This window comes from Aotus nancymaae, unplaced genomic scaffold (genome assembly GCF_030222135.1).
Source record: "Aotus nancymaae isolate 86718 unplaced genomic scaffold, 86718_ANA_hifiasm-v0.15.2.pri h1tg000030l, whole genome shotgun sequence".
Classification (NCBI taxonomy): Eukaryota; Metazoa; Chordata; class Mammalia; order Primates; family Aotidae; genus Aotus; species Aotus nancymaae.
The window spans coordinates 28,681,994-28,810,675 of NW_026988443.1; the positions used below are offsets into that span (position 1 = coordinate 28,681,994).

General features: G+C 48.6%; 4 protein-coding genes across 14 annotated transcripts; 2 read left to right on the forward strand and 2 right to left on the reverse strand.

Moving 5' to 3' along the window:
* Positions 1-566: 566 nt before the first annotated feature.
* On the reverse strand, positions 567-30,851 carry LOC105706798 (ATP-dependent RNA helicase DDX19B). Of its 8 annotated transcripts, none has more exons than XM_012437382.3 (12): positions 30,674-30,851; positions 16,631-16,679; positions 14,982-15,035; positions 13,759-13,894; positions 12,559-12,651; positions 9,518-9,620; positions 8,225-8,339; positions 5,442-5,619; positions 4,844-5,081; positions 2,435-2,597; positions 1,179-1,370; positions 567-868 (listed from the first exon to the last, which is right to left on the reverse strand). In XM_012437382.3, exons 1-12 carry the CDS (start codon positions 30,728-30,730, stop codon positions 807-809), a joined length of 1,440 nt encoding a protein of 479 aa, XP_012292805.1. In that variant the 5' UTR covers positions 30,731-30,851; the 3' UTR covers positions 567-806. The 8 variants fall into 8 exon arrangements, 7 of the variants coding, with proteins under 7 accessions (XP_012292805.1, XP_064239371.1, XP_064239370.1 ...); XM_064383301.1 differs by lacking the exon at positions 30,674-30,851 and adding an exon at positions 30,494-30,511; XM_064383300.1 differs by lacking the exon at positions 30,674-30,851 and adding an exon at positions 27,601-27,758.
* A 9,950-nt stretch (positions 30,852-40,801) lies between these two features.
* On the forward strand, positions 40,802-72,646 carry AARS1 (alanyl-tRNA synthetase 1). Of its 4 annotated transcripts, none has more exons than XM_064383304.1 (22): positions 40,802-40,877; positions 46,103-46,212; positions 47,197-47,361; positions 51,317-51,505; positions 52,138-52,283; positions 55,074-55,265; positions 55,753-55,897; positions 56,252-56,397; positions 57,596-57,704; positions 59,061-59,211; positions 60,571-60,695; positions 61,119-61,263; positions 62,852-63,030; positions 64,945-65,058; positions 66,287-66,493; positions 66,955-67,139; positions 69,426-69,534; positions 70,203-70,316; positions 70,923-71,042; positions 71,150-71,236; positions 71,581-71,694; positions 72,042-72,646. In XM_064383304.1, the coding sequence occupies exons 3-22, from the start codon at positions 47,218-47,220 to the stop codon at positions 72,225-72,227; spliced, it is 2,907 nt and encodes a 968-aa protein (XP_064239374.1). In that variant the 5' UTR covers positions 40,802-40,877; positions 46,103-46,212; positions 47,197-47,217; the 3' UTR covers positions 72,228-72,646. The 4 variants fall into 4 exon arrangements, with proteins under 4 accessions (XP_064239374.1, XP_064239377.1, XP_064239375.1 ...); XM_064383305.1 differs by having other exon boundaries at positions 40,853-40,939; XM_064383307.1 differs by lacking the exon at positions 46,103-46,212 and having other exon boundaries at positions 40,812-40,877.
* A 410-nt stretch (positions 72,647-73,056) lies between these two features.
* EXOSC6 (exosome component 6) lies at positions 73,057-73,875 on the forward strand. The gene has a single exon (XM_012437295.3). The coding sequence runs from the start codon at positions 73,057-73,059 to the stop codon at positions 73,873-73,875; it is 819 nt and encodes a 272-aa protein (XP_012292718.3).
* A 26,949-nt stretch (positions 73,876-100,824) lies between these two features.
* LOC105706852 (C-type lectin domain family 18 member A) lies at positions 100,825-125,570 on the reverse strand. The gene is made up of 16 exons (XM_012437487.2): positions 124,235-125,570; positions 122,949-123,068; positions 122,316-122,410; positions 119,633-119,768; positions 111,934-112,163; positions 111,313-111,404; positions 108,686-108,925; positions 105,812-105,909; positions 105,278-105,399; positions 105,028-105,135; positions 104,411-104,503; positions 103,927-104,033; positions 103,170-103,296; positions 102,775-102,871; positions 101,735-101,826; positions 100,825-101,237 (listed from the first exon to the last, which is right to left on the reverse strand). The coding sequence occupies exons 5-16, from the start codon at positions 112,055-112,057 to the stop codon at positions 101,200-101,202; spliced, it is 1,338 nt and encodes a 445-aa protein (XP_012292910.2). The 5' UTR covers positions 112,058-112,163; positions 119,633-119,768; positions 122,316-122,410; positions 122,949-123,068; positions 124,235-125,570; the 3' UTR covers positions 100,825-101,199.
* Positions 125,571-128,682: the final 3,112 nt, after the last annotated feature.

Sequence of the window (128,682 nt, forward strand, 5' to 3'; positions counted from 1 at the left end):
GTTGCAAATGCTCATGAGATCAGGTTTTGTGGCAATCTAGGGCCACCAGTAATTCTCCACGATGACTTCTCCACAGGACTTGCTTAAGCACAGGCACAGGACCCACCACTAATCAGATGCACACTCTACACAGACTGTACCCACCGAGAATAGGCCACAGTCCTGTGGCACAAACCCATATACAAAGGTCTGAGAGGTTGGCATTTTGGTCCATGCTTATTTAACAAATCCCCTTCTGCTGTGGACATTAGGATGGGGGCCTGGCAATACTCAGGTGAGCTGTCTCACCCCAGGTCCAAAGCAGCAGCTCTCAGGCCTCCTCTGCTGCTTCATGCCATTCCAAACATGATGACTGGGCTTACACACCTATTCTATTGGAGGCCTCTCTCTCTGTGTTCACTTTTCACCGCTATTCCCTTACTTCCACAGGAGCTGGAGGCTGGCCCACCCACTCCAAACCGGAGAACAAGCATGGGCTGCCACAGGAGATCCTGGGTAAGAAATGAGCCGCAGCAGCTAGAGTAGCATGAAGAAAACACTGGCTACATTAAAAGATGAAACTTCCAAAAGGTAAATCTCTGTGTATTCATGCCTAATCTTCCAATATTGTGTAAATAATTTTTTCTACCATCCTCCATCATTTGTACACATTTTTGTCAAGTCCAAACATAATTTGAAGTGAGGTAGGTAGTTTCTCTCTCCTCGTGCCGCTGTCCTTGGGGTGATGTCGGGGCCTGTGCCCTGAACGCACTTGTCTCCCGTGCTGGGGCAGTGCCAGGGCTGGCACCAGTGGCTGGTGGAGCTTCTCAGTTGGCTATTTTCTCGATCTCATCCAAATCATCCGTGTCCAATCTTTCTATCTTCTTATCTGGAGAAAAAATACACAGGTCTCTACCCTGCCCCAGAATGTGTCCCCTGAGTAGGGGACAACAGGGCCCCTAGTCACTGACAGCAACAGTCAGAGCCAAAGGCCCCCAAGACTGGCCACAGGGGAGCTGTCCTTGGGGTCCCTGGGTCCTGAAGTCTCCAGTGTGCTCCCTGAGAACTTCGATATGGTCAGAAAGGAGGTGGGGGTGCCAGGGACAAAGGCTCTCTTGGAGCTACAGAAGATCCTACCCCTTTCCCCACCCTGCCCCCCTTAGGAAGGGTGTCAGGCACAGGACCCTCCCGGGACTCACTAAAATGCTCCTGGATTCTGTTCAGAATGTTCATGCTGTGCTTGCTGTCCACCATGTTCACTGCCAGGCCCCTCTTGCCAAAGCGGCCCGTGCGCCCGATCCGGTGTAGGTAGGTCTCGTTGTCAGGGTTCCCGTCCTTGTCCACGGGAAGATCAAAGTTGATAACGACGGACACTTGTTCAACGTCGATCCCTGCAGGAAGCAGAGTTGGATGCTGAGAGCACTAAGGACAGGAGACAAATCAGTCATGTGGTCCATCCATACAATGGAGTATTAAGGACTCAGTATTAAGGGACCGCGGCACTAACAGATGCATGCCTTTGAGTGCAGGAAGCCAGATCTGAAAGTTCAGGCACTATGAGATTTAGATGATGCACAAAAAAGGCAAGACTACAGGCACAGAAACCAAACTAGCAGGGGCTAGGAACTGGGGTGCAGGGAGGGATGATGAGTCCCTGAGAGTTGGAGAGAAGTAAGGACAGGAGACAAAAATCACTGTTGTCCACAGGTAAGTCAATGCATACCAACTTTGGGTAGAGGGAAAGAATTTAGGGGCTGTGTGCAGTGGCTCACACCTGTGATCCCAGCTTTTTGGGAGACCAAGGCAGGCGGATCACCTGAGGTCAGGAGTGCAAGACCAGCCTGGCCAACACTGTAAAACCCCGTCTCTACTAAAAATACAAAAATCAGCCAGGCATGGTGGTGGGCACCTGTAATCCCAGGCTGAGGCAGGATAATTGCTTGAACCCGGAAGGTGGAGGTTGCATTGAGCCGAGATTGTGCCACTGCACTCCAGTCTGGGTGACAGAGCAAGACCTGGTCTCAAAAAATATATATATATATTGGGACAGTCCAACTCTGGGAATTGGGTACAAGAGAGGGCATATACAGGCAGGGAGCAGAACCTGGAGGAAAAGAATAGACCTTTCATAGGTGCCAACGAAATTATGAAATCCGTCAGTAAGCCTCTGGGAGACACAATGTTCTGGAGAGGGGCACCCCTGGAAGAGCAGTCTCCGTTCTCTACCAGTCACATGCCTGTACATTTCCTTCCATCAAGTCAGGACGCCTGGCTTCTGTGGGAGTTCTTATCACCTGAGGGAAATCCAAACACTCTCTCCTAGAAAGGAATATCGTCACCAACCCCACCTATCTCTCTGAGACTATCAGACTTTCCTGTATACAAGGATTTCTGGCTCTAACTGGGCCTGGGACCCCGAGCCTGGCAGAACAGGTGGGACACATCCTCTGCTCACCGCGGGCACACACATTGGTGGTCACCAGAACCTTCTCTTTGCCCTCTCGGAAGCGCTCAATCACCGCAGCCCTCTGCTCCACCATCATCTCCCCACTCAGCAGAGCCACCTGGTGGCCTTCTTTTGAGAGCTCTGCTGCCAGCCAGCTAGCTGTTTTGCGAGTCTGGAGTGAAAAGAATTGTTTTATATGAAGAAACCTTTTAAAAATAAAATGAAGACAACTGCAAAAAAAAGTGGCTTGCCACTATTAAAATACATGAAGGCCCTGCTAAATCCAGTTAGCAGGTTAGGCTTCGAATTCCTCAAATGAAGCGTGGTGGTACACACCTGCAGTCCAAGCTACACACTTAAGCCCAGGAGTTCAAGGCTGGCCTGGGCAACATGGGAAGAACCCATCTTAAAAAAAAAAAAACTTTGTTTCGAATAGAATTTTAGTCATCTGATTCCTTTCTTTTCAAATAAGTTACATAACTGCTGTTAGTTTTTTATCTAGGAAAAGTGTGGTTTTAGCCAAAGGTCTTCATTCCTAAATACTCTATTTTCTTGCCAGATATGGTATCTCATGCCTGTAGTCCCAGTGCTTTGGGAGGCTGAGGCTGGAAGATCACTTGAGGCCAGGAGTTCGAGACCAGCCTGGACAACAAGCAAGACCCCATCTCTACAAAAATAAAAATAATTAGCCTGACACACATAGGGCACACACCTGTAGCCCTAGTAACAGCAGCCGAGGCTGCAGTGAGCTATGATCATGCCACTGTATTTTGGCCTGAATGATAAAGCAAGACCCTATCTCTTAAAAAAAAAAAATAAACTCATATGTATTTTTTTTTTTTTTTGAGATAGAGTCTTGCTCTGTTGCTAGGCGCCAGGCTGGAGTGCAGTGGCGTGATCTTGGCTCACTGCAACCTCTGCCTCCTGGGTTCAAGCAATTCTCCTGCCTCAGCCTCCCAAGTAGCTGGGACTACAGGTGTGCACTACCACGGCCAGCTAATTTTTGTATTTTAGTAGAGACTGGGTTTCACCATGTTGGCCAGGATGGTCTCGATCTCTTGACCTTGTGATCCACCTGCCTTGGCCTCCCAGAGTGCTAGGATTACAGGCATGAGCCAACACACCCGGCCACCTATATGTATTTTTAAATTTTATATATTTTTTGAGACAGGATCTCATTCTGTTGCCCGTTCTGGAGTGCAGTGACACACAGCTCACTGCATTCTCCACCTCCTGGGCTCAATCAGTCCTCCCACCTGAGACTCCCAAGCAGCTGGGACCATAGGCACGCATTACCATGCCTGGCTAATTTTTAAAAATTTTTGTAGAGATGAATCGTACTATGTTGTGCAAGCTGGTTTTGAACTCCTGGGCTCAATAAGATCCTCATGACTCAGTCTCCCAAAGGGCTGGGATTACAGGCATGAGCCACTGTGCCCAGCTACATATATATTTTTATTGATAAGATCTTACTATGTTGCCCATGCCAGCCTGAACTCCTGGGGTCAAGCAATCCTCCCACCTCAGCCTCTTGAGTTGCTGGGCCTACAGGTACTTGCCCAGCTTATATTCTTTTTTTTCGTTTTGAGACGGAGTTTCTCTCTGTTACTCAGGCTGGAGTGCAATGGTGCAATCTTGGCTCACTGCAACCTCCACGTCCAGGGTTCAAGTGATTCTCCTGCTTCAGCCTCCAGAGTAGCTGTCATTACAGGTGTGCACCACCATGCTCAACTAATGTTTTGTATTTTTAGTAGAGATGGGGTTTCACTGTGTTGGCCAGGCTGGTCTTGATCTCCTGACCTCAGATGATCTACCTGCCTTGGACTCCCAAAGTGCTGGGATTATAGATGTGAGCCACCTTGCCTGGCCGCCCAGCTTATATTCTTAAAATCTAAAAATTATTTCACTCGCTGTTACTTGGAGTTTTTTTTCCCCAAGTAATCACTAAGAAGTGGAATCAAAGTCTCCCTCTTATAACTCATTAAAACCTTAGGAGAGGGCTGGGCACAGTGGCTCACGTCTGTAATCCCAGAACTTTGGGAGGCCGAGGCGGGTGGATCACGAGGTCAAGAGATCGAGACGATCCTGGTCAACATGGTGAAACCCCATCTTTACTAAAAATACAAAAAATTAGCTGGGCATGGTGGCACGGGCCTGTAATCCCAGCTACTCAGGAGGCTGAGGCAGGAGAATTGCCTGAACCCAGGAGGCGGAGGTTGCAGTGAGCCGAGATCGCGCCATTGCACTCCAGCCTGGGTAACAAGAGCGAAACTCCGTCTCAAGGGAAAAAAAAAAAAAAAAAAAACCTTAGGAGAACAAACCTCCTTTCTTCCCATGGCACCCAGGGGCATCCAATCCTCCTGAGCCCTGCCGGGAGCTGGCTGAGAGGGAGGGGCCAGGCCTGCTGCTGCTACTCACATGGCAGAAGATCATGGCTTGAGCAATGGTGATGGCCCCGTAGAGGTTACACAGGGCCTGGAACTTCTCATCTCTGCTGCTGCACAGGACATAGTACTGTTTGATGGTGTCCAGGGTCTCTTCCTCACGCTTCAGTTTGATAACGTTTGGGTCTGGGACCACTTTCTGGGCAAACTTCCACACAGAGTCTTCAAAGGTGGCAGAGAAAAGCAGCATCTGGCAGTTCCTGGGCAGCATCCTGCAAGGGAAGGCCCTGGCATGTGGCCCCAGGTGTCCCCGGGAAGCAACAGAAGCACAGCCTCCCCAGCTGGGAGGGTCTAGGTGCCCAGGAAGGCTGACAGGGGAGGAGCATCGCGGGGAGGAGGAGCAGCAGGCCTGGGTTGGGGGTAGGGGTGGGGAAGAGTCCCTTGATCTCCTTTCTCAACCCAGGCTTGGAGGGACTGTGGTCGGTGCAGACATGGAAATGGCCCGTCAAACAAATGCTGCTGAGAATACCAGAGCCAAGACCCAGGCAGAAGCCAGAGGAGGCGTCTGAAGTAAAGGGAGAAGACGCTGCAGAAGAGGAGGCTGAGAAGTCCTCTGCCCTCGAGATCCCTACCTCTGGATGCGGATGCTCTGATCCTGGTGGCCCTGAGTCGCTATCATGACGTCAGCCTCATCCAGAACAAACACCTTGATTTTCTTGGGATCAATGAACTTGAGCTTGGAGCACCAGTCCAGCACGGTCCCAGGGGTGCCAATGACAATCTGCTCACTGAGCTTCTGGCCTCTTTCCACTGTGGAGACCCAGGTGACTTTCATGGGTATTTCAAAGGCAAAGCCCGCTCTGGAAATCAAAGCCCTGCCCATCCTTCTAGGACTAGGAGAACAAGTTATTTCCAGATTTCAAAACACATGAGTGTTCCCTTCAGCCTTGGTTTCTTCTGCTGTGAAGTGGCCAGATGACACCTATCTCAGTGCACTGTGTTCAGGATCAAATCCCACACAGCAAACCTTCAATAAGCATCAGTTCCATTCTGCTTCCTCCTATCATTCAACATCATCTAACTCTTTATGTTTATTTATTTATTTATTTATTTATTTATTTATTTATTTATTTTGAGACTTGGTGTCACTCTGTTGCTCAGACCAGAGTGCAGAGACACAGTCATGGCTCACTGCAGCTGTATCAAACATCTCATGCACCCCATAAACATACACACCTACTATGTACCCACAAAAGTTCAAAAATTAGAAAAAAAATGCTGAAAAGACATAGATAGTAAGGATATAAAGAATTAGAAGATGAAACTTCGTCAGTGACAGTGTTCTCCTCTATAATCATCCAATTCTCTCTGAAGTACCTGATCTTTATTATTATTATTATTTTTTTGGCCAACAATGTTCTACCTAGACTACGACACTTCCTCTTAGGCAGACTCTTTCACAGTTCTTATCTTTCTAATACACTCTGCCCCCTCAGCTATCCTGTCATCTATTTCAAATATATCAGTTGCTTTTACGTTAGCAAGGCGTGGTGGTGCACGCCTGTAATCCCAGCTACTCAGGAAAGTGAGACACAAGAATCACTTGAGCCCAGGAGGCAGAGGTTGCAGTGAACCAGGATTGCGTTGCTGCACTTCAGCCTGGGCGATGAGGGAGACCCTGTCTCAAAAAAAAAAAAAAAAAAAATTCAGAATTATCTGTCCTTTTAACTTGAATCCAAATTGGAAAATTTTAAATGATTATTTTCCAATAAGTTTCGTTATATTATTTACTCTTCAGAACTGGCTTCAAGTTGGCATTAGGACATTGTATGTAGACTTGATTTCTGCAAGTCATAAAGTCACATTTATTTCAGAGATCCATAAAACACAACCAAACCTCTAACAACACTTTTTTTTTTTTTTCTTGAGACAGAGTCTTACTCTGTCACCCAGACTGGAGTGCAGTGGTGTGATCCTGCTTCACTGTAACCCCCTCACAGGTTAAAGCGATTCTCCTGCCTCAGCCTCCTGAGTAGCTGGGATTACAGGTGTGTGCCACCGTGCTTGGCTAATTTTTTGGTATTTTTAGTAGAGACAGAGTTTTTCCATGTTGGTCAGGCTTATCTCAAACTCCTGACCTTCAAATGAGCCACTCACCTCGGCCTCCCAAAGTTCTGAAACTACAGGTGTGAGCCACCATGCCTGGGCAACAACACTTTTAAAATTACTTAAATAATATTAGTTGTAAAACAAACGTGTAGAAATTTTTTTATTTTTAAAGATAGAGTTTCACTATGTTGGTCAGGATGGTCTCCATCTCCTGACCTTGTGATCCACCCGCCTCGACCTCCCAAAGTGCTGGGATTATAGGCATTAGCCACCACACCCGTCCTACAAAAAAATATTTTTAGAAAATTAGCTGGGTGCAGCCAGGCACGGAGGCTCATGCCCGTAATCCTAGCACTTTGGGAGGCCAGGATGGGCCGATCACCTGAGGTTAGGAGTTCAAGATAGCCTGGCCAACATGGCAAAACCCTGTCTCTACTAAAAATACAAAAATTAGCCAAGCATGGTGGTGGTGTCTATAATCCCAGCTACCTGGGAGGCTGAGGCAGGAGAACTGCTTGAACCTGGGAGGTGGAGGCAGTGAGCCAAGATTGCACCACTGTACTCCAGCCTGGGCGACAGAGGGAGACTGTATCTAAAAAAAAAAAGATTAAAAAAAATTAACTGGGTGCAGTGATGTCCACCTGTCGTTCTAGCTATTAGGGAGGCCCACGTGAGAGAATTGCTTGAGACCAGGAGTTTTAGGCTGCACTGAGCTATGATCGCACAACACTGCACTCCAGCCTGGGCAACAGAGCAAGACCCTGTTTCTAAAATAAATAAAAATGAACACATCTAGAATGTAGACTCTTTGAAAAGCAACTGGTCTGGTCTTGCAAAATGTTAAATGTAATAGGGAGAGAAAAAGGTAGGAGGACAATTCTAGCTAGATCGAAAGAAACAAAGTACAACCACCAAATGCAATGTCTAAACACTGAACGCTGACTTGATCTCGGTTCAAAAACCAAACAGCCATAAAGGAACACTTTGGGGACATCTGGGGAGGAATAAAAATTGACTGGATATTAGTTATTCTAGGAAATCAATTTTCCTGGTTGTGATAAGGGTATCCACAGGTATGCCAAAGAATGTCTCATGAGATGCATATCTGCAGTTTACTTACAAATGGTTTGACAAAAATGTATACATGTGTATATATAAAGCAAATATGGCAAAATGTTAAGTTTTTTAATCTAGGTGGAGAAAATACATGTGTTTATTGTATTATTTTAGCTATTGGGTATGTTTTAAAATATTTCAAAATAAAAAGAATTAGGTTAATAATTTAGGATCACATTCACATACTCACATTTATTGCCTCGAACAGCATAAGCTAGCTTCAGTGCAGGGTAAAATTTGCCCATTTGTTCAATCACTTTTCCTGTTTGGAGGGCGAGCTCATATGTTGGGGAGAGGCAGAGACACTGGTAGGGAAAGAGTGCAGAGTGCAAATTCAAGACAATAGCTCTTTTGCAAAGGGGAATTACCATTAGGACTCAGCCACTCCTCCCACTGAAGCTGAAGGAAAGAATATGTACATTAAAGTGTACACCATTTGATTCTTTGTTTTTTTTTGTTTGTTTCTTGAGACAGGGTCTCGCTATGTTGCCCAGGCTGGAGTGCAGTGGCTGTTCACAGGCGTGATCCCACTACTGATCAGCACGGCAGTTTTGACCTTCTCCATTTCCGACCTGGGCCGGTTCACCCCTCCTTAGGCAACCTGGTGGTCCCCCGCTCCCAGAAGGTCACCATATTGATGCCGAACTTAGTGCAGACACCCAATTGGCATAGCACACTACAGCCCAGAACTCCTGGGCTCAAGTGATCTGCCCACTCAGCCTCCCTAGTAGCTGGCACAACAGGCATGTGCCACTGCACCCGGCCACCATTTGATTCTTTAAGCTACAAGGTCATAGCTAGAATTCTTAGGGGTCAGAACTCTGGCTGGGTAAAGACACTTGAAAACAGATACCAGCCATTGACATACAAAAACCCACCCACGAGCAAGAATCTAAAGTTCCAATTGGCATTAGCTTTCTTTTTACTTACTCAGGAAGCTCTCAGAACTTTCTAATGGATGACAGTTGCAGATGAAACAGGTTTTCCTGCAACTAAAGGAGCCAAGTCTGTAAGAAGTATCCCAGAACTGGCTCATGGAAAATGAAACAGGATTTTTGTTGCCACTGGAAGATATACCATATTATTTGTGCTCAATTTAAGGAGTTTAGTTTGTGTAAAAAGTTATTAATAGACTGGCTTCTATTTTTTTGAGACAGAGTTTTGATCTTTTGGTCCAGGCTGGAGTGCAATGGTGTGATCTCAGCTCACTGCAACCAATGCCTCTCAGGTTCAAGTGGTTCTCTTGCCTCAGCCTCCATGCCTGGCTAATTGTTTATTTTTAATACAGACAGGTTTTCACCATGTTGGTCAGGCTGGTCTAGAACTCCTGACCTTAGGTGATCTGCCCTCCTCGGCCTCCCAAAGTGCTGGGATTACAGGCATGAGCCACTGTGCCTGGCCCATAGCTTGGCTTTTAATCCATCAAATGGAAATCCCCTTCTATCTATGCCTTAGTAGAAAACCTAAATTCCCAAGTCCTTACCTGTGGGTATTTGTTTGCAGGTTCTACTTGGCTAAGCATGGCCAGCACAAAAGCAGCTGTCTTGCCAGTACCAGACTGAGATTGGGCAATTAAGTTCTGTGGGCTGAACAAGAAACAAACTGGTTAGGAGCTTAAATCTCAAGCAACCTTTTAATTAATAAAGTTAAAAAAAATCAGTATTAAAAATTCATGTATAGAAAGAGACCTTGGATGATAGTGTAGCAGTTACATACGCAGCTTCACAAGAACAAAGCACTATAGAAAGAAAGTTTTCTGGTGGGATTTGAGGCACTCCACATCTTTTTTTTTTTTTTTCTTTTGAAATGAGGTCTCACTCTGTTGAATGCAGTGCAGCCTGGTCAACTTGGCCCACTGCAGCCTCGACCTCCTGGGCTCAAGTGATCCTCCTGCTTCAGTCTCCCAAAGTGCTGGGATTATAGGTGTGAGCCACTGCAGTGGGTCTACTGATTCTTTTAAAATGTGAGTCAGCTCATGTTACTTCTCTGCTCAAAAACCTTCCAATCATTCCTCATTTCATTCAAAGTACAAGTTGAAAGCCTCATAATGGCATACAGGATTCTCCATGACCTGCTCCCCATTACACCTCAGCTCTCATTCCTTACTACTCTCTCTCCCTTACTTCACTCCAGCACACGGCCCCAGTGCTGCTCAGGGAACAGGCCAGCCATGCTCTTTCTTAGGGCTTGTGCGTTGGCTGTACTCTGCTTGGGACAACTGTCCCCAGGTAACATACTAATTCTTTTCTCTCCATCAAGTCTTTGCTCAGCTATCACCTACTTCAGGAGATCCTACCTTAATTACTTGATTTCAAAGTGTAATCTACCTTGAAATGCCGTTTTGGTGGCAGGGTAGGGAGCAACAGTGGCAAGAACCAAGTCTTGCCTTGAAGGTGGCAAGCAGCAGCCTCTGAAGCAGGTCAAGAAGCAGGCAAGTCCGGGCACGGTGGCTTATACCTGTAATCCCAGCACTTTGGGAGGCCAAGGTGGGTGGATCACTTGAGGTCAGGAGTTTGAGACCAGCGCGGCCAACAAGGTGAAACCCTGCCACTCCTAAAAATACATAAAATTAGCTGGGCGTGGTGGCAGGTACCTGTAGTCCCAGCTATTCGGGAGGCTGAGGCAGGAGAATCGCTTGAACCTGGGAGGTGGAGGTTGTAGTGAGCCAAGATCACACCAGTGTACTCCAGCCTAGGTGTGGTGGCTCATGCCTACAATCTCAGCACTTTGGGAGGTTGAGGTGGGTGGATTTCTTCAGCCTAGGAGTTCGAGACCAGCTGGGCAAAATACTGAAACCCTGTCTCTACAAAAGATACAAACATTAGCTGGACATGGTGGTACATACCTGTAGTCCCAGCTACTTGGGAGTCTGAGGTGTGAGGATCCCTTGAGCCCAGGAGTTAGAGGGTGGAGGTTGCAGTCTGCAGTGAGCTAAGACTGTGCCACTGCACTCCAACCCCGGTGACAGAGCAAGACCCTGTCTCAAAAAAAAAAAAAAAAAAGCAGCAGCAGCAGGCCAAAGAGATGGACAAGGAAAATGAGGTCTTCCAGCAGGATTCAAAAAAAAAAGAACAGAAGAATCTTGAATTAAAAGTGAAGCCATGGGGGAAGACCCCCAGCCACAAGTGGAATTTTAAAATCTGACAAAAATAAGCTGTTTCTTGTGCCTGAGGTGATAGTGACTCTTTTTTATTTGTTTGTTTGTTTGTAGACATGGTCTCACTCTGTTGCCCAGGCTGGAGTGCAGTGGCATGATCTCAGTTCACTGCAACCACCACCTCCCAGGTTTTAAGCAATTCTCATGCCTCAGCCTCCTGAGTAGTGGGACTACAGGCATGCACCACAGTGCCTGGCTTTTTTTGTTTGTTCATTTGTAGAGATGGGTTTCACCATGTTGGCCAGGCTGGTCTCGAACTCCTGACCTCAAGTGATCTGCTCGCTTCAGCCTCCCAGAGTGCAGGGATTACAGGTGTGAGCCACTGCATCTGGCCGCCACAGTGGTAACTCTTGATTCTATTTCTGTTTAAACATCTAGATTCCCTGTCCCTCAGTGCTTATATAGGTTGGGGAAAAAAAAGCAAAAAAAGAAGAAAAATAGATTCCCTTACTTGGCATATTCTCTGAAAAAAGTAAAAAAAAAAGAAAAATAGATTCCCTGTCAAAACATCTGTTGCCCTTTGTAGTTAGAATAAAGTGTTGTACATTTAATTTCTTTTTTATTTTTGCCTTTTAATACAGATGAGGTCTTACAATGCTTCCCAGGCTGGTCTCAAACTCCTGGGCTCAAGCCATCTGCCTGCCTTGGCCTCCCAAATTGCTGGGATAACAGGCATAAGCCACCATGCCTGGCCAAAATTTATTATAATTACAATAATTTTTTTTTTTTTGAGACAGTCTCACTCTGTTGCCCAGGCTAGAGTCCAGTGGTGTGATCTTGGCTCACTGCAACTTCCACCTCCCAGGTTCAAGTGATTCTCGTCTCAGCCTCCTGAGTAGCTGGGACTACAAGTGCCTGCCACCACACCTGGCTAGTTTTTGTATTTTTAGTAGAGTGGGGTTTTACCATGTTGGCCAGGCTGGTCTTGAACTCCTGATCTCAAGTGATCTGCCTGCCCTGGCCTCTCAAAATGTGGGGATTACAGGCGTCAGCCTCTGCACCCAACCGAAATTTATTATTTTTAATTGAAGTAAAAAATATATAACATTTTCCCTTTTACCCACTTTTAAGTATACTATTCAGTAGCATTAACATTTGTAATTTATTACCTGTTCTATTTTAATAAAAATAAATTATCTACATTTCAAATTAGAATGTAAGCTCCTGTGGGCATGAATTTTGGTCTGTTTTGTTGACTAATATATATAAGTGCCTAGCATAGTATCTGTTACATACCAGGCACTCAATAAATATTTGTTAATGATGAAAGGTACTAGATAATTCTAGTGATAATGCTGGTCTCGTCTAATATTTTCAATCTAAAAATGGAAAATCTAAAATGAAATGGATTGTAACAGGACACATACGGCTCAGCGAGCATCAGTGGCAATGCGTTCTCTTGTATCTTGGACGGACGATTGAAACCCATGGCATAGACTCCTTGGAGAAGCTGGGGTTTCCTAGAAAAACAGTTAAAGATGAAAGTCACAGTCTCTTTGGTTGAGGAAAGCAGCAAAGTATCTGGAGGATTTTTCTCTTTTACTGTTTACAAATAGATTTTTGTTTGTTTTTCAGACAGTCTTGCTCTACTGCCCAGGCTGCAGTGCAATGGTGCAATCTCGGTTCACTGCAACCTCTGCCTCCCAGGTTCAAGCAATTCTTGTGTCTCAGCCTCCCGAGTAGCTGTGATTACGGGTGCACATCACCATGCCCCACTAATTTTTGTATTTTGAGTAGAGACAGGGTTTCGCCATGTTGGCCACATTGGTCTTGAACTCCTGACCTCAAGTGGTCTGCCTGCCTCAGCCGCTCAAAGTGCTGGGATTACAGGTGTGAGCCACTGTGCCTGGCCTATACATAGTTTGTAATCAACAATAATTGAGTTGTGCTGAACTGAATACATGTTAATACAACTAAAGCTTTTATAGATCATCTGGAAATTTTACTAAATATCCTAAACACCTAAAGTATTTATTTATATTTTTTAGATGGAGTCTGGTCTTGCTCTGTTGTACAGGCTGGTCTGGAACTCCTGGCCTCAAGTGATCCTCTCACCTTGGCCTCCAAAAGTGTGGGGACTGGAGGTGTGCACCACTGCACCCAGCTAAATTCTTTTATAAAATTTGGGTAGCGGCTGGGCGCAGTAGCTCATGTCTGTAATCTCAGCACTTTGGGAGGCCAAGACGGATGGATCATGAGGTCAGCAGATCAAGACCAGCCTGACCAACATGGTGAAACCCCATTTCTACTAAAAATACAAAACTTAGCCAGGCGTGGTGGTACACGCCTGTAATCCCAGTTACTCAGGAGGCTGAGGCAGGAAAATTGCTTTAACCTGAGAGGCAGAGGTTGCAGTGAGCTGAGATCAAGCTACTGCACTCCAGTACTCCAGCCTGGGTGACAGAGGACAGAGCAAGATTCCGTCTCAAAAAAAAAAAAAAAAAAAAAAAAAAAAACTTGGTTAGCTAAAACTGTTCAGTTGTGATAAAAAGTAAAAAGATATCTATAACAGGCCTAAGATCTCTATTTCAGTGCAAAGAAGAGTCAGGAAGTGAATAAATACTCACAGCCGAAGCTCTTCAAAAGACTTCACCGAGTACAGTGGGGAGTTTGGATCCCGCTGGAGGACTTCCACTTGGTTTGTGTTATCGACAAGGTTGCTTCTGATCAGCTTGTTGAGTAAGGACTGGGCAGCTCTATCCTCTGTCAGGAAAAAAAAAGCAAAGAATTTTTTTTTTTTTTTTTGAGACAGAGTCTTGCTCTGTTGTCAGGTGCCAGGCTCGAGTGCAGTGGTGTAATCTCGGCTCACTGCAATCCCCACCTCCTGGGTTCAAGCAATTTTCCTGCCTCAGCCTCCTGAGTAGCTGGGACTACAGGCGCGCACCACCACGCCCAGCTAATTTTTGTATTTTTTAGTAGAGACGGGGTTTCACCATGTTGGCCAGGATGGTCTTGATCTCTTGACCTCATGATCCGCCCACCTCGGCCTCCCAAAGTGCTGGGATTACAGGCGTGAGCCACCATGCCCAGCAAAAGCAAAGAATTTTAAAAGTCCTTGAAACCTACCAGGTGTTTACTCGAATTCAACTGCCATTTGTGTTTTAAATAATAATGTACTGATCATTCAAATTCAAGGTACATCATTGTTTTGACTTATAAATTAAAATAGTTTTATTTTAAAAAAAAGGTTATGATACTCACACGACCCATTTAGGCCTCATATTCTTCTCCATACTCTATTCTAACAGCTCTCTTTACCTGCAGTTATCTATCCCTCCTATCCAGACCCACATGTTTACTCCCCAGTTTGCACTCTATATAAACCTAAAGTAATTAACATATCACAACAATGAAAAAAAAATTAGGAATTAAAGTCTATACCTTAATATTTTATAAGTTGATCTCATCATCCATGTCAAATGTATCAAAATATCATTAAGCTTAATTTTATTGAACAATAGAGAGGCAACTTAAAATTTCTTTTATAACACCCTGTTCAACTGTTCAGTTGTTCAATGTAAAATTTCTTTAAATGTAAACTATTAGAATTCCTTCACCTATTGACTATTTATATTGAACTTTTATGCTAGCACTGTATCTCCTATTAAAGGCAAGCCAAATTGGGTATAAAAATGAAGCTTCATAACAATCCACTTTCTTTTCTTTTTCTTTTTTTTTGTTTGCTTAACCTTCTTTTTACCATTGTATGTAGCAAGTTTCTTGAAGACAACAATCCACTTTCTTAGAATGCAGAAGCTTGTTATTATATAAAGCTCCATGGCTGTGTTACCTTTCTCTTCTTCATCTGTCTTCTCTGCGTTGGCACTGGTCTTGACAACAGCACCTTTAGCAGACACAAAGTGGCCATCATTCAGAATCACATCCGATACCCAACAGCTGACACAATTCAAATTCTATGACACTAGAAGTTTTTGTAAAGGCCTGGGGAGCAAAAAATAAATGAGGAAACCGAGGCACTGATAAAAAACATTTTATTATCACTAAATAAACAAAGGTGTAAAACACTGCTGCTCATATTTCTATTCTTTCCTACTCTAGGTCTCCTCCCCGTACCTCAAAAACTAGTATTTCCCTCATTGAATCAGGACTTCTGAAATATTATAGAAAGATTATTAGAGCGATTAGTGATCAGAAACTCCTGGATGCTCAAAAGAGGAATATCTATGCAAATCGTATTTTATCAATATGTGAACACAATGATGCTGTTCAGATTCATGTATATAACAAATAAGCACCAAGACCAACAAAAAATATTCATGTATATAAATTTGTTTTTCTTTATTTGAGACAGTCTCACTCTTGGCCAGGCTGGAGTGTAGTGGTGCGATCTTGGCTCACTGCAAACTCTGCCTCCTGGATTCAAGAGATTCCACTGTCTCAGTATCCTGAATAGCTGGGATTATAGGTATGCACCACCACACCCGGCAAATTTTTGTATTTTTAGTAGAGACAGGGTTTTACCATGTTGATCAGGCTGGTTTTGAACCCTTGACCTCAGGTGATCCGCTGGCCTCAGCTTCCCAAAGTGCTGGGATTACAGATGTGAGCCACTATACCTGGCCTATAAATTATTCATAAAATCTATAGTCGAATGATACTATGGTTATATAAAATCACACAAAAAAGATTGTAAGTGAATTTTGAGAAAGGCAGATGTTACATTTCCTTCCTGTAATATTAAGTATATCAACAGTAATTTAATGGAAATCTTAAATTTTTGATAAATATGATTTAAGAATAAATAAACTGTCAGGCTGCTCATACTTTGTCTATCTCATCCCAAATTGAAAAACATTAAGAAAAAAATTAGTCTTTGTCAATATAGTCCCATGGTTAGTAATTAGTCCCACTTAAGTATCCTCATTTTTTCACCCCCTCCCTTGCTGTCAGTGTGCAATCCTCATTCTTATATTAAAAACACTTTGAAGCCAGATGTAGTAGCTCACTCCTATTATCCCAACACTTTGGGAGGCTGAGGTGGGAGGACTGCTTAAGCCCAGGAGTTAGAAACCAACCTGGGTAACATAGGGAGATCTCATCTCTATAAAAAATCAAAAATAAAAAGTTAGTTGGGCATAGTGGGTTGTGCCAGTAGTCCCAGCTACTCAGAAGGCTGAGGCGGAGGATCACTTGAGTCTGGGAGGTTGAGGCTCCAGTGAACCATGATAGCACTACTACAGTCCAGCCTGGGCAACAGAGCAAGACCCTGTCTCTTAAAAAGTAAACGAATAAAAATAAAAAAATTAAAACACTTTGGTCATATAATCCAGTTTGTTGATTCACAAATCAAATGGTTACCAGTATCTGCCAATGCCCTGCCTAGTACAAATACAGTTTTTTTTCCAAACAGCTGTTATGCCAGAACAGAAATACTGAAGGAAATCGCATTTGTTTTCAAACTAGCTGTTAGTTACTTACCATTGGCATCTGGTTTGATTTTCTCTTCCTTAAGATGCAAGTTGCTCAACTAAATGGAGAATATGGGGGAGGGGGAAAGTGTCAGGAAAACCACTTAAAAGATTTGGCATCAACAGAGCCTCCCTAATCAAGCTGGGGATAAAACAGCCGTTCTCAAGGTATATTCATTAGGACCAATTCATTAGGTTGTTCTGTTTACTAAATGTCTGATGAGAATAAACAACATTTCTCATAAATACATCAGTGGAAAAAAATGCTCCAAATCTGTACCTTCTACTTACAATTCTAGGAGAGAATTATAATTTGTGAGTTTGCTTAATGCCCTGATTATAAACTGTCTGTAGCATATCATTAGAGCTGTCATTCTCTCATATTTCTTTGGTGTGTGTGTGTGTGTGAATTGCTCCATTCCAAATCATATTTCAAACAAGGAAATTTAAAGAGATTTTGAAAATGCAGTCATAATTTGGAGAACTGGGAAAGGAGGACTACAACAAAAAGCATCCGTGAGGCTGGGTGTGGTGGCTCACGCCTGTAATCCCAGCACTTTGGAGGCCAAGGTGAGCAGATAACCAGGTCAAGAGATTGAGACCATCCTGGCCAACGTGGTTAAACCCTGTTTCTACTAAAAATACTAAAATTAGCTGGGTGTGGTGGCACTTGCCTATAGTTCCAGCTACTCGGAAGGCTGAGGGGAGAATCGCTTGAACACAGGAAGCAGAGATTGCAGTGAGTCGAGATTGAGCTACTGCACTCCAGCCTGGCACAGTGAGACTCTTGTCTCAAAAAAAATAAAAATAAAAAGAAGAAAAGCACGTGTGGGTAGGCATCAGTCATGCTGCAACTTTCAAGACATAAGACCACAGCGTGCTGATGTGCAGACTCATATTCAAGCCACCTTTTGCTGTTATCTGATGTAGCTGGGAATGGCCTGCTGCATTGTGCCACACTGTGTAATCAAAATACCCACTGGGGTGAAGTGAGAATACAAAGGAAGAGACAGAGCAAAGAGACATTTCAAAGAATTAATTATTAAGACTTTGATCGAATACTGTACATTAGGGATATCCTAGCAGGTCTTATCTCCCCTATTAGAATGCAAATACCTTCCTGACAGGGGTTGTTTCATTTTTAACTGCTCCTTGAGGAGCAGGGCTACCCTACAGGAAATTTGCCCATAGTAGTAGACTACTTTTAGTTTTTGGATGTAGCACAGAGCAAACTAAGTGCTCTAGTCGTAAATTTTTCTTTTCTAGTCGTAAAATTTTTATTAAAAAAAAAACTTTTTTTAAAGGTCAGAAAGCATTCAGAAGTCTCGGACCCCAGCATAGGGATTAGATGGAAACTCTGGCATGAGTAAGTAACCCTTCAAGCTAAAGCTAACCCTAATCACAAACTATCAAGCAAGGCCTAAGACATCATCTAGTTAAAAAAGAAAAGAAAGAAAGAAAGAAAATCCCAACTTAACAGTTCTTTCTTTTCTTTTTTTTCTGCAGACAGGGTCTCGCTCTGTTGCCCAGGTTAGAGTGGTGCAGCGGCATGATCATGGCTCACTGAAGCTTCAACCTCCTGAGGCTCAGGCAGTCCTCCCACCTCAGCCTCCCAAGTAGCCAGGACTACAGGAGCTCACCACCACGCCTGGCTAATTTTTTTTTTTTTTTGGGACAGAGTCTTGCTCTGTTGCCAGGCTGGAGTCCAGTGGTATGCAACCTCTGCCTCACGGGTTCAAGTGATTCTCCTATCTCAATCTCCGGAGTAGGTGAGATTACAGGCACATGCCACCATGCCCAGCTAACTTTTGTATTTTTAGTAGAGACAGAGTTTCACCATGTTGGCCAGGATGGTCTCGATCTCTTGACCTCGTGATTTGCCCACCGCAGCCTCCCAAAGTGCTGGAATTACAGGCATGAGCTGCTGCACCTGGCCTGCTCGGCTAATCTTTTATTTATTGTAGAGTAAGAATCTTACTGTGTTGCTCAGGCTGGTGTTGAGCGCCTAGGCTCAAGTGATCCTCCAGCCTCAGCCTCTCAAAGTGCTGGGATTAGAAATGTGAACCACCGCATCAGGCTGCATTTCTGTTGTCCTTCTAAGTCCAAGAACGGGGAAAAGGGAAAGACAGTAGAGAGGGGGAAACAAAAAAATGTTTTAATGGGTGGTTTGTTGGGAATGGAGGAGCCGCATTTCTCTTTATGGAAATGGATCGGAAGTTTCTGTTGTCTTTCTGCTTTGGTATTGGGAGAGAGGAAGCAGAAAGGGAACACAGCGGAGAGATTAGAAAAAAGGAAATTAACAAAAAGGAAATCATTCAACTGGAGAAGGCCAATTAAAAAAAAAAGAAATCATTTTAAAGCAGTAAAAATCATTCACTAATTCTGAAGGATAAAGAACACACAGTGGGGGAGGGTAGTTGGGGATAGCATGCTGGGCTTAATACCTAGGTGACCATGGCACATGTTTACCTATGTAATAAACCTGCACGTCCTGCACATCTACCCTAGAACTTAAAAAAAAGTAAAAATAAAAACAACAACAAACAACTGGGAGCGGTGGCTCACGCCTGTAATCCCAGCACTTTGGGAGGCTGAGACAGGTGGATCACTTGAGGCCAGGAGTTCAAGACCAGCCTGACTGACATGGTGAAACACGATCTCTACTAAAAATACAAAAATTAGCTGGAGGTGATGGCATGTGCCTGCAATTCTAGCTTCTCTGGAGGCTGAGGCAGGAGAATTGCTTGAACTTGGGAAGTGGAGGTTGCAGTGAGCTGAGATCGTGCCACTGCACTCCAGCCTGGGCGACAAGAGCAAAACTCCACCTCAAAATAAATAAATAAATAAAGGACTCCTCACATCCTGCCAATTAACCTGGTCTAGTACTCAGGGCTGCTAAAAAGAGAAAGAGAGGCTGGGCGCTATGGTTCATGCTGCTAATCTCAGCACTTTGGGAGCTGAGATGGGTAGACTGCTTGAGCTCAAGAGTTTGAGATCAGCCTGGGCAACATGGCAAAACCCCATCTCTACAAAAATACAAAAACTAGCCAGTCGTGGTGGCATACATCTGTAGCCCCAACTACTCGGGAGGCTGAGGTGGGAAAATTTCTGGAGCCTGGAAAGTCAAGGATGAAGTGAGCATGAAGATGCCACTGCACTCCAGCCTGGATGACAACAAGACCCTGTCTCAAAAAAAAAAAAAACTTTTTTTTTTTTAAAGCAAGTTTACAGGAGTAAAGTTAACAGTACTCATTCCTATGGTAATAATTACTATCTAAAATAAATGACAGAGACCTGAAGTTTAAATGAGTTAATGAGGTATAAATGAGTTAGAAATAACCATTACCATAAAGGTTTTTTTCTTTTTGGTTTTTTTTTTTGAGACGGAGTTTTGCTCTTGTTGCCCAGAGTGTAATGGTGAGATCTCGGCTCACTGCAACCTCTGCCTCCTAGGTTTAAGCGATTCTCCTGCTATAGCCTCCCAAGTAGCTGGGATTACAGGCATGCACAATCACGCCTGGCTAATTTTATTTTTATTTTTATTTTTTTTTAGACAGAGGTTCAGTTGCCCAGGCTGGAGTGCAGTGGCACAATATCAGCTCAATGTAGCCTCCACCTCCTGGGTTCAAGTGATTCTCCTGCCTCAGCCTCCCAGTAGCTGGGATTACAGGTACCTGCCACCATACCTGGCTAATTTTTTTGACTTTTTAGTAGAGACAGGGTTTCACCATGTTGGCCAGGCTGGTCTTGAACTTCTGACCTCAGGTGATCCACTGGCCTTGGCCTCCCAAACTGCTGGGATTACAGGTGTGAGCCACCACACCTGGCCCATAAAGTATTTTTAATATTCAACAATAAAAGAATATACAACAATGAAAGGATCATTTTTAAAAATTATTTTTACTTATTTATTTTTTTGAGACTGAGTCTCACTCTGTTGCCCAGGCTGGAGTGCAGTAGCATTATCATAGCTCATTGCAGTCTCAACTTCCCAGGATCAAGGATCCTCCTGCCTCACCCTTCCAAGCAGATGGGACTACTGCTGTCTGCCACCACACTGGGCTAACATTCTTTTGTTGATAGATTGTTCAACTCAAAGTTAACAGAGTAAAATGAAATGTATAGGAAAAGGTGGTAGCAACACTGTAAATAAAAGTAATAGATGTCCTTTTGATTACAATGTATCAGAATTCTGAAGAGGTTCCTGTATAATCTAGAAGCTACTCACAGCCTTTACTCGGCTGTAAGGATCTCAAAGCCTACAACACAAAAGCAGCACTAAAGTTTGCATTACCCACCTTAGTGTCAGGGAACTGAGTGCTGAAACTTACGTTGAAAGAGTTAGTTCGGGTACCTTTCTTTGCTCTATTTATTTGAATCAAAAGAAAAGAACAATTTTTCTTGCAACTTGATTGGAAACCATTTTGAAATCAAGAAAACTAATGAAAAGGCAAGACGGACAAATAGACAAAAACTCCCACCATTTCCAAATTGCCCAAAGCCCTACTTTTATAATAGCCAGAATTTTCAGTGCCTTTAATATTTTAGTTTTTAAGATGTCAAAATAATTGAGAACTATTCAGTTACACTTCATTTTATTCAAAAGCTACTTGAGAACAGATTATTGAAACATAAGAAGGAAGAGGCTGGGCGTGGTAGCTCACATCTGTAATCCCAGCACTTTGGGAGGTCGAGGCTGGCGGATCACCTGAGATTGGGGGTTTGAGACTAGCCTGACCAACATGGAGAAACCCCATCTCTACTAAAAATACAAAAAATTAGCCAGGCATAGTGGTACATGCCTATAATCCCAGCTACCTGGGAGGCTGAGGCAGGAGAATTGCTTGAACTTGGGAGGTGGAGGTCGCAGTGAGCTGAGATCATGCCACTGCACTCCAGCCTGGGCAACAAGAGCGAAACTCTGTCTCAAAAAAAAAAAAAAAGAAAGAAAGAAGGAAGAAAAGAAAGGAGGAGGAGGAGGAAGAAGAAAAGAAGGAAAGAAGAAGGAAGAAGGAAGAACAAGAGGAAGAAGAAGAAACAAGAGGAAGAGGAAGTGGAAGAAGAGGAAGAAGAAGAAAGAAGAGAAGAAGAAGAAACATTTAATGGTAAATGAACCATCCTGAATAGGGATTGTCTTAGGCAAAATTGTGAGGTAGGAGATCCATAGAAAGTCCTACTCATCAGTCTTTGGCCTCTAAATTGAAAAAGAGGGCCAAGCTGAAGTGGGATGATCACCTGAGGCCAGAAGTTTGAGACGAGTCTGGGCAACATAGTGAGACTCCACCTCTATAAGATTAAAAATAAAAATATCGGCAGGGCACGATGGCTTGTGCCTTTAATCCCAGCATTTTTGGAGGCTAAGGAGGGAGGATCCCTTGAACTCAAGGAGTTCAAGACCAGCCTGGGCAAAAAAGCAAGACCCCCCCATCTCCTAAAAAATAAACAGGCCAGGCATGGTGGCTCATGCCTGTAATTCCAGCACCTTGGGAGGCCGAGGTGGGTGGATCACCTGAGGTCAGGAGTTCGAGACCAGCCTGACATGGTGAAACCCTGTCCTCTACTTTAAAAGTGCAAAAAAATTAACCAGGCATAGTGGCGCCTGTAATTCCAGCTACTTGGGAGGCTGAGGCAGGAGAATCACTAGAACCCAGAAGGCAGAGGTTGCAGTAAGCCAAGATTGTGACATTGCACTCCAGCCTGGGCAAAAGAGTGAGACTCTGTGTCAATAATAATAATAATAATAAATTTAAATACATTTTAAAATAAGTAAAAAACATTAGCTGGGCATGGCAGCATGTGCCTGTAGTCCCAGCTCCCAGGTAGGCTGAGGTGGGAAGATTGCTTGAGCACAGGAGTTCCAGGTTATAGTGTGCTATGATCTTGCCACTGCATTCCAGCTCAGGTGACAGAATGAGACCCCATCTCTATTAAAAAAATACACACACACACACACACACACACACACACACACACCAGGCACAGTGGCTCATGCCTGTAATCCCAGCAATTTGGGAGGCTGAGGTGGGCAGATCACCTGAGGTCGGGAGTTAGAGACTAGCCTGACCAACATGGAGAAATCCCATCTCTACTAAAAATACAAAATTAGCCAGGCATGGTGGTGTATGCCTGTAATCCCAGCTACTCGGGAGACTGAGGCAGGAGAATCACTTGAACCTGGGAGGCAGAGGTTGTGGATGATTTGAGATCATGCCATTGCACTCCAGCCTGGGCAACAAGAGCAAAACTCCATCTCAAAAAAATATGTATATAATATGTATATTTGTATATATGTGTGTGTATATATGTGTGTATATATATATATATATTTGCGTGTATATATGTGCGTGTATATATATATATACGTGTGTGTATATATATATATACACACGCACATATATATATACATACACGCACATATATATACATACAACCAGGTGTGGTGGCTCACCCTGTAATCCTAGTACTTTGGGAGGCTGAGGTGGGTGGACTGCCTGAGCTCATGTGTTTGAGACCAGTGTGGGCAACATGATGAAACCCTGTCTCTACTGAAATACAAAAATTAGCTGGGCATGGTGGCATGTGCTTGTAGTCCCACCTACTTAGGAGGCTGAGGCATGAGAATCGCTTGAACCCGGGAGGTGGAGGTTGCAGTAAGCCTAGATGGTGCCACTGCACGCTAGAATAGCACTGCGAGACTCTGTCTCCAAAAAAATTTTAAAAAGTGCCATTCATAGACAATACTAAATATGTAACCTCAAAGAAAATACTAATCTTAAAGATTAATGATGCAGCTTCTTTGGAAAACATCCTGGCCGTTCCTCACAAGTTAAACACGGAGCTACTATATAATCTAGCAGTTCTACTTCTAGATATATACCCAAGTATTGAAACTATACATCCACACAAAAACTTGTACTTTAATTGATCAAAAGCAACATTATTAATAGTAAGTAAAAAGTAGAAGTAATCCAAATGTCCAGAAGTTGATGAATGGATAAATAAAATCTGGCATATTTATACAATGGAATATTATTTAGCAACAATAAAGTACTGATACATGCTACAACTAATGAACCTAGTTCATTACACTAAGTAAAGTAAGCCAGTCACAAAGGATCACATACCATGATTCCATTTATATGAAATGTTAAAAGAGGCAAATCTAAAGAGACAGAAAGTAGATTAGTGGTTGCCTAGAGCTGGGGAGTTTGGAGGGAAACAGGGAGTGATTGCTAATATGTCCAGAGTTTGCTTTTGGGGTGATGAAAATGTTCTAAAATTGACTGTGATATAAGCTACACACCTCTGAATAGACAAAAAGTCAGCGAACTGTACCCTTTAATCTCACTGTAATGTCCTAATAATAGGGTTCCAAAATTCTGTTTCATAAAATGCAGGAATTTGTTGTTGTAAGGTTAATAAAATGGCTGGTTTGGGCCTGCTAAAAACAGTAAGAGTTAATCATTTTACACCTGAGTTTTTATTATCACTGGATTATTATGAGTTTCTGTTCTATCTAAAAGTTAGTTCTATGACGCAAACTCAAGCCAAAAAGAAAATGACAAAGCTACCTACTCCTAACAAACCCTCTTAGGCACATTAATAGGTTAAAACAATGACAATTTAACCTGATGTGAATGGCCAGGCCCGTGGCTCATGCCTGTAATCCCAGCACTTTGGGAGGCCAAGGCAGGTGGATCGCTTGAACTCAGGAACTCAAAACTAGCCTGAGCAACATGGTGAAACCCTATTTCTATAAAAAGTACAAAAATTTGCCAGGTGTGGTGGTGCACACCTATAGTCCCAGCTACTTTCAGGGCTGAGGTAGGGAGGACTGCATGAGCCTGGGAGGTCGAGGGTGCAGTGAGCCACGAACATACCACTGCACTCCAGCCTGGGTGACAAAGTTAGATCCTATCTTAAAATAACAACAACAACAACCACAACAACAATAAAAAAAAAAAAAAAACTGACCTAACAAGAAGTTAGTTAAAATAGTTAAAACTCTCAGAACTAAAAAATAAAAAAAATTTTTTTTAATTAAAAATCTCTCAGAACTACTTGAAATACAGATTTATCTCTATGCTGACTAGTGATGTCATTTTTTCTAAGTGTATACTGTGCTTTGAGATGTTGGCTAATAAAAATATGAAGCCAGCACAAAGAAGCACAGGAAAGCGTTATTTCATTTTTATCTCAGCCTTTATTTTGTATTTGCTTTATAATGTACATAATATATTTAGTAAATAATAAAACAGTAAAGTATGCGATTGCTAAATAGATATGTACATATTGAGAGTGAATGGTCAAAAGTTTCTTTGCAACAGAGCCATGTAACAGAATAACAAACTACACAGTTCCTTTCCTCATTTAACAATGCCTGCCAGGTTAGGCCTGAGAAATGCTCAAATGGATAAGGGCCACAGTTAAGGGAGGGGATGACATAATGAAAACAGGAGCATTAAGTGGAAGTAGGTGTTCTGAGTGCTGAGACCTCCCTCACCCTTTCCTCTACCCTAGATTCCAGAACACTGAGTCAGACCTCCACCATCTAGGCAGGAGATGAGAGGATCCCTCTCTGCAATATCTGGCCAGAACCAGGAGGAAAGTTCTCAGGACACTGATATGGGCCACTAAAGATACACAGTTAAGGTCAGAATAGACAAGTCCCACTCATGGGTTTAGAGCTTCCACTTATCTTTGTAGTCACCCACTTTTAAACATGAATGGCCAAGCAAGGATTATAGACACCCGAGAAATAGGCATCATGAAAAAGTAGACACGGAAATATATAGATAAAACACGCTGCACGTGAAACAGAAACTGGGCAGAGAGAAGAAGAAAAATATCCTCCAAATGATGAGGATGTTATGACCATGAAAGCAGTACAGGGTATTGTCTGTAAAACAGGAACAGTAAAGGAAGAAGAAAAAAGTTCCTGAAATTAAAAATATGATAGTAGAAGTGAAAATGAAATACACTAGACAGTAGTTGAGAAAATCTCCCAGGAAATATAGACAAAAAGAAAAAAAAAAGAGACAAAGATGAAAAATAGAAGAAAAAGAAAACTAAAGGACTTTTCAACAAATGGTTCTGGAACAATTAAGATATCTCTGTGAAAAAGATGAACCTCCATCCATACCTCCTATTACAAAATAATTTAACTCAAAATGGATCACAGACATATAAATGTAAAATTTAAAACTATAAGATGTCCAGAGAACACAGGAGAAAATCTTTGTGGCCTTGGATAAGGTGTGTATCTTGGAACACAAAAAGAACTAATCATTTAAAAATTGACAAATTAGGTTAATCAAAATTGAAAATGTCTATTATTTGAAAAGTACTGTTGAAAAAAGACAAGTTATAGTTTGGAAGAATATATGCAAAACTTATCTGATAAAGGATTTATCATGCCTGTTATCCATCCCAGCACTCTGGGAGGCCAAGGTGGGAGGATTGCTTGAACCCAGGAGATCAAGACCAGCCTGGGCAACATGGCAAAATCCTGTCTTTACAAAAAATACAAACATTAGCCAGAGGTGGCGCATGCCTGTGGTCTCAGTTCTCTGGTGGCTGAGTGGGAGGATCCCTTGAGCCCAGGAGGTGGAGGTTTCAGTGAGCCAAGATCGAGCCACTGCACTCTAGCCTCGGTGACAGAGCAAGACCCTGTCTCAAAAAAAAAAAGAACTTCTATCCAGAATATATAAAGAACCTTCCCAACTAAAAACAAAAACAATCCTACTTTATTATTTTTTTATTTTACAATCCTACTTTAAAAATGGGCAAAAGATTTGAAAAGCCACTTCAAAGAAGTTATGTAGATGGCAAATAAGCACATAAAAAGATTTTCAACATCATTAGTCATTAGGGAGATATGTAAGTTAAAACCATAATGAGGCACCATCATGTACCTATTAGAATGAAGGAAATTGTGACAATACTGTGCAGGGAAGCATGTGGGGCAGTTGAAGCTCTCATCCACTGGTATTGGGAATGCAAAATGGTACACTTTGGAAAACAGTTTTGCATATAATTTATAAAGTTACATACCACATAACCCAGTAAATCCTACTCTTCAGTATTGACTGTACCCAAGAGAAATACAAAGATATGTCCATACAAAAATCTGTACCTTAATTTATAGAGTAGCTTTCTTCATAATTGTCTCAGACTGAAAAATACCCAAGAGGCCATCAACAGAAGAATAAGCAAACTGTGTGTATCCACAATGGAATTCTACTCAGCAATAAAAAGCAAAAGACTACGATACATGCAACTTGGTTGAATTCCAAATCCATACTACTAAGTGGAAGCAGCCAGACTTTGCAAAAGGTTACATATGATATGAATCCATTTTATGACATCTTGGAAAAGGCAAAACTATAATGACAGAAAACATATCAGCAGTTGCCAGAGAAGGGTGAAAAGTGGGAGTGAACTATAAGAAGTTGTTCTTTGTAGAGATGATTTATGTGTTAGCTGTGGTGGTGGTTACAGCACTGTATGCTTTTGTCAAAATATATACAACTGTTAACTAACAAAGTTTAATTTTACTCTATGTAAATTATACCTCCATAAGCCTGACTTTTTAAAAATTAAAGGGCTGGCTGGGCACGGTGCCTCACGCCTGTAATCCTAGCACTTTGGGAGGCCGAAGTGGGCCAATCACTTGAGGTCAGGAGTTTGAGACCAGCCTGGCCAACATGGTTAAACCCCGTCTCTACTGAAAATACAAAAATTAGTTGGGCATGGTGGCGCATGCCTGTAATCCCAGCTACTCGGGAGGCTGAGGCAGGAGAATCACTTGAACTCAAGAGGCAGAGGTTGCAGTGAGCCAAGATCAAGCCTTTGCACTCCAGCCTGGGGGACAAGAGTGAAACTTCATCCTCGCCCCCCCCAAAAAATTAAAGGGCCAATCCAATAGATCCAACATTCATCTAATAAGAGTTCTGGGGAAAGCCATGCAGTGGTACGCACCAGGAGTCCCAGCTACTAGGGAGGCTGAGGCAGGAGGATCCCTTGAGCCCTGGAGTTCAAGGTTGTAGTACACTATGATTGTGCCTGTGAATAGCTACTGCATTCCAGACTGGGCAACACAGAGAGATCCTGTCTTTAAAAAAAAAGAGAGAGAGAGAGCAATCTCTGGAAAAGAGGGCATTAAGAAAAAACAAAAGGAGAAGAAATCAACAATGAAATTATTCAAGGAAAGTTCTCATAACTGAAGAATAAGAGTTTTTCAGATAGAAAGTACCCACACCCAGGGGCCAGTAATATGGATGAAAATACACCCATACCAAGACATATTACCATGAATTTTCTGAATATTTAAGACAAACAGAAGACTCTCCAAACTTAGAAAGGGGAAAACAAGTCATATCAAGAATCAGGATGGTGTCAAACATTGCAACAACAAATACAGAAATCTAGAAGGCAATGCAACAATACTTTTAAAATTTGGCAAGAAAATAATTTTCAACCTACAATTCTTTTGTTTTTTTTTTTTTGTTTTTTTTTTGAGACTGAGTTTCGCTCTTGTTACCCAGGCTGGAGTGCAATGGCGTGATCTCGGCTCACCGCAAACTCCACCTCCTGGGTTCAAGCAATTCTTCTGCCTCAGCCTCCCGAGTAGCTGGGATTACAGGCGTGCGCCACCATACCCAGCTAATTTTTGTATTTTTAGTAGAGACGGGGTTTCACCTTGTTGACCAGGATGGTCTCGATCTCTTGACCTCGTGATCCACCCACCTCGGCCTCCCAAAGTGCTGGGATTATAGGCGTGAGCCACCGCGCCCGGCCTCAACCTACAATTCTATACCCAGCTAAACTATTATCCAAATTACAGGGCAAAATAAGATTTTTTTAAGACATGCAATATTCTTAAGGTAATATACTTCCCATACACCTCCAGAAAAGCTGACAGATGACTGCACTAAAGTAAGTAATAAATCAAGAGAGATGAAGAGTGGGGGTACAGAAAGGAAGGGATCCAAGAGAACCAAAAGACAAGAGAAAGGAAGAAGGAATCTGCAGAATGAGGTTGAAGGGAAATTTGCTCTGTTCCCCTCTATCCTTCAATATGAACTGTGCTCTAAAGACAGGAGTAACTAGTCCAATTTGAAGCAGACCTAAAAGGCCTGGGAGAAATAGAATTGATAGAATATTTGATGAGTCTAAGCATCCTGAGATTAAACTTAGACAACTGGAAGAGAGTTTGGGGTTGAATTTATAACTAAGAAAAAAAAAAAGCAAAAACATAAGGCAATTAAGAATTCCAAGTAGCCTGGCACGGTGGCTCATGCCTGTAATCCCAGCACTTTGGGAGGTTAAGGCAGGTGGATCATGAGGTCAGGATTTCGAGACCAGCCTGGCCAACATGGCAAAGCCCTGTCTCTACTAAAAATACAAAAATTAATTGGGCATGGTGGCATCTGCCTGTAATCCCAGCTACTTGGGAGGCTGAGGCAGGAGAATTGCTTGGACTGGGACCTGGGAGGTGACGAGATCGCGCCACTGTACCCCAGCCTAGGCTACAGAGCGAGACTCTGGAAAAAAAAATTCCAAGTAAAATAAATATTATAGAAAAGTAAAAGTCTAGGCAAAGTGGCTCACGCATGTAATCCCAACACTGGGAGGCCAAGGTCAGAGCTTGGCTTGAGCCCAGGAGGTCGAGACCAACCTGGGTAATATAGTGAGACCTCATCGTCACAAAAAATTAAAAAGTTAGCTGCTCATGGTGGCACATGCTTGTAGTCCTGGCTACTCAGGAGGCTGAAGTGGGAGGATCACTTGAGCCTGGGAGGCCAAGGTTTTAGTTAGCAAAAGATTGTGCTAATACACTCCAGACTGGGTGACAGAGCGAGATGCTCTCTCAAAAAATATATATGAAGAAAGAAAAAAAAAGAGGCCAGTCATGGTGGCTCACACCTGTAATTCCAGTACTTTGGGAAGCTGAGGTACGTGGATCACTTGCACCCAGGAGGTCGAGACCAGGCTGGGCAATATGGCAAGACCCGATCTCTACCAAAAAAAAAAAAAAATACAAAAATTAGGCATAGTGGTACATGCCTGCAGTCCCAGTTACACAGGAGGCTGAGGTGGGAAGATGGTTTGAGCCCAGGAGGCAGAGATTGCAGTGAGCCAAGATCACTCCACTGCACCCAGCCTGGGCAACAGTGTGTGACCCTGTCTCCAAAAATAAGGAGTTGCCTTTGGGGAGAAAAAAAATGGCAGGAACCATTGTTTTTAAAATCACTTGACCTTTAAACGATATGTATATACAACTTTTTAATCAGCTATAAAAAATAAAAGACAAAGTTCTTATTCTTGAGGAAGTCATAGAAATAAGTACTAACAGAAGTAGGTTCAAAGCCTACTAAAATTTAAAATGTTTCCTTGGGAGAAATTAATTCTATGCAGTAGTGTTTAATACATATCTTGCTTACCATGTGTCATGCCCAGAAAAAAGAACAAAGTGAAGCGGGTGAGAAAAGGATTTGCTGACTGCCAGACCTACTGGGTCCATCATTCATCACTGTGCAAGCACACAACGATGAGCAAAGACATGGTCCCTGAGCCAAAGAAGCTCTGAATGCAGAGGTAGAGAATGACACCTAAAATGGCTATTACAAAGCAGGGCAGCCTGGAGCGGTGGCTCAGCCTGTAATCCCTGTGCTTTGAAAGGCCAAGGCAGGAAGATTGCCTGAGGCCAAGAGTTCCAGACCAGCCTGGGCAACCTAGCAACATCATGTTTTATTTCAATTAAAAGCAAACAAACAAAACACAATCTAGGGTGATGAGTGTAAATTATGATCATTCCTGGTTCCAGGAAGACTGACAGGCGGCTGACCACTTTAGCGATAGGAGCACTCACCTGCACTTACGTAACGCGGAGGCGGCTGCGTAAACAAAGCCAGCGCTGAGTCCGGGCTCCATCCCTGTCCTCCCACCACCCCATCCTGGCTCTAATTAACTTAGGAAGCATCCTTTCCCAGGGATCAAATACCCAGCCAGAACTAGACCCTTGATCCTTTCAGGGCTGAAGCCAACTCACCGACTCGGCCGCTGCTTCCTGCTCGTCCACCGCGAGGGCCCATGAGTCGGTGGCCATGGTCCCGGGCGCGGGTGGGACGCTAGGGCTGGCGGATTCGAGGGATGGCACGGTGTGCTGATGGGAGGTTTCAGGGGTTCACGGCAGGCTCTGCTCCAGCCCCACTACAAAGCTCCAGACCGGAAGCGGCGCGCAACAGTGACGTCGCAGGCCGCTCCTGTTTGGCCACCCCTTGCCCACTTTGGGCTGTTGCCCTGTCGCCCTCAGACTCGTGCCCCTCAACCGGGGGCAGGGCAGGCTTTCCTACTGAGCTGAGATAGTTAACCTAAAATGCCTAACCTCTGGTCAACTTGGCTCTCTAACCGAAGAACAAAATCAGATTCCCGCCCAACACAGTGGCAGAGAAGGCACTAACACATATTAAATACATCAAAACAGAAAACCATTACCAATAGTCACCAAAACGCAAAACAAGCAGAGAGCTCTTTCCCTGATTTTCACATTGGTCATTTAAAATGTCCAGGTGTTGGCAATCGGCCCCGTCAAACAAGCCATTTGGTTAAAAGCCTGTCCCACTGACGATGTAGCAATACCACTTACAGGAATTTAGTTTTAAAAATACTAAAGGAAGGTGCCAGGGCAAAGTGTTCCAGTAGAGCATCAGAGACAAGAAAGAGCAAGGAGGGCTGTGAAACTGAAAAGACACAGCTCCTGGGAGAATCGACAAGAGCCAGGGATGAAAAGGGCCAAGCAGAGCAATCTAAGGAGTAAATGCATGACTTTTAGAGTTAGCTGGCCTGTGTTAGTTAGAATCTCAGCTCACCTGAGTTGACCACGATGCAGTCTTATGCATGTAACAAAATTGCACCTGCATTCATAAATTGGTATCCCAAGAAGAGGAACTGCAATTCTCCTATGTAAGGGTTGTATAATCGGGAGCATGTTAAAAAGGAAGAAAACATCCAGGTGTGGTGGCTCATGCATGTAATCCCAGAACTTTTTGAGGCTGAGGTGGAAGCATCACTTGAGCCTGGTAGGTCAAGGCTGCAGTGAGCCATGATAGTATCACTGCACTCTAGCCTGGATGACAGAGCGAAACTCTGTCTCCAAAAAATAAAATATTAAATTAAAATAGTAAAATTATTAAATAGAGCTAGATGTGGTTGCTCACACCTGTAATCTCAGCACTTGGGTGGGTTTTTTTGTTTGTTTTGTTTTTTTGAGACATAGTCTTGCTCTTTTGCCAGGCTGGAGTGCAGTGGCTGGATCTCAGCTCACTGCAACCTCCATGTCCCAGGTTCAAGCAATTCTCCTAACTCCTACCCCCAAGTAGCTGGGATTACAAGTGCGTGCCACCACATCCAGCTAATTTTTGTATTTTTAGTAGAGACAGGGTTTCACCATGTTGGCTAGGATGGTCTCGATCTCCTGACCCATGAGTCAGTGGCCATGGTCCCAGGCACGGGTGGGATGCCCGCCTGAGCCTTCCAAAGTGCTGGGATTACAGGTGTGAGCCACGGCGCCCGGCCTCATTCTGTTGTTTTAAGATAGAATCAAGTCTTCCTATGTTGTCCAGGCACAGTGGCTCACATGTGTAATCCCAGCACTTTGGGAGGTGGAGGTGGGAGGAGTGCTTGAGTCCAGGAATTTGAAAACAATCTGGTCAACATAGCAAGGCTTTATTCCTACACAAGAAAAATTTAAAAATTAGTCAGGTGTGGTGGCACATGCCTGTAGTTCCAGCTACTTGGGAGGCTTAAGTGGGAGGATCATTTGAGACCAGTAGATTGAGGCTGCACTTAGCAGTGTTTGTGCCACTGCTCTCCAGCCTGGGCAACAGAGTGAGACTCTGCCTCATAAACAAACAAATGAATAGGAAAATATGTCCTGGGCTTTTAGTAGATGTAAAATAAGGATCAAGTGAAACAATTCCTTTCTCCTAACTAGAATCAAACAAGCTTCTCTTCCCTTGTTACTTCCCTCAAAACTACACATTTTCCTACAATCTGAAAAAAATAAGTCCCAACCTCTTTCATTTTGCCCATATTACACAACAATAAGTTAATTTCAAGCCATGAGCCTGGGCACGGTGGCTCACATCAGTAATTACAGCACTTTGGAAGGCCAAGGGGGGTGGATCACCTGAGGTCAGGTGTTCGAGACAGGCTTGGCCAACATGGTGAAGCCTCATCTCTACTAAAATATAAAAATGAGCCAGGTGTGGTGGCGCATACCTGTAATCCCAGCTATTCGGAGACCAGCTTGGCCAGCAGGATAAAACCCCATCTCTACTAAAAATATAGAAATTAGCTGGGCATGGTAGTACACACCTGTAATCCCAGCTACTCGAGAGGCTGAGGCAGGATAATCACTTGAACTCTGGAGGCAGGGGTTGCAGTGAGATGAGATCACACCATTACACTCCAGCCTGGGCAACAAGAATGAAACTCTGTTTAAAATAAAATAAAATAAAATAAATAGACTAGGCACGGTGGCTCTTGTCTGTAATCCCGGCACTTTAGGAGGCCGAGGTGGGCAGATCATGAGGTCAGGAGATCAAGACCATCCTGGCCAACATGGTAAAACGCCATCTTGGCTGGGCGTGGTGGCTCATGCCTGTAATCCAAGCACTTTGGAGGCCAAGGCGGGCAGATCACCTGAGGTCGGGAGTTCAAGACCAGCCTGACCTACATGGTGAAACCCCATCTTAAAAAAATAAATAAATAAAAATAAAAATAAACAAAAACAAAAAAAATGCCATCTTTACTAAAAATACAAAAAATAGCTGGGTGTGGTCATGCACACCTGTAGACCCAGCTACTCGGGAGGCTGAGGCAAGAGAATCTCTTAAACCTAGGAGGCAGAGGTTGCAGTGAGCCGAGATTGCACCACTGCACTCCAGTCCAGAGACAGAGCGAGACTTCGTCTCAAATAAATAAATACAAAAAAAAAAAAAATTAAGCTATGGTGGATTATCTGTGGAATTTTACCTGTAGTGTAGGAGTAAAAACGTTTTGAAAAAGGGTAAAGCAGTTCCAGAGAACACTCTACTTGCTATAATTCTTTTTCCCTGCATGCTCACAGGGTTAACTGCAGAAGAGGTTTTTGGTTTTTTTGTTTGTTTTTGAGACAGTCTCACTCTGTTGCCCAGACTGGAGAGCAGTGGCGCAATTTTGGCTCACTGCAACCTCCGCCTCCTGAGCTCAAGGGATTCTCCTGCCTCAGCCTCCCAAGTAGCTATGATTAGAGGTGCATGCCACCACACCTGCCTATTTTGTATTTTTAGTAGAGTCGGGGTTCACCATGTTGGCCAGGCTGGTCTCAAACTCCTGATCTGAAGAGATCCACCCACCTTGGCCTCCCAAAGTGCTGGGATTACAGGCGTGAGCCACTGCACCTGGCCATGTTTTTTCTTTTTGACACATGAGGATGTGCTAAAAAGAAAAAGGCAAACACGACCTGGGTAGCCATGACCTACATCTCATCAATTCAGAAGCAACCCTAGGGATATTTTGCCAGATAAATTATATTGTTTCACAGGGCTAGAGGTTAATGAAGTTTGCAAAACATTTTAATGAGGTCAAAAATTACATCACCCAAGGTGCAAGACCATATATAGTAGGTTCACGTGTGCAAAACAAACAGGAACCCCCACCCCAAAAAGTCCCCAAACTCCCATATATGCTTCTATGCACTAGAGAAAATGCCTAAGAAGACAGGAGCAGTAGCCTGTGTCTGCAGTCTCCCGAAGCTGAGGTCTGGAGGATCGCCTGAGCTCAGGAATTCGAAGCCAGCCTGGGCAACATAGTGAAACCATCCCCTCTCTTTTTAAAGAAAAAAATGTGGCAGGGCTTGGTGGCTCATGCCTGTGTGGGGATCGCGCCAGCGTAGAGACTCCTAAGTGTCTCCGCCATAATGGAGTTTGAGCCCAGACACATTTCTCCCCTCCTGGACGCAGTCGAGCTAAGGGAAAGAAGGAAGTGCAAGAAGTTTGATTTTGCAGAAGTTTTCTGGTTCACTGATCTGACAGCTTGGCTGGGTGAAGGCTGTGTGGTTTCACTGCACATGCTATTTCTTGAAGTTTCTGCTCTGGGCTTGTTTTATGACTCCGTTACCAGGTACTCACTGAAGCTTGTGACTATTCATATGACATTTGAAATTGTTACCTCTAAGATTTATACCTTGGTTTGACCATTGTAAAATTGATCTTGTTTCTGTGTTTCTGATTATCGGATAAGTAGAAAAGGTCACCTGTTTGTTTTATGACTTCTTGATCAATCTTTATGACAGTTGATTGTATGCTTCTCCTTTTACTAGTTTCAACTTGAACCCTAGGCTTGTAATGTTGTGATTTTCTCTTCTCCTTTGTTGTAGTTACCTCACTAAGTAACCTGATGTCAGCCACTGCAGGCTAAAGGGTATATAATGAGACCCTGTGCACAAAATAAATCGCTGACTTGGGCAATCCTCATCAGCCCTCCAGACCCCAAAACTTTCCTGTCGTTCTTTTCTTCCGCGCACTCTCTCTTCCAGGTATTGGGACCCTCTTGCTGGTCAAGAGACCCCCGGCAGATGTGCCGATCTCACGGACCACAACAACGCCTGTATCTCAGCACTTTGGGAAGCCGAGGGGGTCGATCACGAGGTCAGGAGTTCAAGACCAGCCTGGCCAAGATGGTGAAACCCCATCTCTACTAAAAATACTAAAATTAGCCAGGTGTAATGGCGGGCACCTGTAATCTCAGCTACTCAGAAGGCTGAGGCAGAGAACTGCTTGAACCCAGGAGGCAGAGATTGCAGTGGGCCAAGATTGCACCACTGCACACCACCCTGGGCGACAGAGCGAGACTCCATCTCAAAAAAAAAAAAGCATAAGATACAGGCAAAACTGATGTGGCTGCCCCTGGTAAGGCACTCCAGAAGGGTGGGGGTGGATTGAGTACACTTTATCTTCTGAAATTATTTTCCATATGCATGTTTCTTGTTTCGTTTTTTAAAATTAGAGACAGGGTCTTGCAATGCTGCCCAGGCTTGAGTTCAGTGGCTATTCCCAGGCACAATTACAGCATACACTATATCCTTGAACCTGTGGGCTTAAGAGGTCCTCCTGCCTCTGCTTACCAAGTAGCTGGGACTCCAGATGTGTGCATTTGTGCTTGGCTCCATGTTTCCCTTTTAAAAATTTATTTCAGACAAACAAGAAGGGGAATAATATAATAAATACTTAGAGTCCCACCTCAAAACTTAAAATTACTGATGACCTCTGTATACTCATCCCACGAAGACAGCAGCTATCCTAAATTTGGTGTTTATCCTTCCTGTACATGCGTTTAGCCTGTGTTTTTTCTTCTATTAAATAAATATGCAAGCTTGGGCAACATAGGGAGACCCCTGTCTCTACTAAAAAAAAAAAAAAAGTTTAAGTAGCTGGGCGTGGTGGCATGAGCCTGTAGTCCCAGCTACTCCTGAGGCTGAGGTGGGAAGATCGCTTGAGCCCAGGAGAGTGAGAATCAGTTTAAAAAAAAAAAGAGAGAGAGAGACAGAGACAGAGACAAACACAAACTCCGCTCAGAAGGAATCTAGTTTCCAAAGTGGGCGTGAAGAGAAGAGTGTTCGGGGAGTAAGAGCATCTGGATTTGAATTCAGCATCCTGCATTTACTCCCACCTGAGCCTAGGCAGTCTTAGTTTCCCCCGAAATCACAGGAAGTACCCACTTTACAGTTGGAGGATTCTAGATCACAAGGCTAAGACCTTGGACCGAAGCCTCGATAAATAGTATTATTATTCCTCTCCCCAGGAGTAGGGGCGAGGAAGACGCCTAAATTTGGGGGGAAAGGGTCTGGCTTCTACCCTCGCATATACTCACGTCGCCCACAGGCAGGGTGATGGGAAAATGCTGCAGGGCACTACCTCGGACACTGCCCTCGGCCCCAGCCATCGTGGCTCAGCATGGTGGTTACGCTCCATCAACCTCTACTCTTGGTCCTGTCCAAGACAGAGCCTCACTGGCTGAGGCCTGGAAATCCTGTCAGCCAATTAGCTGAGGGGACGGTACAGAGCTCGGGCATGCGCCCCAGGGACCCTTGGGGCCAAAGACCAGGGCAAGCCTTTGGCAGAGGGCTTCGCTTCCTGTTCAATGTCTGGCTTCCTGGTGAGACTGGGAACTCCATGAGGCCGGGACAGTGCCTGCCTTCCTTAATCTTGATCTTCAGTGACTAACACGTAGTGGTCATTTGGTGAATGATGAGACATTAGTATCTCCCAGATAGGTCAAACTTTTTAAAATGTTTGCATCTGAACAAATAGGTGCAGATACACATCCTCTAATCTAGACCCTTGGTATTCCAAGTGAAATCTCTCAGCAGCATAGATATCACCTGAAGCCTGTTAAAAATGCAGGATCTTGCCTGTAATCCCAGCACTTTGGGAGGCCGAGGCGGGTGGATCACGAGGTCAAGAAATCGAGACCATCCTGGTCAAAATGGTGAAACCCCGTCTCTACTAATACAAAAAATTAGCTGGGCATGGTGGCGTGTGCCTGTAATCCCAGCTACTCAGGAGGCTGAGGCAGGAGAATTGCCTGAACCCAGGAGGCGGAGGTTGCGGTGAGCCGAGATCGCGCCATTGCACTCCAGCCTGGGTAACAAGAACGAAACTCCGTCTCAAAAAAAAAAAAAAAAAAAAAAGGCAGGATCTCAGGCCCTACCCCAGACCTATTCAATTTAGCAGCATTTTAAGATCCTAGGTGATTCCTGTAACGTTTTATGGTCTGAAAAGTACATTAGGCCAAATAATAATACGCTCAATTGAAATGTTCCTTTAGAGGCCCTTAAAAATTCAGCCATCCCCATTTGACTTAGCACCGAGTAAGTGAGCATTGTAAGCCCATTGTATAGATGCTAAACGTAGCTAAGATGCCTTGGGAGAGTTAAGAGTCTAGAGCTGCATCCATCCAAAGCTATGTTCGTTGTAGTTTTTTCATTTGTTTCTGTTTCTTTCTTCCTTTTTTTTTTTAGTTGAGACAGCATCTCATTCTGTTACCAGGCTGGAGTGCAGTGGCACGATCATGGCTCACTGCAGCCTCTACTTCCCTGACTCAAGCGATCCTCCCACCTCAGCCTCCTGAATAGCAGGGACTATAGATGCATGCCACCACGCCCAGCTAATTTTTGTATTTTTTTGTAGAGATTGAGTTTCGCCATATTGCTCAGGCTAGTCTCAAACTCCTGCTCAAGCCATCCACCCACCTCAGACTCCCAAAGTGTTGCAATTAAAGGCATAAGCCATCTTGTTTTTAAGCCGAGATTTCACCCTGCTGCCCAGGCCGGAGTGTAGTGGTGCCATCACAGCTGTTGTATTATCTTGAGTCCTTTTTTTATCTTTCTCATGCCCCAAAATGAAGTTCAACAAATGCTCTACTGGAGAGCAAGTCATGTGCATATTGCTCACTTCCACCTACAGGCCTATTTGCTTAGCCTAGAATAAATCAGGAACTTTCCAGTAGTTTCCTAAAATATATAATTTGCACATTGCACTAAGCTTTCTTTCTAGCATGTAGTTGACATCTACGAGAGAAAAATATCACAGAAAAATATCACTGGATAATTATAGAAGAATGAGACTTTTGGGCCTCAATTACAATTCCTCTCTCTCTCTCTCTCTTTTAAAGAGACAACGGGGCCGGGTACAGTGGCTTGCGTCTGTAATCCCAGCACTTTGGGAGGCTGAGGCAGGCAGATCACCTGAGGTCAGGAGTTCAAGACCAGCCTGGCCAACATGGTGAAATGCCGTCTATACTAAAAATACAAAAAAAAAAAAAAAAAAAAAAATTAGCTGGGCATGGTGACAGGTGCCTGTAATCCCAGCTACTCAGGAGGCTGAAACAGGAGAACTGCTTGAACCCAGGATTTGAAGGTTGCAGTGAGCTGAGATTGTGCCATTGCACTCCATCCTGGGCAACAAGAGCAAAACTCTGTCTCAAAAAAAGAAAAAGAGACAAAGGTCTTGCTTTGTTGCCCAGGCTGGAGTGCAGTCATGAGATCATAGCTCACTGCAGCCTTCAGCTTCTGGGATCCAAGCGATTCTTCTGTCTCAGTCTCCTGAGTAGCTGGGACTACAGGTGAATGCCACTAGCTTATTAAAAAGATTTTTTTTTGTACAGTCTCACTATGTTGTCTGGGTTAGTTTCAAACTCTTGGCCTCAACTGAACCTCCTGCCTTGGCCTCCCAAAGTATTGGGATTACAGGTGTTAGCCTCTATGCTGGCCTACAATCTCTCTTAATGGAGAATAAAAAAACTTAAATTTCTTTATAAGTATCTTATTAGTGAAGGTACTATCCTAGTAGCAACAACTCTGGCAGCAGAACTAAATTATTGAGATTACAACCTGTATTATTTTATTTTGAAAGTACAATTTGTATATACCTTTTGGCTATTTCAATTGTGGTGGCATAGTAGTCTAATTTTCCAGATTGTTCAGGCTAAATATATGCTATTTAGGGCACTGTGGATCAGAATAAACACTTATGTTGCCTGGTTTTCCCCTCAGCTGCGTTACTTAACCTCTCTCTGCCTTATTTTACTCTGTTAAAAGCAGAGTAATGGTAACTCATTATAAGGTTGTGATGATTAAAAGCTTAGATTGATGCCTGCTGAATACTAAATGCTCAACAAATGTTAAGATTTGATGATTACTATTAGTGAGTTGCTGTGAACTGGGAAGTTAAATTATTTATTTATGTTTCTACTGACTTTTGAGCTTGACCTTCTTTTTGTATAGGATGCTCTTTTACATAAAAAGTGATATTTTTCTGCAATGTCTGTAACTGAGTTATGATCAGCAGCACAATTTATTACCCGTGTATTTGGATATATCAGATGATGTAGGTAATAGTGTAGTGATTAAGAGCATGGGCTTTGGAGTTAAATAGACACAGGTTTGGATCCTGTCTCTGCAACTTACTATTGGGTGTGAACTTGTGCAAGGTAATTTCTTTATTTGTAAAAAGGGGACTCCAGCTGACTTCATACACGGTTTAAAAATCAAATGAGGCACAGTGGCTCACGCCTGTAATCCCAGCACTTTGGGAGGCCACGTTGGGCAGATCACGAAATCAGGAGTTTGAGACCAGCCTGACCCCATGTCTACTAAAAATACAAAAATTAGCTAGGTGTGGTGGCATATGCCTGTAGTCCAGGCTACTCAAGAGGCTGAGGCAGGAGAATCGCTTGAACCCAGGAGGCAGAGGTTGCAGTGGGCTGAGATCACCCCACTGCACTCCAGACTGGGCCACAGAGTGAGACTGTGTCTTAAAAAAAAATTAAATGAAATAAGCATGTGAAATGTTTGATACAATGCCTCATCTATAAATATACATATTTTTTGAGACAGGGTCACGCTCTGTCACCCAAGGGAATGAAGTGTCACAATCACGGCTCACTGCAGCCTCAACTTCCTGGGCTCAAGTGATCCTCCCACCACAACCTTCCAAGTACCTGGGACTACAAGCATGCGCCACCATGCCTAGGTAATAGGGTCTCACTACGTTGACCATGCTGGTCTCAGGCAATCCTCCCACCTTGGCCTCCCAGAGTGTTGCAATTACAGGTGTATATATATGTATGTATATTCACCCTTCTCCCTCTAGGCCTATAAACTATTTTTTTTCAAAGGCAAATCGAGGAGTAGATGCGGATCCAATTGTACCTCAACTACTCAAGTTATTTCTTCCATACCAAATTCAAGGTCTGCCCAGGACAAGTGTAACCTTGGGCACAATGTCAGAATCTTTGAGGGCTGTGTATCATGCAGCAACTAAAATAAACAGAACTACACTAAGATCTGTGACCTCTACCAAACACGTTACCGTCTCCTCCTTGTTAACTATGCCATTTGTGGTATTGTGACTTCGCCTCTGGAAGCCAAAAAGTGGACCTCCAGGAAGCGGTGTTTAACTAGATCACGTGACGCGCCCCATCCCATCTTTTCTCGGGATTGCATCAGCCAATTTCGAGCTGCCTTCCTAGGAACCCACTAATGAGCGGATTCGTCCTCAGTTTGACTGACATGTATATTGACCAATAATATCTCATGAGGTAAGGCTCGGGGGGGCGGTCTCTATCGGCGCGCTCTAATTGGACAGGGTGGAGCGAGTTGCGACTGGTGTTGGGCTGGGGCCGGTACAGCTGCGCGTCCGCGGGAGCAGGTAGAGCGGGCGTTTGCCCGGGGACTCTGAGGGAGGAGTTGGGGACGACGACCCTAGGAGAGGTAGGCGGTGCTGGGAGAGCTCTGCGGTGCTAGGAGAGTGGCTGGGCCCGGGGCCTCGGGGGAAAGTTCGGCAGCAGCGGTGGCCCCTGGGCGAGGTCCCGCGTGGCCTGGAGAAGCCCAGCCTGGGCTGGAGCGGGAACTGGAGAGTGTGGCCTTGCGTTCGCCCCCGGGAGTGCTGAGGGTGTCACGGCCTCTCGTGGATTTGCTGAGCACCAAGTCCTTGAGAGGGTCACTGTTGCCATCCTGAGGTTTTACCTCCCTTGGTTTTAATCTCCTGGCGGGAGAGGGGTACGGGAGGAAGGATGGGTCAGCTGGGTGCAGTCCCGCTGTGAGCCAGCCATTCCCTCATTTCTTTAAAATTAACAGCTGATGCCGGTCCAGGCCCACCTAGACCGTCATCTTCAGCTGTTCTGTAAAACAGTTTGTATTTCTCGGTGTGCTTTGACGCATGTGAGTTAATTCCGAACTTGCTGTTAAAGGATTAGTATACCTGGTCACGAAATATGTATTTAGCAACCACTATTAGATGCTGAGGATGTGCTGTAATATCCCAGGGCTGGGCGCGGTGGCTCACGCCTTAATCCCAGCACTTTGGGTGGCCGAGGCGGGCGGATCTCCTGAGGTCAGGAGTTCGAGATTAGACTGGCCAACACGGTGAAACCTCGTCTCTACTAAAAATACAAAAAATAGCCGAGTGTGGCGGCGCGCGCCTGTAATCTCAGCTACTCCAGGCTGAGGCAGGAGAATCGCTCTAACCCGGGAGGTGAAGGTTGCACTGAGCTAAGATCGTCCAGCCTGGGCAACAGGGCAAGACTCCCTTTCGGAAAAAAAAAGAATAGCCCAGAACAGTCGTTGCTTCTGGGATCGAACTGACAGCGTGATGGGTGCACATTTAACAAGCCATGAAGTGCATGTGGAAATTACGAAGGGAAACACTTGAGGCTGTGAGACAGTAAAGTAAGGGAAGCCTTATCGAGAAGGGGAAGGTTTTCGTAAATAAGTGTCTTTGCGTTTTTGTTTGAGTCAGGGGCTCACCCTAAGTTGGAGTGTTTTGGTGTGACCATAGCTCACTACAGCCTCAAACTACTGTGCTCAAGCGACCCTTTGGACTCAGCCTCCCAAGTAGCTGGATCTGCAGGCGCTTACTACCACACCTGGCTAATTAAAAAAAAAAAAAAGAAAAAAAAAAATCATTGACCTCCCAGGCTCAGGTGTTCCCATGTTGCCTAGTCTGGTCTTCAATTCCTGGCCTCAAGCAACCCTCCTGCCTCAGCCTCCCAAAGTGCTGGAATTTACAGGCATCAGCCCCTGTGTCCAGCAAATAAATTTATTTGGAATTGATACATGAAAAATGAGAAATTTACGAGGAAAAGGGAAAGGAGTGAGGCAGATAGCTTACCTGGTACATGAAGAGCGTGTTAAAAGGTCCTGTGGCAGCCCAGTGCAGTCACTCATGCCTGTAATCCCAGCACTTTGGGAGGCGGAGATGAGCCCAGGAATTTGAGACCAACTGGTCTCTAAAAAAAAAAAAAAAAAATCCAAGAAAATTAGCCAGTCGTGATGGTGATCACCTGTGGACCCAGCTCCTTAAGGGGCTGAGGTGGGAGAACCACCTGAGCCCAGGAGGCAGAGGTTGCGGTGAGTCGTAATCATGCCACTGTACTCCAGCCTGGGGGACCAGAGTGAGACCCTGTCTCAACCAAAAAAAAACTTGTTGAGACAGAGTTTCACTCTTGTCCCCCAGGCTGGAGTGCAATGGCACAATTACGACTTACCACAACCTCCGCCTCCCAGGTTCAAATGATTGTCCTGCCTCAGCCTTCCAACTAGCTGGGATTACAGGCACCTGCCACCATGCCTGGCTCATTTTTTTTTTTTTTTTTTTTTGTATTTTTTTGTATTTTTAGTAGAGAGGGGGTTTCACCATGTTGGCCAGGCTGGTCTCTAACACCTGACCTCAGGTGATACACCTGCCTTGACCTCCCAAAGTGCTGGGATTACAGGTGTGAGCCACTGCTCCTGGCAGAATAAAAATTTTTTTAAATATGAAAAATTTGCCAAGTGTGGTGGCATGTGCCTGTAGTCCCAGCTACTCTGGCGGCTGAGGTGGGAGGAACACCTGAGCCTGGAAGGCCAAGTGATGTGCACCATTGCCTGTGCTCTGGCCTGGGTGACAGAAAGGGCGACTGGCGTGGTTGGAGCCACAGTGTAATTAAAGGCACCCAAGACCATTACAGCTTCTACTATTAAGTGGAACCTGAGGTTCTGCCTTTGTGCTACCTCTGTATCCCATACAGCCTTCTGGTGAACAAATGAATGAGTTTATGTTGAGTAATTATATTTATTTATTTATTTATTTAAAAAATTTAACTGGTCAATTCCCTTGTAATTATATTGAATTTATATTGAATAAATATAAATTTAGATTGAATAAATAAATGGGGGTAAATAAATGCATGTGGAGACACAGCTTTTAATAGTTCCAGCCTTTGTAGGCTCATAGTTAATATATTCAGTCCTTTTACACAATGCTGCAATTAATTCTGTATATGATGGTCTTCCCAGGAAGGACATAGGCTCTCATTCAGTTTGATTCTTGGCACATAGTGTGCATTTATTATGGTGAATGAGTAAGCGAAAATGGGAAATTCATGTGTCTTTTGGGAAGTAGCTGCTTATTTACCTTTGGAGCCCATTTAGAGGAGGAGCAATGAGCTTGCTGAAACTTGCTGCAAAGTCAGAATTACTGTAAATTCATTTTTGCCACCATCGTGAAGATTCATGGGTAGCCCAGCCTGGGCAACATGGAGAGACCCAGTCTCTAGACAAAAATAGAAAAAATTAGCTCAGCATGGTGGCATAAGCCTGTAGCCCCAGCCACTTGGGAGGCACAGAGGTGGGAGGATCACTTGAGCCAGAGAGGTGGAGTCTGCAATGAGCCAAGCTCACACCACTACACTCAGCCTGGGCAACAGAGCAAGACCCTGTCTCCAAAAAACTAAAAGATTGATTGAGAGCCATGATGAGGGATGAGGAAGGATGTGGTGTCACAGTATCACAGTATTTCTTTCTTTTTTTTTTTTTTGAGTCAGAGTCTCACTTGGTCGCCAGGCTGGAGTGCAGTGGCCCAGTCTCAGTTCACTGCAACCTCCGCCTCCTGGATTCAAGCAATTCTCCTGCCTCAGCCTCCCAATTAGCTGGGACTACAGGCACGTGCTACTATGCCCAGCTAATTTTTGTATTTTTAGTAGAGATGAGGTTTCACCATTTTGGCCAGGATGGTCTCAATCTCCTGCGCTTGTGATCCACCTGCCTTAGCCTCCCAAAGTTCTGGGATTACAAGTGTGAGCCACTGCGCCCAGCCGTATGTGACATTTCAAAAAACTCCAGCTTTGACTCTGATTGTGGACACCAAGTCCCATCTGAGACTTTCAGCCAGCTCTTTGCTTTATCTATGGTGGCACCATCTTTTTGCCCAAAGGGGTTTTGTTTGAGTAACGAATTCATTTGTGAATAAATCAGTCGTAATTGTGGTTAAACATAAAACTGAGGGTCAGAATCTCCTGTTCACTTTGTACGTCTCTGTTTTTTTTGTTTGTTTGTTTTTGTTTTTTTTCTGAGATGGAGTCTTGCTCTGTTGCCCAGGCTGGAGTGCAGTGGCACGATTTTGGATCACTGCAAACTCCGCCTCCCAGGTTCAAGTGGTTCTTCCACCTCAGCCTCCTGGTGGCTGAGATTACAGGTGCCTGCCACCATGCCCGGCTCATTTTTGTATTTTTAATAGAGACAGGGTTACACCATGGTTGGCCAGGCTGCCCTTAACCTCCCGACCTCAGGTGATCCGCCCACCTAGGCCTCCCAAAGTGCTGAGATTACAGGTGTGAGCCGCTATGCTCAGCCTGTACGTGTCTATTGTGTCTTCCTCATAAAAAAAAAAAACTTTGGCTGGGCATGGTGGCTCATGCCTGTAATCCCAACACCTTGGGAGGTTGAGATCAGGAGTTTGAGACCCCATAGCAAGACCCCTATAAGAAAAAGAGAAATTAGCTAGGCATGGAGGCTCATGCCTGTAATCCCAGCACTTTGAGAGACTGAGGCTGGCGGATCACCTGAGGTCAGGAGTTTGAGACCAGCCTGGCCAACATGTGAAACAACGTCACTATTAATACAAAAATTAGCTGGGTGTAGTGGCACATGCCTGTAATCCAAGTTACCCAGGAGTCAAGACTGCAAATGAGCTAAGATCATGCCTCTGCACTCCAGCCTGAGCAACAGAATGAGACTCCATCTCAAAAAAAAAAAAAATTAACTGGGCATGCTGGTGTGTACCTATAGTTCCAGTTACTCGGGAGGCTGAGGTAGGAGGATCGCTTGAACCTAGGAGTTTGAGGCTGTAGTGAGCTGTGATCGTCCCACTGCATTCCAACCTGGACAGAGCCAGAAAAAAAGAAGAAAACTTTCAGCTAAGCAACTTAAAAGTAGTGTTATCCATTCTATTCCTTTAAGGTTTTCCATTTTACAGATTTTCCAAATATACAGTATAGCTTTTGATCCTCATAGCACCTCAGTTGAGTAGACAGGGTAGATACTGCCTTTTTTTTTTTTTTTTTTTTGAGGCAGAGTCTTGCTGTTACCCAGGCTGGAGTGCAGTGGCATAGTCTTGGCTCACTGCATCCTCCACCTCCCAGGTTCAAGCAATTCTTCTGCCTCAGCCTCCTGAGTATCTGGGACTACAGGTGTGTGCCACCATGCCCAGGTAATTTTTTGTGTGTTTTTCGTAGAGACAGGGTTTTACCATATTGGTCAGGCGGGTCTCGAACTCCTGACCTCATGATCCACCTGCCTTGGCTTCCCAAAGTGTTGGGATTACAGATGTGAGCCACTGTGCCCAGCCTAGATACTGCTCTTTTACAGAAAAGGAACTAAACTCAGACCAAAGTGAATTAAAGTTACAGTTGGGTCTAGAATTCCAGAGACTGTTTGATTATATTGTGAGTGAGATGGTTCTCATTTTTCTAGACACACAGCACTGCACGGCACTACAGCACAATGTCAGTGATCAGCACTCTAACCAAAGCCTGTCACTTCTCTCCAGCCTACTTTTCAGGGAAGTTGTAATATCTGTGAAACAGCTGTTTTTTTGTTTTTGTTTTTTGGCACAAGGTTTCTGTCCCACAGCCTGGAGTGTAGTGGTACAATCACAGCTCACTGCAACCTCACTCTTACTGGGCTCAATCCTCCCACCTCAGCCTCCAAAGTATCTGGGACCACAGGTATGTACCACCATGCCTGGCTAAGTTTTTTACTATTTGTACAAAGTTTTGCTATGTTGCTCAGGGTGGTCTCAAACTCCTAGGCTCAGGCAGTCCTCCTTCCTTAGCCTCCCAGAGTGCTGGGATTACAGGCGTGAGCTACTACGCCCAACCTTGAAAGAGCTTTGAAAGTCTAAGAGTGTTTCCCTCTCCACTGATTTTCTTGTTCTTTCACTTTCAGTAAGCTGTGCCTCCAAAGTGGGGCTACAGCATCTCTACTCCCTAGTAATCTAGTGACTGAAAGGCAGCTGTTTGCCTTTAGGGTTCTTGGGGCACATAGGCTACATAGAAGTAGGTACATTTCTACTGTGTATAGGTGGTCCCTTGTACAGATAGGCCCATCCCCAGGACCACTGCTGCTGACAGCAGCCTCGCCAAGACATCAGGCCGAACCTAGAGACCCTGGCTTTGGGGATAATGGAATGTTGCAGTTCTAGGCTTATAGATTACCACAGAGTTGAAGGGTTCTTGAGAGATGATCTCGTATGAACCCCTCCTTTTGTTGGTGAAGTGATTCCCCCAAGACTTCGAGCTAAAACTGGAACCCTGGTCTCCTGAGCCTCTCTCCCTCTTCCCCAGTTGGACTAAAGTGAGGGTCTTTGTTCCCCTTTTTTTCTAATTCCTGGTCTAGGGCCTGGCACAGAGCAGATGCTCGATACATACTTGTTTAACGAATGAACATTCAGCAGTGCTGTGCTTGGTGTGCTGGCGTGTTGAACTCTCAGGTTTGGCATGGGAAGGAAGAACGAATGGGGCTGCTGTCTGCTGTTGCTGTGGTGTTGCTTTGATGATCATTTTAGCCTTGGACATTACAACATAGAGGTTTTAGGATCAAACAGCTCACCTGAGTCCTGCTTTGACTTGGCTTGAGAAGCTGGGAGTCTTGTGTAATGCCTACTTTGACTTTCAGTTCCCCTAATTTTCCTTTTTTTTTTCTTTGATTAGTTCTTTGGGGTGACTTTCAAGATGGACTTGACTCTAACAGCAAGTGAAATCCGGCAGCGATTTATAGAGTTCTTCAAGAGGAACGAGCACACCTATGTTCACTCATCTGCTACCATCCCTTTGGATGACCCCACTCTGCTCTTTGCCAATGCAGGCATGAACCAGGTAAGGGTTTTTCCATTTTTCTTGGCTGTTTGTTCACATAAGAGGCAGCAGAGCAGAGATAACAGCACAGCCCTGGGGTCAGACCGATTCCAGTTCTGTCACCCCCTGTGTGATCTTGTAGAACTTTATGTCGTGAGCCTCAGTTTTTTTGTCTGCAAAATGAGGAATAATATTGCCTGCCTATAGGTTGCAATGAGATGCGAATAAGGTAATGGATACAAAATGTTTTAGCATGGTATTTGGCCCATAGTAGGTACAGACATTAGCTATCATTATTTTACAGAGAGAAGGTCTCACTCCATCACCCTGGCTGGAGTGCAGTGGCATGATCCTAGCATGTGTAGCCTCAGACTCCTGGGCTTAAGTGATCCTCATACCTCAGCCTCCCAGGTAGCTAGGATTATAGGCATGTGCTACCATGCCAGCTTTTTAAAGCATTTTATTTATTGTTTTGAGACAGAATTGCACTCTGTCGCCCAGACTGGGGTGCAGTGGTGCAATCTTGGCTCACTGCAATCTCCGCCTCCTGAGTTCAAGCAATTCTCCTGCCTGAGCCTCTTAAGTAGCTGGAACTACAGGCGTGTGCCACCACAGCTGGCTAATTTTTATATTTTTAGTAGACATGGGATTTCACCATTTTGGCCAGACTGATTTGAACTCCCGACCTAAGGTGATCCACCCGCCTCAGCCTCTCAAAGTGCTAGGAACAGGCGTGAGCCACCTTGCCTGACCTAAATTATTTTTTTTATTTATATGCAGAGATAGAGTCTTACCAAGTTGTTCAGGCTGATCTTGAACTCCTGGCCTCAAATAATCCTCCTGCTTTTGCCTCCCCAAAGTGCTACAATTAGAGGTGTGAGCCACCACGCCCAGCCCACCTAACCCCTTTCTTGACCACCAGTACCATTCTGGATCCATTGATAAAGAAAATTTATTAGTATGATTTGTTTGGTGAGGTTGAATTAAAAATACATTTGAGGCTGGGCGCAGTGGCTCACACCTATAATCCCAAGACTTTGGGAGGCCAAGACAGGCAGATCACTTGAGTCCAGAAGTTCCAGACTAGCCTAGGCAACATGGTGAAATCCTGTCTCTACTAAAAATACAAAAAATTAGCTGGGTGTGGTAGTGCATGCCTCAATTCCCAGCTTCTTGGGAGGCTGAGGCGGCACGATCACTTGAACCTGGGGAGGTCAAGGCTACAGTGAGCCCTGATCAATGCCACTGTACTGCAGCCTGGGAAACCCTGTCTCAAAAAAGAGTGAGACCCTGTCTCGAAAAAGAAAAGAAAAAGACATTTGAAAGGTTTATTGTTAGAGAAAAGGGTTAACTGTTGAGATGATGAAAGCATGACAAGTTTATTAAAGGTTAAGAGAGCCGGGTGCAGTGGCTCATGCCTGTAATCCCAGCACTTTGGGAGGCTAAGGCGAGCGGATCACCTGAGGTCGGGAGTTCAAGACCAGCCTGACCAACATGGAGAAACTCCGTCTTTAAAAAAAAGAAGAAAAAAAAAGAGTTAAGAGGAGTTGGTTAGCATGTCTTTGACAGTGAACAGTACTTCCCAGGCTGTTGTGGCTGGAAGGGGTTCAGGCTAGATGGTGCTCTCAGGGCTTTCCTGTGATGGTTCTCTTGGAGCCCTGCTCATCCGGTGCATCTGCAGCCCTTAGGATGCTCCTCACTCTGGGATAAGTTGACATTTTCTTTTCTCTCAGGTGTCTTTTCTTTTTTTTTTTTTTTTTTGAGACGGAGTTTCGCTCTTGTTACCCAGGCTGGAGTGCAATGGCATGATCTCGGCTCACCGCAACCTCTGCCTCCTGGGTTCAGGCAATTCTCCTGCCTCAGCCTCCTGAGTAGCTGGGATTACAGGCACGCACCACTGTGCCCAGCTAATTTTTTGTATTTTTAGTAGAGACGGTGTTTCACCATGTTGACCAGGATGGTCTCGATCTCTTGACCTCGTGATCCACCCGCCTCGGCCTCCCAAAGTGCTGGGATTACAGGCGTGAGCCACCGCGCCCGGCCTCAGGTGTCTTTTCTAGAATGGAAAGTTAGAAACAGTAGGAACATATTTTACCTCATGTAATATTAACTATAAAATTATGAAGAATGGGGCTTAGTGCCCCTGGAATTACATATACTCAGGAGTCTGAGATGGGAGGATCACTTGAGCCCAGGAATTCCAGACCAGCTTGGGCAACACAGTGAGACTTGGCCTCACAAAAAAATTATGGGCTGGCTGGACATGGTGGCTTACTTCTGTAATTGCAGCACTTCATGAGGCAGAGGCATGCAAATCACGAGGTCAGGAGTTTAAGACCAGCCTGGCCAACATGGTGAAATCCCATCTCTACGAAAAATACGAAAAATTAGCTGGGTGTAGTGGCAGGTGCTTGTAGTCCCAGTTACTCGGGAGGCTGAGGCGGGAGAATCGCTTGAACCTAGGAGGTGGAGGTTGCAGTGAGCCGAGATCATACCACTGCACTCTAGCCCAAGTGACAGAGTGAGGCTTTGTCTCAAAAAAGAAAGAAAAAAAGTATGGGCCTGGCTGAGAATTTCTGATTTTTAAAAATATTGCTGGGCGTGGTGGTTCAAGCCTGTAATCAAGCACTTTGGGAGGCCAAGGTGGGTGGATCACGAAGTCAGGAGTTCAAGACCATCCTGGCCAATACAGTGAAACCCCGTCTCTACTAAAAATAAAAAAATTAGGTAGGCATGGTGGCGCATGCCTGTAGTTCAGCTACTTGGGAGGCTGAGGCAGGAGAATCATTTAAACCCAAGAAGTAGACGTTGGAGTGAGCCAAGATCACACCACTGCACTACAGCTTGGGCAACAGAGTGAGACTCTGTCTCAAAATATATATATATATTTATTGGTAATTATTTAATTTTACTTTTTGATTTTTATAAAAATGGGGACAGGGTCTACTATGTTGCCCAGGCTGGTCTTGAACTCCTGGGCTCAAAGGAATCCTCCCTTCTTTGCCTCCCAAAGTGCTAGGATTATAGGCGTGAGCCATCTTCCCCAGCCTAATTTTAATTCAGTTTTACATGGTCAGAAGTGTATAGTGGTATGGCCAGGCACAGTGGTTCATGCCTATAATCCCAGCACTTTAGGAGGCTGAGGCGGGCAGATCACTTGGGGTCAAGTGTTTGAGAACAGCCTGGCCAACATGACGAAACCACGTCTTTACTATAAATAAAAAAATTAGCTGGGTTTGCCTGTGCATGCCTGTATTCTCAGCTACTTGGGAAGCTGAGGAAAGAGAATCACTTGAACCCAGGAGGTGGAGGTTGCATTGATCTGAGATCGCGCCACTGCACTCCAGCCTGGGTGACAAAGACTCCATTCCCAAAAAAAAAAGTTTAGTGGTTACCAAATTGGATAGCAGTGAATTGAACAGGTCCAGTGGGAAAAATAAAGCAAAGTTATACAAATAATAGTGATACATCAAAGCATGACCTGATACATCCTCAGAGAAAGGTCATCCTAGCTGGATGATATCCAATTATTCATTAGTGTGCTGATTTTATTCCTCTAATATGTGTTGATTTTTTTCTTCCTCCTCACATTTACTGCCAAATGAATATACCAGTTTTCAGAATAAGTTCTTCCAGAAAGATGGTATAAGCCTTGAACCTCAGAGGCTTATGAAGAAGCCCAGGTTTTACCGCATCAACCTTTGGCTGTTATCTCAGATCCGGCAGGCCTTGCCCCTCTGCAGGTGGTGTCACTGGTGGTGGTGGGGACTGTTAGGGATCTAGGTCCAAGGAGAAGCTCCTCCATGAGAGGCTACCTCTGCTTTGGCTCCATCAGGCCACCTGTTCTGACAAGTGTCTATATTCCAGGCGTGTTAATCATGAACTGCAGTGTGTGGGGGTCTCTTCCTGCCAATGTGTGGCCACCTGACATCGCCTGTGGCTCTTTAAAAGTTGAACTGCTCCCTTTCTCTTTTAGTTTAAACCCATCTTCCTGAACACAATTGACCCATCTCACCCCATGGCAAAGCTGAGCAGAGCTGCCAATACCCAGAAATGTATCCGAGCTGGGGGCAAACACAATGACCTGGATGATGTGGGCAAGGATGTGTATCATCACACCTTCTTCGAGATGTTGGGTTCTTGGTCTTTTGGAGATTACTTTAAGGTAAGTTCAGAGCAGGAGAACCACTAGAGTTTTGAGGAAAGTGGTCACTTCCACAGTGGGAACTGGATTCTAATTTTGTGTGTTTTAAAATGTGAAATAACATTTAGCTGATTCAGGAATGAATGGCATTGGAAGTAATGCCTGTAATTTGATGATTGCAGTGTATATTTGGATTTCTTTTTTTTTTTTTTTTGAGACGGAGTTTCGCTCTTGATACCCAGGCTGGAGTGCAATGGCGCGATCTCGGCTCACTGCAACCTCCGCCTCCTGGGTCCAGGCAATTCTCCTGCCTCAGCCTCCTGAGTAGCTGGGATTACAGGCACGCGCCACCATGCCCAGCTAATTTTTTGTATTAGTAGAGACGGGGTTTCACCATGTTGACCAGGATGGTCTCGATCTCTTGACCTCGTGATCCACCCGCCTCGGCCTCCCAAAGTGCTGGGATTACAGGCTTGAGCCACCGCGCCCGGCCGTATATTTGGATTTCTTACATAAACTGATCTTGAATTTGATTGAGTTTAGAGTGAACATGTTGAAATTTTGTATCTGTGTTCTTAGGGTCTGGTCTCATACTAAATAGATTTTTCTTTGGCCATGTTCTGTATCTTTCTCTCTTTTTTTTTTTTTTGTAGGAATTGGCTTGTAAGATGGCTCTGGAACTCCTCACCCAAGAGTTTGGCATTCCCATTGAAAGGCTTTATGTTACTTACTTTGGCGGGGATGAAGCAGCTGGCTTAGAACCAGATCTGGAATGCAAACAGATTTGGCAAAATTTAGGGTAAGAATGCAGATCATTTCTTGAGAGTATGGAGGGGTGAAATGACACTGCCAGAGTGGGGTCTTATGACCTGGAGTACCTGGCCATTTCCCATCTCGGGGTGCATTTTGAGATGCAAATGAAGAGGAGTCAGAGTAATTCTCTTTAGATGCATTCATTGCTTTTTTTTTTTTTTTTTTTTTGAGACGGAGTTTCACCATTCTGGCGTGTGCTGGGTCCCGTGCTGCACAGGGATTCAAAGACCTAAGAGGGAACAGCGGGGGATAAGGAAAGACAGACAGACAGACAGACAAAGCTGTGCCAGGCGGTCCGGAAAGCTGATGGCGTCAGTCTCTTTGGCCCCGGCCTGCCTCAGAGTACTTTATTTTGTATGTTTACAAAGTATACAGCAGAGGGAAGGTGCAGTTACTTAGAACAGCCTGTGATTATAATTTTTGCATTTTAGTTAACATACTTTAGCTAACTTTTGCAGTAAGGTTAGTGAGAGCTGGTTATCTTTTTTTAGGCCTCTGTTTTTTTTTTTTTTTTTTTGAAACATACACGTTTTTTTATTATGGTTTTGCTTTTCTGGAGTTTACCCAAAGTTCACAGTAGCCTTGCTGCTGATTCCCCCAGAGGGGTGGGCTACTCTTGCTCTCTATACACCATGTTGGCCAGCATGGTCTTGCTCTCTTGACCTCATGATCTGCCCGCCTTGGCCTCCCAAAGTGCTGAGATTACAGGTGTTAGCCACCACGCTTGGCCTCATTGCTTCTTAGTACATTCGATCATTCTATTGTTTTTGCTTGTTTGCTTGTTTTTGAGACCGAGTCTCAGTCTGTCACCCAGGCTGGATTGCAGTGGCATAATCTTGGCTGACTGCAACCTCTACCTCCCGGGTTCAAGTGATTATTCTGCCTCAGCCTCCAGTGTAACTGGGACTACAGGTGTGCACCACTGCACCTGGCTAATTTTTGTATTTTTAGTAGAGACGGGGTTTCGCCACGTTAGCCAGGATGGTCTCGAACTCCTGGCTTCAAGTGAGCCACCCGCTTTGGACTCCGAAAGTGCTAGGATTACAGATGTGAGCCACTGTGCCCAGCCAGTCATTCTGTTGTTGAAAGCCAAAACAAGTTTATTTTTTGCCTTTTATACGTACATCATTTTATAAGTTATGTGTATTTTGTAAAAATTAAAACCTTATAGAAATGTAGAAAATAGGAAGTGGAAGTTCCCTCAATTGATCATCATTAATAATTTGATATCCCATATGTGGTCTTCCCAGCCTTCATACTTCTGTAACCTTGTGTGTATGTATGTGTATGTCTTTTTAAACATAGTGGTATTCTTCATGTGAAACACTTTGTTTCTTGTGGAAATGTAATAGACTAGGAAAAAGGAATTGTTTTGTTTTGTTTTAGACAAGGTCTCACTCTGTCACCTGGGTTGGAGTGCAGTGGCATAATCATAGTTTATTGCAGCTGTGACCTCCTGAACTCAGGTGATCCTCCCACCCCAGCCTCCTGAGTAACTAGGACTAGAAGCATATGCCACCTGCCTGTCTAATATTTGTATTTTTTGTAGGGACGGGTTTTTGTCATGTTGCCCAGGCTAGTCTTGAACTCTTGAGCTCAAGCCATCTGCCCGCTTTGGCCTCTCAAAGTGCTGGGATTACAGACATGAGCCACCGCGCCTGGCCAGTTTTTTTTTTTTAACATAATATAATTTTAAAGTATAATCACATAGTATAAAAGCTAAGATAATAGGTGAGCTGTGTGTTCTGTGCTGTGAACTTAGTAGAATTTGTAAAGTGCTGCATCAAGAAAAATCTGAACATGTCGTGTGTGCCCTCTGTAGATAGCTGGGCTGCCCATGATGTGTTTGCCTCATTTTCTTGTTCTTATTACTTAATTCTTTTGTCCTTTAGTGCATAGCTTCCTACTGTACTTGGAAACAGGGCTACTTCTCTGTTTTTTTCAATTATTTTTACTCTAGGTATGTTATTCCAATCCAGCTTCCTCTTTTACTTGCTTCTACTTTGTTGACTCTGTAATCTAAGTATAGTTGGAATTTTGGGTAGTAACACATGTAAAAATTAAATATTAATCTTGACCCTGGCTTTTAAAATCCTCTTTTACTTGGCTTCATGTACTATGTGTCTATACTTTATTAAGCAAGCACAATCTTGTTTGTGTGTAAGGAGGGAACAGTTCTTACTCTGTTGCCCAGGCTGGAGTGCAACGATGTAGTCACAGTTCACTGCAACCTCAACTTCCTGGGCTCAAGTGATCCTCTCCTGAGTAGCTGGGACTACAGGTGTGCGTCACCACACCCAGCTAATTTTTTTTGTATTTTTTGGAGAGAGGCAGTCTTGCCATGTTTGCCCAGGCTGGTCTCGAACTCCTGAGCTCAAGCAATATGCATGGCCAACGTTTTCAATTATTATGTGTTCCTTTCTAGGCCTTACCCATGTCCTTGTGTATTTTCATTGACTTTTGTTCATAGCGTGTGTATATTTTGTATTCTCTTCTATTGTAGGTACTCTTGAGAAGAGTCACATTGTTTCTTTAGCAGGTGTTATGAGCAGACTTGGCATTAGTACTTGGTGGAGGTTAGAACTTCTTTATTAAAAATGACTTTTTTTTTTTTTTTTTTTTTGAGACAGACTGTTGCTCTGTCGCCTAGGCTGGAGTGCAGTGGCCTGAGCCACTGTGCCTGGCCAATCCTAAGAATTTCTTTTGTGGTGGTTGCAAGTCTGGGCAGAACCCTTGTCAGGGGCTGTAACTGGGCTTATGTTTATTCCTTTGTCAGTCTGGAAGACACCAAAATCCTCCCAGGCAACATGAAGGATAACTTCTGGGAGATGGGTGACACGGGCCCCTGTGGTCCTTGCAGTGAGATCCACTACGACCGGATTGGTGGTCGGGACGCCGCACACCTTGTCAACCAGGATGACCCTAATGTGCTGGAGATCTGGAATCTTGTGTTCATCCAGTATAACAGGTGGCCTTGGGGTCCTACTCCATTCCTGCTAAGAGCAGTACCTTTCCTTGAGCTGAGCAGGGGAGGAGGAACTCAGAGCTTCATGGCTGTCTTCTTGGCTGAAGGTCCATTCCTTCATTTCTCAGATTTCCCCTCTGATCTCTGGGACAGGGATGGGCCTGTTCTTTCATGAACTAAGCCTTATCCCACGTAATAGCTTCTTGAGTGCTATTCCCATAATGTCATGCTTGCTGTGATTTGGGCTGCTGTATTAAAGCTCATTCATTGAGTGTGTGCCACCACGCATGCCCGGCCTTACCTTACTCTTACACAGACCCCAGAGTACCTCTCCTTCCTTTCTCCCTCCACTTCCCTCTTCCCACCAAACCAGGCAAATGGCAGATGGTCACAGCCTGCAAACTGCTCTGTAAATGAATTTTATCCAGCAGGGACTGGAGAAGTGGCAGCTTGAGTCTGCTTCAACCTCCTCTTCTTCTGGATCATACAGGGAAACTGATGGCATTCTGAAACCTCTTCCCAAGAAAAGCATTGACACAGGGATGGGCCTGGAGCGACTGGTATCTGTGCTGCAGAATAAGATGTCCAACTATGACACTGACCTTTTTGTCCCTTACTTTGAAGCCATTCAGAAGGTACTGATCCTATTACAAACATTGCATACTTCTGTGGAGGTTTCCAGGCTGGACTCTTAGCATTGCTGTCAAAGAGAAAAATGACCATATGCTCTGCCAGCCAAGGGTACCCGTTTCCATCTGCCTGCTTCATTATTAATAATGCGAGGCTCTAGACCTGAGACAGTGTAATTTTTTGTTTAGGGGCTGGCTGGAGTCTCTCTACTTGCCCAGTGTCACGTCCTTGGGGTTATAGAATCTGACAAGACAGCGTCCTTTCTTCTAATGCTCCTCAGTCCTCTAGGAACCTCCTCAGGTGAGGCAGTGCCAGAAGGGCTGCTTCCTAAATGGCTGCCTTCTGATTCTTGTCTGTAGGGCACAGGTGCCCGACCGTACACTGGGAAAGTTGGTGCTGAGGATGCTGATGGGATTGACATGGCCTACCGGGTGCTGGCTGACCACGCTCGGACTATTACTGTGGCACTGGCTGACGGTGGCCGTCCTGACAACACAGGGCGCGGGTAAGTATGCTGCACACTGGGTGGTGTTTGGACCGGCACCACGTGTGCTGACTCTTTATGAAACCTTTTTTTTGAGATGGAGTCTTGCTCTGTCACCTGGGCTGGAGTGCAATGGCGTGATCTTGCCTCACTGCAACCCCTGCCTCCCTGGTTCAAGTGATTCTTCTGCCTCAGCCTCCCATATAGCTGGGATTACTGGTACACACCACCACTCCAGGCTAATTTTTGCATTTTTTTTTTTTTTTGAGACGGAGTTTCGCTCTTGTTACCCAGGCTGGAGTGCAATGGTGTGATCTCGGCTCACTGCAGCCTCCGCCTCCTGGGTTCAGGCAATTCTCCTGCCTCAACCTCCTGAGTAGCTGGGATTTCAGGCACGTGCCACCATACCCAGCTAATTTTTTGTATTTTTAGTAGAGACGGGGTTTCACCATGTTGACCAGGATGGTCTCGATCTCTTGACCTCGTGATCCACCCACCTCGGCCTCCCAAAGTGCTGGGATTACAGGCGTGAGCCACCGCGCCCGGCCAATTTTTGCATTTTTAATAGAGATGGGTTTTTGCCATGTTGGCCAGGCTGGTCTCCAGCTCCTGACCTCAAATGATCCACCTGCCTTGGCCTCCCAAAGTGCTGGGATTACAGGTGTGAACCACTGCCCCGGCCTCTTTATGAAACTTAAAGCCATCCTTCATTATTGTTTCCTTGTCTTTTGGGTAGTCGGAAAAATCCTCCCACCTCTTTTTTAAGGGATGAAGGGAATTTCAGCTAGTGTTGCAGTCACCACTATATTAAATCTCTGCTGCTGAGTACAGATGATAAGGATTGTATTTAAAGTTGCCTGATAGAGATTGGCAGGGGCAGGATAGTAGGGGTAAGCATTGACCAGCCCTGGGAAGCTCTGTTACTGACAGGCAGGAACTGGGATCACAGGCATCGAGTACACATCTGGTCTATCCTTCTTGCCTCCCTCTTTGAGTAACTGAATGTGAAAGGAAAACCAGGGTTTACCCTAGGCAAGCCTTGATGGGTATTTGTGGGTATGTTACTGAGTCTTACGCTAAAATTAATGACTGGGGAATGCAAAAGAAGCAGGCTTAGGATAAAAGATAGTTCGCTGAAAGAGGTTTGGGTAGGATTCCAAGGGACTCATGACAAAATCCTCAACTGGGAATGTTGGTGACTAGTTTCTGCCTCTTACAGGTACGTGTTAAGACGTATTCTCCGCCGAGCTGTTCGATATGCCCATGAGAAGCTCAATGCCAGCAGGGGCTTCTTTGCTACGTTAGTGGATGTTGTCGTCCAGTCCCTGGTAGGTTTATTTCTGTGGTTACCCTTCTGTGCTAAGGAATCCGTTAAGAAGGTTGGGTAGGAGAGGGCATACTGGTAAGGAGTTTTTGTTGTTGTTGTTTTGAAACATAGTCTCGCTCTGTCACTCAGGCTGGAGTGCAATGGCGCGATCTCAGCTCACTGCAACCTCCGCTTCCTGGGTTCAAGCGATTTATATTGCCTCAGCCTCCCGAGTAGCTTGAATTACAGGTGTCTGCCACCGCTCCTGGCTAATTTTTGTATTTTTAGTAGAGCCAGGGTTTCACCATGTTGGTTAGGCTGGTCTAGAACTCTTGACCTCAGGTGACCCACCTGCCCCACCTTCCAAAATGCTGGCATTACAGGTATGAGTCACTGCACCTGGCTGTTGTTTGTTTTTTTGAGACAGAGTTTCTCTCTGTCACCCAGGCTGGAGTGCAGTGGCACTATCTCGGCTCACTGCAAACTCTGCCTCCCGGGTTCAAGCGATTCTCCTGTCTCACCCTTCCAAGTAGCTTGGATTACAGGCATTCACCACCATGCCTGGCTAATTTTTTGTATTTTAGTAGAGATAGGGTTTGACCATGTTGCCCAGTCTGGTCTCAAACTCCTGAGCTCAGGCAATCCACTGTCTTGGCCCCAGAAAGTGCCAAGATTATAGGTGTGAGCCACTGTGCCCTACTAAGGAGCTTTTTTTTTTTTTTTTTTTTGAGACGGAGTTTCACTCTTGATACTCAGGCTGGAGCGCAATGGCGCGATCTCGGCTCACCGCAATCTCCGCCTCCTGGGTTCAGGCAATTCTCCTGCCTCAGCCTCCTGAGTAGCTGGGATTACAGGCACGCGCCACCGTGCCCAGCTAATTTTTTGTATTAGTAGAGACGGGGTTTCACCATGTTGACCAAGATGGTCTCGATCTCTTGACCTCGTGATCCACCCGCCTCGGCCTCCCAAAGTGCTGGGATTACAGGCTTGAGCCACCGCGCCCGGCCTTTTTTTTTTTTTTTTTTGAAGCGGAGTCTCGCTCTGTCTCCAGGCTAGAGTGCAGTGGCGCAATCTCGCCTCACTGCAACATCCACCCCCCAGGTTCAAGCGATTCTCCTGCCTCAGCCTCCCAAGTAGCTGGAACTACAGGCACGAGCTGCTACACCCAGCCAACTTTTGTGTTTTAGTAGAGATGAGGTTTCACCATGTTGGCCAGGATGTTCTTGATCTATTGACTTTGTGATCCACTTGCCTTGGCCTTCCAAAGTGTTGGGATTACAGGCGTGAGCCACCACGCCCAACCAGGAGCTTTTTTAAGAGGAGTCAGGGAATAGTCTCTGGCTTCATCTAGCCCTTCGTCTTGCTTCCCCTTTGTCAGGGAGATGCATTTCCTGAGCTGAAGAAGGACCCAGACATGGTGAAGGACATCATTAATGAAGAAGAGGTGCAGTTTCTCAAGACTCTCAGTAGAGGGCGACGCATCCTGGACAGGAAAATTCTGAGCCTGGGAGACAGCAAGACCATTCCTGGTAGGGACCAGTTTTTGCCCTTCTCCATCCCAGCCATTTCATCTTTATGGCAAAGACAAACCCTTTCTCACAGACTGACCATGAACTCTCATGTCTCTGAGACTGAACATAGCTAGATGAACTGCTTTTGGTGCAAACTGGAATTTATAGTAAAATGGTAAAAGTAATGCATCATTGTGGCAAAGTATTCAAATGATACAGAATACAAAAGTGTTCAGAAAGTGAAAATCCTCTTTCCCAGACTCATTTCTCAGAGGTAACAACTGTTAACGGTTTGATGTATAAGTCTTAAGGATACTTCTCTGTCTGCGTGCAAATACAGGTAGGTACTTTTTGCATGTGTATTTTTCAGGCAAAAGTGGGAATGTTTGGAATATACTGTTTTGCAATTTGGGGAAAATTAATTTGAAAGATTTTTTTCCCCCCTATTTTTATTGAAGTATAATGAGCAAGAGAAAAGCTTGATGGATTTTCACAAATTGAACAGACTTACGTTCAGATCCAGAAATAGAATTGTCAGGCTGGGCGTGGTGGCTCATGCCTGTAATCCCAGCACTTTGGGAGGCTGAGGTGGGCGGATCACCTGAGGTCAGGAGTTTGAGACCCGCCTGGCCAACATAGTGAAAGCCTGTCTGTACTAAAAATAGAAAAATTAGCCAGGTATGATGGCAGGCACCTGCTATCCCAGCTACTTGGGAAGCTGAGGTAGGAGAATTGCTTGAACCCGGGAGGTGGAGGTTGCAGTGAGCCAGGATCATGCCACTGCTCTCCAGCCTGGGCAATAGAACGAGACTCTGTCTCAAAAAAAAAAGAAATAGAAAATTGTCCAGGTGAGCTTTAAAAAAAAAAGCAAACCAGGGCTGGGCATGGTGGCTTACACCTGTAATCCCAGCACTTTGAGAGGCTGAGGCGGGCAGATCACCTGAAGTCAGGAGTTAGAGACCAGCCTGGCCTACATGGTGAAATGCTGTCTCTACTAAAAATACAAAAATTAGCTGGGCATGGTGGCTGCATACCTGTAATCCCAGCCACCTGGGAGGCTGAGGAAGAAGAATCGCTTGAACCTGGGAGCTGAGGTTGCAGTGAGCCGAGATCGGGCCATCCCACTCCAGCCTGGGCTACGAGACCGAAACACTATCTCAAAAAAAATAAAAAACCAGAATTGTACCAGGACACCCACTGTGCTTCCTTCAGGTCAACTGGAAAAGATGTGCTGGATTTTCGGATGGGCACAAAGGGCTGTTGGTGACTGGCCTTGTCTCTTTAATCCCTTCTGCCAATCCCAGCATCCTCTCAGAGGGCTTGGCATGGAAAAGGGGCCATCTCTGGTTTTTGACACACCTTCTTTGTGCTGTATAGGAGACACTGCTTGGCTCCTCTATGACACCTATGGGTTTCCAGTGGATCTCACTGGATTGATTGCCGAAGAGAAGGGCCTGTTGGTAGACATGGACGGCTTTGAAAATGAGAGGAAACTGGCCCAGGTGAAGAACTTGGAGAGTGAGCAGAAAACCCAACATCTTCCAACCCAGCACCACTTGGCTGCAGAGCAAGCATAAATTTCCTTCCATTAAAGTCTTTGAAGTGCTTTTACCCCAGACCAGTGGTTTTCAAGTGGAGGCGAGTCTGCCTTCCAGGGGGCAGTTAGCAATAATGTGTCAAGACACTTTTGGTTTTCACAACCAAGAGCAAATGCTGTTGTCATGTAGCTGATAGAGGCCAGGGTGCCGCTCAGCATCCCACACTGTAAGAGGAGCTTCCATGACAGAAAATGATCTGGCCCCAAACGTCAGTAGTGGCAGGATTGAGAAAAGCTTTATGCTGGGCATAGTTTAGAAAGTTCCAGTCCTTCAGAGTCCCATTTCTTTTGCTTTAGGGTAACTTATGCTTGTTTCTCTCACTGACAGCTTAAATCACAGGGCAAGGGAGCCGGTGGGGAAGACCTCATTATGCTGGACATCTACGCTATCGAAGAGCTCCGGGCGCAGGGTCTGGAGGTCACAGATGATTCCCCAAAGTACAATTACCATTCAGACTCCAGTGGTAACTACGGTATGTTGCTATGCTCCTGTTTCTGAGCTTTCTTCCCCATATTTGGAGGGTTTTTGAAAGATTGTTTCTCAAGATTAGCTATCCAGCAGACTGCTGACAGCCTCTCCTGGAGTGCTGTACAGTCACGCTGTGCACTGTTACACACATAGGCACCCTTAGCTGGAGGTTTTCTTAACTTTACTTTGAAATAATTATAGTCACAGGATGTTGTAAAAAAAAAAAAAATTGTAGGAAGGGTCTCCTACACTTTATCCCATTTCCCCTAATTATAACATCTTGCAGAAAAGTGGGCAGTTGGCATTGATACACTCCACAGTGACTATTAGAATGCTATTGGGATAATAGCATTCTAAAGTTAAGAAACAAAGCTGGCACAGTGGCTCATGCCTATAATCCTAGCACTTTGGGATGCTAGGGTGAGTGGATCATTTGAGTTCTGGAGTTTGAGACTGGTCTGGGCAGCATGGTGAAACCCTGTCTCTACCAAAAGTACAAAAATTAGCTGGGTGTGGTGGTGCATGCCTGTAGTCCCAACTACCTTTGGGGCTGAGGGAGGACAATCACTTGAGTCTAGGAGATTAGGGCTGTAGTCAGACATGTTTGTGTCACTGCACTCCAGCTTGGGCTACAGAGTTAAGACCCTGCCTCCAAAAAAAAAGAAAAAAAGAGGCAATACATGTTTTTGCTGCTTTTTTGCCCTATTAGAGAACAATCTTTTTTTTTTTTTTTTTTTGTGAGACTGGCTCTGTGACCCAGGCTGGAGTGCAGTGGCACTACCTTGGCTAACTGCAGCTTCCTCCTCTCGACTTCAAGTGCTTCTCCTGCCTCAGCCTCCCAAGTAGCTAGGATTACAGGCACACTCCACCACGCCCAGCTAATTTTTTTATTTTAGTAGACATGGAGTTTCACTATGTTGGCCAGGCTGGTCTCAAACTCCTGACCTCAGGTTATCTGCCCACCTTGGCCTCCCAAAGTGCCAGGATTATAGGCATGAGCCACTGCGCCCTGCCAAGAACAATCTTTTTTTTTTTTTTTTTTTTTTTTTTGAGACAGCGTCTTGCTCTGTCGCCAGGTGCCAGGCTGGAGTGCAGTGGTGCGATCTCGGCTCACTGCAACCTCCGCCTCCTGGGTTCAAGCAGTTCTCCTGCCTCAGCCTCCCAAGAACAATCTTATACCTCAGTCTACTCAAGCAAGTCTACAAAATGAGTACATTTTTTTGTGAGTTGATCTTGGACTGGGGAATTTATTACTACTATTAAAGATCTACTAATATGATGCACTAAGTTTCTGCTCAGTAGCTCAGAGTTAGGGTAATCCATTGTCCCAGTTTTAATGAAAGCCTGCATACCAGGAAACCCCTCAGCTCTAAAAATTGGGACAGTTGGTCACCCAACCGAGTGTTGCATTCTTTGATGGAAAGCCAGCATGCAAAGCTCTTTCATAGAGTCTAATGGGGTTGCTTCCAAAGTACAATGGACAATTAGGAGCTAAGAAGAGTTTGAGAAAGAGAATGCAGCAAAACCCAGCTAAGAAAGTGTGAAAAGGTCATTGACCCACTGTCCCACTTCTGTGCATTTCCCTCGAGCAGTATTTGAGAACACAGTGGCTACGGTGCTGGCTCTGCGCAGGGAGAAGATGTTTGTGGAAGAGGTGTCCACGGGCCAGGAGTGTGGAGTGGTGCTGGACAAGACTTGTTTCTATGCCGAGCAAGGAGGGCAGATCTATGATGAAGGCTACCTGGTGAAGGTGGATGACAGCAGTGACGATGTGAGCCAACAGTTCTTCTTCTTTGTTAGCGGAGGAGGGCCAGGTGTGGAGCCAGGGAGCTGCTCTTGCCCCACAGTGCTTCAGGCCTTGGGAGCAGACCCCACACACCTTTGGGTTGGGTTCCATGGTCAGTATTTCTGAAGCCAAGGAAGCTGCTGCTTGTACCTGTTGCTTTCCTGGCCATTGGGTACTCAGAGTATTTTTGCAGCCAGACTGCAAGTTTCTGACAAACTTTTCACATAAAAAGGAGAGGCAGCTCTCTGAAGGGCAGATGTCCTTGTAGAAAACTCAGCCTCTAACTCTGCTGCTGCTGAATGAGTTACTTTGTTTCCTTAGGCTTATGGAGGCTTTTAAATGTTCTAAGATACAGCCAGGCGTGGTGGCTCAGGACTGTAATTCTAGCACATTGGGAGGCCAAAGTGGGTGGATCACCTGAAGTCAGGAGTTCAAGATCAGCCTGGCCAACATGATGAAACCCCATCTCTACTGAAATAAAATTAGCCAGGCATGATGGCGGGTGCCTGCAATCCCAGCTGCTTGGGAGGCCGAGATAGGAAATCGCTTGAACCCATGAGACGGTGGTTACAGTGAGCCAAGATTGCGCTACTGCACTCTGGCCTGAGCAGCTGAGCGAGACTCGATCTCAAAAAAAAAAAAAAAAGGTTCAGCCGGGTGCAGTGGCTCATGCCTGTAATCCCAGCACTTTGGGAGGCCGAGGTGGGCGGATCACAAGGTCAAGAGATCAAGACCATCCTGGCCAACATGGTGAAACCCTGTCTCTACTAAAAATACAAAAATTACCTGGGTGTGGCGGCGTGCGCCTGTAATCCCAGCTACTTGGGAGGCTGAGGCAGGAGAATTGCTTGAACCCGGGAGGCGGAGGTTGCAGTGAGCCGAGATCGTGCCACGGCACTCTAGTCTGGCGCCTGGCAACGGAGTGAGACTGTCTCAAAAAAAAAAAAAAAAATTTCAAAATGTTCCTTAATATTGTGTGCATCTGTGTGTGCACAAATATATTTATTTTTCATTTTTTCTGTTCCTTAATATTGTGTGTGTCTGTGTGTGCACAAATATATTTATTTTTTATTTTATTTTTTGAGATGGAGTCTTGCTCTGTTACCTAGGCTGGAATGCAGTGACACAATCTCGGCTCACTGCAACATCTGTCTCCCAGGTTCAAGCCATTCTTCTGCTTCAGCCTCCTGAGTAGTTGGAATTACAGGCACATGCATCACACTTGGCTAATTTTTGTATTTTTTTAGTAGAGGTAGGATTTCACCATGTTGGCCAGGCTGGTCTTGAACTCCTGGCCTCAGGTGATCTACTTGTCTCAGCCTCCCAAAGTGCTGAGATTACAGGCGTGACCACCGTGCCTGGCCTATTTATATTTAATAATATTAATGGTATATGTGTATGTACACACACACACACACCGTTAAAGAGTGTTTAGAGAATGTGTATGTACAATTTATGTATGTAAATTTACATATGTAAAAAGAATTTTTTATACATACAAATTTATTCTGAAAATATAGGAAAATTAATAGGCCAGGCATGGTGGCTCATGCCTGTAATCCCAGTACTTTGGGAGGCCAAGGCAGGCGGATCACCTAAGGTTGGGAGTTCAAGACCAGCCTGACCGACATAGAGAAAGCTTGTTTCTACTAAAAATACAAAATTAGCTGGGTATGGTGGTGCACGCCTGTAATCCCAGGTGCCTGGGAGGCTGAGGCAGGAGAATTGCTTGAACCCAGTAGGCGGAGATTGTGGTGAGTTGAGATCACACACTGCACTCCAACCTGGGCAACAAGAGCGAAACTCTGTCTCAAAAAAGAAAATTCACTTTATCTACTTGATTTAAAAAAAAAAAAAAATTTATTAAGGATTTATTTATTGGTCTCCTTGATCCCTTAGAAAACAGAGTTTACAGTGAAGAACGCTCAGGTGCGAGGAGGGTATGTGCTCCACATTGGAACGATTTACGGTGATCTGAAAGTCGGGGATCAGGTCCGGCTGTTTATTGATGAGGTGAGTTGGGTTATTGTGGCCCCCATTGGATCTGGTTAGTAATCATCTCCTCTTCTGGCTTTCAATTGTCCTGTCATTGTTATCACTCCCTAGTAACGTTGCAAGTAGAGCACAGGGGTTAATTTTAGTGCATTTGGTGGATTGTGAGGGATGCAACTAAGAGTTAAATCTGTATGTTCCTAAGGCATTGATTTCCCCAGTAATTTTAGTTAAGATCCTGTAGACTTGTTTTCCTAACCTCACATACTTCTTTGGGAGCCAAGTATGCTGAAGAATGAAGAGCTAGGCTCTGTGGCATGTGACAGAGCTCCAGAGTAAGAGTAGCTTCAAACCAGGATAGCAGTGTATGTTCTAAAAAACTCAAGCGGATATGGAGGTTCTGTCCCACAGACTCAGAGGGCCTGGCTTCTCCTCCCCTGACGCTCCACTTTCTTTACTGGGGTGTTGCCTTTGATTTCCTGGTCCAGAGGGTAGGTATCAGATCCGTTGTCTACGCCAGGGGTTGGCAAACTTTGTATAAAGAACTGGATATTAAATATTTTTGGTTTTGTGGATCAGATGCTCTTGGTCATGATTACTCAGCTCTGCGGTTGGAGCACAAGCAGCCATTGACCGTATGTAAACGAACAGGTGTGGGTGTGTTCCAGTAAACCTGTTTAGAAAATGCACACATTTTGGGAGACTGAGGCGGGAGGTTTGCTTGAGGCCAGGAGTTTGAGAGCAGCCTGGACAACACCATGAGACCCCATCTTTCCAAAAAATAAAAAAATGTTAGTTGGGAATTGTGATATGTGCCTGTAGTCCCAGCTACTTGGGAGGTTGAGGCAAGAGGATCACTTGAGCCCAGGAGTTTGAGGCAGCACTGAGCTATCATCACGCGACTGTACTCCATCCTGGGTAACAGAGCAAGACCCTGTCTCTAAATAAAAAAACAGATGACAGGCTAGATTTAGCCATGGGCCATCGTTTGGCAATCACTATTGTAGGTGGTGGAACAGAAAGGGGAGGATATACCCCATCCCTTTAATGGTAGACATTGCTCAAAATCCGTTGACCAGAACTTAGTCACATGGGCACACTTAGCCATAGGGAAGATGGGAAATGTAACCTTTATTCTGCACAGCCATATTTCCAACTAAAAATTGCAGCACTAGGGGGGGGAGCAGGTTCTGGAGGATGACTAGCAGTCTGTCACAGATGTCTCCAAGAACCCCTCTGCCCTTTGCAGCCCCGACGAAGACCCGTCATGAGCAACCACACAGCTACGCACATTCTGAACTTTGCCCTGCGCTCAGTGCTTGGGGAAGCTGACCAGAAAGGCTCATTGGTTGCTCCTGACCGCCTTCGATTTGACTTCACTGCCAAGGGAGCCATGTCCACCCGACAGATCAAGAAGGCTGAAGAGATTGCTAATGAGATGATTGAGGCAGCTAAGGTAGGATGGGTGGTGGCTGAACCCCCACCTTCCCTGCACTGTCACTGTCTGACCACGGTCTCGGTAGTGCAGTGCTGTCTCTCAGTTATACCAGATTCTGTGCTGCACGTAGGTTTGCTTAAAGCAGTGATTCTCAACCTGTGCTTGTGTAGGGGGCAGTGGTGGTAGTTGGTGGAAGGGAGAGGGAGTGGCCTTTTCTCCATCCCCACCTTAGGAGAACCAGAACTGTTCTAGTTGAGTCTGTTTTACATAAGATCTGGTCCACAGTTTAACAAAATAGAAGTTCCCATCTTGATGCCCTTGAGTTTGTATGTGACATGTGATTCAGGAAGTTCATGGCACTTGCTGGGCAGAGCCAAGTCAGAACCCAAGTCCTGCCTGCAGGACCATGCTCTCCTGTTGCTTCCTACTGCACCTCCAGGGATGTCTTCCAGCTCTTTTCTCTCTTCTTTGTCTGGCAGCCTGTTTACACCCAGGATTGCCCCTTGGCGGCAGCAAAAGCCATCCAGGGCCTACGGGCTGTGTTTGATGAGACCTATCCTGACCCTGTGCGAGTCGTCTCCATTGGGGTCCCAGTGTCCGAGCTGCTGGATGATCCCTCTGGGCCTGCTGGCTCCCTGACTTCTGTTGAGTTCTGTGGGGGAACGTGAGTACCACGGATGGGCAGAGTAGATGGGTCATCTGGCATCACCCTCTGAGGAAGTAGGTCTTAGGCTAGACCAACTCCAGTCTTTCTAAGGTTGAAGTGAAGTCCTCAGAAATGCAATTGCTGAATAATGTTCCCAGGAACCTCAGCATCTGGCTGGGTGTGGTGGCTCATGCCTGTAATCCCAGCACTTTGGGAAGCCAAGGTGGGCAGATCACGAGGTCAGGAGTTGGATCATGGGTGGATCACTTGAGGTCAGGAGTTCAAGACCTTTCTGGCCAACATGGTGAAACTCCGTCTCTACTAAAAATATAAAAATTGGCTGGCCGTGGTGGCACATGCCTGTAATCCCAGTTACTCCAGAGGCAGGAGAATTGCTTGAACCCGGGAAGCGGAGGTTGCAGTGAGCCGAGATGGCACCAGCCTGGTAACAGAGCTAAACTCTGTCTCAAAAAAAAAAAAAACTCAGCATTGTAGTTCGCTCATTAAACCCCCGTATCTGATGTTAACATTTCTTGATGAAACACTCCCAGGAGGATAAGGTGGAAAACACTGTATTCACACTTAAACACAGTTGCTTGCTGTTGTTTGCTGGGCTGATCCCCACAAAAAGGCTCACGTGAATTCAGGATTCAGCAAGGCCTGGAATGTTCGTTGAGCTCCTGATGTGGTCCTAACCCTTCCTTTTCCTGGCACCTCACCTAATTTCCTTTGACAACTTGGGCGGCATCTGGGGCATGTAGCTGCCTTGTCTCAGAGCCTCTGAGCAGGCCACGGGTTGACCCAGCTCAGTTTGGCTTGGGATAGCCACTTCTGCCAGTTTGGATTCCTCTGTAGCTCTCCGGGCCTTTTTGGGAAGGTCATGGTGACCTGGAAAGATGAAGCCTGTGAAAGTACTATTTCTAATTTTAGTTTTTTGAGGTGGAGTCTTGCTCTGTTTCTCGGGCTGGAGTGCAGTGGCATGATCTCGGCTCAGTGCAACCTCCACTTCCCGGGTTCAAGCGATTCTCATGCCTCAGCCTCCCAAGTAGCTGGGACTACAGGCATGCGCCACCACGCCCAGCCATGAAGAACATTCTTAATGTCATGGTCGAGACCCTGCAGGGTCTCCTGTATGCCTCTGGCAGGCAGGGAGGAAGGGGGATGTGCAGAGAGTAGGGTAGGAGTCTGGGATGTTGGGTTCCAGGCTTTTCTGCCCAGCTGAAATGGGCCCTCAAACGATCCCCACTCTGCCTGATTACCTATTGCTAATACCCTTTAGATTACAGGAAACAGCTTTCACAAACTATACCCAGTGCTGGGTGCGGTGGCTCATGCCTATAATCCCAGGACTTGGGGAGGTTGAGGCAGGCAGATCACGTGAAGTCAGGAGTTCGAGACCAGCGTGGCCAACATGGTGAAACCTCGTCTCTACTAAAAATAAAAAAATTAGCCAGGAGTGGTGGCATGCACCTGCCTCCCAGGTATTTGGGAGGCTGAGGCAGGAGAATCGCTTGAACCCCAGAGGCGGAGGTTGCAGAGAGTCAAGATAGTGCCTCAGCACCTTAGCCTGGGCAACAGAACAAGACTCCATCTCAAAAAAAAAAAAAGACAACAACTTTATACTACCCTTAAAGAATGAGGATGAGTTAATGAGCATTTGTGGTTCTCTGAAGAAGCGAGAAATAAAACCTCTCTGTTTAAGGGGTTGTGGTAAGATTTTAAAAGTAATCTTCCACTCTTGTCACCTAGGGAGCAGGGATACTAAAATAGAGCTTAAGTTCCACCCCAGGATCAAAACTGTCACATAGAGCCTCACAGTAGTATCATATTGGATATTAGGGACCACAGCGCACTTTGTTTATCTCATTTGATTTTCACAGCAGCTCTGTCAACACAGAGCTGAGAACACTGAGTGAGGCTCAGCGAGCTGGGGTCTCGTTCACTGTTAGAATACTCTCACGCCTAGGCCTTCCCTGACTCTCATTCCTGCTTTTTTTTTTTTTAAGATGGGGTTTCACCATAATGGCCAGACTGGTCTTGAACTCCTGACCTCAGGTGATCCACCTACCTCGGCGTCCCAAAGTGCTAGGATTACAGGCGTGAGCCACCGCGCCTGAACTCATTCTTGCTTCTCTTGTTCTCTGGTCAGCCACAGTTGTGTTCTGAAATTCTCTGAGTTGTGAAGGGCCTTTGCCCTCCATTGCCTTGAGAGAGCCTCCTCGGGTGGGATCTGCTCAGGGCTGGTGCACCCCAGCCAAGGGCAGCCAGGGCCTCTTACCACGGACTTTGTGTTCTGCCATTCAGGCATCTGCAGAACTCAAGTCACGCAGGAGCTTTTGTGATCGTGACAGAAGAAGCCATTGCCAAGGGTGTCCGGAGGATTGTGGCTGTCACAGGTGCTGAAGCCCAGAAGGTAAGCAGGTTTGCCTGGTTTGTGGCTTATTTGAAGTTGGCAAGAGGAGCCCAGTCTGTGAATCCCTAGAGAAACTGCTCTGCGAGGTTTCTGCAGTCAGTATGAAAGTAGAGGCTGGGCCACGCCCCTGCCCCAGTGTCCTCCAGTTACCCCTGCATGGCAGAAGAAAGCCACTCCCACACAAGATTCTTTAGCTGTCCTATGTTTAGTCTTCTAAAATATCTGTGAATCTGGCCATCTACCCCCTACTGTCTCCATGTGGAGGAGGGGAAGATAGAGTCGCTGTGGCTTCAGGGCCTCCAGCGCTGATCTGCACAACCCTAGGGGCATGCTTAAGCTGAAGCCATGCAGAACAGGATGGATGCTCTGTCTTGGGAACTGGGGCTTATATCTGACTACTGCTGAAGCCCCAGGGGTGGCTGCTCCTGGGTTGAAAGGGGTTCCTGATGCTTGTACCCCCGAGTCCGAGTTGGGTATAGCCTTTGCCAGTGTGCATGTGAGCACTATGTTCCTTGCTGGGGCTGCCAGCATCTGCTCCCCACAGTGACTTTTGGTGTGGTGGAATGTGCTGCTGCCTGGCCTGCCGCTGGGGCTTCCTGCACTGCTCCCACACCAGATAGTGAGGCTGACTCAGGCCTGCCTGGGGTTGACCTGGTGTCCCCTCCTAGGCCCTCAGGAAAGCAGAGAGCCTGAAGACATCTCTCTCTGTCATGGAAGCCAAAGTGAAGGCCCAGACTGCTCCAAACAAGGATGTGCAGAGGGAGATCACTGACCTTGGAGAGGTAGGGGCGGGCTTCCTTTCTCCATCTGTCCATCCCTCCCTCCCCTGGGCCTGATGCATGAGGCATGCCTGTCTTCAGGAAATCTCCTGTAATCAGTCGGGCCGTGGTTCTTGGTGGAATGGGCCTTTGTGCTGTTATTGTCCAGCAACCTCGTAGCAGGTACCCTGTGGGTCCTGGCCTTTGACCCTGGACACTGCCTGCTGCTCCCATTGCTGCTAGCAGGAGAGTTCTTACCCAGCATGTGTGGACACTGGGGTGGAGGGAGGTGGGGGAGGAGCTGAAGCTGCCCTCTGCTTCCTAGCCTACCTCGCGTTTATTCACATTTCAGGCTGCGAGGAAGCCCATCACAGGCTGTTCCCAACCTGGTAAGGAGCAGGCCTGACTTGAGAGCCTCGCTCTCTACTGCTCCTTTCTAGCCCTGCTTGTTTCACCTGCCACACCTGCTCCTGAAGGGACTGATCTCAAAGCCTGAAGACACCTTTGTGTTTTCTCTCTCCTTTCCAGAACACTAGTCAGGGAGGACTTGGGTTTAGGCAGGGTTGAGGGGGCTGAACCCTGACATCCCAGCAATTTGTGGCCCAGATTCATATGATCTTCTGGTTCTAGGTGCTGGCCACCGCAGTCATCCCCCAGTGGCAGAAGGACGAATTGCGGGAGACTCTCAAATCCCTAAAGAAGGTCATGGATGACCTGGACCGCGCCAGCAAAGCTGATGTCCAGAAGCGAGTGAGTCCTGGCAGTGCCGGTGGCCAGAGCAGTTCCTAGGCAAAGGCCAGCAGGCTTGGGCCTGGGTTTCAGAGCCTGCTGTTTTTCTGGACTTTTTTTTCTTGCAGGTATTGGAGAAGACAAAGCAGCTTATTGACAGCAACCCGAACCAGCCCCTTGTCATCCTAGAGATGGAGAGTGGTGCCTCAGCCAAGGTAACCTAGGGACCGGGGCCCTTACCCTGGGGCTCAGCAGCCCTCTCGCGGCTGATACGTGGCCTCTGTGGCTTAGCCAAGGGGTTGCCTGGGGGCCTGTCTGGGATTTAGGTGGGGCTAAGCCATGTAGTGATCTGGCTCTGGGTGGGAAGAGGAACAGCTCCCTGCATATGTGGGGCACGCTTGGGCTGGGTGCTGGGGTCTTCCACCTAGGCCTAGACAGCACCTGCTCTGGGAAGGAGTTGGGGTGTGTGGCGGTCTTGCTATGGACTGCAGACTCTCACTTGAGTGGAGAGTAGGGTTCCTGCTCCAGCCCTGTGGCCTGAGCCAGCTCTTCCCCCCAGGCCCTGAATGAAGCTTTGAAGCTCTTCAAGATGCACTCCCCTCAGACGTCTGCCATGCTCTTCACTGTGGACAATGAGGCTGGCAAAATCACGTGCCTGTGTCAAGTCCCCCAGGTCAGAACTGCTTACGACCTTTTGCACCAGGGGGCAGTGTGGGTCTTAAGCTTATTTCCTGAGGCCTGTGTGTGTACAATCTGCATTTGAAACTGGGCACCTGTTGCCCTTTACTCAGGCCTTCTCATTGGTGAAGATGTCGATCTGGTTGATACTTGGCTTTGCCACTCTGTCTTTTCCTGGCCGTGGCTATGACTGCCCCATTTACCAGCCGTTAAGTGTGTCTTGGCTGCCAGCAGCATCACCCGTTGGCAGGAGTAGGGGATGACTCCTGCATGATTTCTTTTCCTCCATTCCTCACTCATTTATCTTCTGTCCTAACTCCCCCTTCCCTTCGTATCTTCCAGAATGCAGCCAATAGGGGCCTAAAAGCCAGCGAGTGGGTGCAGCAGGTATCAGGCCTGATGGATGGGAAAGGTGGTGGCAAGGATGTGTCTGCGCAGGCCACAGGCAAGAACGTTGGCTGCCTGCAGGAGGCACTGCAGCTGGCCACTTCCTTTGCCCAGCTGCGCCTCAGGGATGTGAAGAACTGAGGCGGGGAAGGAGGAGTTAAGCACTGTATCCATAGGTCCAGCCAGTTCCTCCTCTGCTGTAAGAACATTGGAATATTGGGACCTTTAAAGAGCTCCCACCATCCTCCTAACCCCTCAGTAACTGGAAGAGGTCCTGTGACTCAGTGCTCCTTATATGTCTGCCCTGAGCCCTCCACATCAGTGCCATCTGTCTAGAACCACTACCCCAGCATTGCTGTTGTGCATTGACACGCATCTAGAGCGGACAGCTCTCCAGACCTGAGCTATCCGGGTCAGCAAATGGGAATCATTTTTGTTGGAGAGACTAAAAGACCATGTGCAATAATTGAGGCCGCATGATCTCTACCCATTCCCAATGGGGGCTCGCTGTTTCCACAGCCCTTGGCCTCTGCTGTCTAGAATAAATGCTGTGACTCTTGCTGGTTGCTATAGTATTCACTGTGTCCAGCCCCAGAATTCTGACTTTTGGGAGTAGCCCCTGGGGCTGCTTCAAACGTTTGTGGCGATGGAAGCCAACTGGGTGAGGTGACATAGAGGGAGGTGTTCATAATTCAAAAAAAAATGAGAGGTGGAGTTATTGGAAGCAGAGAAGTCTTTTTCTTGTAACTAACTGCCCCCCCCCTCGCAGCTAGATGGCTGAACGCCACCAGCGCGGCACCAGGGCGTTGAGGACGCCGGCCGTTCTCCCTCCGGGCCTTCAGGGGGCGCTATAGCGAAGCCCGCTGCTTCCCCCGGCATCCTTCGCGCAGGCGCGCGTCTTTAAGTAGCGGAAGAGCTAGTGTGCGCGGTGGGGCAGCGCCCGGAAACGGGTCCCACGCCAGGCGCCGCCATGCCTGGGGATCACCGCCGCATACGCGGCCCAGAGGAATCGCAGCCGCCGCAGCTGTACGCGGCCGACGAAGAGGAAGCGCCCGTTGCCCGCGACCCGACGCGGCTGCGACCCGTGTACGCTCGCGCGGGGTTGCTGAGCCAAGCCAAGGGCTCGGCCTACCTGGAGGCAGGAGGCACCAAGGTATTGTGTGCCGTGTCGGGCCCGCGCCAGGCCGAGGGTGGCGAGCGCGGCGGCGGCCCGGCCGGAGCGGGTGGCGAGGCCCCGGCCGCGCTGCGTGGTCGACTGCTCTGCGAGTTCCGCCGCGCCCCCTTCGCGGGGCGCCGGCGCCGCGCTCCCCCGGGCGGCGGTGAGGAGCGTGAGCTGGCGCTGGCGCTGCAGGAGGCGCTGGAGCCGGCCGTGCGCCTGGGCCGATACCCGCGTGCACAGCTCGAGGTGTCGGCGCTGCTGCTGGAGGACGGGGGCTCAGCCCTGGCCGCCGCACTCACCGCCGCTGCGCTCGCCCTGGCCGACGCGGGCGTGGAGATGTACGACCTGGTGGTTGGCTGCGGCCTGAGCCTCGCTCCGGGGCCCGCGCCCACCTGGCTACTGGACCCCACGCGGCTCGAGGAGGAGCGCGCCGCCGCCGGTCTCACCGTGGCGCTCATGCCCGTGCTGAATCAGGTGGCCGGGCTGCTGGGCAGCGGGGAGGGCGGCCTGACCGAGAGCTGGGCGGAGGCCGTACGCCTTGGCCTCGAGGGCTGCCAGCGCCTCTATCCCGTGCTGCAGCAGTGCCTGGTACGGGCCGCCCGTCGCAGAGGCGCCGCCGCCCCGCCCTGAACCAGGAGCCTGAGCAACGGCGGATGCCACGCCGGAGACCCGCGCCCTCAGCCTCGAGCCTGCATCGAATTAAGCAGCTGGAGCCTTGGAGAGCACCTGGAGAGGCTGGAGTAGAGCCGAGGCGCCAGACAGCTGTGGTGGTGGAAGGGCTTTTTACAAACCTCATTAAAGGAACTTTTCTCCTTCAGCCGGCTCTCAGCTGTGACCCAGTTGAAACCTGTGAGCGCAGCCTGACTTCCAAGTTGGAAACGACTTCAGCAGGAGTCACCTGGAAGCTGATATCTGGGAGCTGTAGTCATTTAAGGGATAGACCCTTTGCACGGCCAGCCAGAGACGCCCTCCGACGTAACTGGGCAACTTTTGAGAGGTTGGACAAGAAGGCTGTGCCTTGTCACTTACCCTGTCTGAGCCAAAACACTTCTTTTCTATCTGAAAAACGTCTTCTGTTGTGATTCTTCTTGGTCCGGGGTTTTAGAGGCACGGCTCCTTTGTTCTTACATCCCAGGTGGCAAGGGGTCGTGACCGCACTGCCTTTAACGAGTCCCGTTCCTTAGACCAACGAACAGGACACATGATAGGCTGCAAAGAACAGCTGCAGGGCTGGATGTGGGCGCTGTGCTTTATAGGAGGAGAAGCTGTCCCCATACGAACCAGAGCCAGGACAGCTGCTGAGATGTGACAAAAGTAGGAAGAGTTGTATGGCCCCAGAGGCGCCCTGAGTGCACCCCAGCCCCCCACCCTGGTTTGGTGCTGGGCAAGACCCAACTCAGAGCTGGGGAGCTGGAACGGGTTTTGCTCTGGGTGGAAGCCAGATCTGTCCTTGGCCATGTGGAGAACGGCACAACCAGAGGCCTCCACTGCCGGTGGGAAGTGGGGTCCTGGGCGTCTTCACGTGGTGCCTTGGTCCTAGGAGGAGAACCCTGAGCAGCACCCGGAGAGAGCAGGTGAACTGCCAGGAAAGCCAGGTACGGCCTGGCTGCTCCATAGGGCAGAGCCGGCCCGGCTCACCACGAGGGTGGGATCTTTCCTGTGTGGCTCCCAGCTCTGCTGGTTTGGTCTCGAGGCTGCTCTGGAAGCAGCCAGGTGACTGCCTGGTCCCATCTCTGCCCTCGTTTTCTCAGGGAAAGGCCGGTGCCAGGCAGACCAAGGACCAGAATGAGTTTCTGGAGCCACACCAAGAAGCCTTGAACAGGAAAAAGATTTATGAATTTTTTTTTTCCCTTTTGACTTACCTTTCTAGAGCAGGTCTGAAATGGCATCACACCAGTGGAGACAGCTCATGTTATTCAGAAGGATGGCTTCGGAGAGTGGATGGCGAGTCTGGAGCCCCAAGAGGGCGGTGTGGGGTGCATGCTGAGGACTTTCCAGCTGTTTCGGGCAGGGAGGGAGACTGGGATCCCAGGGAAATCTGTTGGCTGTTGGTGCATCCGGAGGGGAGTGAAGAGCAGCTGTGGTCGTGTCTGCCCCCGAGCGCTGGGGTGGGGTGGGGGTGGGCTGTCAGCTGTCTCTTGGAAGACAGCCTCAGCTTCATGAGGATGGCGACCTGGTACAGTCCCAGGCCACCTTCCTCCTAACTCTGTAAGTCCCAGGGCTGTCATCGTGAAATGCAACCTCCTAAGAAGCTAAACCTGCTGCGACAGTGAAGCCTTCTGCTTTTCTGGCCAAGCCTTGTGTTCTCTTCTGTTGACCCAGCTCCAGAACGGGTATCTCAGGTTGCATGGGTGCTGCCAGGCGGCCTTCACAACCTAGGCAAGGCAAGGAAAGGAGCTACACCAGAATGCCTGGAGCTGATGAGCCTGGAGCAGATTCTGCTGCCTCTTGGCTGTCCTGGTCCTATGCGTGGTCCTCCACCTGTAGGGAAAATAGAAGCAGGACATTGGCGGAGGGGCTGGAAGCATGGGAGGCTAGAAAAGAAGGGGCCGCCAGCTCACAACATCTAGTCTCCCTGCACCCCACTTTCCATTTCCCCAGAGCTTTGGCAGCTGAGGGCTACTCTAGATTCTACCTCAGAGCTAGGAACTCAGAACCAGCAGGCAAAAGCATTTGTCTCCATGTAGCCCATTCAGATGCTACAGGTGTGACTCAGGCCCTGGGCAGCAAATGAGAGCCCTCCTGAGCCAGCAGGCCAAGAACAGAGCTGTGTGGGTGGATGGGGGAGGGCTCCAGCCACAATGTGGGCCAGGAGTGGCCTGCCTCAGACCAATGAGAGTGGAGGTGATGGTAGGGCAGGGAATGTTCGGGCCCTCTAATTTCACGCACAGGGCTGTTACCAGTTCCAGGAAGGTCTGTGTGCCACAGCTTCTCTGGGGGGCATGGCCCATGGGACAGCTGGAGACCCAGCAACGGCAGGTGGAGATGGGGCCTGAAAGAGGGGCTTGGGTTTTTAACAAACCAGCCAGGTCTTACACAAGGGCTCTGGGGCCTTGGGGCACACCTGTGACATTCCCTCTACAGCGCTCCTGCCCCTGTCCCCCAGTGCCTTCCAGGAGAAGGTATTTCAGCCCAGAACCAACCCTGGCATAGCTGAGCCCTCCAAGCCTGGAATTGAAAGACAGAAAACAGAGGGCCAGGCCCAGCCTACTGAGCATGGCTCTGTGGCAGGGACACACACCTACCCCTCTTAACCCCCACGGGCTGCGGCTGTGATCATGGGGGCCCTCCCTTGCTCACGGGGGGCTACGAGGAACAAAACGTGTAGGGTGGAGATGGGGAAGCGGGGCCAGGCCACTCACTGTCCGCTCCGTGTCTCTGCTGCCCTCAGAGCCATCCACCCAGGGACTGGCCCTCTGGCTCTGGGGCTTCTGCGAGGACTCAGAGCTGCAAGAGGAACCCTTGCAGCCAGGACCCCTGTTCTTCCCACTGTCCTTTGTGGCTGTGCAGAGAGTCATCAGTCAGTGGCTGGGTTTGGAGGCCACAGCTGATCCTAGAGAGGCCACCTGATGCCCAGCAATAACCTAGGGCCTCTATGACTTGAGAGAGCAACAGGTGGAAGGGCTGAGACGTGGCTCTAGCTCCAGGTGGTTGCTGAGTAGGTGGGGGCAACTAGAAGCCACGAGAGTCCTTGAGCCTCAAGAACAGCCCAGGAATGAGAAGTGAGGAGCACACTCCAAGGAGGGGGGACCTGAAGACTGGGAAAGGCCCAGGCAGGGCCCTGGGGGCTGGGCATCTTCAGGAGTGGGGAAAGCTGGGTTTGCACAGCATATGGGGATCAGACCTGCACGTGGGCCCCTCTGCCGGTCCATGCGCTCCAGGCTCTGCAGCAGGCTGTCCACCTGGGCTTTGATCTGCCACAGCCCCCCCTGGATGGCATGAAGCTCCTTGGTCCAGGCCGTGGGGACAGGGGCTGGGGTCAGTACCCAAGCTAGGCTCTGGGCCTGCCCTGACAGCTGGCGTGGGCTCCCGGCTGCTCCCTCACACTGCAGGTGTGGCTGTGGCCCCCACTCCCATTTTTTCTGCCCAGACCACAGGGGGCTGTTCCTGGAGGTCCTGTGAAGGCTGAAGCCGCTCCTGACCCCCAGTCCCCTGTGGGCCCTCCGGATCTTGAGAGGCCCGGGGTTGATGAGTAGGGGGATCCTCTGGTATTCATAGACCCTGGGGATAGGACAGAGAGAGCATCAGGCTAGCCAACCCCACCCACTCACTTGGAGGACACAGGGGCAGGCCCTGCCCACCTGCAGGGAACGTCATCTCTGCACAGCTCGTAGTTCAGGTGGTAGCTGCTGCTGCTGCTGCCGCTGCGAAGAAAACAGATGGGTCACTGTCCACGGACAGGGGCTCTGCCGGGTGCCCAGATGAACGTGGAAAACTGAAGTTCACAACTGTTTCTTAGAACACCAGCTTTCCTCACGGCAAGAGCCCCTGGAGACTTGCCGAAGGTCACTTCGGGAGACCACAGCAAACCAGCTTCCCCAGTCAGCCTCTGATAAGGGGTCTTATCAGAGGCCAGGTGGCGGGGTGGGGACACGACACCATCACCTCCAGGCTTCTGGCAGCCAGAGCCCAGCCCCCATTAAGGCTGCTTTGTGAAGCCGGGCACTGCTGGTGCCCAGAACCTTTGTCTGGCAAATGATGAAAGGGAAGACCTATGTCAGAGCCAAAGCCCAGCGGCGCACAGGAGAGCCTTCAATCCTTGCACGGGAATCACCAGGGCCAGCGGGCAGGCCTAGGGACAGGGCATTGGCCAGGCCACCTTGGCTGTTGTTCCAGGCCCTGGGAGAGAAGACAGGCCCAACGGCCCAGGCTCACAAAAATGGGGCTCCCCGATTCTCAGACCGAGCACCCCAGGGCACCTGTGCCGGGAGGGGTTGAGGGAGCATGCAAAGGGACAGCTGGGTCCCAGCCCGGGCAGGAAGCTCTGGGGACCCCATGGCAGAAGCTTCAGGCCCTTCCTGTGTCTGGGGCTGGGGCGGGCCCTGAGTTGGGGAAAAGGGAGGAGACACACAGTGAGGGTGGTGTAAAGTTCTGAAACAACTTTCTGGTCCTGCTGCCCTTGCCCCCAGGTCAGGGCCAGCACACGAGGGGCGGGATGGAGGACATCCTGGGCACCGGCCCTGTCCTTCCCATCTCCGGCCACTCCCCACTCCCACCCCCGCTTTCTGGCTTCAAGAGGTCTGGGTGGGCAGCCTGGGAAGCTTCTGATTGCGGTCGGCAAGCCCGCTCCCCATGGCGAGGTGGGTCTGGCCTTGGGGTAGGTGAATAGGGACCCCCCCCCCCACCGACCCAGGCCAGGAGGGACCAAGCATCGAGGGCTGGAGCCAAGACAGCACTGGAGACGAAGGCCTCCAAGCAGGACCGCCAAGAAAAGTGCCCTCGACCAGGCTGAGCAGTCCCCTCCCTGTGGCTAAACACAGACCAGGCTGGGTGGGGTTGGGCCTGTGACCACCTGGGCCACAGTGGTGATGCCATGCTCATCAAGGCATTGGTGGTTCAGTGGTAGACAGGAGGCCTGGGTTTGATTCCTGACCGATGTAAAGGTGAGGTTTCCTTTTCTCCCCACGATGTTCTTTACCTCATTTCTGTTCCCCAAAATGCCTGTTTCAGTGTTTTTTGTTTTGGACTTTTTTCCCCATTTCCCAAAAAGCCTGTTGTCAGCATTTTTTAGTTTTGGGGTTTTTGTTTTAAGATGGAGTCTCCCTCTGTCACCGAGGCTGAAGTACAGTGGAGTGACCTCAGCTCACTACAACCTCTGCCTCCTGGGTTCAAGCGATTCTCCTGCCTCAGACTCCCGAGTAGCTGAGATTACAGGCACATACCACCACACCCGGCTAATTTTTCTATTTTTAGTAGACATGGGGTTTCACCATGTTGGCCAGGATGGTCTTGTTCTCCTGACCTCGTGATCCACCTGCCTCGGCCTCCCAAAATGCTGGGATTACAGGCATGAGCTACCATGCCAGGGCTTTTTATTTTTTATTTTTAAAAAGACAGGATCTTGGGGCCAGGTACAGTGACTCACGCCTGTAATCCCAGCACTTTGGAGGCTGAGGCAGGTGGACCACAAGATCAGGAGTTTGAGACCAGCCTGGCCAACATGGTGAAACCCCGTCTCTACTAAAAATACAAAAATAAGCTGAGCATGGTAGCAGGCGCCTGTAATCCCAGCTACTCCAGATGCTGAGGCAGGAGAACTGCGGATGTTGCCATGAGCTGAGATGGAACCACTACACTCCAGCCTGGGCAACAAGAGTTAAACATGAAACACCATCTCAAAACAAACAAACAAACAAAAAAAACCAGACAGTATCTTGGCCTGGCACAGTGGCTCACACCTGTAATCCCAACACTTTGGGAGGCCGAAGTGGGTGGATCACTTGAGGTCAGGAGTTCGGGACCAGCCTGGCCAACATGATCAAACCCCATCTCTACTAAAAACAAAAAATTAGCCGAGCGTGGTGGCAGATGCTTGTAATCTCAGCTACTTGGGAGGCTGAAGCAGGAGAATCGCTTGAACCCCAGAGGCAGAAGTTGCAGTGAGCAGAGATGACATCACTGCACTCCAGCCTTGGCAACAAGAGCGAGATCCTCCTGCCTCAGCCTCCTGAGTAGCTGGAACCACAAGCCAAAAAAGTAATTAGTGTCCAGCTAATTATTTTATTTTTTGTAGATACAGGTCTCTATCTTGTCCAGGCTGGTCTCAAACCTGGATCACATGATCCTCCAGCCTCAGCCTCCCTAAGTGCTGGGATTACAGGCATGAACCACCCTGCCCCGCGTAAGTGTACTTTTGTGAGTACCCAGAGACGAGCCATGTACTGAAAGGGATTTTGCTGACTGCCACCCAAGCTGAGATAAATGCTGAGAAATTGCATTACGGTGCATGCCTATCTGCAGCTGCCTATTTCAGGCAGGGGGTTTTGCCTCGAGGGGCCTCCCTGCCCTGCCTGCCTTTGACAGTGCTCGGGCTGGAGCCCGTGTCCAGGTGAGTGAGTGGCCTTGCCCTTCTCTCCCCAAGGGGAGGGGCCTGGTTGCATGGGGGCAGTGGCTGCAGCTGCTCCCTGCTCTGACCACAGGGTCACAGCCTGCTGTCTGAGAACTTCCCACAGAAAGATAACAAAATGCACCATCGGAATGGCTCTGAGGGCAGAGGCCAAGCCACCTCCTCAAGTGTTCTTGGGGCTAGGCTATGGGGCAGGAGGCGGGGACCTGGGGGGGCAGTCCTTCCACTATGGCTTTCCCTCCTTGTTGGGGAATTCCTTGAGCATGTTTCATGGTCTCGCTCTGTCACCCAGGCAGTGGCACGATCTCAACTCACTGCAGCCTCGACCTCCTGGGTTCAAGCAATCCTCCCAACATCAGCCTCCTGAGTAGCTGAGACTACAGGCATTTAACACCACACCCAGCTACTTTTTATTTCTATTTTTTTTTGAGACAGAGTCTTGCTCTGTCACCCAGACTGGAGTCCAGTGGCACAATCTTGGCTCACTGCAACCTCTGCCTCCCAGGTTGAAGTGATTCTCGTGCCTCAGCCTCCCTGAGTAGCTGGTGCCTGCCATCATGCCCAGCTAATTTTTTTTATTTTTAGTAGAGACAGGGTTTCACCATGTTGGCCAGGCTGGTCTTAAACTCCTGACCTCAGTTGATCTTCCCACTTTGACCTGTCAAAGTACTGGGATTACAGGCATGAGCCACCGCACCTGGCCAATTTTTATTTTATGTCTTGTAGAGATGGGAGTCTCACTTTGTTGCATAGGCTTTTCTTAAGCCCTGGGCTCAAGCGATCTGCCCGCCTCAGCCCCCCAAAGTGCTGGGATGACAGGCAGGAGCCACCTCGCTGGGCCACACATTTCATGTTGAGACCCAAATCACATGGCTGGACTTGAGCAGTTCTCAGAGACCATTCAGCAGCTCATTGCCCCCCATGGCCCCAGCCCTGAGCAGTCCTCTCCTCTGGGGACCATCCCAAAGGGGCCTGAGCCACCACCACAGCCCACCACCCACTGCTGCCTGCATTGCTGGGGAAGCATTTGGCCCTCCTTGCTGGAGCTTCCTGGGAACCATCGGGTCTTAAGGAGGCCATCTCTACCCAGTCTGCCCCAGGTCTCAAATACTAGGCCCCTCTGAATGGTGTCTCAGTCCCTGTCAGGAGGAGTCCCCAGCGAGGGCTGGATGACTGGATCCAAGCCTGTGGGGCCAGGAGGTGGTGGAAAATATGAAATCCCACGAAGGGATGACCAGCCTCAAAAACGGCCATGTTAAAAAACATGTGAGTTAGGCAAAATGGCTCACAGCTGTAACCCCAGCATTCTGGGAGACCAAGGCAGGAGAATCACTTGAGCCCAGGAGTTTGAGACCCTATCTCTGGGTTATTTTTTTGTTTCTAGAGATCTCCATCTCTTAAAAAAAATTTTTTTTTTTTTTTTTTTTGAGATGTAGTCTCGCTCTGTCACCCAGGCTGCAGTGCACTGGCACGATCTCGGCTCACTGCAACCTCTGCCTCCTGGATTCAAGCAATTCTCCTGCCTCAGCCTCCTGAGTAGTTCGGATTACAGGCATGCACCACCATGCTTGGCTAATTTTTATATTTTTAGTAGAGATGGAGTTTCACCATGTTGGTCAGGCTGGTTGCGAGCTCCTGACCTCATGATCTGCCCTCCTTGGCCTCCCAAGTGCTCGGATTACAGGCCTGAGCCACTGCACCCAGCTAAAATAAAAAACTTAAATAATTAGCCATGGTGGCATGTGCCTGTGGTCCCAGTTACTCTGGAGGCTGAGATCAGAGGATCACTTGAGCCCAAGAGTTCAGGACTGCAGTGACTCATGATGGCACCCCTGCCCCCTGCACTTTAGCCTGGGTGACAGAGTGACACCCTATCTCAAAAAAAAAAAAAAAAAAAAAAAAAAAAAAGAATTTCCTTAAAATTGCTTTAAGTTTCCCAAGTTAGGGGAATGTCAACCAGAAATGTTCCCATTTGCTGCCTCCCAAAGGTCTAGACCCAGAAATCGCCCCCAGACACTACCCCCTAGGAAGCCTTACCTGGGGAGATCCAGGCTGTTCCAGTCAGGAGGAGGGGTACTGCCTCGATCAGGACGGGGGCTGGTGGCACCAGCTAGAAAGCACTTTGCGGCCAGTCGCAGTGGCTCACGCCTGTAATCCCAGCACTTTGGGAGTGTGAGGCGGGCAGATTGCCTGAGGTCAGGAGTTCGAGACCAGCCTGGCCAACATGGTGAAACCCCCATCTCTACTAAAAATACAAAAATTAGCCAGGCATGGTGGCGCATCCCTGTAATCCCACCTACTCAAGAGGCTGAGGCAGGAGAATCGCTTGAACCCAGGAGGCAGAGGTTGCAATGAGTCAAGAATGTGCCATTGCACTCCAGCCTGGGTGATAACAGCAAGACTTCAATTAAAAAAAAAAAAAAAGGTGGAGGGGCGTGCTTTGAAATACACTAGGTCATCTCCCTCAGGTGACAAACAAAACCTAAGGCCCAGGGAGGAGGCCCCAGCCACACACTCAGGGGGCTTCTGGGGTCCTTGTCCTGTCCCAGGGGAACCAGAGCCCCACACAAGCCGGAGAGCCATCAGCCTCGCTCCCCAGCCGTCCCACCCCCCTCCACCGACAGACTCACCAGAACACGTCTGTGCCCTGCTGCGGCTTCTGGCCTGGCCAGGCAGGGCCAGCCTTGGGCTCTTGAGCCATGACTGTATCTACTGGGAGCAAGAGAGCGGGACAGGGTGTGCGAGGAAAGGGAAGGGGCGCAGGGGCCCGGCTGCAGGGGACTGGGTCACACCAGCACACAGGGCCTCCCTCGCTCAGCCTGGGGCTTCCCTGCAAAGCAGCAAAGCACGCGCCCCCCGCCACCTCCCCACCAGGGCCACAGGCAGCCTGGCTTCTTGCAGCCCCAGGCACACCCACCCAGAGGTGGGGTCAGACCTTGGGGGTCATCCTAGAGGTTCCCCAAGACGAGACAAATGGCTTCAACACAAAGCCGCCTGGAGGGTGGGGAAGGGTGCCCTCCTGCTTCCTTCAGACCCGGATCAACCATCGCCCAGGTCCCAGAATTTAGGGTGCTACCATCCAAAGGCAGGAGGGGGAAGCCTGGGATCCTCGGGTCCTCTGAGGAGATATCCAGCCCTCGTCTGGGCTAATTCTCAAATGTCCTCTCCTGCCCGCCCAGGGCAGACAGCCTCTGCCCCGCAGCCAGCCCACTGCCAGCCCGCTGCCAGCCCCCGCCACACACACACCTGCCCAAGCTAAGTCCCAGCTCTGGCTGTTGCCACCATGGCCAGCGAGGCTCCAAGGAGGAAGCAAAGCAGCACTTTTTCTTCATTATTTTTCTTGTTTATATTGTTTAAATGGAGACGGAGGTCTCATTATGTTGCCCAAGCTAGCTAGTCTAGAATTCCTGGCCCCAAGTGGTCCTCCTGCTTCAGCCTCCCGAAGTGCTGGGATTACAGGGGTGAGCCACTGTGCACAGCCTTCTTTTTACAAAACAGTTTAATGTTAAGCAGGGGCAGCAGCTCACACCTGTAATCCCAGCACTTTGGGAGGCCAAGGCGAGAGGGCTGCTTGAGGCCAGGAGTTCAAGACCAACCTGGCCAACATAGTGAGACCACCGTCTCTATACAAAGAGAAAAAAAGTTTTATATGTGTGTATATGTGTATGTGTGTGTGTATTTTTTTATTTTTATTTTTAATTTTTTTTTCCTGAGACGGAGTTTCACTCGTTACCCAGGCTGGAGGTGCGATCTCGGCTCAATGCAACCTCCACCTCCCGTGTTCAAGTGATTCTCCTGCCTCAGCCTCCCAAGTAGCTGGCATTACAGGTGCCCACACCCACGCCTGGCTAATTTTTGTGTTTTGGTAGAGACAGGGTTTTGCCATGTTGGCCAGGCTGGTCTCGAACTCCTAACCTCAGATGATCTACCCGCCTCAGACTCCCAAAATTCTGGGATTACAGGCATGAGCCACCACACCTGGCCATAAAATTTTTTTTTTTTTAAAGAGTTTCAAGTTTACCAAATCATTGCCCTCAGACAGACAATCTCCCAGACCTAAGATCCAGATTATTTACCTTGAAGTCAACAGTAAAAACTTCACAGAAAGTCAAGGTGCACACACAAGACGCAGAAGCCACACTGGGTTTCCCTCTGGACTGAACTCAGATGAACATGTTCCTGGCAGAGGTGGCCCCAGTTATTGGCAGGTTAGAGAGGCCAGTAAGTCCAGTCCTGGTAGCTCATGCCTGTAATCCCAGCACTTTGGGGGGCTGAAGCAGGAGAATCACTTGAGCCCAGAACTTCAAGACCAGCCTGGGCAAAACAGACAGATGCCCATCTCTATTAAAAAAAAAAAAGACAAAAATTAGCCAGGCTTGGTGGGAATTGTGCACCCGTAGTCTTAGCTATCCAAGAGGCCGGGGAGGGAGGATCATGTGAGCCCAGGAGTTCGAGGCTGCAATGAACAGCAGTTGTATCACTGCACACCAGTCTGTGCAACAGAGATCCCATCTTAAAAAGAGGTCAGTAATGCTTTGTAAAATCCTATTTAAGTAAATTTAGCAGATTTGAAATACAAATTAAATAACCCCTCAGCTGACACCTGTAATCCCAGCACTTTGAGAGGCCAAGGCAGGTAAATCACTTGAGGTCAAGAGTTTGAGACCAGCCTGGTCAACATGATGAAACCCTGTCTCTACAAAAACACAAAAATTAGTCAGGCGCAGTGGTGTACGCCTGTAGTCCCAGCTACTTGGGAGGCTGAGGCAGGAGAATCGCTTGAACCCAAGAGGCAGAGGTTGCAGTGAGCTGAGATCACGCCACTGCACTCCATTCTGGATAGTGTGAGACTGTCTCAAAGAAAGAAAAAAAAAACTTCTTACTCACATTTGTTTTGAGACAGAATCTCCTGTTGCCAAGGCTGGAGGACAGTGGCACAATCATGGCTCATGGCAACCTCAACCTTCCAGGCTCTCACTGTTCTCTAACATCAGCCTACTGGCTCACACCTGTAGCTGGGACCACAAATGGGCACCACCACACCCAGATTTTTTTTTTTTTAAGGGATGGGATCTCACTATATTGTCCAGACTAATCTCGAACTCATGGCCTCAAGTGATCCTCCTGCCTCGGCCTCTCAAGTTCTAGTATTACAGGCATTAGCCACCACACCCAGATTCACTTTTTAAAAAATTTATGGCAAATGTTGTCGCTGCCAATGAAGCATGCCAGCTAAGTGTTAGCAGGAGGCATTTTTAAGAAAATACAAAGGAATCCTATCAGTGTGTACATGGGTAGATCAAAATAAATAATCAAACAAAAACAAAAAACAACGGAGTCCCACATCCTGCAGACCAGCTCCTAATGGACTTTCTGGGCCCCAGGAAGCACAGAGCAGCGCTCAAAGGCCACCGTCCCACGATTGCTGTTTTCGTCGCACTGGCTCTAGGTGCTGCTGCTGATAGTCAAAGGAGGCAGAAGGATCCTACACAGATAGGGGCAAGTCCCCGTTGAAACCCCACCATGAAGGCAAAAACAGCCTGAAACACGGGACCCAGAGTGAGAACTTCTATTCCTGTTTGCCCACTCTTTCCTGATTGGTTAAAAAGCATTTTCAGAAGGAACCAATCAAAGATTAGCTTTTCCAATGCTGCCTGTGGCCTGCCTCTCCACATTCTGTGCCCATAAAAGCCCCGGACCCCACCACAATAATAGAAACCACCCAACTCCAGGCTCTTGCCCAACCTCGCATCCCCTCTCCACTGAGAGCTGTTTCGTTGCTCAATGAAATTCTTCTCTGCCTTCCTTACTCTGTCAGTGTGACCTCATTCTTCTTGGACGTGGCACAAGAACTCAGGACCCACTGAATGTGGGTACAGGGAAGGAGGTAACATCATGGCCCTCTGTCCTCCACCAGCTGAGGGCAGCCACTCCACACAACCGAGGCAGTAGCGGGGCTGAGCCAGCTCCAGAGCCATGGGCCAGAGCAGGGCAGGGGGCTGACAGAGCTGTTAACACGCTACTGTCCCTCAGGCTGTGGACAGTGGGACTAAAAGAGCTAATTCGTTGTAACACACCCTCTGCGGCTTTGGGGTTGTGGACACCCCTGCCTGGGCACCATCACGTTCCCCTCATCTGGATGCTGGAGTCCACTGTGGAAGTGGCTCAGGACACGGCTGGCCCAGCCACAACCGTACAAAGCCCACTTCTGAGCTGGCACTTGGAATGGCCAGGTGGACCCCACATTCACTCACTCACACCCCCTCCCACCCTCCCACCCGGGCCTGAACACACAGTCATGGTGGCCACAGGATCCTCATGGGAGTGCAGGCCAGATGCAGCCTGGTGGGTCACGTGGACAAGGCGTCTCCTGCCGCAAGCCCAGGCCCGTGCAAGGGCGTCACCGGCCAGAGGTCTCTGGCTGACAAGTGAGCAAGAAAAATCCTATGTCACTGCCTGAAAGGCCCATCTGCATCTAAAAGGGCAGGTAGAAATTTCCAGTCACACGGGTAAGCCGAGGCGAGAAAATAGGGTCTACAGGCAGAGAACATAAGGCCAGTCCTGCTCACCTCTTACAGCTGCATCAACCGAGAACACCACAGTCTGGGGGCAGGGAATCTAAGGCCAATTCATGATCATTTTCTAAAATTACAGTTAAAACAAATGTGCCTGGGAGCAGGGAACCTGAGGCCAATTAACACCAACTTCTTCTGGGCCGGGCACAGTGGCTCATGCCTGTCACCTCAAGCACTTTGGGAGGCTGAGGCAGGCAGATTGCCTGAGCTCAGGAATTTGACACCACCCTGGGCAATTGGCAATATCCCATCTCTACCATAATACAAAAAATTAGCTGGGAAAATAAAATAAAAAATAAAATATATATATAAAAAAAAGGAAAAAACAAACAAAAAAATTAGCTGGGCATGGTGGTGTGTGCCCGTAGCGCCAGCTACTTGGAAGGCTGAGGCATGAGAATTGCTTGAGCCTGGGAAGCAGAGGCTGCAGTGAGTCAAGATTGTGCCACTGTACTCCAGCTTGGGAGACAGAGTAAGACTATCTCAAAAACAAACACCAGCTTCCAAAAGCTAAAGCCGAAGGGGAAACCCCACCTCCCCACACCCAGGTAGGAAAGGGTCCAAGGCCTCTCCCTGTATCCCTCCCACTTCGAGGTCTCAGATGGGAAGGGAGAGCGCCCTGGATAAGCCACATGCCAATCACAGGTCATCCCTCCATCTGCATAGAGTGCCAGTTCACATCAGCCTTTTGTAAATCACAGACCAAATTCTTCATCCAGGTAAGAGGTAACCAACAGAACCTCAAAAGGAGGACTTCAAACCCAGGAAACTGTAGCCAGGCTCTGGAGCCGCCTGCTCAGGTCCACTCCCACCCTGCAGAGTGCTTCCCGCTTGAAAAAACCCGTTGCGCTGCTTCCGCCCCATGTTTCGTTCCTTTGTTACTTTCTGGATTTTGTTCAATTCTTTGTTCAAAACCCAAGGACCTGGACAGCTCACACTCAGGCCTGGCTGAGCTCCAGCTGTGCAGTGAAGGCAAACTGGGGGAGGCAGGGGACCCTGGACTCCCCTTCATTATCTGGACAGAGATGGGGTCTCAGACCAACCCCCGATTCTCTTGTGACCTGAAGGCAGCTGGCTGGCCATTGGAACTGGCAGAGTCCTCGTACGATTCTGGGAAGGAGTCTCTGCAGCAATGTTTAGAGTCACGTCTGGGCCGAAGTGAGGAACCCCCTGGCTGCTGAACCAGAGGTGTCCATGAGCCAGGACCACTGGGCACCAAGGGGCTGAATCCAGTCTCTGCCCCAGGACCCATGGTATGCAATGACAGCAGGAACAGGCAGGACCCCATTCTTATTCCCAGGTACAGTCACACTGAGACAGGCCTGCTTGGAAAGGCCCTGCGATTTTTATTTAGGCTCTGTTGTCCTCATCTTGAAATTCTTAGCACACACCTGTAATCCTAGCACTTTGGGAGGCCCACTGAGACAGGAGAATGGCTTGATCGCATAAAGTGGAGGTTGCAATGAGCTGAGATCGCGCCACTGCACTCCATCCTGGGTGACAAAGTGAGACTCTGTCTCAAAAAAAAAAAAAAAAAAAAATTTTTTTTTCTTAGTAACTTTTGAATAAGGGCCCCACATTTTCATTCTGCTCCAGGCCTCAGAAATACAGCCAGCCTGGCACACCCGCCTCGCTCACCAAGCTGCCCAAAGTGACTGACCTGGAAGGCTCCTCCAGGCTCTGAAACCCGCAGTGCTTAGGTCTTGGGAACCGCAGCCTTTGCTCGTTACAAAGGGCAGCCAGGTAGAAGAGGCTGGGGACAAGCCTGGAGGAAACTCACAGCCTTTCCTCTTTACTTTCCTTCTGAAACCTGGGACCCCAGGAAATCAACAAGGAGCACGTGAGTACTTCCCGGAGAAAGCTCCACCTCAGCTGCTCTGCTTCTCAGGGACCATCTACCCCAACACTCAACTCCTGAAGATTTCAGTTAAATACGCCCTTCAGCCTGATCCCACAGGGAGCCCCGAGGTGGGAACTCCATCACATCTGAGATTGTCTTTTTTTTTTTTTTTTGGAGACAGAGTTTCAATCTGTTACCAAGGCTGGGGTGCAGTGGCATAATCTTTGCTTACTGCAGCCTCTGCCTCTTGGGTTCAAGGATTCTCCTGCCCAAGCCTCCCAAGTAGCTGGGATTATAGGCGCCCACCATCACACCTGGCTAATTTTTGTATTTTTAGTAGAGACGGAATTTCACCATGTTGGCCAGGCTGGTCTCAAACTCCTGACCTCAAGTGATCTGCCCACCTCTGCCTCCGCCTCTGCCTCCCAAAGTGCTGGGATTACAGGCATGAGATTGTCCTTTCTGTCACCTACAACACCTGGCCCTCCCTGAAAAGTCACATCTCCCCCTTTCTCCTTCCAGTCTCAGGATAAACAGCAGTAGCACTTCCCACTTGCACAGCAGAGGATACTTTCCAAAGTCCTTTCGTATTTTGTTCAGGAACCCTGAGACATAAGAACAAGTATCAGGCTAGGTGTGGCGGCTCACACCTGTAATTCCCAGTGCTTTGGGAGGCTGAGGAGGGCGGATCACAAGGTCAAGAGATTGCTACCATCCTGGCCAACATGGTGAGACACCGTCGCTACTAAAAATACAAAAATTAGCTAGGTGTGGTGGCTCACGCCTGTAATCCCAGCTACGCGGGAGGCTGAGGCAGGGCAATCAATTGAATCAGGGAGTCAGAGGTTGCAGTGAGCTGAGATCATTCCACTGCACTCCAGCCTGGCGACAGAGCAAGACTTCATCTCAAAAAAAAAAAAAAAAAAAAAAAAAAGCAAATATCTTTACTCCCCATTTCTCAGATGGGTAAACAGAAGCCCGGGGAGAGAGACAACGTTAACGTGCACAAGGCCATGCAGCATTTGACCAGCAGCAGTGGGTATTTAATCCATGTATCTGGATTCCTAGGCATGGAATCTTTCCAGTTCCCTAGTGCTCACCACACTCTCCCCCAGCACCGTTACTCCAAGTCTGTCAATGTCTAGCCAGCAGCCAAACTCAAACATTCGTGTAACCTGAAACAGAAACATCTGCAACTGCGCCTGGAACAGAAACCATGCAGCAGGCACTGTGTTCGGGCCCAGAGAGAAGGCAGAACAGATGGAAATGGCGAGTTTGCTGGGTGCGGTGGCTCACACCTATAACCCCCACACTTTGGGAGGCAGAGGTGGGCAGATCACCTGAAGTCAGGAGTTCGAGACCAGCCTGGCCAATGTGGTGAAACCCCATCTCTACTAAAATAAAAAATTAGCCAGGCCTGGTGGCAGATGCCTGTAATCCCAGCTACTCGGGAGGCTGAGGCAGGAGAATCACTTGAACCCAGGAGGTGGAGGTTGCAGTGAGACGAAATTTTGTCATTGCACTGCAGCCTAAATGACAGAGTGTGACTCTGTCTCAAGAAAGAAAGAAAAGAGAAAGAAGAAAAAAAAGAAAAGAAAGAAGGCAAGACAGGACAAGAGGAAAGAAATGAAATGAATGTGTGCTGGAGGCCCAGCCAGCATGGCAACAGCCTGCTTAAGGCAGCCTTGGGCTGTTCATCAGCAGGGTCATTATGAATGACAGGCATTACCAGAACAGGGGAGGTCAGCAGCCAGAAGGGAAGAAAGCAGAAGGAAACAGGTCAGCCGGGCATGGTGCCTCATGCCTGTAATCCCAGCACTTTAGGAGTCTGAGGTGGGCAGATAACCCAAGGTCAGAAGTTGAAGATCAGCCTGCCAATATGGTGAAACCCTATCTCTACTAAAAATACAAAAAATTAGCTACAATACACAGCTACTTAGGAGGCTGAGGCAGGAGAATCGCTTGAACCCAGGAGGTGGAGGTTGCAGTGAGCTGAGACCGTGCCACTGCACTCTAACCTGGTGACAGAGCCAGACTCGTCTCAAAAATAAAGAAACAGAGGCGACGCTGATGGAATGACAAGAATCAAGAAATTGGGCCAGCCTCGGTGGCTAGTTCCCGTAATCCCAGCTCTCTGGAAGAATGAGGTGAGAGGATTGCTTTAGCCCAGGAGTCCGAGGCTGCAGTGATCACGCCATTGCACTCCAGCCTGGGTGACAGAGTGAGGAGCCATCTCCCCGACCTCGAACCCCTAAGAAAGGTAACTGGGCAAAGCCGTTATTTTTAGTACACAGGGTTTCACCACATTGGCCAGATTGTTCTTGAACTCCTGACCTCAGGTGATCCACCTGCCTCAGCCTCCTGAAGTGCTGGGATTACAGGCGTGAGCCAGGGTGCCCAGCCCCCTCTTCTCATTCAATTCTCACAATGATTTCACAAAGCAGGTGCTATTAACAACCATGTCTTACAGAACGGTTAACAGATGTGCCCGGGGCATGTGGAGAACAACTTGAGAGCAATGAGATCTCACTCCCCTGCCTCGAGACCACTACGCTGTTCCAGGAAGTTAGATGACATCACAGACACTCAGGACACCCAGCGCAGGCAGGGCCTGGTTCTGCCAGCTCTGGGCTTTGCTGCCTTTATCCACTCGACCCCACACAGAATGCAGTGGTCGGTGAGGCCCAGATCAGAACATGGGGCTGACAAAGCCAGCACTGTAGGCTGAATCCCAGAGGTACCAGGTGGCTTTTTTTTTTTTTTTTTTGAGAGAGAGTCTCACTCTGTCACCCAAGCTGGAGTGCAATCGCGTCATCTCTGTTCACTGTAACCTCCACCTCCCAAGTTCAATTCTCCTTCCTCAGCCTTCGAGTAGCTGGGACTACAGGTGTGCATCACCATACCCGGCTTTTTTTTTTTTAAAGTAGTGACAGGGTTTCACCATGTTGGTCAGGCTGATCTTCAACTCCTGACCACTGGTGACCCACCGACCAACCGACCCACCCACCCTACCGCTGGCGACACACCGACCCACCCACCCCACCACTGGTGACCCACCCACCCACCCACCTGGGCCTCCCAAAGTGCTGGGATTACAGGTGTGAGCCATAGCACCCAGCCCAAGATGGCTTAGTGCAGTGGACATGAGCCATTTTTCTGGCACCCCACATCTGAACCCCCTTCCTGTGTTAGAGATATCTCCAGACTTTGAGACAGAGCCTGCCTTCCCTGAAAACAGCTCAAAATGCCCTTTTCTACCTCACTTCCCTGGTCTCCCTTGCAGCTTGGACCTCGGCACTGACTTAGCTATTTCTAATCAGACTCATACACCCAATTTTGTTTTTTTGAGACAGGACCTCACTGTGTCACCCAGGCTGGAGTACAATGGCACAATATCCCACCTCAGCTTCCTGAGTAGCTACGACTACAGGAGTGCCACCATGCCCACTAATTTTTGTAGTTTTTGTAGAGATGGTGCTTCACTGTGCTGCCCAGGCTGGGCTCAAGCGATCCCACTGCCTCAGCCTCCCGATGTGCTAGGATTACGGGCATGAGCCACTACACCCAGCCTATTTTGTTTTTGTTTTAGAGACAGAGGTCTCACTTTGTCACCCAGGCTGGAGTGTAGTGGTGTGATCACAGCTCACCATAGGCTTGAGCTTCTGGACTCAAGCAATTCTCGCACTTCAGCCTCTCAAGTAGCGAGGACTACAGGCACACTCTACCATGCCCAGCTATTTTTCTTTTTTTTTTTTTTCCTCCCCACAAGATGGAGTCTCACTCTGTCACCCAGGCTGGAGTGCAGTGGCACAAACTCGACTCACTGCAACCTCCACCTCCTAGGTTCAAGCGATTCTCTTGCATCTGCCTCCGGAGTGGCTGGGATTACAGGTGCATGCCACCATGCCCGGCTTTTTTTTTTTTTTTTTTTTTTTTTTTTTTTTTTAGTAGAGATGGGGTTTCACCATGTCGGTCAGGCTGGTCTTGAACTCCTGACATTGCAATCTGCCTGCCTGGGCCTCCCAAAGTGTCAGGATTACATGCATAAGCCACTGTGCCTGGCCAGCTTCATTTTTTCTTATTTTTTTGCTAGACAGGGTCTCCCCCTGTTGCCCAGACTGGTCTCAAACTCCTGTCCTCAAACAATCCTCTTGCTTTGGCCTTCCAAAGTGATGGGGTTAAAGGTGTGAGCCACCGCACCTGGCCTTCACTTTGAATTAAAGCGACAGACAGGAAGAAGCATCCTATCAACAGTTGCCGGTGATGGCGGAAGTAGCTACATCCAGCTTGCAAAGGTGCCGGCTTCTCTGTCCCACTTCCGTTGGTACCAATTATAGCTTCTGTGCCAGCAGAGGCCATGGGGTCTTCACCTGGCCAGCTTTGCCCAGTGGCCTCTTCGACAGTGATTTTTTGACCCTTTCAGAGCTCCTGGGAACCAGCCAGTAGCTTTGACAAACTCCTTTTCTGCTTAGAGTTACCAGAGTTAGTTTCTGTTGCTTAAAACTAAGAACCTTGATTATCACAAAAATAGGACAAGGACCGGACAGAGCAAGAAGCCCCAAAGGAAACGAGAGCAATTTAAGCCTGGAAAGTGGCCAGAGGACAGTGAAAATCCAGCCGGTATTTAGGGACAAGACACCAACAGCTCCATGGCATGCCCTGGCAGACAGCTAATCCCATGGTCCCCCGAACAAAGCACCCATCAAAGGCAAAGCTTCGGGAGACCCAGTGCCTTCTGCTATAGAGGATAAAGATTGCACCCAAGTCAAGATCTGCTGGGCAGGGCACTCAGGTTAACACCACCACACAGCTTAAAAGAAAGACAAGCTCAGAATCCAAATTCTTAGCTCGAGGCATGTTTAGAAACCCTGTCTCTACTAAAAATACAAAAATCAGCTGGGTGTGGTGGCAGGTGCCTGTAATCCCAGGGAATTGGGAGGCTGAGGAAAGAGAATTGCTTGTACCTGGGAGGCAGAGGTTGTGTGGAGTCGAGATCACGCCACTGCACTCCCGCCTGGGCGACAGAATGAGATTTCGTCTTAAAATCAAACAAAACAAAACTCAAATGTGTTCATATTTTGCAGCTGAGAGCAAAAAAGTCTAAGAGCAAAAAAAAAGAACTGAAAGCTTGATCCAATGGCTACAGAATGACCAAGGGGACCCATATTTTGAAAGGTTTTTAGGGGCTGGGTGCAGTGGCTCACACCTGTAATCCCAGTACTTTGGGAGGCGGAGATGGGCAGATCACGAGGTCAAGAGATCGAGACCATCCTGACCAGTATAGTGAAACCCCATCTGTACTAAAAATATGAAAATTAGCTGGGCATGGTGGCGCACACCTGTAGTCCCAGCTACTCGGGAGGCTGAGGCAGGAGAATTGCTTGAACATGGGAGGTGGAGGTTGTGGTGAGCCAAGATTGTGCCACTGTACTCCAGCCTGGCACCTGGTGACAGAGCAAGACTGTCTCAAAAAAGAAAAAAAAAAAAGGCTTTAGGGAAGAGTGAAGTGTGGAGAGCAGAGACTATTCAAATTAGGCTGTACGGAAAGATAGGGAAAACTTGGGTACCTGGCACCCCCCCTAAAGCCACCCTTGCCAGCCAAAGCATCCTCTTTGTTACTCTAAAGACCCTGGTGACAGGAACTCCCTTGCAGGCAGTTAGGTGTTCTATGTGGCTGAGGTGTGGCCCGCAGTGACAGGTGGGTGCATTAGTCTGTTTCCACACTGCTATAAAGAAATACCCAATGTTGGGCATGGTGGCTCACACGTGTAATCCTGGCACATTGGGAGGCCAAGGCGGGCAGATAACTTGAGGTCAGGAGTTCAAGACCAGCCTGACCAACATAGTGAAACCCTGTTTCTACTAAAAATAAAAAATTAGGCATGGTGGTGCACACCTGTAATCCCAGCTATTTGAAAGAATCGCTTGAACCCAGGAGGCGGAGGATTCAATGAGCCGAGATTGGGCCATTACACTCCAGCCTGGAGAACAACAGCAAAAAAACCAACCCAAGACCGGATAATTTATAATGTAAAGAGGTTTAACTGACTCACAGTTCCACATGGCTCGGAAGGCTTCAGGAAACTTACAATCATGGCGGAAGGGGAAACTGACGACTTCCCCACAGGGTGGTGGAGAGGGTGAGTGCGAGAAAGAGGAGGTGCCACACTCTAAAACCTTCAGATCTCGTGAGAACTCACTCACTGTCACGAGAACAGCATGGGGAAAACAGCCCCCGTGATGAAGTACCTCCACCTGGTCCCTCCCTTGACACCTGGGGATAATTCAAGATGAGATTTTGATGGAGACACAAAGCCTAGCTGCATCAGTGGGAGGGAGGGCTGTTATTTCCAGGGTGGGCTGCAGCCTCTTCCTCCAACCTGCGTCTCCTGCTTCCCAAGCTGCCCACCTGGATGTCCTGAGAAGCCATGTGCTGAAGATGTCAGAACCTCGGCCAGCCTGGGTTCCCCCTTCCCCATTGCATTTTCGGGAGGAAGAGCACCTCGTGAGCAAGGAGCTAGTCAGCAGCAAGCACTTTCCTGTGTAACACACCCAGCAATGACCCTGCCCCAAAGGAGTCTCATAAGCCCTGCCCTACCCCTTATTTTCTCCAGAATTAAATAACAAGTCAGATCCCTGCAGGCCCCAGGGGCCAAATCTAGGAGGGTGGTGAATCATCAAAAAACTCCACTGGGAAGACACTGAATTGCCAAAAGAAACAAAAGATTTTGCTAATTGATATTAGCTTACTCACAGTGTATGGTTGGCTAAACTTTTTTAAAATTGATACTGGCAAAAACCTGGGAAGCTGATCTAAGAATGAATTCTGAGGGTGCAGGACGGTCGAGGGAGGAGGGTGGGTGGTAGACAGGGATGAATGTACTGATATTGAGGATTCTACAGGGACAGCTTCAGATGCTAGGATGGTTCCAATTGTTTGCTCTGATGGCTGCTTGAAACCTGGACTCAACTGTGGCCAAATAATATTAGCTAGTAGCTAGTAGCTAATAATGACAATGTCACGCCTGTAATCCCAGCGCTTTGGGAGGCTGAGGTGGGCGAATCACAAGGTCAGGAGTTTGAGACCAGCCTGGCCAACATGGCAAAACCCCGTCTCTACTAAAAATACAGAAAATTAGCCGAGTGTGGTGGTGGGTGCCTGTAATCCCAGCTACGCAGGAAGCTGAGGCAGAAGAATCGCTGGAACCCGGGAAGCAAAGGGTGCAGTGAGCCGAGATTGAGCCACTGTACTCCAGCTGAGGGACTCTGTGTCCATTAAAAATAAAAATAGGCCGGGTGTGGTGGCTCACGCCTGTAATCCCAGCACTTTGGGAGGCCGAGGCGGGCGGATCACGAGATCAAGAGATCGAGACCATCCTGGCCAACATAGTGAAACCCCGTCTCTACTAAAATATAAAAATTAGCTGGGCGTAGTGGTGCACATCTGTAGTCCCAGCTACTCGGGAGGCTGAGGCAGGAGAATTGCTTGAACCTGGGAGGCGGAGGTTGCAGTGAGCCGAGATGGCGCCACTGTACTCCAGCCTGAGGCCTGGTGACAGAGCGAGACTCTGTCTCAAAAAAATAAAATTAAAATAAATAAATAAATAAAAATAATAATAATAATAAAAAAGAGAGAAAAAAGAAAAAAGGTAATAATAATAATGAAAATGATTGTCAGCACTTACTGCACATTTACTATGTGCCAGGCACAGTTTAAAGCACTTCACTGGCCAGGCATGGTGGCTCACAACTGTAATCCCTACACTCTGGGAGGTTGAGTTGGGCAGACAACTTGAGATCAGGAGTTTGAGACCAGTCTGGCCAACATGGTGAAAGCCTGTCTCTACTAAAAATACAAAAAATTAACTGGGCATGGTGGTGGATGCCTGTAATGCAGCTACACAGGAGGCTGAGGTAGGAGAATTTCTTGAACCCTGAAGGTGGCAGTGAGCTGAGATTGTGTCACTGCACTCAAGCCTGGGCAACAGAGCAAGACTTCATCTCAAAAAAAAAAAAAAAAAAAAAGGAAAAAAAAAAAGCACTTCACTTTTGTTAACAAAAATGAGGTTTAGAGGGTATCATGTTGGTGAAAGAATAAAAAAGAGAATAGCTCCAATGAGTGAACATTCTTAGTATTTACTTATTGTTGCCAGGTTGTTCCAGTTTAATATATTAACTCATTTTTATTTTCCTTTTTTTTTTTTTTTGAGATGGAGTCTCACTCTGTCGCCAGGCTGGAGTGCAGTGGCTCGATCCCAGCTCACTGCAACCTCTGACTCCCGGGTTTAAGTGATTCTCAGCCTCCTGAGTAGCTGGGATTACAGGCGTGCACCACGACACCCAGCTAATTTTTGTATTTTTAGTAGAGACAGGTTTCTCCATGTTGACCAGGATGGTCTCAATCTCTTGACCTCGTGATCCATCCTCCTCGGCCTCCCAAACTGCTGGGATTACAGGCGTGAGTCACTGCACCTGGACTATTTTCCTCATTTTACGAAGGAAGAAAATGGGGTAGGGAAATGTTTTATGGTGACCAGTTGTCCTGGCTTGCCTGGGACTAGGAAATTTCTTAGAATGTAGTACTTTTTCTTTTCTTTTTTTTTGAGGTGAGTCTTGCTCTGTCACCCAGGCTAGAGTGCAGTGATGCGATCTCAGCTCACCGCAACCTCAGCCTCCTGGGTTTGAGCAATTCTCCTGCCTCAGCCTCCTGAGCAGCTGGGACTACAGGCACATACCACTGTGCCCAGTTAATTTTCCGTATTTTCAGTATAGACGGGGTTTCACCATGTTGGCCAGGCTGGTCTAGAACTCCTGACCTCAGGTGATCCGCCTGCCTTGGCCTCCCAAAGTTCTGGGCTTACAGATACGAGCTATCGCAATAATGTTATACTTTTAATGCTGAAATCAGGACAATGCCAGGCAAACTTGGACAACTGGTCAACCTAGCTGTTAAGTTACTCACTTGCCCTAAATCGCAGTTATTAAGTGGCAGAGCCTGTATTCAAATCCAGGTGGGCTGACTTCAGACTCAAAGGGTTTGCTTTGGCCATTGGTTCTCAATCTTGAGCATGCAGCGAAGGTCCTGGAGGACTTATTAAAACTCAGATAGCCCCATCTTCAAGGTCTCCAATTCAGTAGGTTGGGGTGGCCCAGAATTTGCCTAACAAGTTCGCTGGTGATGCTGACGCTGCTGGTTTGGGAACCAACTTAGAAGACCCCTGTATTCGGCTTTCTCACCCCCAGATAAGGACTTTTTCACTTTTATTTTGTGAGACAAGGTCTCAGTCTCTCACTCAGTCTGAAATACAGCCTAGGATCATGGCTCACTGCAACCTCAAACCCTTGGGCTCAAGCAATCCCCAGCCTCAGCAATATGAATAAACATGTTAGAGGCCAGGTGTGGCAGTTCACGCCTGTAATCCTAGTACTTTGGGAGGCTGAGGGCCGCTGGTTGCTCGTTTTTATGGTTATTTCTTAATGCTATGCTACACAAGGGCTGGATTACTCATGCCTTTTTAGACCATACAGGGTAACTTGCTGTTGTTGCCATGGCATTTGTAAGCTGTCATGGAGCTGGGGGGAGTGTAGCAGTGAGGACGACCAGAGGTCATTCTCATCGTCATCTTGGTTTTGGTGGGTTTTGGGAGGTTTCTTTACTGAAACCTGTTTTATCAGCAAGGTCTGTGTCTTGTGCCGACCTCCTATCTCATCCTGTGACTTAGAATGCCTTCACCGTCTGGGAATGCAGCCCAGGAGGTCTCAGCCCATTTTACCCCACTCAAGATGGAGTTGCTCCGGTTTACACGCCTCTGACGGGCGCTAAACACAGGTGGAGGCTTTCAAAGCAGCAGCTCCAATGCCCACTGCTCCCCTCCTCACTCCCCTAATAGATGTAGGGCACCATGGACTTTTACAGACTGAGGGACATATTCTGGCTAAGAGTTTACCCTTTCAAGGAAAAATAACTTCCGCAGATGAAACTCCACAGGTACAGGCATATTGTAAGTCAGGCCTTGTAAGTTTCCAGAACTCACTACAGGCATCCCCTCTGAGGTGCAGTCTTTCTGTATCACAATAATCACGATTCCTTTGCCAAGACCTTTTGATGTCATGGTCTGTGTTCTTCTCCTGATCGCTGGGCATGCGGAGGCGGAGGCAGAGGAGAGCCTGGCGGAGTGAATGACAAACGCAAGGGAGGCTGGCTGCAGGGGAGAGGAAGTGAGGGCGGCCCGGGCCCAGCCCGGCGGGAACCGCGGAAGAAGATGAGTCAGCCAAGGGCGGGCAGCTGCAGAGGAGGCCCGGGACTCCCCAGCTTCCCAGCCTCTCGCACCCAACGCCGATCCCTGCCCCGACGCTGATTCAGGGAGCCAAAGCTTCGGGCGGGGCGGACCGCGGCGGGGACTGAAGGCGCCCCCGTTTCTCTGCGTGTGGCCTGCGGACCCCCTCGGGAGCAGGTCGTCCAGCACCGGTGTCTGCCGCGGGCCCCAAGGACACCTGCGCTCGCCCCACTCACGATGGGGCGTCCGGTCCCCAACCAGGCGTGGGGCGAGATGGGAGGGTTTCGGTCCGGCCGCCCTGCCCGTGCTGCCTCCACCGCGCCCCGGCCTCGGCGAGCGCGCTCCCGGGCCACCCACCTCCCGCGGTCAAGCGCAGCGCCACATCTCCGGTGCGGCCGCGGCCCCAACCGAGGGGAGGGCCACGGGTCCGGGAGGAGGAGGCGAGGCCACTGGCTGACCCGGGGACCAGACCGAGCTGGAAAGCGGTCAGGAAGGCCTGGCCCTCGCAGGTGACCTTGCGCCAATGCCCGGGGTGGGGCTCAGCGCCTTCGAGGGGGTAGAGAGGGCCGGGGGCATCGGTGTGATCGCCCCGCGTAGGTCCTCACTGAGCCAGGACGCAGAACAGCCGCCCGCACCTGCTTAGACGGGCAAAGCCCTGGGAAGCCATGGGAGCGGGAGGACTGGGCTGGCGCCGGGGCGCGCACTGTAACCCCAGCACTTTGGGAGACCCAGGCGGGTGGATCGCCTGAGCCCAGGAGTCAGAGACCAGCCTGGGCAACATGGTGCAAACCCGTCTCTACAAAAAACACAAAAATTAGTGGGGTGTGGTGGTGCGGAGTTGTGGTTCCAGCTACTTGGGAGGCTGAGGACCGAGGATCCCCTGAGCCTGGGAGTTCGAGGCTGCAGTGAACCCTGACTACATCCCCGCATTCCAGCGTGGGCGACAGAGAGAGACCCTGTCTCAGAAAACAAAAACAAAAACAAAACGCCAGGCACGGTGGCTCATGACTGTAATCCCAGTACCTTGGGAGGCTGAGGCGGGCAGATTACGAGATCAGAAGATTGAGACCATCCTGGCTAACAGGGTCAAACCCCATCTCTACTAAAAACAGAAAAAATTAGCCAGGCATGGTGGCAAGTGCCTGCAGTCCCAGCTACTCAAGAGGCTGAGGCAGGAGAATCTCTTGAACCCGGGAGGTTGCAGTGAGCCAAGATCCTGCCACTGCACTCCAGCCTGGGTGACAGAGCAAGACTCTTGTCTTTTTAAAAAAAAAAAAAGCCAGACTCACTGGATTAGACTCCCAGCTGTGTGATCTTGTGCAAGTGACTCCATCTCTCTGTGCCTTCATTTCTTCAGCTGTAAACTGGGGTAGTGATAACGACTTGTGGATGAGGAATGCCAGGATGTGAGTTAGTAGGTGTCAAATGTCTATTAAGTGCCCGACACAGGTACCCACCCACTGTGACGTTTGAGGAGCTCGACGAGGGAACCGGGAAGCCCAGATTCTGACCACCATGGCAATGACACTCCACCAGTGGGAGTAAGACACACGTGTGGTCTCCCAGACGTTCAGAGAAGCTTTGATTAATACCCTGCCTGCCTGGGACCCAGCCATGAGAACTGCCCCTCACTGAGGCAAAATCTAATCTCCCTCTTCCTGGGGAGCCCCAAAACTTCCAGAGACTGTCCTGCACTATCAGGGTGACCAGGAAAGGGAATTGGTGGGTGGAGGCCACCACAGTGAAGGCTCAGGCCCCCTCTGGTCTCTCCAGGGTCATCCTGGGTCATCTGAACTCCCCTTCGAAACGAGCACGTGCAGGTTCAGCTGATTCATAACTTAGTTTAATGCCCTGTGGGGTTCATGCCACAGGGAAGCTCCACTGCCCCAGAGGGTCTGTGCCAGGTGGAAGAAAGCAGTCTCTTTGGACCGCTGGCCGGGACTTCTGCTTCGGTGCCTCATTGAAGCCCATTTTCCTAATCAAAAGCAGCGAAGGGCCCAGCTTCTAACCTTCACTCCCTGTCCCTCACTGGCCTCCCTGCCTCTCTCTGCCCAACTTCTGGCACTGTGCAAGGTCTGAGACCTCTTTGGACCTGAGGCATGTGGTCTTAGCCTGGCCCTTGTTCCAGACAGGTGGCCAGACAAGTAAGCAGAGCCAGTGCACCCAGGGCAGGCGAGGGAGCCGTGCGGCCAGGCCTCAGGGTTCTAAGCCCCACCGGGAGATGTGCTCCTGAGCTAGAAGGAAGCAGAAGAGAGTGGGGCTCGGTAGCAGCCCAGGCAGTCCCAAGATGGGGGCCTGCAGCACTCATTCTGGAAGTGCCCATGGCGGTGGTCCCCGTGGCGCTCCAGACCTTCCTAGCAGGGGCTGCTGGGAGCTGGTGCTGGGCCAGGTTTCACCTCTGCCTCCACCATAGTTCACGGGGCTCCCAGAACCCGACAGGTTCCCAGGCAGCAGCTTTCATGACAGGGGGAGAGGGTCCTTGGAGGAATCCCCCACAGAGCTGCAGCTCTAGTCCTGCCTGCATGGCCTTGCTGTGTGGTGCTGAGCCCTTCTTTGCCCCTCTGGGCTCAGGAGGCCACAGGTACAAGGCCCTGAGCAGGCCATCTTCCATGGCCCCGTGTGCCCAGACCTACTTGGAACCTGCCACCTAGATACCCTTGCAGGCTGGACCAGGCCAGCAATACCCCCAGGGACAGGGATCAGAGAAGGGGAGCCTCAGGAAGACCCTCACCGAACTGGCAAATGTAACGGTTTCGGGTTTTGCAGCGCTGGTCGTTCCAGTTGAAGGCAGCTGACGCCTGCAGCTCCACGCAGTTGCCAAACCTGCGGGCCAGGGAGCGGTGCTCAGGAGGGAGGACTGCAGTCTAGGGTCCGGGAGAGGCCTAAGCCCTCCACCCATCAGGTCCCCCACATCTCAGAGGCCACGGTGCCCCCACCTGCAGATGGGGCTTCTGGGAGCCAGGCCCTCCCTGATCCCCTATCCCTGCTCCCCAAACCACTTCTCAGAGAAGCCTTTTCTGGAGTAACAGCTCCACCTACCCCATGGCAGCACACAGCCACACCAGCCAATGGGGACGATGGGGACGTGGGGACTCGAATAGACGGCCCCATGTGAGAGGTGTACCTGGTACCCCAACAAGGCCCGGACTTCCCCCAGGTGACAGGCCAGAGGCACAGGCTGGCTGCCAGCAAGGAGGGCTGGCTGAAATCGCTGGAGCCCTTGGTGGCTTTGCAGCTGGACCACCTCCACCCCAGCCCTGGGCATTCCCGGGCTTTGAAGGCAGGGCAGGGCCCCATGAGCAGAGGGTTCTTGGTACCGGATGGCTGGAGGGTCAGCAGGTGCGGGGTTGTGTTGTGAATGAGTGCAGGGGGGTGACAGCTAAGGAATGCTGGTGTCATTGTAACTGATGTAGGCAGAGGGTGGGGACATGGAGGGAGGGGTGAGTGGGTGACAGTTGGAGGGATGGAGTCACAGCCAGGGGACTGTGATTGTGTCCCCCACAACTGGGGACAGACAGATGGATGGAGACTTTCTGGGTCGCTCTCTCCCACGTGACATGCCTTCTGGCTTACATCTCCCTCACCCCAGCGCCGGCCAACACCAGCTGTGCCCAGGACTCTCTGGCACCTGATCGGGCACCAGGGAAGGCCTAGACCCTCAGAGGGCCCAGCCAGGCAACGGGATGGGGGGCTCTTCAGTGTAGCCAGGGGCCCCACCAGGCAGGCCCAAGTGAGAAGGGGACCCAGGAGAGGCAGACACCCCACACTTACCCCTGGTTGTCAGGCTGCCCAAAGGCAAAACTGGTGAAGGCCTGGTGCTCCCCTGTGGCCCAGCGGAAGGAGTCCTTGGCAGTCTTGTAGGTGAGCCCTGGGCCAGGGTAGTTGAGGTTGGCCCATGACCTGAGGTCCCTCGGCCCACTCAGAGCCTGGAGTCTGCTGCCAGCTGCCTCTCTGGCCCCTTCCCAGCACTGCCAGCCCCCACGTGCTCCCCACCTGGGGCCTCCCTGGGAATGAGGGTGAGCAGCCAGCCCCTCTCTGGGCTCCAGGCCCTCACCACACCCTCGCCCCTCACCATCTGCTGGCGGCTGCCATGGCCCCAGGTTCCTGCAGCAGGGTGGGGCATCGTGACCCCTTACTCGCAGCACCCCCGTCAGCTGGGCACTCACCGATCCAGAAGTTCCTGGTCTCGAAGTCGCTGTCGGTCACCTCGTTGGTCTCCAGGCGGCCCAGGTAGAAGGCGAGGATGTCCTGCACTTTCTGGGTCTCGATCTGGGCCAGCACCCCACCTTTTCTCTGCAATCCCCACCCAGGTCACACAGGCTGGGCTCCCAGAGCCCAAGCTGCCCCTTCCTACCACCCTGCCCGTGGCCAACGATGCCATGTGTGGGTGCTGGCCAGGCTGCCATCACCCCAGGATGCACAGCCTCCCTTCCAAGAGCAGGGTCCCTTCTGCTCCCTGGCTGCTGCTTCTCTTCTTCCTGTGCACATGGACCCACCTGGCAGCCCACAGGTCAGGCAGGGTCTGGCCCCTGAGGAGGTTGTTTCACCTGCACAGTGTCTTAAATATATCCAGGTTGATTGCCAACCCCAATAATTAATTGTGGTTTCGAGGGTTGCCAGTGGAAGTCTGGGTTGCTGGTTTTCTTCGGCAACCCCGAGCTGTGGCCACCCTGACCTTGCATTACTGCAAGGCAACCAGTGGCTGGAACTCCCTTAGATGGAGGTTGGCCTTGACCTTGGCCCCCCAGGTCAATAAGTGACCTCCTGGCTTCTATGAACCTCAGAGTCCATGGCCCCTGTTTGTGCTGATGATGAGGGTGAGGTTGGAGATGTTGAAGGGACCATCTTTCACTCCAGGGTCCCTCCATTAAGACCCTCACTTGAGACCCTCGGGGGGTCCCTGGGAAGGTGGGTGACCATCACCTGGCATTTCATCCTGGCTCTGTAATAGGTGTCTGCCTCTGAAGACACCATGAAGCAGTCTCCGTCGATCCTCAGGTCACAGGTGTGGAAGGGGAAGTGTACCTTGGCTGGGGTAGGGAGCCTGAGTTTGTGTGTGAACTTCAGAATCCCTGCCCTTTCCTGCCCTGCTGGGGAGCTAAGCTCAGAGTGGCCCTTCTTTTGGCCACCTGCTCCAAAAGAGTGGGTGGTGAAAGTCAGGAGTGTGCTGGTAAATGTGGAACACCAAGCTCTCTCTCTCCCAAAAGAAAAAAAAGTCCATGGTTTGTAGCATTTGCCAATTTCTTTGGTGTAAATATCCACGCTGTGGCCAGTTTCAAGCTCCCAATGTGTTGTCACTGAATGAGTTGGAAAGAGAGGCACATAATGGGGCTCCTGGGAGCTGATGCCCCATTAAAGGGGGTCTTGGGAGGGACTACCTCTTCGGGGGCCCTGGGGCAGGACTCACTGGCACACTGGGCTCCCGTGTAGCCGATGTCACAGACGCACGAGCACTCCTCCTCCCGGAACCGGCCGTGCACACACTGCAGGCTGCACCGCACTGCCAGGGCAGGACAGGGGGGCAGAGGCTCAGCCCTCAGCCTCCCAGACCCCACACTGCCCTCTACAGGCCTCGAACTTCAGGGAATGGCAGCCACAGCAAGAATACCCCTCCCAGAGGCAGAACCCAGCAAGGCTTCTGATTGCTGTCACCCCTAGTGTCTTTAGTTTGATCCCCATTGTAGAGTGACACAAATTGGGGTTTGGGAGGTAACCTGCCTATGGTCACAGAGTGGGTTAGGGTGGAGGGCAGTGGGACAAGAATCCAGTTCTGGATCCTAATTCTGTCCTCCTCCTCAGTCTAAGCATCTGAACCTGATTTCACTGTGTGAATCTCCTGCACAGCTCAGGTTCTGGCAAACAGCTAGTGCTCAATGAAGGCTTGTTGAATGAATGTATGCAGTGGGCAGACTCAGTGAGTGCATGATCAGCACTGCTACACCCTTGAGACTCTCAGGAAGTGTGGCAGCCCCAGGACCCAGAGTGAGAGCAGTGCTGGGCACACCCAGGCTCCAGTGCCCTCACCTTGGCAGTATCTGCCCGTGTAGCCAGGGGGACAGTGGCAGTGGCAGGTGCTGATGTTGAGACGTCCGTGGTTCCAGCAGCTCATGCGACACGGGTTCCTGGGGACCTCTGGTCAGAGGAGGAGGGGACTCCAAGAAGGTTTCCTCCCAGGAGGAGCCTCCCTGGGTGCTAAGGGCCAGGGCTTCTGGGACAACCAGGTAGGATGCTGTCACCCACCCAGGGTCACCAGACCGGGCCCTCATGCACTCACCACAGAGGCCCCCTGAGTGGTCCCAGGCTTTGAAGCAACCCGAGACGCTGGCCGTGCAGAGCGAACACGAGGCGCCCTTCTTATAGGGGACTATTGTCTTCCCGTTGACCTCCCAGTTCCCTCTGTGAGGATAAGCAAGCACCACAGGGTGTGGGAGGGCCTGGCCTTGGGCAAGGCAGTGGCAGGCCCTGCTGCCTGACCCTCTTGCTCCTTCAGCTCCTGTGGCCCAGCCAGAGAGTCAGGGAGCTGGGTGAGATAGGGTGATTCCCTGGGAGAGAAGAGATGATCTCCAAAAGAATCCTGGGCAAACTCCCTGATACCAGGACTAGCATCCAGGAAGGGGCATCTGCAGATCAGCACCTTCTATGTGGCCAGAATCTACAGCACCCTCTGCCTTTCCTCTCCTCCCCTCTCCCAGCAAGGGTGCAGAGCAAGTTATCAGGGACTTTCAGGTGGGTGGGTGAGCATCTCACCCTGGGTGAAAGCATCCCTCCTCACCTCCCAGACAGCCCAGCAGGGGATAGCAGGGCTTACCCAGGAGAGTAGGCACAAACAAAGGCTTCCATCACTGCCTGGCCCGCAGAGCACAGGTGCTGCCCACAGCCCAGCTGGCTCGAGGTGGCCCACACGAGCTACAGGAGACACAGGAGCTCAGAAACCCTATCATTGACTACCCCTGGGGAGGGGTACACAGCTTTTGTCATCATCCAGGCAGACAGAAGGCTCCCTCACCTCCTCAGGGGCTCAGGAGCAGCAGCTGTCCTGGGCAGGGCTAGAAGCATGGGTGGGAATAGTCCAGGAAGGCTTTCTTAGTTGAGAAGGGGATGGGGAAGGGAGGACTAGCAAGTATCTGAAGGCAGGGGAGACTGTTGATGGGTGGAGGGGAGTAGCCAAAAAATGACTGGAACCTCAAGGGCCTTGTGACTGCATGATGACCACAACCCTTCACTTCTTCCTCTAGCCTACCCTTTTAAATGTGACTTTGCAGGTTTTGCAGCAAGGAGAGGTGTCTCTTTCCCCACTTCTTGAATCTAGCTGGTCCTGAGACTGGTGTTGGCCACCAGAATGCAGCAGAAGTGATAGTGAGCCGATTTTGAACCTAGGCCTTTAGAGACCTTGCAGTTTCCACTTATTCTCATAGAACCATGCTCAGCCAACCACAGGAACAAGCTCAGTATAGCCTGCTGCAGGTTGAAAGGCCTCATGGGGCAGAGATGAACCATTAGAGGCCTTTTTGCACAGCCAGTTCCCAGTTGGCTCCCTAATTGATTGCAGGTGCATGAGTGGACCTAGCCAAGTCCAGAAAACCTCCCTGCTGAGCCCAACCCAAGAGGTTGAACTGCAGAATCTTAAGCTGCTAAATTTTGGGGTAGTATGTCATGCAGCAAAAGCTAATGGATACAACAGGTCTGTAAACCAGTATAAAGTCTTAGAATCCATGACAACTTGGAAATAGCACAAATGGTCAATATACAGGAAGAGTGAAAACAACTCTCCAGGCCGGGCGCGGTGGCTCACGCCTATAATCCCAGCACTTTGGGAGGCCGAGGCGGGTGGATCATGAGGTCACGAGATCGAGACCATCCTGGTCAACATGGTGAAACCCCGTCTCTACTAAAAATACAAAAATTAGCTGGGCATGGAGGCGCACGCCTGTAGTCCCAGCTACTCGGGAGGCTGAGGCAGGAGAATTGCTTGAACCCAGGATGCGGAGGTTGTGGTGAGCCGAGATCGCGCCATTGCACTCCAGCCTGGGTAACAGGAGCGAAACTCCATCTCAAAAAAACAAAACAAAACAAAACAAAACAAAAAACAACTCTCCAGTAGCAACTAAAAATGGCATGTACAAGACTGGCTTGTAGCAGGGAGATATGAACAAGAGATCATATACATGTATCTAACACTTAAAGAATATGCATCGTTTTTAGGAATGCATGGGACTTTTGCAAACCACAAAGCAAGAATACACGTTAGACCCCTAATCAAGTTTCAACAAATACCAAAGAATCAACATATCCTGCAGACCACATTCTATGAATTAAATGCAATGAAATTTAAAGTAAATAATGTAGACATAAGTAAAGAAGAGAACGTAGTTTAGAAACTTAAAGATACACTTCCAAAACTAAAACAACATCATGGCCAGTTGTGGTGGTTCCCACCTGTAATCCCAGCACTTTGGGAGGCTGAGTTGGACAGATCATGTGAGTTCAGAAGTTCAAGATCAGCCTGGCCCATATGGCAAAACCCTGTTTCTAAAAAAAACAAAAAATTGGCCAGGCACATTACCTGGCCTGGCACAGTGGCTCACGCCTGTAATCCCAGCACTTTGGAAGGCTGAGGCGGGCAGATCACTAGGTCAAGAGATCAAGACTATCCTGACCAACATGGTGAAATTCCATCTCTACTAATAATACAAAAATTAGCTGGGCATGGTGGCTTGTGCCTGTACTCCCAGCTACTCGGGAGGCTGAGGCAGAGAATCACTTGAACCTGGGAGGTGGAGGTTACAGTGAGCTGAGATTGCAACACTGCACTCCACCAGCCTAGAGACAAAATGAGACTCCATCTGAAAACAACAATAACAACAACAACAACACACACACACACACACACACACACACATAAAATCAGCCAGGCATGGTGGCATACACCTGTAGTCCCAGCTACTCTGAACCTGAGGTGGGAGGATCACCTGAGCCCAGGAAGGTGAGGCTACAGTGAGCTGACATCACACCACTGCACTCCATCCTGGGCAACAGAGCCAGACCCTGTCTCAAAACAAACAAAACATTATGACTGGACATAGAAAACATCCCTAAATCACAATGAAAACAATATTAAAACTTATGCAATACAGCTGAAATCGCTTAAAGGGAAATTTATGGCTTTAAATGTATATAGTAGAAACAAAAAAACATTTAAAATTAATGATCTAAACATTCATATCAAGAAAACTAGAAACGATAATAGAGGCCGGGTGCAGTAGCTCACACCTGTAAGCCCAGCACCGTGGGAGGCCGAGGCGGGCAGATCACTTAAGACCAGGAGTTCAAGACCAGCCCGGCCAAGATGGTGAAACCCCATCTCTACTAAAAGTACAAAAAAATTAGCCAGGCATGGTGGCACACACCTGTAGTCCCAGCGACTCAGGAGATTGAAGCATAAGAATCACTTGAACCCAGGAGGCAGAGGTTGCAGTGAGCTTAGATCTTGCCACTGCACTCCAGCCTGGGCAACAGAGCAAGACTCAGCCTCAAAAAAAAAAAAAAAAAAAAAGGGAAAATGAAAGAAATTAGAGGGAAAGGAATCCCAACATTTAGGACAAACTGTATTCTCTTCTGAGATGGCCCAGCGGGAGCCTGTGTCTGGGAGCTGGCACACTGGCCTCCCCTGAGACACACTCACCTGTGTGTAGTGGGTGCAGGTGGCGTTGTGGGCACACTCCCCTGCTGCGTGGCTGTACTGCTGCCCCTCTGCGAACCACAGGCTGACCACTTCAACAAAGGACACTGAGCCCTCGGGCAGCAGCTGCACATTCCAGCCCACTTGTGGGGTGTGCCACGGGGCAGACGCCAGGCTCGGCGCTGGGGTGCCACAGAGGGATGCCCTGGCTTGAGCCAGTTGGGCCAGGCTGTCACTCCAGTCCTGGGGGGGCACAAACAGAGACATCTGTCGGAGGCTTTGACCGCTGGGCCAGGCCTCAAAGATTCAACTCCCCTGACGTCTCTGAGCATCCACTGGGGGCCAGGTCATGAGGCAGAGAGCACTGGATGAGGAGTCCTGCTGGAGGAAGCACTGATGCTTGTGATGCCTGAGCAGGAGCCCAGCTTCTCTCAGGACTGAACCTCTGTCTCCCGAGTCCTGTTGTGGGCACCCTTCGGCCCTGCCCAGGCAGTGGGATGGGCTCCTGTTGTCTTTTTCCCGTCTCCTCATGTGAGCAGTGCCCACGTGTTACAGACTGGCTCTGTGTTTGGGCCCTGGCCATTGTCAGTAAGGCTCCACTGCTCCCACCCGGCCATGCTGCCTTCCTGTGATGCAAAAAGCCCTGCAGGCACGGTGGCTCACACCTGTAATACCAGCACTTTGGGAGGCCGAGGCGGGTGGATCACAAGGTCAAGAAATTGAGACCATCCTGGCAAACATGGTGAAAACCCATCTCTATTAAAAATACAAAAATTAGCCAGGCGTGGCAGTGCATGCCTGTAATCCCAGTTACTCAGGAGGCTGAGGCAGGAGAACTGCTTGAACCTGGGAGGTGGAGGTTGCAGTGAGCCAAGATGGTGTCACTGCACTCCAGCCTGGGCAACAGAGCAAGACTCCATCTCAAAAAAAAAAAAAAAAAAAAAGCCACGCCTCTCTGCCCTGGTCTCCTGCCCCCCAGGAGCCGGCCTCACCTGCTCCCACCACACACAGCTGACCCCTGCCCCCTCCATCATCTTTATCTTTTTTTGAGATGAAGTCTCGCTCTGTTGCCCAGGCTGGAGTATAGTAGAGTGATCTCAGCTCATTGCAACCTCCACCTCCCAGGTTTAAGTGATTCTCCTGCCTCAGCTTCCCAAGTATCTGGGATTACAGGCACGTGACACCACATCCAACTAATTTTTGTTTTTTTGTTTTTTGAAGGAGTCTCACTCTGTCGCCCAGCCTGGAGTGCAATGGCGCGATCTCAGCTCACTGCAACCTCCGCCTCCTGGGTTCAAGTGATTTTCCTGCCTTAGCCTCCTGAATATCTGGGATTACAGGCATGCATTGCCACGTCCAGCTATTTTTTTGTATTTTTAGTAGAGCACTGAGTGGACGCAGGGAGGGAGGAGCCCCTCGGTCTGCATCCCAGCCAACTTGGCCCTGCACTAATGGCCATCGGGATTTTACCTCTGACGAAGGCTTGGGCCAGGGGCTGGAGGCTCCCCGGAATCCCTCAGCAGCCCCACACCTCCACAAGACCTTCAGTCTCCACTGTGTACAAAGAAGGGGTGCCCCGGAGTCCTAGAGGCCTGGAGAGGTGCTTGGGGCCAGACCACGAGGGAGGCTGAGCCATGGGGCTCCACTTGTACCTTTATGGAAATGAAGTTTTCTAGGACTTTGACAAAAGGGCCCTGGAAACAGTGCCAACTGCCAGCCAGCGACTGCTGCAGCCTGGACTCCTAGGCAGGAGCGCCCACCCAAGAGGTCACAGCTGGGAGCAGCCCTGGCTGCCTAGGTCTGAGGCTGAGGAGGGGCAGAGCTGCTCAGGGCAGGGAAAAGGGGGAGAATAGACTCCCCCACTTAGCCACCCCACCCCCACCTCCTGGGAAACTGACTCTGGAGTGCTCAAGGTCACCACCGTGGCTGCCAGCCTTGGAGGAGTTCATGGGAAGCAGCCATGGGGAACCCTCCCACCCCCACCGCCCTCCGTGGCTCCCTAGCCTGCTTACAGGGGCTGGGGCTGCTAGGGTCCCAGACAATGGGGGGCAGCATTTCTGAGCCCCCAGATGACAGCCCCAACCCCGAAGCCCCAGCCAGGCTGGTGGGGAACATTATACCCCCGATCCCTGGCTCTTGCTGAAAATGTGGACAAGTGAAGGGGCAGAGAACATGGGCAAGGCCCGTCCTAGTGGCCCAGATTAGCTCAGGAGGCGGCGCTGGGTCCCTGCCGCACAGAAGTCCCTCCCCAGCCCAGCAGGACCTTCTCCCTCCCTGGCCTGTGGGGCTCCTTATGAAGTTCCTTTTCCCTGGAGGAGGGGATCCAGCTCCTCCTGTGGATCCTGGTCTCCGTGGCAACAAGATGCCTGGGAAGGCCCAAGGTCCTGCCCTTCAGGCGAGTGGGAGCTGTGGGGCCTGACCTCCTGAACTAAGGGTGGGGGCGTTAAGAAGCTGCAGAGACCCCCAGCAACCAGGGCCTCGGTCCCCCAGCGGGGTAAGGAGCCCGGCTGTGCCGGCCCACCCTGGTCAGGTAGAAGGGCTCCAGGACAGGCATGGCCTCCCGACCCACCCTCCGGGGTCCATGCCTCCAGCCGTCCCCCTAGCTGAGCCCAGCTGGGTGGGGTACTCACCAGCCTCCGCATGTCAGCTGCAGGGGGCTGGACCTGGCTGCGTAGACGGTTGTGCAGGGAGAGGAGCAAGAAACTCTCCTTCCTATTCAGGGCTGGGGTGGGGAGGGAAGGTCAGGCTGCCCGAGGATGGCGGGGACCTGGACCCAATGCTTTGCAAAAAAAGCACGCGTCCCCGCCCTTGGAAAACAAGATGGGAGAGGAGGGTGGTGGGTGTGGGACAAGGGGGCATAGCGATGGAGGGAGGCTGAGAGAGAGACCAGGTAACAGCAGGCGTGGGCCGGGGTGGCAGGAGGGAACGGGGGTGGGAGCTGGGTGTAGGGGGGCAGCCCTGGCTCCCAGCAGGCCCCTGTCTGGGCTCCTCTGGGTCACTGGGTTTCTCCAGGCTCCCGCCAAAGCCTCCCTCGGCCGTTCTCCCTTGACCCCAGCCCTGGCTCCCTTCCTCCTCCTTCCTCCCCAGTCCAGCATCCACCCCTTACCACCCAGGGCTGTCCCAGGGCTCCCTCATCAAACCACCAGCACAGCCTGGGCTCAGGCCTGGGACTGGGTTTCCAGAAGTCTCCCAGCATCCACTCCAGAGCTCTCGCTGGTGCCTCCGCCTCATCCTCACTAGGTGATCCTTACCTCCGGGCAGCAGAGCCTGCTCCTGCAGCTGGGGCGGCCACACCTCAGCCCAGGTGGTGCCAAGGAGGGCCAGGAGCACAGGCAGGAGGCTCCCCCGGCCAGGGGAGGGCTCCGGATGCAGCATGGGTCTGTTGGGCCTGTCAGGCGCTTTGAGCACAGCCTGGCTCAGCCTCCTGGCTTCTTTCTCAGCCTGGATGAAGCTATTCACAATCTCCAGGAGTCAGGCTGGGCTGGTGGACAAAAGAGGGGGGCTGGTGAGTGAGTAATCAGTGTGTCCAAACAGCCTCCTGTCGGCACTGGCATGAAAAGCGACAGCTCCAGGGGATGCCTGCCTGCCCCAGCCTTGCCTGGCCAGCCCACCCCCAACAGCAGGCAGAGCGGTGTGCACTGACCCCAAGGCCCCTGCTAATCATGGCAGGATTATTAGCGCCCTTGGGGAGCCCCCTGAGACCCCACTGATTGACCCACGGACATTCCAGGGCTCCAGTGACCGATGGCCGTGTCCCGGCTGGGACGGTGCCCTCCAAGCCCACTGATGGCTTCCACTCCCCAGCCCCAGGCCCTGGGAGGAGGCTAGGACCTCGGCTCTGGTCCTTCTTGTGAGCAGGAACTGAACAAGACCCCAGGGGAGTTCTTTCCTTTCTTGGGAAGCTTGGCCCAACCCCCTAGCCATGAATTAAACATAGGCAAGAGGTAACTGCACACCAGAGAGGTGCAAGCTGTGGGCTTGGGCGGGGGTGAGGCATGGGCTGGGGCTGCACCTGTGGGAGGGAAAGGGTGCCTTCGGAACGTCTGTCCGGGCAGTGTCGGCACCACCGTCACTCACGTGACAGGCCAGGAGGGAGTGAGGCAGGAGGAGGCAGGGCAGGCGGGTACGAGAGCACGTGATGCCCTTGGCTAACTCTGGTCCTGCTGGGATCTAGTCTGCCTCTATGCCTCTAGACAAACAGGGGGTGTAGCAGGAGGGCAGCCTGTTGCCATGATGTTCTGTGGCCCAGCTGTGGCCGGCATGACCCCACCAGAGTGTGCTGGAGTGGATGTGCACCTCGGGCCACGTTTCTCAGAAAATACACGGCTGTCCTGCGGGCCATGGCCTGATGCCCATGTTCCTCTTGGGGCAGATCAAAGGTTATTCAACCATGCCAAAGGACAGCCTTGCAAACCAACTACGTCCTCCTTCTGGAGTTTGTGAGACCCCCGATCCTCAAGCCCGCACACTCTCAGAGCGGGGTTCCAACTCCGTGGAAGCTCTGCTGAGATGCAGGTAGGCTTGGCTCTCCTAGGGAAACATCAGTGGAATGTGGATATCGTCATGGTTGCCAGGGGTGGGCACGAGCCCAGGCACACAGACCATGAAGCAGCCTGGAACTGCATGTCTCCCACAGTACCTAGGGGTTCAGGAGTTTCTTCTTCCTAGACAGAAACCCAGCATCCTCAGGGTCACCACATGCGGGTCCTAGCAATGCTTAATAACAGCTACCCGGGTTTTGGTGTTTGTTTTTTTTTTTTTTTAAAAGAGTTTCACTCTGTCACCCAGGCTGTAGTGTTATAATCTCAGCTCATTGCAGCCTTGACCCTTGGGCACCCACCTCATTCTACCAAGCAGCCATGATCAGGTGTGCGCCACCACACCTGGCTAATTTTTTTTTTTTTTTTTGTAGGAACAGGGTTTTGTTGTGTTGTCCAGGCTGGTCTCCAACTCCTGGGCTCAAGTGATCTTCCCACCTTAGCCTCCCAAAGTGCTGGGATTACAGGTGTGAGCCACCACGCCTGGCCAAGCCACCTGTGTTTATAGAGCCCACAAAGCCTGTTTGCATGTGTGAGTTCAAGTTATTGCCACAAGAACCTTCTGGTGCAGTAGCAGATGGGACGCCCATCATGTGGATAAGGAAGTGGGCTCAGCGTGTCTAAGGTGGTTGTCCAAGGTCACTCAGCAAGTGCATGGAACATCCCCACTAATCCAAGGTTTCTGCCTTCCATTCCCAGTGCTTTAATTCACATCCGGATCTTTCCCAGTTCGCTTTCCACAGTTCTGCTGTGCCGGGTAATAAAAGACCACTTCCTGCTCTTGGGTGTCCATGGCAAACATGGCCAGGTGCTTGGGACAGGTGGGAGGAAAATATATTTTGGGGATTAGAGTGGAGCAACTTTTGAAGGGTCCCATGGCCCTGGCTCACTCCAAAAAGAGTCCCAGGCCAGGCATGGTGGCTCACGCCTATAATCCCAGCACTTTGGGAGGCGAAGGAGGGCGGATCCCTTGAGGTCAGGAGTTCGAGACCAGCCTGGCCAACATGGTGAAACCCTGTCTCTATTAAAAATACAAAAAATTAGCTGGGCGTGGTGGCGGGTGCCTGTAGTCCCAGCTACTCAGGAGGCTGAGGCAGGAGAACTGCTTGAATCTGGGAGGTGGAGATTGCAGTGAGCCAAAATGGCAACACTGCACTCCAGCCTGGGTGAGAGAGGGAGACTCTGTCCCTGCAAAAAAGAAAAAAAAAAAAAAAAGTCCTAAGAGAGCTGGATTCATGAACCAGAAGAGAAGCTGAGTGGATAAAAGATTAACAAGACACTGGAAGGCATGGTCTGGAACCGACACACTGTGTGACCCTGAGAATGATACTCTCACCCTTGAGACTCGGTATCCAATGGTGAAGAGCTGGGACGGCCCCTCTGCTGGGCCCCTAACCTGAGCATTGCAACTTGGTTTCCATGGTATTTCCTACTGGGTCTAGACATTTTCTTTTCTTTCTTTTTTTTTTTTTTTTTTTTGAGACGGAGTCTCACTCTGTCGCCCAGGCTGGAGTGCAGTGGTGAGATCTTGGCACACTGCAACCTCCGCCTCCCGGGTTCAAGCGATTTTCCTGCCTCAGTCTACCGAGTAGCTTGGACTACAGGTGTGTGCCACCACGCCCGGCTAATTTTTGTATATATATATTTTTTAGTAGAGACAGTGTTTCACTGCGTTAGCCAGGATGGTCTTTATCTCCTCACCTTGTGATCCCTCCACCTCGGCCTCCCAAAGTGCTGGGATTACAGGCAGGAGCCACCGTACCTGGCTGGGTCTAGACTTTTTACTGGTACCTGCTCGGTGGCTGGGGTGGGTTTGAAGAATGGGCAGCCTCACTCTTGCAAGGCAACTTTTCCCAGGTGAGGCTACTGCAGGGTTTACATGTACCACCCAGGTTGTAGGGTTCACATTTTGCTGTATTTTCTTTATCTCCTGTGCCTCTATCAATTCCACCCCCGTCCAGCTCATGCAGAGCTGATACCCCTTCTCTCAGTCTGCATTTGAAGGCTATACCGTTCAAGCCATTTTCTCTCTTCCTGAAGCAGCTCCTTTCTTTAAAGCTATGAAATCTTGTTGATGGTCTCCGAAAAATAAAATACATTCAACTCTAGGAGAGTCATGGCCACATATTCTTCTAAAAATTGCATGTCCAAACATCCAGGCCAGGCGTGGGAGGTCAGACCTATAATCCCAGCACTTTGGGAGGCCATGGTGGGAGGACTGCTTGAGCTCAGGAGTTTGAGACCAGCCTGGGCAGCACAGTGAAACCCTGTCTCTAAAAAAAATACAAGAAATTAGCTGGGCGTGGTAGCACATGTCCACAGTCCTACCTACCTGGGAGGCTGAGGTGGGAGGACAGCCTGAGTCTGGGAGGTCGAAGCTGCAGTGAGCTGTGATCCTGCCACTACATTCCAGCCTGGGTAACAGAGCAAGATTCTGTATGAAGAAAAAAAAAATTAGGCCAGGTGCAGTGGCTCACGCATGTAATCCCAGGACTTTGGGAGGCTGAGGTGGGTGAATCACCAGAGGTCAGGAGTTTGAGACCAGCCCTGGCCAACGTGTCGAAATCCTGTCTCTACTCAAAATACAAAAGTTAAGTGGATATGGCGGCACCTGCCTGTAATGCCAGCTACTTGGGAGGCTGAGGCACAAGAATCACTTGAGCCCAGGAGACAGAAGTTGCAGTGAGCTGAGATTGCTCCACAGCACTCCAGCCTGGAGTCTCATTCAACAGAATGAGACTCTGTCTCAAAAGAAAAAAAATTATATGTCTATTTAATTTTTTAATTTTTCTTGAGACAAAGTCTGGCTCTGTTGCCCAGCTGGAGTGCAGTGGCACAATCTAGGTTCACTGCGACCTGTGCTTCCAAGCCTTTGACCTCCACATCCCAGGCTCAAGCCATCCTCCTACCTCAGCCTCCTGAGTAGCTGGACTATGGGTGTGTGCTACCACGTCCGGCTAATTTTTGTATTTTTCGTAGAGATGGGGTTTCACCATGTTGCCCAGGCTGCTCTCAAAGCTGAAGCCATCTGCTGGGATTATAGGCGTGGGGCACCACACCCAGCTCCAGATTAATATGCTGAAGTCCTAACTCCATTACCTCAGTGTCTCTGTATTTAGAGACAGGGTCTTTAAAGAGGTAATTAAAGTTAAATGAGGTCATTGGGGTGGGTCCCGATCCAATCTGACTGGTCTCCTTATACGAAGAGACACACAGAGGGAAGATCCTGTGAAGACACAGCAAGAAAGCGGCTGTAAACAAGCCAAGGAGAGGGGTCCTCAGAGGAAACCAACCTCCCCACCCCCAACACCTTGATCTTGGCCTTTAAGCCTCCAGAACTCTGAGAAAATACATTTCTGTTGTTTAAGCCAGCCAGTGTGTGGTACCCTGTATGGCAGCCCTAGCAAACAAATATAGCCCTTGTGAAAAACATACAGCTGCCCGGCACCATGGTTCACGCCAATAATCCCAGCATTTGGGAGGCCGAGGTGTGCAGATCGCCTGAGGTTGAGAGTTTGAGACCAGACTGACCAACATGCAGAAACCCCATCTATACTAAAAATACAAAATTAGCTGGGTGTGGTGGCGCATGCCTGTAAACTCAGCTACTCGGGAGGCTGAGGCAGGAGAATCACTTGAACCCGGGAGACAGAGGATGCAGTGAGCTGAGATCGCACCACTGCACTCCAGCCTGGGCAACAATAGCTAAACTCGATCTTAAAAAGAAAAACATAAAGCTAACATCATACTTAACAGTGAGATTAAAGACTTTCTCCCTAAGATCAGAAACAAGGCAAGGATGTCTTTTCTCCCCAGTCCCACTAAACATTGTTGAATGTGCAATTTGTGCAATAAGGTAAGAAAAATACACTAAAGGCATCCATACTGAAAAGAAAGAAGTAAAACGATCTTCATTTGCAGATGACATAATTCTACTGTAGAAGACCTGAAGGAATGTTAAAAAAAAAAACCCGACTAGAATAAAGGTCCCAGAATACAAAATTAACATACCAAAATCCACTGCATTTGTATAAACTGGCAATAAACAATCTGAAAATGAAACTGAGAAAACAGTTTCACACATGGCCGGGCACTGTGGCTAACATCTGTAATCCCAGCACTTTGAGAGACCGAGGCAGATGGATTGCTTGAGGTCAGGAGTTCGAGATCAGCCTGGCCAACATAGTGAAACCCTATCTCTACTAAAAATACAAAGAATTAGCCAGGCGTAGTGGTGGTGGACAACCGTAATCCCAGCTACTCTACTTGAGAGGCTGAGGCAGGAGAATCGCTTGAACCTGAGAGGCAGAGGTTACGGTGAGCCAAGATTGCGCTACTGCACTCCAGACTAGGCAACAGAGCAACACTCTGTCTCAAAAAAAAAAAAAAAAAAAAAAATCGATACACATAAAACTATAAAACAACATTGCTGAGAGAAACTAAAATGCAGAGACATTTCACATTTATGGATTGGAAGACTCAACAGGTTTTTTCTGTTTGTTTTGTTTGTTTGTTTGTTTTTTTTTTTTGAGACAGTTTCGCTCGTTACCCAGGCTGGAGTGCAATGGCACGATCTCGGCTCACCGCAACTTCTGCCTCCTGGGTTCAGGCAATTCTCCTGCCTCAGCCTCCTGAGTAGCTGGGATTACAGGCACGCGCCACCATGCCCAGCTAATTTTTTATACTTTTAGTAGAGATGGGGTTTCACCATGTTGACCAGGATGGTCTCGATCTCCTGACCTTGTGACCCACCCACCTCGGCCTCCCAAAGTGCTGGGATTACAGGCGTGAGCCACCGTGCCTGGCCTGTTTTTTGAGACTGAGTCTCACTCTGTAATCCAGGCTGGAGTGTAGTGGCACAATCTCTGCCTACTGCAACCTCTGCCTCCTGGGTTCAAGTGATTCTCCTGCCTCAGCCTCCCACACAGCTGAGATTACAGGCATGCACCACCATGCCCAGCTAATTTTTGTAGTTTTAGTAGAGCCGGATTTCACCACACTGGCCAGGGGAAGACTCAATATTGTTAAGATAGATGGCAATTCTCCCCAAATTTGTCTATTAATTCAATGCAATGCCTATCAAACTTCCAAAGAATGTTTGTTGTTTTGTTCATCTTAAAGCAATTGAGAGGGCAGGTATTGTGGCATGTGCCTGTAATCCCAGCTATTTGAGAGGCTGAGGCAGGAGGATTCCTTGAGCATAGGAGCTTGAGACCAGCCTGGGCAATATAGCAAGACCCATCTCAAAAAAAATTGAGAATTGGATCTTAAAATTTGCATGGAAAGGCAAAGGAATTAGAATAACCAAAACATGTCCGAAAAAGAATAAAATTGGAGAATGTATACGCCCTGGTTTCCAAACTTGCTATGAAACATCTAGTAATCACATCTGTAAGATATGGAAAAAGGATAGACATATAGATCAAGAGAACAGAATGAACAATACAGAAAAAAAAAATTAAAATTTATGACCATTTTAGTTTTGAGGGTCTCAGTTTGTCACCCAGGCTGGAGTGCAGTGGTGCCATCATTGCTCAGAATAGCCTCAACCTTTGGGCTCAAGCCATCCTCATGCCTCAGCCTCCTGAGCAGTGAGGACTACAGGCACGTGCTACACCCAGCTACTTTTTTTTTTCCTTTCAGACAGGGGCTCACTCTATCACCCAGGCTGGAGTGCAGTAGCATGCTCACAGATCCTGGGTTCAGGTGATCCTCCCACCTCAGCCTCCCAGGTAGTTGGGACTATGGGCACGCACCACCATGCCTAGCTAATTTTTTGTATTTTTGGTCGAGATAGGATCTTGCTATGTTGTCTAGGCAGGTCTCAGAAACTCCTGGGCTCAAGCGATCCTCCTGTTTCAGCCTCCCAAGTAGCTGGGATGATAGACATGCACCGCCACACCTGGCTATTTTTGTATTTTTAGTAGAGATGGGGTTTCGCCATGTTGGCCAGGCTGGTCTTGAACTCCTCACCTCAAGTGATCTGTCCGCCTTGGACTCCTAAAGTGCTGGGATTACAGGCATGAGCCACTGTGCCCAGCCTGGATGATTTAGCTCTTTTTTTTTTTTTTTTTTTTTTTTTTTTTTTTTTTTTTTTTGAGACGGAGTTTCGCTCTTGATACCCAGGCTGGAGCGCAATGGCGCGATCTCGGCTCACCGCAATCTCCGCCTCCTGGGTTCAGGCAATTCTCCTGCCTCAGCCTCCTGAGTAGCTGGGATTACAGGCACGCGCCACCGTGCCCAGCTAATTTTTTGTATTAGTAGAGACGGGGTTTCACCATGTTGACCAGGATGGTCTCGATCTCCTGACCTCGTGATCCACCCGCCTCGGCCTCCCAAAGTGCTGGGATTACAGGCTTGAGCCACCGCGCCCGGCCTGATTTAGCTCTTTAAGCCTTACAGAAGTTGGTACCTTGTGGAAATGGGCTGGGGTGGTCTGATGCCAGGTATTCTTCTGAGGTTGCTGTTCTCATAATTGCTATATTCAAGTATGTCATCCAATTGAGATGAAATGCGTAGAGCACAGCAGCAGAGAGGGACCAGCTGGGCTGAGGAGGAAATGAAGTACATTTTTATTTTCTTTTTTCTGAGACAGAGTTTCACTCTGTCACCCAGGCTGGAGTGTAGTAACTCCTCTATCTAGGCTCACTGCAACCTCTGCCTGCCAGGTCCAAGCGATCTTCCTGCCTCGGCCTCCTGAGTAGCTGGGATTAAATGTGTGTGCCACCACGCCCAGCTAATTTTCATATTTTTAGTAGAGACAAGGTTTCACCATGTTGGTCAGGCTGATCTTGAACTCCTGACCTTAGGCGATTTACCCACCTTAGCTTCCCAAAGTACTGGTACTACAGGAGTGAGCCACCATGTCTTGACCAGTCTTGGTCAAGTGTTTTATAGTTGAGTTTCATAACAACCCTATAAAGTAGGCATTACTGTCAATTTTACAAACAAGTAAACGGAGGCCTAGGACAGGTAACCTCCCAAGATCATACAGCAAAGAAGAGGAAAGGCTGGCATTCAGGCCCAGGTCAGTAAACCCAAACCCCAAATGCCCTTAACCTATCACAACAATCTGGGATTCTGAGGTGCTTGAGTCAGCTGATACCCCAGATCTAAGCATCTGAAGGTCCCTAATTGTGAAGCCTTTCATGAGAACAAGCTGCTGGAGGGTAAGCACACATCACTCCTCGAGGCTGTACTAAAGGAGCCTCATCTTAGTCCCCCTATGCCATGGAGGCTACGCTGGGTGATCACCCTTGGGAGGGAGATGCGTAGCTTGACTTGGTGCTAATGCGTCCGGGCAAGACGTTCTCCACTTGAGCAGCTGCGTGAATCCCAGAGGCTCAAATCATGCGCCACAGCGCCACCTACTGGCTGGAGAACAACATCGTCCTGTTGTGAAGTTGGCAAACAACCATTTACAAATTTTCAAACATTTAAAATCCTTAAATCTTAAAAGACTTTTTGTTTTGTTTTGTTTTGTTTTGTTTTGTTTTGTTTTTGAGACGGAGTCTTGCTCTGTCGCCAGGCTGGGGTGCAGTGGCGCAATCTCGGCTCACTGCAACCTCTGCCTCCTGGGTTCAAGCAATTCTTCCGTCTCCGCCTCCCGAGTAGCTCGAACCACAGGCGCGTGTCACCACGCCCGGCTAATTTTTATATTTTTAGTAGAGACAGGGTTTCACCACGTTGGCCAGGATGGTCTCGATCTCTTGACCTCGTGATGCGCACACCTCGGCCTCCCAAAGTGCTAGAATTACAGGCCTAAAAGACATTTTAAAGATTTTGCCTTCCACTTTTCTCCATTCATTTAATCATCTGTTAAGTGCCAAGCACCATGTGAGGTGTTGGAGTTTGGGAGAAGTCGAGTCCTTCTCAGAGGGATTTACAGAACCAGCAGGGCAGAGAACCAAATCAAGACAGAAACAGGCACGTGGGAACCCCAAAGGGGGCCATTTTATTGGAGAAGGTAAGGCTCCACTGTGGGATGGTGGTCTGGGGCTAAGCTTTTGAAAGACAGAAGGGGCTTATGCCTGTGGTCCTGGCACTTTGGGAGGCTGAGGTGGGTGGATCACCTGAGGTTAGGAGTTTGAGACCAGCCTGACCAATGACCAACATGGTGAAACCCCATCTCTACTAAAAATACAAAATTAGCAGGGCATGGTGGCGCATGCCTGTAATCCCAGCTACTTGGGAGGCTGAGGCAGAACTGCTTGAATTGGGAGGCACAGGTTGCAGTGAGCCAAGATCCTGCCAATGCACTCCAGTGTGAGCAACAAGAACAAAACTGTCTCAATAAATAAGTAAATAAAATGAAAGACAGGAGGGCTCTTGAGGTGGTGGGGGTTCATGTGATCCTCAATTCGGGACTTTCCACAAGCACAGGGAACGACCGCCAGGAGGCACTTTGATGAACAAAATATGGGAGTGGGAAACGTCTCAGTGTGACTAGGGAGCAGGGCGTGAGGTGAGATCCAGCTGTGGGCCAGGTGCGGTGGCTCACACCTGTAATCCCAGCACTTTGGGAGGCCAAGACAGATGGATCCCCTGAAGTCAGAAGTTCAAGACCAGTCTGGCCAACATGGTGAAACCCCATGTCTACTAAAAATACAAAAAATTAGCTGAGCATTCTGGCGGGCACTTGTAATTCCACCTACTTAGGAGGCTGAGGCAGGAGAATCACTTGAACCCAGGAGGCAGAAGTTGCAGTAAGCAGAGACAGAGCCATTGCACTCAAGCCTGGGCAACAAGAGTGAAATTCCATCTCAAAAATAAATAAATAAAAAGATCCAGCTGTGGATGGGGAGCATGCACTGGCTGCACAATCAGCCACACCCTGGAGACCCTGGCTGGCCAGGTCTAGGACTTGGACCTTTGTCTCACGACAAAGGGGAGTCCGTCAAGTGTTTCAAGGCAGTGAATAAAGTGACCTGCTGTATTTTACAAAGACGACCCTGCAGAGGGAGGACCGGATGACATGAGAAGCAGGAAAATCATTAAGAGATGGTTCTAAGTCAGGGCTGACAACTCTCTCAACCACAGCAGCGGTGGGGGATACAGAGAGGTCTGAACAGAGGAGAGGCACTGAGGAGACAGACCCTGTGAGGCTGGGTGATGAGCTGGAGGTGGAGGGAAGGGCGAGTAGGAACATCAAGTGACTCCCAGATTTCTGGTGTGGCTGACCATTCCTGAACTGGAATAGAAGAGGCTGATTTAGAAGACAAGACAAAGAGATTGTTGCAAACATGTTAATCTATGAGATTCTCAAAACTACAACTACTTAAAAAAAAAGCTACTCAAAAATTAGTTGGGGCTGGGCATCATGGCTCACGCCTGTAATCCTAGTACTTTGGGAGGCTGAGGCAGGTGGATCACTTGGTCAGGAGTTTGAGACCAGCCTGGCCAACATGGTCAAGCCCAACTCTACAAAAATACAAGAATTAGCGGGGTGTGGTGGCACGTCCCTGTAATCCCAGCTACTTGAGAGGCTGAAGCAGGAGAATCGCTTGAACTCGGTAGTGGAGGTTGCAGTGAGCCAAGACTGCACCACTGCACTCCCACCTGGGTGACAGAGCAAGATCCCATCTCAAAAAAAAAAATAGTTGGATGAACAGGTAAAGTCTAGAGACTAACTTGCAGTTGGAAGCTGGTGTACAAAAAGAGCACTGGCTGCTTCTCTGTGTTGTTCCCACAGTGTGAGAACACCGCTACCCCTTGTTTTCCACACAAACCTGACCGCACACATGCCCATGTGGAATGCCAGGCCGCAGGTTCCTCCTGAGGTCAGCTGCAGGCAGATGGTGTCGGAACTTCAGGAGAAGGAGAGATTTCCCCCCGCAGTCACTCCGGCACTGCACGGAGGGTAAGATAAACACCTGCATCTTCGCTCCCATTGCCAAATCCTTCCTTACACTGTGGTAACACTGGTAGGTATTCACACTCCTCTCCAGTGTTTATGCTTTGTGGGGGCAAACACATTTAAGTCACTACAGATGAAGAACATTTCACAAGCAGTCGTACCAGAGAAGTTAAAATGTTTGTTTATTCATTTATAAACCTAGTAACATGAAAAGAAACTCAATAGAACTCTCCTTGGTGGAGACACAGTGCACAGTGTTAGTGCCATTCACAGGGGCAGAAATGCTCGGTCATCCCGTGCATCCAAAGTCACCCGGGATCTCCAGAAAAGATACCACTTACTGAAGTCCATCGGATGTCTTCAGGGCCACACTGAAACTACACAGGAACAGAGAAAGGCTGAGCTGAAGTGCACACTGACAAACACAAATGAAGAGTCACAGGACTCTACAGTAATTACAATGGCGTTTTTATACATCCCGAGTGTTGACTGGAGAGTAAAGTGTTAACTGAGCTGCTAGAAAACCCTTCAGTGAAAGAGCTTTCTACCCACGCCCACTGTTCTGAGGATGGAGAGGCTATGTCAGGTGGATGGGAACCCACACACTGAGATGAGCTTTTCTTTCTCTTTCTTCCAATCTGCACCCACCATCTGCCATGCTGGAGTGTAAGGCACTAGAACCTGGCTTAGAGAAGAGTGGGGCTCTAAGCTCCAGTTCTTGGTGTACAAAGGAAATCCTGACATAGATCTTTTGAAAGAGATGCTAAAAAATCCTCCCTATCTCCTGTAATTTCTGTCTTTGACAGACAGGAAAACAAGAAGGCAGAAGATGGGTTGCAAAGGATGAAAACAGGTGCATCTAAGAATGAGAAAAATGGCCCACGAAGAAATGTGTACCTCCCCAAGAGATACAGACACTCTGCTCGGAGAAGTCAAGAATCATAAACAATTCTTGTCATGGACAAAGGGAAGGCATAGGCATACAAAAACACTCAGTCGTCCTGAAAAAGAGTGTACTGGTAGTGATGAGAGCTGCAAAGGTGAGCCCTGTACTGAAAATGGAGGAGCCTTACAACTCAGCACCTTAAAGCGGAGGCCCGAAGTGGTGGTGGGGAGGGAGGCGCTGACAGACAGACCCACAGCTCACTCACCACTTACTTCGTGTACACAGGGCCTGGGTCAAGCCCCACACATCTACCATTTCTTCCACTCAACTGTGCTTCTCCTGAATCCACGTGCCTGAAATGACATGTGCAAGGTGAACATTCTTTATATTGTGTTGATAAAATACTTTTATCAATGTTTGTGAGGGATGTGTCAGAACTAGCATGCAGAAGGAAAATTAGAATGGCAGGAGGTTATTATTCATTATTAACCAATGTTAACCAAACCTTAGTTTATTTATTTATTTATTTTTTTAGACAGAGTCTCACTCTGTCACCCAGGCTGGAGTGCAGTGCTGCAATCTCAGCTCACTGCAACCTCCATCTCACGGGTTCAAGTGATTCTCCATCTTGCTCGGCCTCCCAAAGTGCTGGGATTATAGACATGAGCGACCACGCCCAGCCAACCAAACCTGTCTTAGATATTAAAGAAGACCCTTATTGACTACACTAGCCAAGAAACAACACAGACATAAAAATGAACCTCGTAGCTAACCCCTGAAAGCAAGCCAACGCAAACTGCTCCACCAGGCCAGTCTTCTAGGGCCGATACGGAGACTGTGAGTCACTGAAGATTCCTTCTATTTCAGGTTCTCAAAAAGTGGTGTAGACTCAGCCAAATGCCAGCAAATGTATCCATACGCCTGAGGAGAAGCAGAGCCAGAAATGAAGGTTATGGGTCCTGTCTCCAGTGAAGCGCTGAACACTCTCAGAAAGCTCCTGTCACTCTTGCACCACTACTGCCACCAAGACGGTGGGAAGGGAGGTGGCTAACTTTCAAATGCATGCAAAGGCAGGTAGTATACTGTCGAAGCTGGAGATTTACTTTTCCTATGTTTTAGTTACTTTCTTGAAAACAACAATCCAGGAAAACAAGCAAGCAGGTAAAACTCCTGGTGTGCACAAGGAGATCCAGGGCCAGCGTGCCTCCCGATGAGAACCAAACAGGAGTGGCAGGGCTCCACTCCTGGGGCCAGAGAAAACAGGGGTTTAATCACTGGGTTACATAGTCTCTGTGTCCCTGGCCTGAATGAGAGCTCTTGAATGTGGGGGGACAGGGCCCCTGAAAGAGTGTGAAAAATACAGTGGTCATTGTGCAGTTCTCTCTGCTGGAGTGTGGCCCAGCTCAGCAGTTAGTGTTTGTCCCTTTTTGCTCTTCAGAGTTCCTGAATGAAAGCTTTTCTGGTTTCAGTACCAAGGATCACAGAAGGATCATCTTCCTGATGCAAGCTTTGATGGAAGTCAGTGACACTGGCAGTGCTAAGAACAGGAATCACACATGGCCTGCCAATGAAGGGGAGGTAATTAAGGATATTTCAGGGGAGGGGAAGGCCCACTCTGGCAACCCTGAGTCTCCATCTGTTTGAGGCCAATACACTTAGTGTCCCCAGGTTCAGAGGGCATACACTGACAAGAGAAGGCAGAGTCCATCCCCCTGGTGAGCACAAAATGCTATGACAGGTAATTGCAGAGAGAAAAAAAGCACCCAACTCCGTAAAGCCAAGTCCAGCCACCCATTCACGAGAGTCCAGAATCCTTCAAATCTCCAGGGACAGAAGACTAACAGGCTCCCCAGAATGAGCTGACACACAAGGCAAACCCTTGGAAATGACACACAGATAAGGAGGCTATGACTGTCCCTCCTAATCCTGCTAGATTTGCAGCTGTGCCTCAGGACTGGAGCATCTACTAGCCTCCCCTGTTCACTCAGAGGCCACTGCCTTTGAGGAGTCCAGAAAGCTCCATCATCTGACACCAGTGATCAGGAAGTTATGCTGCTCTCTCCTCTCGACCAGCTAAGATGCTTGGACACTAGACAGAGGCAAAGCAATTATGCCAGAAGCAGGGAAAAGTCATTCATTCACTGTCAGATCTGTTTGTTCAAAGAGCTCACATTAGATCAATTACAGAAAACCACCAGACTTGTACAGCCTATATCTGAATGAACCAGGAGAGACTTCAAGGATGAACTTAAAAGTGCTAGACGAGAAATCTGTATGTTCGGGGCACTCAATAAACAAACAATGTCCTAGAAGACCCACACCCTGTTAGTCTTAGGAATATGACCCTATTCATGGACAAGGTGTTTCAATGGACAGCCTGAGTGCTCACCCACCCCATCCTCCTCTCCTAGCAAGACAAGCAGTCTGCTGCTCAGAGGGGGAAACTGTGACATCATTTAACAGGAGGCCAGGACTTCTGGCTCTAGTTCAACAAAAAGTCAGTGCATAATTTTGGACACAGCATCAGATTTTCTGATTTCTTAGAAAGAACAGCTAATTAAAAACATGTCAATCTCCAGTAGTTACTTGGAGATTAACAAGGGTAGAAAAGAAGAGAATACAAGTCTTAAAACCCTATGTGGGATACACTTCTGATGAAACTTCTACTTGAATAATACTGTGATGATGGCACTATTTGATTTTAAACTATGGAGACAGCTTTTATTCTTTCAATTTGGATCCTGGTAAGTGCTATGTAACAGTTAAAGCCCAAATGTATTGCCATAGTTAAGGATGAAGAGTTAAGTCTATGTGTAACTAAATCCTTCTCAATTCAATTACAAATACATTTCCCTTTACAAAGATGACTCTGGAGGGTGCAAGCGCTATGTGTTTGGAAGAGCAGGGATGCCTGCAGCTCTCAGTCACCTGTTGGCATGTTTGTAGTTAGTCTGCTCCCTGCTGGTAATGACTGCATTGACCAAGGGCCTATTATTCCTCTCCTAAGGCCTTCACTGCTGCTGTTCACTGGTTGGCCTTCCAGCCAGCAACACCTCTCTTGCTCTCTCCTGTCTGCCTAGAGGCAGCATCCCTCGGCTATTTAAGTACACACTTGCTCCAAGATAACTGAGCCCCCAAACAGAATCTAATCACAAGCTCCTTTAATAAGCCAACTAGAACCCTCCAAAAAAGTGGACACTAAAGTCAGTAATCACTAGATGTGGTCTAGCTGGGGAAATGGCAAGAAGTGTCTAGAAGGAGCCAGAGTGAGTAAGTGGGTAAACAGAGATCCCAAAAGAAACTCGAGAAGGCAGACAGCTGAGGATTTTACGCTACTCTAATGAGATGGAAGATCTCCCTTAATAGACTTATAGACCTATCAGAGCTAATGCTTCCAAGATCCCAAGACATCAAAGGCTAGAGTTTTAACTAAAATCTCTTATAGCACTTTGTTTGCACTTAAACAAAAAGTCAGATTACGGCAGTTTATATGCAAAGGTAAAATGAAGTGTTGAAGCTGGACAGCAGCCCATGATCTAAGTTTCACGGGAAAATAGACACACCCTGAAAGAATGCAGGGCACTCCTGGGCATCCAAGTCATTTTCTACTCCAGAGAATATGGAGAAACGGCTGGAGGGAAAGCAGGAAAAGTGGTCTCTAGCCTTATGCAATGTACACCCCTCGGACTCAGAACTCTCAGTGGACTAACGTGGGTCACTTCTGTGTGGCTCTGCTATGCTGGAGGAAGTCAAACCTGGAATTCCAGCAGATCTGTGGAACTCGGCACAGCCAGCAAGGCTGAGGTGCTCAGGACAACATACCCCATCCCTTCCCCTCCCTGTTCTAAAGGGAGAGAAGCATGACTATGGGCCAACTGAAGGGGACAGGTGAGGCTGACCTGACGTTCAAAGAGATTCTCAGGTCCCAATGAAGACAGCTCTGGGTGGAAGATTTACACCTCAAAGAGTAAGAGAAGGATGTTTTAATTGCAAGCTTTCTAAGTAATTGCTCTAAGAGGGAGTTCAGGGGCCTATGTCTATTACTAGGTTTGGGCTGGGCTGAACAGTAAATTTTTCTGACAGCAATGAGCTTTTTCAGGCAGGCATTTTAAGAGGGGGGCTGAGGGCATCCTAGGGACAGGGCCTTAAGTTGCTAGAATCTACACTAGGGCTTGGTTAAGGAGAGTCTTTGTTACCCGGCAGCTCTCGGCAGTGCCGTTTCAATGTCTTAGAACAAGAGTGGTGGATGGACAGCGATAATGATGGATAGTGAGAGTGATTAATAGAAGAGGATTCTAATTAAAACAAGTGGAAAAAAATGGGAAGAGGAGAACCCGAACTTTGGACAGGTGAGAGAAAAGCAGCATCATTTCCATAGCAGAATGCTCAGCGTCACTGGTGGGGGACTTTCTGAGGTCAGACCCTTTTGACTGGGAGAAGCAACACACAAGGCAACACGGTTTTTCCCTTTCAAACACTGTGGCTTACTTCTTTACTCGACTAAGAAAGAAAAAGCAACCTTATTAAAGAGATTAGCAAGAGATGAAGAAATTCATCTGTCCCAAAGGTCTGCTAACTGCTTCTGCAGGGATGGAGAAGACGGTGCAAGGTTAACTGCTTGTCTCCACTCCAGAATAGAAAACGTCCACGTGATGCCTCTCATCAGTGAGGTAGATGATCATCCTCTTGCCAGAGGTATCAAGTGCCAGCCCACAGTGCA

Coding starts and splice junctions, on each gene's coding strand:
- LOC105706798 (XM_012437382.3), bottom strand. CDS start 30,730: ATGGCCACCGACTCATGGGCCCTCGCGGTGGACGAGCAGGAAGCAGCG. Junction 15,036..16,630: donor AATCAAACCAGATGCCAATG/GTAAGTAACTAA, acceptor TGTCTGCTAAAG/GTGCTGTTGTCAAGACCAGT. Junction 13,895..14,981: donor GACAGATGAAGAAGAGAAAG/GTAACACAGCCA, acceptor TTTTCCTGACAG/AGGATAGAGCTGCCCAGTCC.
- AARS1 (XM_064383304.1), top strand. CDS start 47,218: ATGGACTTGACTCTAACAGCAAGTGAAATCCGGCAGCGATTTATAGAG. Junction 47,362..51,316: donor CCAATGCAGGCATGAACCAG/GTAAGGGTTTTT, acceptor TTTCTCTTTTAG/TTTAAACCCATCTTCCTGAA. Junction 71,043..71,149: donor AAGCTGATGTCCAGAAGCGA/GTGAGTCCTGGC, acceptor TTTTTCTTGCAG/GTATTGGAGAAGACAAAGCA.
- EXOSC6 (XM_012437295.3), top strand. CDS start 73,057: ATGCCTGGGGATCACCGCCGCATACGCGGCCCAGAGGAATCGCAGCCG.
- LOC105706852 (XM_012437487.2), bottom strand. CDS start 112,057: ATGCTGCATCCGGAGCCCTCCCCTGGCCGGGGGAGCCTCCTGCCTGTG. Junction 104,504..105,027: donor CACGGGCAGATACTGCCAAG/GTGAGGGCACTG, acceptor CTGCCCTGGCAG/TGCGGTGCAGCCTGCAGTGT. Junction 101,827..102,774: donor GGGCAGCCTGACAACCAGGG/GTAAGTGTGGGG, acceptor CCTGGCCCGCAG/GTTTGGCAACTGCGTGGAGC.